The sequence below is a fragment of the Pagrus pagrus genome (assembly GCF_965226575.1).
Source record: "Pagrus pagrus genome assembly, chromosome: 7".
NCBI lineage: Eukaryota > Metazoa > Chordata > Actinopteri > Spariformes > Sparidae > Pagrus > Pagrus pagrus.
In genome coordinates this window covers 23,838,123-23,978,897 of record NC_140191.1, presented here as the reverse complement: position 1 = coordinate 23,978,897, position 140,775 = coordinate 23,838,123, and the positions used below count along the sequence as shown (strand labels likewise).

Sequence of the window (140,775 nt, the reverse complement as noted above, 5' to 3'; positions counted from 1 at the left end):
ACTAGATGATGACAGGGAGAATGGTTAAAATACTGAGGTGGAGAGAATTTGAAAGATTTTATTTTGCTACTTCTGCTGCAGAGGGATTTCATTATTGTTACAGTCCGTGCAGTCTGTGCATTCTTTAACCGCTGAAAAGCAGCGCCAATCTCCGTAAAGCTGAACTAATTCGATATATTTTGTTTCATAAAATGCTCAAAGTGAAAATGTATCCACTAAAGGACTGGCACCGTCGCTAATGATCTCCCTGTAGAGGCGATGTGGCCTCACTGAACTCGGAGGGATGTTTTAGCCAAGTGAAGCACACAAGTACAGTGTGAAGTTTTGGATAAAACAGTCCAGTATGGCTTAACGGGTCAGTTCTTCCTAAAAACACCCTAAATTTTCTCAGTTATCCGTAGCAGTATTTGGCCATGCACACAGTATTGGGGACTATTTCCTCAGCTGACAATAGATCCAGTAAAAACAATGGACAGCGAGGTCTGTGTATGATTCAGAGGAACTGGGACATTTCTGGAAAGACATGTTGCAGTTTTTTACATTTTGTACGTGCAACACAAACAAAGTTCGACTTTCCTCAATTGAGATTTGGGTATATGTCGGAGGTTTTGTTGTGATTTGGGCTAACAGATTCTTAAAACTGTATGGTACAAAAACACTGGCGTCTGACTGTTATCACCTCTGGCTGGGGGAGGTCACAGGTCAGAGTTCAGGACTAATTTTTAATGTGAGAGTAGCTAAATATTAGCAGGTAAGAGACATATATGCTGTACAACGATCTGCAATGTATTTCCTTGCAGGAGAGTTGGTTCCTTCATTAATGCCTTGGCTGAAAAGATTGGTTTAAAAGGGGATGTTACGGTGAGTGCTGGGTTTCACAGAACAGTCAGTTATACACATTTGCACAAAAACAGAAGCTACAATCAAGTTTGAATATTCCTTCAATTTTCTCACAACCCAAATATTTCTAAATACTTGCTGCTCTTTCAGGTGATGAAAGTAAAATGTGTTACCATGCAAGCCATCTGGATTTGTAAGATAACGCAAGAATCCATCTTGCCAGGCTTCAAATTATGCACATGTGAATGAACCACAGTGGTTCGGACCAATCAGGGATCTATGAAGTACTACTGGCAGCCATGGCAGTGGTTTAGATGGGACAACAGCAAGAAGGAAAGATGTAACCCTAACCCTATGTCATATGGTTTGTTGATCTGATTGACTGAAGTTAGCCTGTGAGGAACAGTGATTGACAGATGGTTTATGCAATCACCTGCCAAGTATTTTTTGATTGTGGCCACCCCTTTCCAAAGATCTCCCAAGAACCACTTCTCAGATGGTTCCCGTAACAAATCATCTGACACGTCAGGCTTATAAATTTGCAGCTAGTATAAAACCTTGACTGACGCTTTTATTGTGTACGTGTGTCACAAAATAATTAATCCATCAGGTAAAACTTTTATTAGTTTGTTGTCAGTCAGAACTATTCCAAGATCATTACGCAGCACAAAACCACACAGCCATGTAAACACACGTACACGTACACAGACATACACATGTACATCTGTTTTCTTTTTTCAGCACTGATCAATCACTAACGATGCACTTGCAGCTCTTCCACAAGAGGTTGATCCTGCCAGAAACACTCAACATCTAACTTGGCATCATGTCTGATCATACATTTCATTTCTGATTTATATGATAGAGTCCTTCATGACCCCAGCATTCAGGAGGTGAGCAGCTGGAAAACAATAGATACTCTGTTTGAGGAAACCCTTTAAGATAAGTGAATTATTTAACATTTTGCACACTGAATGTCAAGAGCTAGAAAGTTCATGAATCAATGAAAACGTTTTTTGTTATCATCTTTGTTACTGTTTCATAATTTACGTCAGAGCCGAGGTGGGGAATTTATCCCATATGTTGAACTTTAATCCAACTGTTGGAGTGCTGAGCCTGTTCAGAGGATGTATAGATATTTATGTTAGAGTTAGATCATCTATGACAAGGGAGTACATTGAATCTTTGGCAAAGACCTTAATTTTGTATCAAGATCCCCAGGATCAGTTCCCCTGTGTGGTCAGTATTCAGTGTGCTATTGAACAGTACTTCCCTACGGCAGTAACTGTATCTGACTTTTTGACATCTGCTCAGCCTTTTGAATTTCTAATAACAACAAAACCGAGTTTAAAACCAAAATAAACTGCTGCAGGCCTACTGCTTTCAGGCTCGGTATCTGTGGACTGTAGAAAACACTGTTCGTCTTAATGCGCTCTCTGCTACAGAGAGGCAGGCAACTAGACAGCTAAAGCAATCAAGCTAAAGCTAGCCAATGAGAAAGCCATGTTAGTATGTATTCCACTGGTTTTCTTGCATGACACGCCTGACTCCGCCTCTGATTGATTGTGTTCTCTCGCCTACGCTCGACTCAAACTATTAATTCATAGTGGTTTATGAGTTGTAGTTGCCCTTCTAAACACACCAACCTCTTCTGCCACCTTCCTGGTCTTCTGCTGCTCCTTTCGGGGTCACTCATCCACCTGAGCAGGTTTTTGCTACCAGAGTGTCTCTAGGCTAGGCAGAGTGGACGGGGCGGGCTGCCACCGAGAGACACTACAACTGCGACAGCTGAAGAGGCCGGTGTGTTTCCCCAGGAAACTACTGCTCACAATCTGGCGGTTTGTTTTACAAACCAACTGCAAGAAAAACAGATACACAACCCATTAACACCAGACAACCACTGAATATGCAGATAGGAAATAGCATGCCAGCTAGTTAATCCTTATTTGGTGGCCCACTGCCTCCTTTCCCCCCTTTGGTTGTCAAGCAGACTACCATGGCACCCAGGGGGACAGCTTAGAACAGGCACTCAGCCACAGGCATGAGTCCCACCAATCTCCTTCCCTCATGCTGTCCACTGGACTACCAGGGCCACAGTCTCTCAGATTTATTTTTTTGAACAACTTCACCGCTCTTCTCGCTTTTTCCCATCAAAAAACATGTTGGATGTATTAAGCACGGCAAACCATGACCACAAAGCTGTAGAGGCTTTCATCATTCAAAATGACAGACGCAGGCCAATCAGAGGCAAGAAAACCAGATGGATCCAGACAGCCATAGCTTATTGATTTTATTTTCTGAGATGTTATCTGTAATTGAAAAATATGATTCTGATGAATGACATGGTAATTAAGACTGATAGTTTGAATAGCAAAATGAGGCGCCAATATTCAGTCATGTTGGAAAAAAACAACTAAACTGTTAAAACTATCTCAGCAGATCTCAGCAGCTGCCACTTTTTTACTCAGTGGAAATTATGTGATTTAGTAGTTTCATCATAAATCAAATTATTATATTAGTTTCAATACAAACATGAATAGCAAGCTATCATTACCTGACATGTGAATCCAACTTTACTGAAGAATTGAATTAAGAGTATCTGCTTTCATACTCATGCAGACACAGACAAGGTCAGTGTCTTTTATCCACTTTTGACATTTTTCATCAGCCACAGTGGGGTATCTTGTATAGATGTTTTGTTTGATTTGGTGGCTGCACTCCACTTATCACCTTGATCATCAAATCAAGCATTAACAGGTGGATTATGCGTGCTTCTCAGAGCTCACACAGTACTCGCCTGCTGTGTGTGCACACTTATTGCTTCCAGTGTGTCTGTATCTGTGCAAAAGGATGTGTGTCTGTTATTTGATTGTGTGCGTGTTCGGCTGCCCGTTCGTCCTAATCACACAGAGCCTGCTAGAACTAAAAGCTAGCGGGCTAATTAGTATTTGGCCTTTGGTATTTGTCTACGACCCCATGGCGTTCTGTGTCCTGATTGGCTCTGACACTGCAGGTCAGCAGCTAATTGGATCAACACAATTACTTACATTCTTACCATGTTGAGGGTTTTTCTTCATGAAAACACGCAAACACGGACAGATGCACACACAAATGCTATGGTAATCTCTTACCTAAATCTCATTCTCACACTGTCGGTCATATTACAGTTGATGATAAACTGTAAACGGTTTGCAAAAGATGTAATTTCATATGTTGAGTACGTGGAGATTTAAGGAGAGTTTAGATAAAGAGTCAGCTAAGTGCTTTGCTGACAGCCGGAGCTTATAGGAAATCCTGTTTCAACTCCAGTTTCATAAGTGGGAAACCAACATGCCAAATACTTCACCACCTCTCTGATTTGCCTGTTTTTACAACCCCTTACTTATGTCTTGTATTTAGCAGTCATCCCCCCGGCTTCCTTTTTTCTCTCCTCTACATGTTCATGTTTTTGTGTGTACTTTTGTATGTACTGGCACTAAGAAATACATTTACAAAAAATATTTTTTGTTGACATTGTGTTCCTGGCTCCACATTTAAGCAACATTTCAGGGTTTTAGAATGGATTTTCTTCCTCATTTATGCAAATAAGGTTGAAATTCTTCACACAAAATATCGCAGAAAGTGGAATATAGTTATAATAATAGCAATATTCATCCATTTATTAAAAACATTTACTTCGTATATCATTTACATTTAAACATATAACATTTACAATAAATTGCAGAGTGCAATAGTCACTGTTATATAATAAAAGTATTAAATAACTGCAGATAATAAATTGTCACATCTGTATACAATGTATGGTAAAATACGAATAGAAACAGAATATAACCAAAACATTAAAATGTATCGAGTAAAATCATTTGTATAAAATGTAAAAGGCAAACAGTCAAAGTCATAGAAGTAGAATATAATCAAAATACATATAAATGTTTATGATGAGCTAGCTAGTATCATCTACATTTACCCTAAATAGGCAATTCATCCACACAGTCACACACTTTATCCCAGCTAACATAGAGATACATTTAATCATGTTTCTGTCATTCAACACAAATGTAATCGTTCTAGAAGATGAAATCCCATTTTTTTTTCTCAACCCACTTTAAATCAATATCTGAAGATTCACACCAATCAACTTTGTTCTCAGTTTTCTGAGAATATCTCTTTACAACATTGTCTACCAGTGGATATAGTCGGCATTACAAACGCTATTTAACGAGGGCAATAGGGACAAAGCCAAAGATGGGTTTGGGCCAGTTTTATTACAATTTCATTTCATTATTTGCTCTGTATTATTATTATGGAATAACTGTGACAATACAGCATTAAAAGTGACTTTCAATTTACCATTTTAATTCTTCAAAAGCAAACCAACGGGGATAATTCATTAGCTATTAAGCTGCTGATTTACATTTTCAACAATATAACCAAAATTCAAAGAGACGTTCAAGAGAAGAAGTTTTGTGTCTACTCAAAACAGACACAGCATCTCATCACATAGGTTAAAGATGCACTAATCAATATTTTATTAACAACAGAAAAAAAAAATGACAATGCGATGTGAAAGGCTTCTTCCAGCTCATAATTTTGATATGATTGTTTTGATTCACTTTCATCATCGTCACCAACCTGGTTTAGAGCCACAACAGGCAACTGTTGCAGTAAAAAAGCTCTGATAAACCTGCTAAACACAACGTTATAGCAACTAGCAAGTCAACATACGTGAGCATTTAGCAGCTAAATAACCTGATACCTCTTAAACAAAACACATGTAACTGCCTTGAGAAAGATAGTTGATTGTTGAGTCTCATCCTCAAATCGCTAAATACTGACGTTTTGTGTGGGCAGCTCCAATCGTACGGCAACCCAAAGCTTTAAAGGGTGAGTGGAAAACTCCAAATGCTAATGTCGCTGTTTGTCCATTTGCTAACATATTCTTCATACCAACTTTACAAGGTGATATTATAGTACGTCATTGTTGTGTTTACAAATCGGTGCCCTGCCCCCAAGAGGCCTAAAACCCATTTAAACATGTTGAGTAGAATTAAACTGAGCCAAGGTTGTAGATCTTAAGTGTTGCTGTGATATGTAGGTCAGTGTATGACATGTGGAGAGAGGACAAAAAAGGGAAATGTAGATATAAATCACAAACTAATTAGATCTACTGTACGTGTATTGCAAAAGACAGACAGATAAGGAGCGATGAAGAAACAGTGAGTGTGAGAGAGTGAACGTCTGAGCCACACAGCAAACCACTTCAGTTCATCTGCTGCCCATTTGGCTCCAATTAGCTTGCAGCCCCCTCTAGCTCTGGCTTTTTTTTCTCTACCTCCCTCCTACCCTGCCTCCTCTGTTCTCTCTTTCCAGCCCTATTCGCTCTGCTTCCAACACCATACATCTCTGACACAATTACCTCCAGTAGCCTTTCTGATCAGGCTGCCTGTGCGTAAGAGAAAAAAGGGAGTACTTGTATGGATGCACATGTTTATCTGCATCCGTTCTGAGGTACACATGTATGTGTGTGTGTGTGTGTGTGTGTGTGTGTGTGTGTGTGTGTGTGTGTGTGTGTGTGTGTGTGTACCTAGCCTCCCGCTGCTTTTTTCCGTACCAGGCCACCACCAAGGCAGACCCCCCCCTGCCATTAAAGACATAAGCACACACTCACTGACTGAACAAAGCCCCCACAGTTAGTCAGTTAGTCCACTAAGCTGCACAGGGGTTGGGTTTGTAAATGGTTACATATTCCCTCAGCTGCACGGGCATGATGAGGAGTTATGGGGGATTTTAACATGTTAGATCAAAAGATGGCTCAACTGGTGATCCACTTTCACATTAAAGACACAGTACCATTGTTCTGTTGTTCAATTTTAGATTATAACAGTGAATCTATTAAACACACATGGCAGGGTTACTTTTCTGAATTCGACACCAAGTATGTGTTTTGAAGTTTGCAGTTTCAGAAAGTCACGTGTATATGCACGTGGTCGGTCACCGTGTCATCATACTTAGTTAAAAAATCAAATACCATTCTCCGTGTGAGTGTGTGGGAATGTATTTGTGTTAGAGAACGTGACTGTAAGTGACACGTTAATTAGTTGTTTTAACTGATGTGACCTATCATATCAGGATGACATCACCCTGCACACACACAAACATACATCCATGGTCAGGTTATTAATAAAGTTTCTCTCTTGGTTGCTGGTGTTTGCACTTACTCTGATTGGCCTGGGAATCCCTCAGGATGAGATCTCACTGCGTCATTTGGAGTCCACCACCCAGTGATGAATACCGCACACGACCTCTGACTCCTGCTGCACATCAACGCCCTTTTCTCTCTCTTTATCTCTTTCCCAATCAATATTAAACATCAACAGAAAAGGTCAAAATAACAGTCTTAAAATGAAAGAAGAATGCAATTTGGAATCAGAAGGATCTGTTTGCTAAATCTCCTCACCATTTCTGTTAAGCTAAAGAGGACTCACTTTGTAAAACAGAAAGGGGACCACGAGTTAACCATGCTGGAGGCTCTGTGAGGCCGGATTTAAGCACAGTGGTGCTTTCAGCTAAATGCTAATGTCAGTATACTGCTTACCATTTTTACAATCTCAGATTAGCATGTTAGCATGCCAGCAGTTGCTTATTCGCACTAAACAGAAAGTACAGCTGAGGCTAATACTATTAGATCAGTAGGTATTTGGTCGTAAATCAAAATATTGAAGTTAAAAGTTTGACAGTACACATTCATGAAAATCTCTACCAGTTTTCGTTGCTGTCCATCTAATAGTTATGATTAAGTAGCTTCCTTAAAAACAAAATGTCAGTCTCATGGTGGCGCTAAGAGGACAAGTCAAGCAATCACCAAATGGAAGGATTCCTCTGGTGAACATGAATGTTCAAAATGTCATGGCAATCCTTCCAGTCCAGATATTTCAGTCCAAAAACTCGGTGGACCAACCAAGAGATGAACATTACCATCTATAGAGCTGCACTGGCAGCATTACTGAAAATCACTAGTTAATAAATGTAGCTAGTTGAAAGAAGCTATCAGCTTTTTGTACTTGAGCAAATTTACCAGACATAGAATATACTGATACTTCCTCGTTTTGTTAACTGCTGATCTCAGATTGAGGTCGGATTAAAGCAGTTTGCGGCACCATTAGGCCTCAAGGCTTTAAGTAAAGAAGATGTTGCTGTACAATGCAGATGTTCAATTCATCCAGCTCAATGTCTTCCTTAGGTATACGACTTTTTCCTTTCCTTTCTGACTGTGCTGACACTCTTAATATAATATATGGGCTTCTTGAAATGGCTGGTATGCATTCATGTGCCATCAGACCCTCTTTGTGCAAGAAGTGATGTGAATGCCTCAGTTAACTTCTTACAGATGAGGTTAATTGCGTTGTTTTATAATAGTGTACACTGTAGGACTGTTTTACAACGTTTTACTTGTTGAGTCACTGTTGTTGAGTCACTAATAATGTCTTTACTGATCGCTTGTTTTGGACAGAACAGCTGTGGAGGAACTAAAGGAGGTCAGCAGCATCCAAGACGAACAGTTGCTAAACAAAACCCAGCTTTGGTTGGTTTGACACAGTTGGGACTTTGCTGAGTCTCACTAGGTTTCAGTGAGTCATGAGTGATGGACCATAAATCTCAAGTTGTGTCCGGAGTTCTGATGTTTGTACTGGACAGAAAGTTGTGCACAAGTCCAGCTGATGCATTTCACACACTTAATTTTCTGATTTATACCATATTTTAGTGCTATCAGGGCTATGGACTTGGTTTTGTATGGATAACAAATCATGTTTTAGATTGATGTACACTACAGACAGCCAGTGGTTTTCATCTATTTCAATACAATATGATAATTACTTTGCATAAGTGTCCTTTCGAGAACATCTTCTGTGATTTTCCAGGTTGAAAACGAGAGCGGAGATCATAGCCCAGCAAGGAGTAGGTTTATGCAGTCAGGTGTAGGAGGAGTTCATGGTGATCTTGTGAGGCAGCTGGATTCACAACATCACGTGATCATGTGATCTTGAGAATCCATATTGCCATGCCTCAGGTCATGCTCTTGTGTCCAAACCAGTGGTTCAAACCAATCAGTGTCCTATGAGGAAATACTGGCAGCTACGGGCGTTTACATGTGACGATCAACAAGAGAAGCAACTGAAGAAACAATGGCGGCTCTGGAGGTTAGCATGGATGCTGCTATATCTATCATTAGTTGCATCCAAGTTATATCAACTGTTTTGAAGCCTTGAGCTTGACATTACATTCCCCTCTTCCTTCCGTTAGCTGCATGTTACCGTTTTCTAAGTCACTGTTGCTGAATGAAAGAACAACAGCAACCTCCAAGCTCGCAACCAACCCTCGGAAAATGGCAAGTTACCCTAACACTAACCTGGTCACTAACAGTACAATGCCAAAGAAGCTAGCAGCTCATACCTGTTGGCATGTGATAGATGATGATAGATGGTTCTTTCAGTCAAATGCTAAGTATTTCTTTAAGACCTGCTCCTTTTTAAACAGCTTTCAAGGACGACTTCGCAGATGGTTCTGTATGACAAACCATCTGACGTGTCGGGCAAGATGATCTCTGAATGAAGAGGAAAACTGTCAATCATTAGTTGTTGATCATTTTCACACTACAATAGCAAATTAGTAACATTCATGGAATGAGTTCTACGTCCACTTTGCTATCCACTGACATAATTTGGTTCTGTCCAGAAATGTGTCGGAAGTCCATGTGTTTGGAAATAAGCACAATGTTTTAAAGACATCCAGAGGATGACCATGATCATTTTTTTACTGAATGCGGATGTGAGTCACTCTCATTGTAATGCTCAGTCTCTGTCTCAACTTTCAGAAACAGCAGAACCGCCTGTGGACAAGGTTAGCTCGATGTTGAGAGAGCACTTTGGATCAAAGAAACCACCACATGGCATAAAATGCTCCCGCCTGCAGATGGTGAAGGTACAGCAGTGCGGTTCACCTTCTCAAAGCTGGTACAGATGTCCAGTGGTTTTTATTTCGGGTTAGAGTGGGGACAGAGGCTAACCAACTGACAGTTAACAAATGGTCTCCTGGCTTTTATAGAGCTGGGGAAAGGAAACCAGAATGCCACTCAACTTCCTCTTTCCGCCACACACACACACACTGCTCACACACTACATGCCACTAAAAAGTGATGAGGAGGGGACTGACTGTGGTCACATTTACAAGAAGACCCGACTCAACAGCAGTCTATGTTTCAGTTTCCCAGGCAGATTTATGATGGATTATGTTACATTTTTGGGTTAGTGAATATCCTACTAAGCACAAGTATTCTGATTCTATCAGGTCCTGACACAGTTTTGTTACTGTGTTATCTAAGGTAGTAAAAATGAAAGGCATGAAGCAGCCTGTGGCAGTAATGTGTTGTGGTCACGGGTGCTGTCCGAGGGGGGCCTTCAGCGATTCAAGGGGCCCAGAACCGGACAGGGGGCCTGAAACATGTCAGGGATTAATGACATGTATTATGTCACAAGTGCTGTTGAGCTGTTTTCAGGGGGCACAATACTTCCAACACCTCGCCTGAGTTTGGCAGGAATATGGTCGGATGTGAGTCAGACTAGAAATTACACAATTACACATGATGATTAATAATAGAAAATGTTTTCTATGTGTGACAGATAGAGTGAAGATCTTTCTGCTGGGATGAGGCTTTGCACAAGGATACATTTAGCAAATTTTGTTGCAAAGATTATTATTAGATCCCACATATTGATAAATGCCATCAGATTTTGCATAAACTCACAAAATGACCTGAAAGGAACTATTTGTCACACCTATTTTCTTACAGCTTTTTTTCTAATTTCTTCTTGCTGCACGCCTCACCTGCCAATTTCTTCTCATCCCCGGAGTCACAGTCCTGGTCATAGCCGATGTAAATCACCTCTGTACACTATCCCCTGTCTGTAAATTGGCAAATGTCTCTGTTCAGTCCCAGTCTGGTGTCCAGCGTCTTCACTGGGAAGCTGGTTGACCCGCGCAGACTCCACCTGTCATCCGAGGTTGCAGTACGGGCAGACTCCAGTCAGCTAATAGGGTCACTTAGCTCCATGACTAAGTGCGCTACTTGCTAATGGCAGCTAGTCACGAGAGCCAGTAAGTCCAGTATAGTGAACAGCAGTTAGCGGTTTTGCTGCCCGCTTTAGCTTCGGAGCTACATTAAAATTCTGTTTCTTACAAGTTACACCTTTGAGCTTGGCAGTTCATTCTTGACCTTTGAAACAGCAGGGGACATAACAATCTCCAATTAAGGTCCACTTAGTCACTTCCTCTGGGGCTTTTGACCATATCACATGGTTTTCATCAGCAGAGGACCATGTGATGTGTGTTACCTCGTCTTGCAATCACCTCTTATGGGCTATACCCAGTGTTTCCTACGTACAGTAGATACAGGAGTCCATCATGATATCATCACGCTGTCTAAAAAATCAAGCACATTTAATCACGACATATATCACAGGATCAGAAGACACCAAGATTTAAAACCCGAACCGTCACACACACATCTTTACCGCATATCTTTAAGCCTCCAGTACAATACAGTAAAGAGTATTCTCTACCTCTAAGCACTGTGGCGACCTCTGAAATGACCAGCCAAAACTGAACCTGTTACAAAACACCGAGAGGAAACAGCATGAAATCAGGTAGCACTCCAGCTCCCATACTGGACATCAAACACTGTTCTCCGAGTTCAAACGTATTTTCCCCTCCAGCGACCACAGATCCATTCATTCCCTGTTCCCGTCCATTCTGCAGGGAGGCTGTTTAACCTGTGGTCGTGACCATGGGTCAGTCATTCAATTAAAGCAGTAAATCTGAGTGTATCAAGCTGGAATAAATCCTGCTTCCCAGGTGAGTCGAATTCAAGTTGACCGGCTCAGACTGCGGTCACAGCAGTGCCCCCATTCACTCGTTTGTTGGGGTTTGGTTCGCTTGGCTGTAAACGGACACCATTAAGCTGGTGGGGTTGTTAAGCCACTTTGGGCCAATTAACTTTCCTTTACACGCAACACACGCAGCTGGAAGGCGCATGTTTGGGTTTTTGCAAAGAGAAAAGGAAGACAGGGAGGAGGACAAGATGTGGAAATATTTTAGCATGTACATCCTTTTATCTTGCACTTAGCACAGAGTTTGTTATTGTGTGGTGTTTGTGAACTAATTAAAGACTGACATGAGCATATTTTGGTGCAGATGTCACCACAGTTAGTGCAATGGTGGGCATGAGAAAGACATAAGGAGTGAAAGGAAGGACAGAGAAATGAGAAGGAACAGAGGAGAAGTAAGGTCAGTCGAGGTGAGACTGAAAAAGTTAGAGCAAGTTAGGGAGGAGTGGGAAAGAAGGAGGAGAGGAAGTGAGGCGGTGAAAAGGAACTCTGGTGTTGTTTTCGTTCTGTATCCCACAGTCATTTGCAATATTTTCAGTCTTACTGAAGGATTTCTGACTAAAACGCAATAAATGTTCACAGGGATTGTTCATTCAATATCTACAAGACATAAGGGGAATTTAAAGGTATAATGAAACAAGTTTGGAAATAAGAGAGACATAAAGATTGCATTCTCCGATAGATGTGCCGAGTAATCTCTCGCCCCTCGAGGAGTGACACCACTGAGATAGGATGTGAAAGTTGAAACTGCAAAACAAAAGTCGAGATCTGTAATCAGGGATCAAAATGATAACACAGACAAACAGATAAGAGGACTAAAATATGAGGTGGCTTCCAAATAAGAGACGAGAGAGGAAAGACAGACGGCGAGAACAAGGGAATCACTTTAATGACTCGTTGAGAAACATATACAAGAACAGGAACAGTGAAGACGGAGCAATGCCCTAAAACTGTGGTGTTCTTTGGGAGATTATAGCCTCACTCCCCAGCCTTGCAATAAAAACTTAATCCAAACTATTTACTAGATGTATCCACAGCCTTGTTTATAGCACTGTCTTAATTCTACTGCGGGGTGCGTGTAAAGTGCCAGACAAGCGAAGAGAAGCTTTCTGAAACACTATATATACAGAAATGAAAGGGGGAAAATACCCCATAATAGCCGGCACATTGCTACAGATAACATGCTGGTTGTCTTGTATACTTTGATTACAGACCAACAGCCCAAGTGCATTGTGCATATGTAAACCTGGCGTATAAACAGTAAAACCAGGGGAATAGATGTGTTCATGCACGTGCAAACAACTGGGAGCAGGAAACAATGTAGGGTCTTGCACGGCAGAATAATGACCCAATGATTTAACCAGTTACTGCTACAATGAATAAGCCACAAGGAAAGATCTGTTTCTGTGTGCAGGCTGTTCTCTGGAACCGCACTGTGTTAACTTACAGCCTTTTTTGGCTTCATGCCATTTTTGAGTTGAATGCTGTTCAACAAATTATGTTTAAAAATAGCAGGTCTTGGGAGTCTTCTATATTAAACATGATAGGTTTTTTATTTATTGTTGCACCAGGTACATAAAAGTGACACAAGGGCTAAAATATTACAGTTCCCTGTGTTACTTTTTATCATCAATTTTCCGCTGCATATTTGAGACTTGGTCGTGGTGCCAGCAGGTCACATTATGTTCTTCTCCGGAGACCTGTCCTCCTTTTCATTCTGGGGGGATCCCCAGGTCAGAAGAGATACGTAATACTTACAGCATGGGCCTATCGCAAGGTTTCCTTCCAGATGGACATGCCTGGGATACCTCCAGAGGGAGGCAACCAGGAGGCATCTTGATCCGATGCAGGTATCACCTCAAGGTATTACCCAAAGCTCATGACTATAGGCGAGGGTTGGAGCATAAATCAACTGGTTATCCAATGGGGCTTTTCCATATACACACGCTGACTCGGCTAAATTTGGTTTGACTTGGCAGGTCAGCCCAGTGCAGGTGAGTCTTGTCTTGAGTAGTGGTCAAAGGAGCAGCTGTAAATAGTCTTACTCTCCACAGTATTATTGAAGAATAGCTAATTTGGTAATAAACACTTTTCATTTCCGATAAATTCTTAACAATAGAAGTCGTTATGAAGCAGCAAAACCAGGAAATGTTTTCAAACAGCTGAAGGTGAACACAATGAAACTAAATTAATCCTGATGTCTGACAGTACCAACAGGGACGCAGGAGGGAATCTTAACTTCCAACCACAGAGATTTAGTAAGAAGCAAAAGTACTGAGAGCTTAACACACAACCGCCTTTCTCTCTGGTCACAAGTATGAGTCTTGAAATCACAACACACACTTGTTTAAGAGGGAGGAGGGGAGTCGTCACAGGTGGAGGCAGGCTGAGGTGCCTTGGCCCCACTCTGGAGAAGGTCCATTTCAGGCGCTGCGACTCGACTTGGCACAGCAAAACTGGCACGGTTTGACTCGGCCAAAAGGGCAGGTCAAAAAGCTTCCCAAGAGCTTCACCTTCAGGAGTAGCTTTCTTCTCACCACAACAATTCTGTACATTCAGTTGGCATTCAGTGTCTGTGTCTTTTGTCCTCCAACATGGTGGGATGGATGACATGTCAAACAAAATCTGAGATCTCAATCTTTTTGGTCACGACCATAGGTGAGGGTTGGAAAGAAGATCGAATTTTAAATCGAAAGCTTCGTCTTGAGGCTCAGCGGCCTCTTTACCATGGCAGTATTCCCCCACTGTGTGTGGAGTCTGTCCATGAAAATAACAAATAGAATTGCTGACACAGCACAACCTTAGTTGAACCCAACATCCCTTGATGTATATATAAGCAATACAGGCAGGAAAGTAAAGCAGAAGCAATGGACTCAATCTTAAACCTAGCCATATATAAATGTCTCACATAGTCAAAAGATGATGAGTAAATGGAGCAGATCTTTACACGTTACTGCCCACAGGTGAAAAGCAAATAGAGGATTCAAATGAGAAGCTGCCAGGAACCACACTTTCACTCTCTCTGAGACCCCATTTTCTCTTCCACTTCCCCATCCTCCTTATTTTCATTCTCTGCTTGTCCTCCTCTGTCAATTTCATTCTATCTTTCCATCTCAACTCCAACGTCCTCGTCTCAACCCCTTCATCTTTCTGTCTTTCCCTCTCTCCCTTCTCCTCTCTTCCTCCCTCTACTTACCTCCCTCTAAGTTCACCTTATTTGTTTTGCCTCCATTATCTCTCTCTCAGATTTCCTTTTTCTTTCTCCTTCCGTACTTGAAGCCATATGGTGGAATTGTAACCATGTGTGTGTGATGATTACAGTGGTAGCACTGTCAGACTCTGAGAAACCTAAGTACAGCACTAGAGGTGGCAAACACAGACACACGCATACATACACTTGTGTCATGCCAGAGAGAGGATGCAATTTCAAACAATCTCCTTTCAGTTCATGTCGTTGTGATAAATATTTTCATATCACAGATTTGTGAAGTGACAATACCAAAACCACAGGGATAAGTGTTTCACAGAAATGGAAATTGGGCGATGAATTGTCTGGTAAATGGCCCTCTTCCTCTTTTCGTGTGCCATGGGAAAATAAAATATTGCCAAGCTTTGTGCATTGTGTTGCTGCCATGCTCAATTAGAAAGAATGCTGTTTTTGTCTTGCGAAACAAAAGAATAACGCAGATTTGAAATCAAAGAGGGTGAAGAAGAAAGGGAAGAGCAATGATCTGGTTTCTACCTTGTAGTGACTTGTGTGATTTCTCGGGCTAAGAAACACATTTGTCTTCTTCAAGTTAATGGAAAGAGACAGGATGCTTCAAAAACATTATGTAATAGTGTATTTTTATATTCTCACGTTATAGGAAATCATTTTGCAACCAAGGAAATCCTCAAAGGAGAGAACTGCCTCTCCTTTGAACAGTGTACAGTTAGGAGATGAGCCAAACAGCTCAACTTGGGCCAACAGGACAATTTTCAGTATTGTTTAAAAAGCTCCTTAATACAACAAAATGCTCGGTCTTTGACTGTAAAACTAGACTTTAATGATTCTGTGTATTTGCTAAATCTACCAGTCAGTGAACTTAATTGACCTTACAGACTCCCTGGACTTAATTAAGCGTTTCTTTCCTGTGACTAAAAGGGTTTGTACAGCTGTCTTTTCACAAAGAATTAGTCTGCTGTATTAATTTACTTTTTGGTGTATTTGGTGTTACTATTTGCGGAAGTGTCCTAGACACATCAGCAAGTTACAGTTACAGCACAGCTGTGGCAGGATGGTCTCTTTAGCCAGGTATTTTTAGGCCATCCCTTCCTTTTTCCTTGTACTGTTGCCATGTTGTTACACAACAGTAAGATTGGAGAAATTTGATCAGGGCCTTTGATGTTAAAGCCTCCTTTTCCTGCAGTTTTGTTTTAGGTTCGTTATTCTGTCTAATAAATGGAACACATCCCCCTAGTGTTCAACACAAGGAAATAGATTTCTTTACAAATGGATAGAAATGCTGTTGCAGACATGGGAGGAGGCTCATTTTGTCTGTTTTTTTCACCATCCAGTTATGGAGTATGCAGATGGAGCACGATCAAGACAAAAACAGGACAACTAGAATGGCACTCAGTAGAGCGCATACCTCCACCAAGGCCCAACAGTCCCCTTTAACTCATTCAAGCCTCATCCAATATCAACCTTGATAGACCTCTATCACTTTAAATCTTAAACCACCTATAACTGCTTAACCATGATTTAAGCTCACCAGAGCTAGGATCCCAATCAAATTGTACTCACTCATACCAGCCACCTAAATACGGCTGATTTTTTTCATCAAGATCCATGCATAATTCCCTGAGAAATGATTTCCTGGATCCATCACTTTACCTGGATCCGCACCAAAAGTTAATGGGGTCTATTCTGGACTGAGACCTATCCGCCATCCAAGTTTCGTGAAAATCTGTTCAGCAGTTTTTGTGCAATCCTGCTGACAAACCAACCATTAGACAAACAGATGAAAACAAGACCTCCTTGGCAGCAGTAACAATGTATGGCGACAACTAAGTGAGGAGGTTGGCCTGCCAGTGTGAAGCCTGCTATGTGAAATGTTTTTAACAGACATATGAACCACAATGCATGTAGTTTATATGTAGCTAGTTTACAGCTAGCATGTTACCAATGTTAGCTAAATATGCTGAAGAAACGAGAGAGATGTAATAAGCAGCCAGTTAGCTAATTGGTTTTTATGCTAACTTCCTGTGGCACATAGTGGTATGTCCGAAATCCAAAGCAGAAGTAAAAAAAATTTAATGTCGTCCAGGAAAGTTCCAGATAGAGGAAACTAACATGATGCAAACACATCGGAAATCATGGAGGTTAATAGGAATGAGTGAACATCCGGTTTATTCCTATTCTCCTACTCTCCTGTTGCTCTTCATCCGTCCCCACTCTGTCTTTCTCCTCCTCTTCATTTGCTGTATCATGGTTGTATCAGCAGCTGTGTCATGGTTGAACCTGAACGTGGGAAGGGAAGTCGGTTTGAGGTTGCAGTGGTGATAGCAGGATTTATAAACTCCCACTGGATGAGCCGTTTGTGAATACATCATTACCAAACAGCCTGACTCCATTCCAACTGTCTACCGTCTGAATGAGCCAAAACTGCTTGCCGGGGAAGTACACACACAACCTGCACACACACACACACACACACACACAAACCTACATAAGCACATTCACAAATGTACACTAACTCACCAGAACTCATTTGACCAACAACATCTACATTGTGCTGTCTTAGCCAGTTGGTTAATTTACAATAACTTTGGCAGATTTATAGCTCAGTATATCTGTCAATCACTTTGAATCTGTGGGTCTTTGATTTCAGATACGGACTGCTAGGAGATTTTTATCAGGTGTAGCTACCTTCTTCTGTCTTCAGCTGATTTTTTGTTTTTTTACTTTCCAGTGAAGTCAATTGAAAATGAAAACCCTGAGAGATATTAAAGGTGCAGTATGTAAGAATAGGCCACCTGTTGAATTCATACTCCAAACAACTAGGAGCCAGTGTAGCCAGCGTAACCAGAGTAACCGCTAAGCGTAGTTGCGGTTAGCTAGATAGCTCAGTTAGCAGTGCAGCTAGCGGTCTGGACATGGAGCTCAGAGCAACAGGGGAGTGTTGGTGTTGTTTACACCACTAGCACACCAGTGGTAGGAGCTGGTTATCAGGCCTGGAATTCAGGGGACCCAGTGAGGATGCTAGTGGGGATCAGCACCATAACACAATGTCAAACAATTTCTTCCCATTCTGAACATAATTGTTTTTAAAAGTAGATCCCAAATGAATTTGACAAGATGGTAATTTCTCTCTAAACATCATTCAATAAAAAGCACATGTAACTCCAGAAAATAATGTACAAACATTTGGTTTAACCTATTTATTTTTCTTTTTGATTTCGGAGTAGGACGCTTCATGGACTCCGTTTCAGCACGTCGACAAATTAAAATCTCAACAGAACTGCTGTGATGAGCTACAGTCGCTAAACATTCACGGTTCGCTGGAGAGGTTTAGCTAACAGTCCACTGATAGTCGGTAGAGTCTGGAAAAAAATTACACGATGGACAAACAAATCAGCAAATGGGCCAAAGGAAAGCTCTCCACTGATGTCATCCTGGGGACACATAATGGGGAGAAGAGGTTGTCCAAGTCGGGTATTCCCTATGTGTGTTCACATGCAAGCCATCTGTTATACGCCACGCCAACTTGACTTCTGACCACACACTGACACTTTAACTCTTGATAAGCTCTTGTGACAAAGTCTTCTCTTACACTTCCAGTCCTTATTCTTCTTCCCAGTTCCTCCAGTGTTTCTACTCTGTCACAATCATATATGTTAATGAGCAAAGTAATACGTAAAAATGACCATGGAGTGCTTTTTATTCCCAAATCAAACATGAGGTTGCAAACCTATGATGAAAAGTTTTTAATTACCTTGTGAATTTAAGCATATGTATTATTAGATGCACTGAAAGCTGGAAGCGCTTCCACCATATATGCACCTCATAAGAAGCATGCAAACACTGCAGCTCAGTGCCTGACAGGAGGCTGAGGAATTCTGCACAGGAGTGATCATACAGCCATTTGGCACCATCTAGTGACCTTTTATTTTAGTCACATCACATTTATCTTTTAGATCTTGATATAAAATGTACTGTCTGTGTGATAATAAGGTGATGAAAATATATTTTTCAGTTGTGGGGGGGCAGAGTGGCTGAGACAGAGATACCATTCACCCTATTACAAGACACTGTACCATCAAAATGATTTTGAAGCCGTTTGAAACATAATATGGCATTAAAGCCGATGTCAAAGGGGGTCAAAACTGGTTAAACACAGCTTTTTTATGTTTGCCTTGGTATTATTTGTTAAGACCAGTTTAGCCACAAACACAGCACAATACTGGACACAGATACTGTACAGACGGCTTTGCTACATTTAAAAAGGCACAATATGCAAAACTTTCATTTTAAACATTTTTTAAAAAGCTCCCTGTCTGGACTGCTAACTGCACATCTAACTGAGCTAACTGAGCTAAGAGCAGCTACAATTCGCAGCTAACTGTATGCTGTTTATCCAGCCATGACTGTTAGCCACTTTTAGCTTTTCAGCTCAGTTAGCCTCGCAGCTAACTGGACTACTTTAGGAGTGTGGATGTTGGCGCCGCTAGCACAGCAGCTTTGGCCCACTGAAGAGGTTTTCAGACGCAAGGCTAACTGGTTAGCATGCAAACTTCAGCAGATATCTTTGCAATGCTAGAGATAATTTTTTTTTACATAACATCAGAGCTGTTATTTCTTCACATTCTGTTAATAAGTTTAGATAATTTTTTTTAATGTTTTTCGCTAAAATGTGTATGTAATGCACCTTTAACTTCATCAGATTAATGTACAAGACATGCAAATGAAATGTCAGTGAATGTTATTTTGTCCTAACTCGTCTCAACTACTTGAAAGAAACATCACATATGTTGTACCTGAAGTTACAAAGGAAAAGAAGTTTGGTTTAAATTGAGTCAACTGTGTTCTGCAGAGCTCAGGCCGTGTGATCATCACTGCACCTTTGTGGATTAAAACAGCTATTGGAGATAAGACTCGACTGAACCACAGCAAGGAAGGATTAAACTGGCAGAAAGAAAAAACACTGTGAACTGACATTTAGATTCAAGGGGGTTGATTGATCACTTTAACTCATTTATAAAAGAGTTTTGGGGAAAAGGATCAGAGCAGACCGGCTGACAACTTCATAAACTCTTCAAAGAATATTAATAATTTAAAACTGCCTTTGGAGGTTTCGATGTCGGGTCCAGAGGAGACATGAAAACATGAACACAGTAAAACATTCTTGAGGTGGAATAGTCCTTCAAAACCAGGCTGGAGGAATACGCAGCTCGCTGAACAAGTAATTTAAGATAAACAATGGCTAACATTATATAAATGCATGGTGCATACATTTTTCTACATACACACAGAGACATGATATTGATAATGACACACACATAAGCAAGCTTGGTGTGATAGTTTTAAATGGTACCAGCTATCTTATTTATTATAACCAACATGTCTGTGACTATATATAGCCAAATGTGGGCCAATGATATTACATTCAACCAACAAATAAGTTAATTATACTCTCTTTTATGTAATCCTCCACATTTGATGCATCCTAATTATTTAGGAGCAGCACAGCGGCAGTAGACCCAGAGGAGTAGGCCTGATTTTGGATACAAGTGAACTTAAAGGGACACTCCACCAATTTTACACATCAAGGTCAGTTTAACCCAGAGGATATTATCAGGTTTGTCTGGGCTTGGGGTTGGATAAATAATAATAAACCGAAGCAAAAGACCCACTGCTGATGTGCATCATGTAAATTGCAGGATTCAGTGTTTAGGGTCTAAAGGTCGGCACATCTCAGCCTCTGCAACACTGATTTCAACTGTTCTTTTTAAATCTCACACAAGTTCCTCGACTTTACGCAAGTGCAGTACTGAATTACTAAAGGACATCTTTAAGATAAGACAGTCATGTTTTGTGCTATTGAAACCTAAGTAACCAGAGTGGAATCAGCATATTTGTCTTCATGTTCATTTTTAAGTGACATGCCTGCATTTGCAAAGTAATATTGATGCATTTGCTTATTCCCCGAGGGTGAAAGAGAAAGACTGTCAACAAAGGACTGCAGCCAAAGTTTAGATCACATGTCAGCAAACATCCATCCTGCTGAAGTGTCCTTGAGCACTTGAATAAATACATCAAAGGGTCAATGTGCTGGAGTTGAACCTGCACTCTGACCTCTCTGACAAGCCGCCCACCACTTTATTAAGATAACGCTTTTCTGTGTCATCTGTTTTTTTTTTCATACACAACACATGAGTCTTGTGAGAGGCATCGCTGCAGTACAAACAGTGTACATGACTCCACTGTGGCCACATGAAGGCTGTGATGCATGCATGAGCCAAGGTCAGGATCAATTCTGAAGCGGATCCAGTGGAGGTCACTGTTGTGTGTGAGCTCACTGAGCAGCCAGTGTCACGTCAGGGCAACGTCTCTCACCAACACAAACTGTGAGGATCACCTGACCTCAGACTAACCTTTGTGGATCCAGATGTCAGTGTGTTTTGTGTGTGTGGTGACAGCCGGTGATGTGTTGCTGTAGTTTCCTCACTGCAGGCCAGCCACCACTGTGGAAAAGCACTGCAGCAGATCCACACCTCACATGCACAGAGAGAGAGAGAGAGAGAGAGAGAGAGAGGGAGAGAGAGATGGGGGGCCGAGAGAGAGAAAGAGGGGGTGGGCGGGGTGACAGGGGGAGGGGGTGGGACCTTCGGGGTAACAAACGCCCCCCTCTGATACTTGAATATTCAATGAGCTGCGAGCAGAGAGGCAGCAGGCATCAGCACAGGGGCAACTTGACGGCAACAACGCGCAGTTCATTCATTATTACAGCAGCAGGCACGCTTCATGGAGCCACCGGGACGCGGAGTTGCTTCACTTTCCTCCCGCATGTTTCCTGAACTTTTCCCGGCTGTAACACTATGGACCCGCTATGGACGGACACCGGCGCTTCGGTACGGCATGCAAATACGTACTCTGACGTCGGCGATCATGTGGCTTTTGGCGTAGATCCTCCTTGTGATCGCCAATTTTTTCTTTCCTGTCGCCTGTTGTCTGCTCGGCTATTGGACCGCTCGTGAGAGTGTTTAAAACACATCGGGGCTCGGTTTCTTCGTCCGGCAGTCGCCTCGAGCTCGGACCGCACCACCTGAGCATCGCGCCAAAACGGTGGGCAGGTAAGAAAATGGATCAACTCTTCCTCTCTGTTTTTCAAAACGGGCTCGAGCACGACCCCCCTCCTCCTCCTCCTCCTCCTCCTCCTTCAAAAGTCCCTCAAGTTAAAACTGCATGTAGTTGTGTTTTTTGTGCCTTGCTCTGCCTGTGCGCGGCTCCCAAACACCCACACGCCTCAGTATAAATATTTTAACTTGTCTAGCCGCATGAACTTTGCCTGCCCCTGCCGTTTACACCTGCGTGCTCGCAACAATGTGTCCGCCAAGTTGTTAATTGGACGTTTTCTCCCCCGTGTTCAAGTTTCACTTTGATACGTAGCGACCGCGGAGGGAGCAGGCGGTAGAGGAGAGACATCGTGTCTCTACTTTTCCTCCTCCCCGTGTCGACATAACCAGCAAAACATGGCCGTCCTTTGCCGACATGTTGTTACGTCGATGGCGAGAGGGGGAACATTTGGGGGGAGAGTGTTTTTCTGCGCCCCTCTGTCACATCTCGGGTTGGCCGGCGGGGAAACGGCGGTGGAAGTCCCGCACGGCCGCCCGGCGGAGCCGCTCGCGGACAGCGGTGCTCGGGTTTGAGCGCAACTTTTGGACTCCGACGTTGTTTATAGACTTTGATTTGCGCGACTCTGTGATGTAGGCGTAACGTTACCTCTGCTGATGCCTCCTCCCCTCAGAGACCGCGGCTCGCACTGCACACACACGCGCGCGCACACACACACACAGGGCTGTAGCATAGAGCTCACTTATATCCTGTCCTTGCAGTAGGCCTGCAACTGCTGTAAAAAAGTCAGGCGTGGTTGTTTTCTTATTCACAATATTAACTTTGCTTATGAACCCAGTGGCCCCGGACGTCAACACACTCTGCTTCAACCAGGAGAGGGGATGTGTCCCCAGTTAACCCAGTAAAACCTCAGTGGTTGTTTGATTTATGTCGTTGCGTTGTTTAAGATGGCATTAGTGAAGTGAAGTATCAGCATAAACAAATGCAGCGTGCGGATGAAGCATGGCACATACCATGAGTGTACACGTAAACATTAAAAATACTATTATCTGTGTCATCGTTCAGACCGGGTGATTCTACTCCTGAATGTAGGCCGAGGTGTATACATGATGAGGCTCGTACAGGGTTATATGTCGTAGAGGTTTATTATCGGCTGTAAAGTTTATGTAAAGTCACTGCCAACTTTCCAAGTAGGTTGAGCGTTGCATGTCGGCATCAGAACAGCGATCAATCTATTCAGGCCCAACATCATTTGTTTTATTGCTTTCTTGGAGATTTGCCATAATTTATGCAGCATATGAATCTACAGTAGAACTAAACACGAGACTATTGTCCAGTACCCTGGGTTGGTAGGTGCTGACACTGACCTTATTAAGTTTACTGATCCACATTAAACACAGTGTATGTGTCAATGTTGTCATAAGATCCATAGAGTCCTTCTCTTCGTGTTATTGACTTGCATGAAAATCATTCAGATCATTCCCTGGAGTAGGAATACAAATGTAAATTTTGGAAAAAGACAGCGCTGGTATCCCGACACACAGCCATACATCTGGCATTTATAGGCCTGTAATTATATCCCATTCTCTATTGAACGTGGGCATGATAAAGGCTTGATCTGCGTGAGTATTGGTGACGACGATATTTATAATGAAAATGACGAGCAAGGAAGAAATTTACCTGACATTTCCAAGAGCAGAGACAATCACACGCTGTAACACCAGCTGGCTCCCGGTGCAGGTTATAACCAGATATCGGCTTTGACGGCTCGTAGGTTGAGATTAAAGTAGAATTTCATGTCTTACATGTTGCTGGTTATGATAAACAGTCACACGGATTTACTATGCTGTTATTTAATGCACCTGTACTGTACAGTCTCGGAACGCTGACAGGTCTACACACACTCCCAGCACCTACAGGTGGACCAGCTAATTGAAAACCGTTTAGTGTCTGTCATGTGTGCCGCTTCTCTAAGTTAAGCTGTCACCCAGTCATAGTCTGTATTCTTACATTGCGTCTGATGAATTATCTTGTTCATTAGACGATATTCCCTTTTATTCTGGCATGACCTGCTACGTTGTATTTCTAAACATTCCTTGATCAACAGCAGAGCCCAATCCGTAGAAGATGTAAGTGAGTTTGATCACAGCGCAGTTAACCCCCCCTCCGTCAAACCCGTTACCAGCGATTCCTCTGGGTATAAACTTGGCTTTCGCTTGCTAAGCCATGCACTTTTGCTCCTTCCATGTGAATAAAAATGTGGCTCATGTTTGTTCTTCTCATGGGTTCCACGTGTGATCTGCCAAATCACAGATACCGTTATATGATTTGGAATGACAAGCCGCCTCAATTTTATTGGTTGCTGCTGAACAATCAAAGGGCTCCTCGTGATAAAAGTAAAACGCTCGGTCACATATCAAATCACACAGTCGCCTGGCGTGTCGCGTAGCTGAACGATGTAAGGAATACAGCAAAATAAAGAAGGTGTTATTAATAAGAAATTAAGTAACCTGCGGAAATGAAACATGCTTTATCAAGTCAGTGTGCTGGAAATAAGTAGCGAAAATAAAGGATGACAGTGTAAAATCCCGGCTGTTGTTCAGTGTGAGGTATATGGGACATTACTGAAGTGTTTTTGCAGTTTTGACAGATGCAAGATTAAGTCCGTGTTCAAATATTTTTTTGGGGAAATTGTTATTCTCAGTATTGCTCAAGGGATTAGAGAAATGCACAGATGTCACCACCCTACCTTGTTGTCCATAACATCAGTGATTGTCCCATCGTCACTGCTCTGTGACAGCAGCTGGGAGAGAGAACATCTTAGTGAAGAGGGATTTTATGTACAGTTGAAAATCATTTGGTTTATTTACAGTCAGGAAATCTGGCAGCTATTTTTGAAAACGCGACATAAAAAAAAAAAAACTCCACCGTCATTGAACTGCCTATTTTTCCAGTCTTGCTCAACCAGGCGGTGTTTCTCAATGTACTGTGACCTCTTAGAATGTCACCGTCAAAACATCCAGCTGTGAAGGGATCCGCTCTATTTGTTCCTAGAGGTGTTGCTTCGTTTACTGTAATCAGATGGTGGAAAATGAAAAAGACTCGGCCTGTCGCATGCATTTAGACGGAACCGCTGGTTTGGGTCTGACAGCAAAGAAAGTGTAGTATAGTCAAATATCATTTGTATAAATGACGTGCAAGATCTAATTGTTGACAGTCATCATGCCGCCAGATGTTTTATGTGTCAATCACGCGAGCAAGAGCTAATGGGATTGTCTGACTCAGTTTGTGAATACTACCTGGGACCAACCTGGAGGAGAAGACTGACAGAGAAACGCTGAGTAATTATGTTTGTTTTTGATCAATTACAGCGGTGGCAGGTAGTACCGTTTAAATGTTGTGGGAGAAAGTTGTGTGCGATTACTCCTTTTCTTTACAATAAAAGAATAACTGAAGGATTGTGACAACACCGCGTGTAATATTCACCCTATAACTTACTTTTAGATGAATAGCACTAAAGATGAGAAATGCTAAGACAATAAAAATGAATGTAATTGGATCATAGGGTATCCTCCTTTTCACCTGGGCTAAACTGTGACGGATACTTTTATCAGTATTTTAACTGCAGTCAACTTCAGAGTTCATTGGTGTCTACAATACCAGACCAACCTTTTTAAAAAGTACTTCATAATGACATAATTATCATAATTACATGCAAAAGTGTGGACTATTGTGTAGTTTTCCATTAAGTTTGCAACTGTATGTGATTTTTCAGACCATTTCAGTGTTTTACGGTATCACATTATATGGTATTACTTTACAGTATATGGTATTACTTAACTTTTTATTTATTTATTATTATTATTATAGGTTACAATGGCCCTGAATGGAATGAAAACTAGGGTTGTTTTGGTTGAACAACTCCTCTATTTTAATTTCACAAAATGCTATGTATGTCCTGACAGATACGAAACTTGATAAAGACTTGAAATGCATATTTGTAATAACACCAACATGGTTCTGTTAAATACCATAGATAAGCAGATGTACGCACTTTTCATACAGCTGTACCCCCAAATAGCGGTATACAGTGCATCCCTATTTTCCACTTATAGTAACAATGACAAACTATTGGTAAGTCACATCTGACAATTAAATCTGAATCTATCCGGTATGATTTAAATTCATCTTGACAGCTCTCAGCTTCCACCTTTAGCTGCTGAGCTAACGTTATGTTAGCAAACGTTACACTTTCACTGAATGACAGAACACGCTGCTCAGCTCCTTGTTAGACCTGATGAAAGTGATACAAATATTATTGTGATGTACAACTGAAGGATCCCACTTGTTGTTTTCTGTCAGCGTTAGCCGTCGAGCACTGATCCACGGCCATCTAACTAGAAAATGAGGTGGGAAAGCAGCTAACACTAGATTGTTTATGAACCGACTCGTCGCTCTGTTCTTTGTTAAAAGCAAAAACAAAGTACAGGGTTGTGGGGCTGCTATACCAGATAACGGTCAACGGTCCTTTTCCTAGTTTGACTAATTCATAAATTAAATCTGAATAATTTTATGAAATTGGAATCATGCTAGCAGAATTGATGTGCCCTTGATTTTTACGAGGATGATTGGTCACAGAGAGGTTGTAGTGATGGGATATTGCATGTTTTAAAGGAGGCATTGTTGCAGTGGGATGATCTTGCTCAAACCCTGGCTGAGTATATTTCTGTGAACTATGAGTCTATGTGCCTTTTTTTTAAAACTTGTTAAGGCTTTGCTGACTGAAACAAAACGTATGCTGTGATGTACAGTATGTGAGCTGAGACAAACAGAAACATTTAGGAGCAGTAAATTCATGCTTTTGCGCTCACACTTATTTATTCCATGATATCCGGCTGTTATTTTTAGAGTCGCTCTAACGTGACCTATAGTGGGCTTCAACAAGTTTTAGTTTCTCACACTCATCAGGAACATCCAGCTTTTCCTGACTTCACATCACACTTACACATCCAAACTCAAGCTATATAATGACTGTCCATTCTCTCTGTGAAACACTGGAATGAGTCATCACGGGTTGGTTGGAGGACGGAGGTTGTTGTCATCACGGCATGTCGTGCTCAGCCCGGCTCTGTGATGACATCACCAACATCTACGCTGTGCTTTGTTCCAGTGGGTTTTTTCTGTTTTCGGTTCAGGTCCTCTCTCCGCTGTGCCGCCGCCTCCACGGCTTCTCAGACATGTTGTTAGGTGACTAAGGCAACCACAGAGATGAGCTCATCACCTGTAGGTGGGGCTGAGAAGGAGATCGTGATGATTAGGGGAGGCAGAGCTGAGGAGTTGCATAGGGACAGAAGGAGAGGGAGTCTGAAATCAACACTGTATGAGAGAGTACTTGTGATGTCTGAGAGAGACAGAGTGATACAGACGAAGAGACAATTGAGTGACACTGTGTGAGAGTGATGAGAGAGGAAGAGAGAAGTGACAGAAACTGAAGCCCCACATGCACCTTGACGTGTAAAAGTCATTTTCCACGTTGGTGTTATGTACGTTTTTGGTGTGAAAGGCTGCGGCTCAGAACTTTTCTTGGAAATCTTCAACAATGGAAACCAAAGCAGCAACCTTTCCAGGTAAAGCACACAAAAGGTCTGGACGGTCTTACATATGATGGGTTTTATGTGACCGCGAAGGCAATCCCCCTCTCTGTATCTCTGGTATTCCACCGGAGATGGTGTCGCCCTTGAAAGTCTGAACGGAAAGATTGCAGCATTGAGCATAAAGAACTGAAGGTACTTCTGAGGCACTTAACATGTCGGAAATCCAACCCAACCAGAGGTGTCACAAAGAAAACCAGTGACGCTGAGAGCACCAGAGAGTGACAAAGAAGAGAAAGAAGACACGAGAGACAGGATGTCTAAGCGGTGTGAATGAGAAACAAGAGACAGCCTTGGAGTGAGAGACTGCAAGATAAGTGTGTGTGTGTGTGTGTGTGCAGAAACTAATGGTGGGGTCCAGTGTAGGCGCCCTTTCTCCCAGTCAGTCATTTCATAAGCAGATTTTATTAAGACTTCACTGCTTCATTGCTACATTGATTATTATTTAAGTCAATGGGTGCACAGCAGTTTGTACAGCGGTGTGCTTGTGCATGTGTAAGCATGTATTGAACTTCCCCGTCTATATGATCCAGCAGTCAGAGGGCTCATTTCTTGTTGCCGCTGCAGTCTTCCCCAACTTGAAAGTACTTCTGCGGTCGACAAATTAAATCCTCTGAACATAACATTGCACTACATGCAACTGTCAAAAGTTTCTTGCGCACAGTTGGTGTCTGTATGTCATGTAGGTCATTCATGCCTGTGTGAGCATGTGTGTGGAGTTGCTCCCCTTTCCCCCATTCCACGGTGTCCTCCAAATTTCAAGTTTTAAGAAGAAGGAAAAAAAGGAAAGGGGGTGAAAGGAGAGAGAGAGGGGGAGAGAGCTTTCTAAAAGGCCTTCTGCACTGCACCACGTCAGCTGCTGGCAGAGCGCAGACACACCCCTCCTGCCAGCGTGAGACCAATGAGGACAGGCTGGAGACGATTCACAAGCCACACCCACTGCAGTGAAGGCAGAGATTGACAGGTTGGAAATCTGGCTGGCCGCACAGGAGCACTAAATGCTCGCTGAGACTATAACAAACACAAAATAAAGGACGCCAAAGTCTCCAGACTTTCTTATTTGGACTCCGAGACATAAATCCTTCTCTCCCTTTCATGCACACATAAAGGACGTGCTGTATACTACAATATAAATATTTCCCCTAAACATTTAGATCACAAAGCATTATAATATACCAGATATCATTTGCAGTGATTACAATGTGGTAACCATTAGACCGAAGCATTGCAGAACCCCTCCCATGTCTCCTGTCATTGTTGACCTAATTTGCAGGCTGCTGGTTGGGTGCAAGAGATGACCCATGCCCTACTCCACTTGTGTCCCACAGTGCATTTACTGTAACCAGAAACTCACATTTTTACCCCGCCCAGACCAAAAAAAAGATTCAAGAGCATTTTTAATAGTGGTTTAAGCTCTTAAAATTTTAAATTGTGGAGTACAATGTTTCCGTGAGAGAGTAATGCACTGTTATGAGTGTGGCTGTCTGTGCACAAGGCCATTAGGGAGAGTGAAAGAGAGCAGCATGGAGCTGGACAGGGGGAGTGCAAACAGGACAGCAAAATAAAGTCAAGAGGGACCATTATCATGGGAGCTAAATAAAAATGTTCAAGAGGGATAGTTTACCCCTGTATTACCCTGTTCGCTGTAATGAAACCCTGCCCCGCACCCCATCTGCTTTTCATTCCCACTCGCAGCCCTCGGATCAAGTGAATGCTCGCTGACGTGTCGGTCTTCGTCATTGGGGTCACTTTGTGTGAGTTTATGTGGGGTTGCAGCAACAAACTGAATTCAGAAAGCTGCAGATGTTCCATGACAGTATGTGCGTCGGATACACACGAAGCTCTTGATGTTCAGCAGGCAGTGCACAATCTGAGCCAGCAATACTTTGACTGTAAAATGGCGTTTTTTGAGTCCATTACTGGACTGGCAGTGACTGTTAGAGTTGGAAATGCATTCAGATGGTGATGCAGTCGCCAATGATTTACATGTACGCTGACTAACACAAGGTCAGACACAAGGTTTCCTACCTGTAACTGTCTGTTGATGTGATGGTCAGGTTTTTCTCCCTGCAGTGAAAATGCAACATATCCCTGCGGTTTGGTGGCGTACTGCCAATCCTGTCCACAACCCCCTTAACTTTTTTGTTGTTTGTTGCCGTTGGGTCCTTCTAATGTGGGCTTCATTGTTGAGACAATAGATCTTTAATGATAAGTCCAACACTGAAAATTGTTGTTACCCGTCCACTGTCAGTCTGATGATTCCTAGGGTTGAGTGCCAACCATTCAGAGGCTGAGCGACTAAGATGCGATCATGGCTTCCTTGCAAAATTTGGTGCCATTTTTTTTTCCTCCTCTAAATGCAGCATATTACCTCATCCAAGTACGCCAGCTGACCCCTGTCGTGGCTCAAAGCCAAAATGTGCCCTAATAGGCGAGGTAACATTAAGCTCCAACTCTTTACTTTATGCTTCAGTCTTTTATGTCTGTGTATTTTATATTCAATTGAATGTTATCTTTTTATATTAGTGTAGACAAGTACTTAAGCCTAGAAATAATAAATAATAATCGACGCACACAAAAAAAATCCCTGGTATATTTAATTAAATGTCTTTGTGACAAGCAACTAAAAGTTTTTTTCTCTCCAGAAGCGCTTGAAGATATTGACAGAAGACACTCAATATGAAATATAAAGTTTGGTTATCATCACTAAGTATTATCATATGCATCATCATCACAGCCTTGTACGCAGTAAACTTTACCGCCATGCAGAAAAGTGAAGTTGAGCCGGATTTTAAACGTCACCGCTGTCGTGACTGAGTGACCCCTGCTTAGGTATCTGCGCCTGGATGGAAGCACACACTCGCACACGCTCTCCGTTGGTTACAGTGTTACCATAGTAACACAACCATCAGCCGCAGAGTGGGTGACACTTGGATATTTTTATAGCTTGCCCTTTGTGTGTGTGACGGTGCTCCTGTGTGTGTTCAGTGAGGAGACAGGTCTGGCAGTGTGGGACTGGTGTATGCGTTCAACGATACGCGGACCAGAATAAACGGAAGACTGGATTCTTGATCGAACGCTGTGTGCACCGCTTGACAGTGCTTCCATCACACTGTACAGTATACAGGCCACCAACTCTCCTACAGATTTAGGTTGATTAAGGTCACAGGCCAGCTCTCTGTTACTCCCATGTGAGAGTTTTGCAATATGTGACTAGAGCGGATGGGTGTGTGACATTGCAAACACAGTCACTTCAACTTTAGTAGATTAAATGAAATACTATGGAGGAAAATCGATCTAAAATAAGTGAAAATGTGCAAAATAATCAGTTTACAACCGTGAAAATTTGCTGATGTGACCAAATCTTTGAGAGAGTGTTTAGTAAAATCTGGATTGTCAGTCGGTATCGATACGATACCGGCGTAAATGCCATACATTCATAATATAAATGGTAAACGGACTGTATTCTGTGACTGTGGCAGAGGCTCCCATGCAAGGCGCCACCTGCTCATCAGGAGCAATAATCATTCATATGCACTCGCACACTGATTGAAGAGCGAATTGTGGTTCAGTATCTTGCTCAAGGACACTTCCACATGTAGACTGCAGGGGCTGATCCTCCGATTGGTGGACGACCGCTCTACCTCCTGAGCCACAGTCCGTCCGTTACTACCTAATATCAGTAAATCAAGCATTGTCCAGGCTCTCCTGAGAACCAACTCCCATGATCCCACACTAGTAACATCTTTTGTTTTGATTGAGAGACACCTAGCAGAAGAAAAACATTCTTTGTGTTTAAAGGAGTACTTTCACATTTTGGGAAATGTGCTTATTCGCTGAGATTGAAGATTGAAACCACTCTGTCCCTAAGATGTCCTAGGTAGCAAAATCAGCACCTTAAACTCCATAATTACTTTTTTATATCTTGTTTGTTTAACCTAAAAAAAATTAGAATTAAAACTACAGTTCGCTGTTTAAGGGGAGTTAAGTGGAGCAAAGACGCAAGAAAGTTACTGGTCCCTGGCTAAGCACTGTTTTGGTTATTGTCCATATTAAAGGTGAATTATGTAAGAATTTGAGTTTAAAACATTTAAAAATTTGGCCAAATGATCAACAGACTGTGAATAAGTATCTTGTTTTGAGGTAAAAAGTCAGACATTAGTGTGTTGTGTTGCAGAGATTGGACTGGAGACTGGATTTAGCATGCTAACAAGCTAGCCCCAGCCAGTCCTTTCTCATGATGATTCCAAGCTCCAGTCTGTATCGCTAGCTGCACGGCTAACTGAGATAACTACCCAATGGTAGCTACAGTTAGCAGTTACTTTGGTGATATGCTGCCCCCTATTTCCCCGCAGTATAAATTTGAGAGTTGGCCAACTCTTACATATTTCACCTTTTATAAACCAACAAGGGAAGGCGTGTTAATTAGTGATATCTTGGGCAGCTTTTGTTAGCTTTGGAAGGAGCCAGGCTATAAACTTTATGCCATGTAATGCAAAGTTAAGTGAACTAGCTGCTGGCTCTGGCTGCGTGTTTACTGTACAGACGTGAGAGCAGTATCAATTAATTTAACTCTCTGCAAGAAAGGATACATTTATTTCCCTCAAATGTTCCTTCAAGTTATATTGTTAATGGTTATGTAATGTCTTTATGAAAAAAATCTCCAAGGTCAGCATTGGCTGCAGAAATCCTGTGTAGGGTGGGCTCAGTGACAAAAACAACCATTTCCATCCTGTATCCACGTTCAGTCTGTACCCCAGACCAGCAGAAGTAGCATTGCTCTGTTGCTATGCAGAACATCCAGGCTCTCAAACACAGTGCAGCACTGCTTTGCTCTAGAGGAGCTGTGTGATGAGATTTAAATTAATTCTGCGACTGTCCGAAATTCTGCCTCTACCACCCCTGCTGGGACGCGTTGTATTAATGGCGGTGGTGCTTCTCCTCACCCACACAATTTAGACACACACATTGTCCTCCTCACTGCAGTGGCTGACTTGTGGAACAAGCAGTCAGGAGGGAAAACACACTCAAAACAGTCAGGCTGAGAGAAACACACCCCATACAGCTATGCCAACAAGGCCATGTGTGCACTCCCTCTGTGCAATATGTTTTTTGTTGCTCGTGATATGAAATGTGTGGTGGAGGTTCAAAGTTGTAGTAAATGTAACAGTGAAGTCGGTGTTTCTGCAGCTTCTTCTTGTCATGATGTGCTTGTTACTTCAGTGCTTCAGCTAACTGGCTGGTTTGTACTTCATGCTTGGCTTCAACTGCAGGAGCCGCAGAGGTTGCCATTCATATGCTTTTGTGTTTGTGGTGACTGCATGCCTGAAAAGTCTGGCACTCTGTCGGCTGTGTCTATCCACTCATTTCTGCAGCCTCCTTCTTTCTTCAGCGACAACAATGAACCCCCACCAGAATCTGCCAGTTGTTCAGCTGGATCTTTGTTCCGCCTGTACAGGAGAGAGCTGTGGCACAAGGCACATTGTTTCTCATTTCAGCCACCGTGTGGCCTTGAAAGATGTGTACCTGATCGGTGTGGCAGCATTATATAGTTTACTGTATATCAGGATAGAAGCAGTTTGCACTTGACGTCTTACATTTCTCTGTGAAGCGGGCAAGCCTTTAACCTCATGCGTGTTTTCCTTCCTATTGAAAAGAAGAGCTGCAACCTTTTACCTTAACCTCTGAGCCACAAGTACTGCAGTTACCATAGTGATCCCTAAGAGAAGTTGTTTCATCATTAATCGCATCATTTTAAACATCACTTATGATAAGTTTTGCCAGGGACATATGTGGGTTGATTCGATACTGATGACTGTATAAGAGATGCCTCTGATGCTGCCTTGATACTGGAAATGGTATTGGCAAGTACACAAGTCTATCAACAGATTTAATGCCACATAATAACGAGTTTTTCAAGCACATTTACAACATAACATCCATTCAGTATTAGTAGTATACAGCTGTTGGATAATATGTCAGATCAGTACTCTAAATCGGCTGATAGAGAGTTCAGGTATCAGAATCGGTATCAGGAAGGAAAAAGCGATTTGATGAAGCGGCGATTCTCCCAGCATTCCTTTCTCTCCTACCACACCTGCACTTCAGGCTCACTTCACAAGAAAAATAAACTAAAAGGTGACTTGAATCCCTGAAAGGTTGAAGTAAATTTTTTATTGCAGAGTATCCCTTTCTTTTTAAGGACGACTTTTGAAATGAAAATGGCTGTCGTCGGAGCATCAAAACACTCTCTGCTGGTCTCTACAGATCCAGACGTGATAGTTTAACAATGCCATAGCTGTCAGTGCTGAAAAAAAGTGTTTAAATTTAATTGAAACGTGACCTTAAAACTAGAAATCAGATCGACTTGTGTGTTTGGAGAATTGTGACGCCCCTAGTGTTGACAAGTTTGTATGGGAGGTATTCAACAGACGGCCTCACTGCTTTCTCCAAAATTCCAGTCTCTGGAAACAGTCTGAGCTTTTCCCCCCACTACAGTTTGAGATTACATTAATGATACACAGAAATAGAAGCTGAGTCTAGTGAGCTGCCGTGACTCATCTGCTCAGTGTCGGTCTCCTCTCACTGCTGTTTGGATAGATATCCATCCTATAGCACCACTGTTTCCTGCCGTATTAGATCATCTGTCTGTCCTCATACATTAGACGGGCTCAGTGATACTGAGGTTCTGTATTGATTTCCACCTCGTTCTCTCCAGTATGTATGCCAGCCAGTGTGTAGCCTAAACTGATTAGTGCCAGGGCTGATAAATGTATCGCTGCCTGGCAGCATTCAAGGTAACTCCTTCAGAGAGATGGCTCCACTAATATAATGCACCAATCAGACAGACAGCCAAGACAACAGGCAAGTACAGACAGACGGGCTGGCAAGGGGCTGCCAGGCTGAGTATTCATACAAGTTTAATGAGCATCCAGACAGTAGGGAGTTTATGGCTCCAGCACAGAGCTCACGCTGCACACAGGAGCTAGCAGGCTGACTAGGTTAGGCACACTAACCAAAAGGTGAGAGACTGATTGTTTGAGCCGGGTTACGAAAGTAGCCAAGTCCACAGTTAGTTAGCTAATTAGTTTTTGTGCTGGAAATAAACTGAAAGCCATTATGGGAAAAGCTCAGACGGCTCACTCCCAAATAGTCGTGAATGCAGGAGGAAAGCGGCCCTCCACTATACATGACGGAGTCGAGAGAGGAAGAGGATTTCGGTGCCAGTGTATCCTCAGTGTTGAGCACTCTTTACACAGGCTTTTCTCTTTGTTTGAGACAGGCAGGCACACAAGTTTAACTGGCCTGCAACATCTCAAACTGCAGAGCTGTTTGTGTTTATATTGTAAGATAATGTTCCCCTTTCTGTGTCTGCCTCTGCTCGCAGTCTATCATGTTGTGAGAAAAAATGTCTGTAAATGTCTCAATAGGCACTTTATTAAATATGCAAACCAGCAACTGATGTCATCCAGCGACTTGTAGCAAACGTTTAGGGAGCCGGTGACATTATGAAGCCGTATAGCAGATGTGTTTACAGATTACTAATATAGATGCTGCATAAATGGAGCTGCTCATCCTCTCTCCCTCTGCTTGTGTGGGTTCAACACACCAGTGGGAGGTAACACAGTCCAGCTCCAGCCCGGTGCGCTCTCTCTTCCGTTCTGTTCACAGCCATATCCTCATCCAGCCTCAAAGTGTTGAGGCCGTGTCAGCAGCGAGGCAGCAGAAGTTCAGCAGGTCGTGTAAAGTGGCACTTCAGATGCAGCTGACAGATGCATCTCCGGCTGCTTCTTGCCAGATGTTGGCCGCAGAACTGGATTTTGGGTCGGACTTTTGAGGGACGGAGCGATAGTGAGTGGAGGACTGAGTATATAGACATGTAGTGTTCTACCATGTGGTACTCAGGGCTGCAGCTAACTATTATTTTCATTATCGATTCATCTGGCGATTATTTTCTTGATAAGTTTCTGGTGCATAACAGTTTCTAAAACGTATTACTCAAAGATCCAATCGATTGATGTCACATCTTAGATTTCACGTCTTTATTAAGTAATTATTAAAAACCCCTCCAGTAAAACAACTTGGAAAATTACCAGAGAGGCTAGTTGGGCACCTGTTTTACAAAAATATGGTTGAGTTTGCTGACCACCATTTGATGAGATTCTTTAATCGAATTAAAAAAATCTTCCTTTGTAGAAATGAAAAGGATATTGTCAGATTTAGACATCTAATAATTTAAGAGAAAGAAAATAACAGATGTAGCTCTGTATTCAAACAAGAAAAAATCATAACTTTCCCATTTGAACAACCTCCGTTGCCATTCAAGCGTGGAAGTTTATGTGATGCACCTAAATGCACCATGACATACAAAGCAATGTGGATTTAAGATGGATTCATTAATGTGAATGTTAAATGTTAAAGTCTGACGTAGGAAGCAGAGGAGAGACGTATGGATAAATCTATGGTGATAAATGACACCAAAAGGCCTCTCAGACTCTCGGCATAGTTCCTCATTACATGATAATTTCAAAACTCTCTCCAGCAGTTAATGTTGCCGTGACAACGGGTGTCAACGACGGGGAAATAAGCCACATTAAAACACATTAATGTGTGGACACGATAATTCATTTCAAAATAGAAAACATGACACTTCATAACGTATTGTAGTTTTCAGAACACAAGGTGTAGGCTGGACATCGAGGAGCCCTGGTCTATAAAAGAAGTTACTTTGTTTATATGTGGCGGACCCTGCCACCTTTCTAGCTTCAAACAGTGTTCTGGGACCTTAGTTTCCTCCGAGAACAGCTTGTTTATTCACTTATGGAAAAAAAATTATTTCTGAGTGTATATTATTACCTCATTAATGTCGCAAATATTTAATTTTTAGTTTGTATTTCTTTTCCAAAACTACATAGTGCACCTTTTAATAGTTAGAGAATAATAATAATCATTAGAGGTCTAGTGGTATTTATCTATACCTCACCCATAACAGAGTCAGTAGGATGATCAGGAAGCTTGCGACCCTTCTTCTATTACCTTTAGAAATATTTTCTCTGTGGTGTTCGTGACTAACTCTGATTATTCTGGGAAGTCATTTCTTCTCCTGGAGACGGTTCCTTCATCTTCCCCATTGACTTTCAGTGAGGGAAGCTGAAGAAACGTCACAAATGCACCACACTATATCCACATCCTGCAGAAATGGGGTTTTCCCAGCTCACAGATTTGTTTTCCTGAGGATTTCTGTTTATTTCCTGTCTTTCTAAAAACACCATCCGCCGTCCCACATGCAGTCGGGTCACCCCTCTACATACACTCTCTGTCAGTGACACGGATGTAGCAGTTACTTGACTACAGCTCTACGTCCGCGGTTGCTATAGCGACACCATGGTAATGAGTCTGCATCCTAATGATGCCTCAGTGGGTTGTTTGAGGAGTTGAGATATCTCGGGACAATGAGTCGACTGGCGAATGACGGCCTTGAAGGGTGCGGAGCCATGTGATTAATGCGCAGAGGCCCAAATTAAGTGTGTGACGCTTCGGCGTGATTACAGAGTCGCAACCTGCTGAGCTGACAGAAGACCCTGGAGTCTGACTTTTCACGTATTTACTGCTGCCCCACCCTTTTGCAATGTCACTGTGCAGGCTTAAATATGATACTGTTACACAGGATGTTTGTTTTTTGTGGGTTAACCTTTTTCTTCTGTCAATATTTACTCATGTTCATCACATATTTGAGTAGTGTTGTATACAGGAGACTTTAATGTACACCTTAACTCGTCCTCTGCGCTGGCTTGGCTTTATGGAGCCTCGTTATGTCCTGATAGAAGAGCACCGCTGCTGCATCGACTCATTTGATTTTTACTCATGTGAATATGAGTATGAAGCTTCTGCATGAGGCCTCCAGAATATCAATAGACTTTTTCACTCAGATAAGCTTCTCCCTCTCCCCTCTCATTATAATATTACCCTAGGAAAGTTTCCCCAGCTCGCGCTCCCTCAGCTTTTTCTTTTCCGTAAGTGCTTTTTCTTGACGGAGGTGTCATTTCACGGAGCCCAAATAAAGCTGCTCTTGGCTTTTTAAGATATGTATCCGAAGCTGCTTTTGTCTCTGGTTCGTCACTGTATTCACACAACGTGATTTATGACTAGTCAATATTTCTCAGGTCTCCTTCTGACAGCTGCAGACCTGACAACTGCATATATTTGCATACCAGCTGTGTTATCTGTCTTCAAATTGATGATAAAAGTGTACTCTTCATAAATAGACACTGAAGGCAGTCGCTTGGTGAGCTTGTCCACCAGAAATAACAGGTTGTTGAGGTAAATGTGTTTTCATTTTCAGTCAAGGTGAAGCAGCAGAATACAACTGCCACCTGAAGTATTCTCGTCTCAGCCAATTACAACTGACAAACATTAATTATATCAGGCGTGTGTTGGAAGCGGGCAAAGTGCATGTGCTCTTGTCGTTACTCGTGTCGTCGCTTTGATGTGCGACGGCTTGTTTTTAATGTTTTAGAAGAACTGAAATAATCTGTTTATGTTGAGCCGACATTAATGTGCCATCATTTATCACAGCAACATGTTTACTGATCAGTGAATAATTAGGCGTAATTGGTGCACAATGGTATGCGTAGCTGTTATTTCCTCCACCACATGTGTTGAAGACACTCTGAGCATTTTCCAATATTGGCAGATTTGTAGAAAATGATAAACGCAGCAGAAATCACACGACACAAAGCTTTTGAGGAAGGACGCCACTAATTACTCCCTTCATTTTAGTTTAATCTGATGATTATTTTAATGATACATCCGTTATTTAGTCTGCAAAATATAAGAAAATAGGCAAAAATGCCCGTTAGAAGTTCCCAAAACCCAGGCTGATATATAAATATATCCGTTTTCTTTCTGTTTTCTCTCTGCCAGCAGCATTCTCTGCTTTCTTCATCAGCGGTAAGTTTTATAAAGTCATCCGAGAACGCACTTCTTCATCTTTAGGATTTTTTCGCCCGTGATTCCGTTGTCAGAGCAGCAGACGAGCTGCGCGTTGAGGAAGCTTGTTATTAATTATGTAGTCGATCAAAACCAACGTGCGCCGAATGACATCGCAACAACCAGGTGCACTTACAAGTTTGTACAGAACAGCGGCATTAGTAGGCCTTTACAGGAGGGAGGTTACACCAGAGAGCTTCTCTCTCTGTGCAGAGCATGTGTGACTGACAGTAGACAGGAGGGGAAGAGGGAGGGCAGATTGTCCACTAGTTATTTTAAAATGGGTCGGCAAATATACTTGGTCCGCCCAACTATATTATATGTTTAGGAAACACTGGTATATGGGCTTATTTGGCATTTTTGCAGTAATACATTCTTTAAGAATAATAAAAGTTGTTGCCAGTTAATTTTTCTGTGATTCGTGTTTTAGCTCTGCATTGTTTTGTCAGTAACATGTTTCGTCTCCATCACGTCTGCCTCTTCCCTCTTGCATTTGTAAGGTTTTGTACTCACCTCAGTGTTGAAACTGATTTTCTGATCCACCAAAGGGTGCATGTGGATTTCTCAACACTGTTTCTTCCCTTCTTCAGTGTGAAGTGACAAATGCTCATTTAGCAGACCTTTTTTAGACCCAGTCCACTGCAGCTAGCGACTAATTCTAATAATACGAAACATTTTCTTTGTTTTCACTGCTGCACTTGTCTAGCGGTGGACCACCTGTTGACCTGTTTGTTCGTCAGCTTCCTTTGACCTTTTTCATTTTCAAGCCATTTTAGCTGTTGACTGTTGGCTCTACCTCTTTGGGGTGGAGGCTCGCTGCAGGTCCACATGGGACACTGCTGAGCTTAAAAAACCCAGCATGGTGCATTTTTTTTTTGACGTGCTCTAAGCAGCCTGTTTGGTGTCCTTGAAAAGGTTGTCTATGGTTTTTTTCCTTACCTGGTTTCATTTTTGTTCATTCTGCCTTGGTGTGTAATTCAATGCTCAGAAGCTTTACCGATGTCTCAGTGAGTTTCAACCAGTTTCTGGTCATATAGGAAGATTTATGTGAGGAAGCTGAAAAAGGATCAAAGACGTTGCATGTAATGTCTGATGTTTATGATAATATTTTTTCCTTTTTGTTCTTCTTCCATCCAGGCAGCATCCTGTCATGCAGTTCCAGGAGGTCGACCAGCTCTGGAGCTGACACTGTCAGCGAGCCCAGCCTACACAACACTACAGCAGTCCCATCTCTACCAGACCTTCACCTCCCGCTGCCTTCCTCTCTCTGCAGCCACTAATCCTACCCCAGGGGAGGAAGACTGTTTTTCAGACTCCTGGGTTTCTCACTTCCATCTCAGAGACTGTCCAGTGCTCGCTCAGAGAGCCCAGGCCCCTATCTGGGTTCTAGTACAAGCCAGTCCTCCTGGCTGTTCTTCGGTACCTTAGACAGTTTATCCAACCACCACTCTGTGACAGTAGTCTTACATCCTGGGCACCTTTTTATATCACCGCTGGCCAAGCACAGGCACCGAGTGAGGGCAGCTGTCCACCCAGACGAATCCAAGATCAGCCATCATCATGTCAAGTCGACGGAAGGCCTCCACGCCGTGTATGATCCGGCCTGACCAGACCATGGTGGAGCTGGATGATGACACAGAGGACTCGCATGGCACTGAGGTAAACACAACAGACAAGAGCGTGTGTCGCTTTTCTATAACAGGTTAAACTTAATGAATAAGGTTTTTTCTCGGTTTGTGTGTTTTGATGTGTTCAAGGTTGAAAATGCTGTTGCCTTTTAATCTGAAATCTGCCTTCTTCTTCTATCAGACACCGACCGAGAACCATACTGAAGAAGCACCTATGGAAACGGATATCTCAGCAGAGACGGAGCCTTCTGCGGAACTGGACCCTCCAACCGCTCCAGACAAACCAGCTACCGAGCCTCCAGACCTTTCCAAGCCTCAGCGTAGGCAGCAAGGGGGCTACGAGTGTAAATACTGCCCCTTCTCCACACAGAACCTCAACACTTTCAAAGAACACGTCGATGCCAACCACCCCAACGTCATCCTCAACCCCTTGTACCTGTGCGCCGTCTGTAACTTCAACACAAAGAAGTTCGACACCCTGACGGAACACAACGAGAGGTGTCACCCAGGGGAGAGCAACTTCAAGTTCAAGCGCATCAAAATGAACAATCAGACAATCTTGGAACAGACAATAGAGGGCTGCAGTAACAGTGCAGTCATTTACAACACTTCCAGCGCCATTTCTGGCAAAGGGGACGAACTAGGCACTCTGCCGCTCAGCAAACCCACCACAGTTAAGATTGGTAAACCAAAACTAATGTTGTCGGATAACAAACGGACAGAGTTGGGTAAACTGACCCCAGATCTGGCCAAGAAACCAATCACAGCGCTCAATGTGAACGGGACGGTCATCATCCCGGAGTCGACTCTACTAAAAGCAGACGGCCTTTCTCACATCATGCCTTCCCTACAGCGGCCTCTAAACTATACGCAGGTAGGACACAGGGCAGCGAGGACGCTCATTTTCTGTTATGACATTGGAAAATGCACTAATTTGCTTTTTTATGCCAAGAGTTGGATGAGATAATTGATCCTACTCTAGGGCCTGTATGTAAACTATGACGCTAAAGCCAGAAAGTAATTAGCTTAGCTTCCAGGAAGGCTGGAAGCACGGCAAAAACTGCTAGCTAGCTCTGCTCAGAGGTAGCAAAATACCCCTACTACCACCTCTAAAGCTCACTACTAACACATGAAGTCATGTCTGAAGTTAGCATGCTAAACAGCTAGCTCTTGTTGTGCTAGCAGTGTAAACGCCAACACGTGGTCCTCGAACTTCCAGTCCGGACCGCTAGCTGCTAGCTTACTGAGCTATCTAGCTAATGGCAGCTACAGTTGGCAGCATTTAGCGGATGTCTGTTTTGATTATGAATGGTGGCCAATTCCTGCACATTGCACCTTTTTAAAAAAATGTTTTGCAGGTTATGCTTTATTTTTTCAGCCTGTACCTTCCGTATTATTTCTTAAGATTCCTGAAATGAAATGTATGTATTTAAATGCTAATTATAAGGAAAAAAGAGATGGTGTTCCACATGGTGTACTTCAATTAGTTAATCCCACTTAATTGTCAGTGTGAACGAGAGAGTCGGTGCACATCAGCTCAGCAAAATGTGAGAGTGAGAATAAGATTACAGATCATTAATACGTTTGGAATTAATATTTACTTGAATTTGCTTTACTCTTTTTAATATAAACACTCCTGAATTTTGTCGCTTTTTTGTGAACACAAGAACTGGAAAGTCATTGAGTCGCTGTTGCTTACTGTTTTACTTCAGGTGCCGAAGATCGCAGTGCCCCTCAACACAACCAAATACAACCCTTCGCTGGACGACAACCTGACGCTCATCTCTTCCTTCAACAAGTTCCCCTACCCAACACAGGCCGAGCTCTCCTGGCTCACCGCAGCCTCAAAACATCCAGAGGAGCAAATCAAAGTCTGGTTCACCACACAGAGGCTCAAACAGGGCATTAGCTGGTCTCCTGAGGAGGTGGGAATTATAGTCCATAAAAACATTCAAAGCACTCCTTCAGCTCCCTCAAGTGTGGTTTTAATGTGGTTTACCTGCTCAAATAAGGCATCAGCTGGTTTCTGAAGACTAAAAATAATAATGGTTCTAGAGACTGTATTTTCTAGCACCTTATGTCTGAAATCCTCTTAATTTACTTACATCCAGATTCCAAATAGTGTAAATAATTAGCTTGGGCTGTATATTAAGTTGGCCCTAATCATGTTGCTCCAAAGGAGATTATAGCTCAGAGCACAAGTGCACTAATTGTCTATTGTGATACCCACTGATCAGGTCGTGGGCTTTTGTTTGACCACTGATTTATGTTGTTAAATTACACATAAATAATATATCGCATATTTCACTTTGCATTACCAAACAAGAAAAACTAATGATGGTAATGTTAAAAAATGATGCTGCATTCTCCATTCTGAAGCATGAAATGTCCGCCTGTTTATTATCTGGTTCAATTGCAAATGGTCATGATGTTCAGAAGAAGACGAGCAGTAATACGTATACTGAGAGAAGATATAAGGGTTTAAGGATTTTTATTTTAAACGTACAAATGTAAAATGTGCTTTCCATCTGTGACAGGTGGAGGAAGCCAGGAAGAAAATGTTCAACGGGACGATCTCCTCTGTGCCTCAGACCTTCGTGGTAGCTCCTCAGCTCAACTCCCATTCATCTGCCTCCACTGCAGCATCCAAAAGTCTGCAGCAGGCAGCCTCGGTCCTGCAGTCCCTCCCCTGCCAGCTCCTGGGACAGACCAGCCTGGTGCTCACTCCTGTAGCGAACGGCTCCACCGTCACCTGTTCACCACTGGCACTCACCCTGCCTAACCAGGTACAAAACATCTAGGCAGAAGTGTTTTACAAATGTATATCCAGCTGTGAGCCACAAAATTGACCTGTGCCAAGGTTATTAGTTTGAATCCTGCTACAATCCTCTCATAAACTGTAAAAGGTCTAGATATGTCTCACCTCTCCTCATGTGATATAAAACTGAAATTTGCCAGTGAAGTATGGAAGACAAATTCAGAAGTTCAGTCAGTTGTGAAAAATAAATCAATTCTTAGAGGACCTCTGAGCTCTTTACTCAAGGTCTTTTTATTGGTATTTAAAATCCAACAGAGGCCCGTCCCTAATGTATTGATTTCTAATCAGACAGAATCAACTTCATGAGCAAGCACATCTACATATAAACCGATTAGATGTAATAAAAATAAGAGACAAAAAAATAAGATGGTACAAAACTGCATTGTCACTGGCATCCATTTTTTTCTATAAACAGGAGGCTTAAAATGGCTCAAATAATGTGAAAGGTCTTCAATCCATTTATTAAAAGTTGGAGGGAACCATTCCTTCCATTTAAGGCAACATTATGTAGAAATTGGCATTTTGTGTGATTTGGCGCCCCCCACAGTTTCTGAGTGCAACGCCACTGTCGTAAATACAAATCCCAGGTCTGTAACAGTCTGTCAGATGTAATGTAGGTGCTGACTACAAACAAAACTCATTGTGAAGGAACAAGTGATATGGGAGCAGAGTGGCTGTGACAGAGACACCATTCACCCCGTTACAAGACACTGTAGCATCGAAATGATTTTAAAGCTGTTATTTTAAGGCAAAACAAAGTTGCATAATGTTGCTTTAAGCAGTAGAAGTCGTCTGACTATAAGAGATGCAAAAGCGATCATATTTTTTGCCTGGCAACTAAGCTGTGGTGTATTTTGTGGAGCCACTACAAAGGACACACATGTGATCTGAAGTGGTCAAATCTTCCACCATGTCTCCCACAGGTGGTCCAGTCACTCAAGCGGCCTCTGGCCTCCCCCGTGATCGCCACGGAGAGCAAACGACCCTCCATCATTCAAACCATCTCGGCGCCCATGGCAACATCCAAGCTGGTGTCGCCCAAACTGCTGAGTTTTACCGTTGACCCCAATAAAACAGCTGAGCAGCTGTCAGTGCTAAGGTCCAGCTACACACAGTGTCCTTTCCCTGAGGAAGATGAGGTAAGAATAAGTGAGTGAAATGACGTTATTTGTGCCAGTGAGATTTTTGGAGCTGCTTCTACTTTCTAATTTAGTGCTACTGGCTTTTTTTAAGCACACTGCTGTCATTGATAAACACCCACACTAAGCGTTTCATTTTATGTTGCATCTTGTCATGTGATAGATCTACAGACTGATAGAGACCACCGGGCTCTCCAGAGGAGAGATAAAGAAGTGGTTCAGTGAACAGAGGCTCCTTAACCTCAAAGGTATGTGGCGTGATCATATATAATGATAAAACCCTTCGACTGTGATTAATCATGTATCTTTCTGTAGGGTATAATGAGCTGGTTTGGTTCTCAGATGTGGTTTTATCATTCCCAAACCTGAGAAAACAAATGCTGAGAAAGCATAAGATCACAGTCAGTAATCTATTACCTGTTTCTTTAAAATCTGTTTATGCTGTGTCCTTCAGTAATATCAATCATCTCTGTCTCCTCTTGAAGGTTCTCCTCAACCTCCAGTTCTGGTGAAAGCAGAGGTGACATCAGCACCCAAAGATGGTCCTGTGAAGAAAGCGGTGCCCACCCAGTTTCCCCTGCTGGAGAGGGTGAAGGGCAAGTCATCAGATCAGCTGAAGGCGCTGGAGGAAAGTTTCCAGAGGAGTAGCTCTCCAACAGAGGCGCATCTAGGTAAAGACTTCCACCAGCACACATGCGAATCGACTTAACGGCATAGCATTAAAGTCCCTCTCTGCTTAAAATGTGTTTTGCTTATTGTGATGCTGGGAATAGACGGTGAAGGAGAAGACATCTTGTGTTCAGCAGTCACACTTTTGAAGTGAAAAATATTTGCATATTCACAGACTCTCCTGAGTAGAGATTTATTTTTAAGATTTTTTTAATGAAGCAGTTTTTTTTTTTTTGTGGAAAACCCATATCAGACAGGTTGTTTTTAAAATATTTATCCTGTGTGAGAGGTATCAATGGATCAGTAAAAAAAGATGACATTCAATTATTTGTATACAGATTAGTATTGAAATATTAAAATAAGTATTGTTTTTTACTTGACATCAGACATTTATACACGTTATGCACATGTACACGTTTATTTTTCCATTTTATTTCTATTTTTAATTTTGTATGTTTTTTTTTCATTGCACCGTGTGAGCAACGTCAAAGACCAACTTCCATCCCCTCGCAGTGGAAAATTAACATTGTTATAACAGAAGTTTTAAACCACTTCTAACAAGATTTGCGCCTGATGTTGGATACATAGAGTGAGAATCAGCCGGTGAAACTGGCAGCGCATGTTGAAGTTACTTAAATAAGTCCGGTGGTGTTTTCTTCTATTTATACTACTTCACAGCATGTGACTTAATTTTCTTGCACCCCAGAGGAGCTGCAGGGCCGTCTCTGGTGGGTGCCTGCATGACAGGAATAGCAGAAATGTTTTTAATGAGCCCATTTTTAAGTCCCCTGGAGAGGGACTGAATTCTCAGGTTTCCAAAAAAAACCTTCCACTTCAAGGTAACGCAGCTCATCTGATCCACTGAACTCTGTTCTCCTGCAGACCAGCTGGCCCAGGAGACCAAGCTGTCCAAGACGGAAGTGGACTGCTGGTTTTCAGAGCGCCGAGGGCTGAGGGACAACATGGAGAAGGCTTTACTCACCATGGCTTCAAAGAACATGGAGGACAGGGTGGAGCGGCCGGGAGCGCTGCTCAACGGGGCCTCGCATCACCGGGAGCCGGACGGGAAATCTCTACACTCCTCCCCTCATCCTCCTATCCTCTCTTCTTCTTCCTCCTCATCATCCCCTCCTGTGCTCGCAGCCTCCTCCCCTCATCCGCCAACCCTCTCCTCTTCAGCGTCACCTCCCATCCTCACATCATCCTCCTCCTCTTCTCCCCATCCTCCCATCTTGTCAGCCTCCACCAGCCCGGCCCCCATCAGCGGCCGCTCCCTCAGCCTGCTCAGAGAGGTGAGAAAAGCTGATGAAAACATGTCAACACCAGCTCTGATTAGAAGTATTCAAATATGACACCAGTGAGGAACTTTAATCCAAGCTATAATGACATAAAGATGAATACTGTTTTAATCGCTGATGGGCTGTTAAAGGTATCAGGACTTTAATGAGTTGTGAATTTAAAGAGACTAGTTGATGAGATGGCACCTTTTTTTAATACAATCTGAAGTGAGGTGTTGTGTGAAATTGATTTATCTCGAGAAGGTATTGTGGAGGAGAAGCTGTGTGATTGACACTACATGATGAAATGTGCTGATACTTTAATATTAGAAGTGAGATAAGAAGGCAGGAAGACTGCAAGGTCAGATCTGACAAACTGAAGAGACGGAGCTGCAGTCGTGTTGTGTCTAGAAAACGGCAGCATCCCATAGGATTACAGAGCCTATAAATGGAACATATATCCATGAGATATCTGGTTTTATGCTCTAACACATTTCACAGGCACAGGCTGTCAGTTAACGATGACCCATATATTTCAGCTACTGATGGCTCATTTTGAAATCTGCCAAAAAAACAGCCCATTAGCCATATATTAATCTGTCAACAAAGCCGATGTATTTATCATACCGCCCACACGTAGCATAAAGGTAAATGTGTAGGATTGTAAACATAATTCTCAACTGAGTCATTACAATGACAGTCAGCTACTCTCCCATGAGCTTCATCCGTCTTTTACTGCCAGAGGGAGTTTGGCAAGAATTGAGCAAAAGAAAGAAAGAAAGTAAAAGAGGCAACTGTTTATAACTGTTTTAATCACGTCATGGTTTGATCATTAAGATTTTATAGAGGTAGAAATGTCATAAAGCACTTACTAACTCGGACTTGCTCTGTAAGGCTGTGCTTAGAGCTACATGTTAACAGAATGCTAACGTGCTCTCAGTGAAAATGTTAATACGGTGATATTTAGCAGGTATAATGTTCACTATTTCAGTTTAACATGTTCAGTGGTGGAGGAAGTAAAAGTAGCAATACTGCAATAGAAAGTACTGCAGTACAGGTCATTCAATGAAAATATCACTTGTGTGCAAGTATTAGGAAAATGCATTTTAAATATCAAATGATTCAGCTTTATGCTGTTATATAATATATTATATTATATTATTGGATTGTTGTAAGTAGAGCTTGAGTAAAGAGGGAACTGAGTTTAACTGCTTTACATACTATTAGGAAGTTATTCTCTAAGCTCATCCTATGTTATGTTTTAGGGTTGGGGGTGATACATAGTGATGGATGATGACATTATTGTGGGTGGGTAAGGGGTTTCTGAATTTGTCCCCTCAGAGTTGCCATACTGCAGTCACTGTAGTCATTGCTGTTTCCCTGCTGTCGCTCTGACCCACTGAACTCGCACAGCCCAGAAAACTGTCCCCCGCCACCACACACGACATACATCCCCGTGCTGAGTCTAAAAGAGTCTTCTGCGCACATGTCCTTAACTTAGCTGTGTTCATCTTCACTAGCTTGACACAGTAAAACAGAAAGTTAGCAGGCTAGCTATACTGAGGAAGCTAAGCTCAGAAAACGCAAGTAACAGCACGATTGAGAGAAACACACTAACTGCCCACAAGAAAGAAACACCGCCGCCATCAGTGTAACAGAGTGTCTTGGATTCTCCTAACTGGGCAGGTTTAATAATAAACAGGAGACTTGGAGGCGGTACATTAGTGCAGTGAGCAGCAACAATCTTCTTTTCATTTTCTCCTCCACATGTCATTAACATCAACAACTCCTGCCTTATGGAAGCTCTTGAGAGGACACACTACTACTACTACTGCTACTACTACTACTGCTACTACTACCACAACTGTGCTCTGTGGTGGGGTGGCCTTTTGAAATTATGCTGCTACAGGGGTCGTTAGTCAATGACTCTCAGCCATCGGCCATTGTCAGCTCAACCCAATATTTTATATGTAAAATGTTGATCTGTGAAGTCGCTCGTCGCTAAAGCTGCTTAATAAGCAAAGATGAGTAAAAAGTACAATATTTTCCTCTGAATTGGAAAATAAGTAGAACATACAATGAAATGCAAATGCTCAAGTTAAGAGCAGTCATCTCAAATTTGTACTTAAGTGCAGTATCCGTCTGAGTAAATGTACTTAGTTATACTCCACCATTGTGTGTTTGTACGCTAGCATTTACTAATTAGCATAATACAAAGTACACAAAGCTGAGGCTCAATTCTTCAGGCATTTGGGGTTAAACCAAAGTATTAGATGATTGCTTTTTGCTCTTCTGTGCCTATTGAACAACTTTTGCAACTAGTTACTATACAGAATAAGATTTTGAAAATCTCACCTCAACATCAATCACACTATGTGGACGCCTCTTTATGGCGATACTTGTACAACATTTTATGGCAATCCTTCCAATAGTTAAGGTTTTCATTTGTCTGGACCAAAGTGGTGAATCAACCAACATTGCTGCCGCTAGCATGGCTAAAAAAATGTTGTTGTTGGATTTCATGTATTTTTCATCTTATAAAATGTTCATGTTTCGTTACATAATCTGTCTCGACAGATGTTCTGTCGGACTCAGTGGCCATCTCCTGAGGAGTACAGCCAGCTGGAGGTCCAAACAAGCCTGGGACGCACAGACATTGTGCGCTGGTTCAAGGACCACCGCTCGGCACTGAAGAACGGTGAAACTCTGGACTGGATGGAAAACCAAAACCCTGCAGAGCAGCAGAAAGCGGGCCAGGAACAGAACGGCCAGAGCTCTGAGAAAAACCAGAGTGTCTCCTTAGAAGTCAAGGCTGTGACAGGTGAGTTTTGGAGAATACAGAGTAGAGTTTTGTTTCAAGGCATAATAAGTGTTTTATCCCCTTGTTTGACTTTATGTTTTCTCTGTTGTTGTTTTTGATTCTACAGCCGTTGCTGCAGTGGAGGAGGCTGGAGAGAACACAGCTGCTGTAACAGAGCACTCAAAGCTGTCCGACCAAGACAAAGTCCAGTGGTTGACTGACAGATTAGCCCACAGTGTGACGGACTTGAGCCGGACCAGACCAGACCAGACCGGCTCTGGTACTGCTGACAAAGGGAGGTGGGTGGAGAGAAGGGAAACGGATCTTTTATCCTATATTTATTTTCTGTGCTCAGCTAGTATTAGTTTTTTTTTAAAAGGAATATCTGAGGAGTTATTTTAAGGTTTTTTGTGAAACAGTCTAAAAATACAGAACTGTATGGGCATCACCATTTGTGGATGCTGAATCAATCCATTCTTTGCCCTTGTTATACAGTATGTTGCAGCATCGGGATTTTCATTTCACAGAACCACTCAATACAACTCATGCTCTGATTTCTGTTTCTGGTTTCTGGAAGAAGTCTGTGTTTGAACTTGTCACCTGTCTGTTTCCTTGCCAGGTGGGTTAAGGTGACTGTGGCAGTGGGGGAGGAGAGTGAGGAAGCAGTGGAAAGACAAAGGCTGGCAACAGACACTGAAGTGCTGACCTTGGAGCAACCTGGGAGGGTCACTGGTTGATGGTAGGTCAAACTGGTGAGAAAATCTGTCTGTGATCTGTATGGGTCAGTGTGTTGGGAAATAGAGGAAAAGTCTAATATGTTGTACATCCTCTGATGCTTTTCTCATTTAAAAAAAACCCACTAAGATGAATCCAGTTTTTACCTGGAGTAAAAGCATTAATCAGTTTTTCCTTTTCTAAAAATGACACATTTGACATATTATAGCCTTTTACAGCGTTCTGGCTAATGTGTTAGCAAACTATGGCCTAATACAAATAGCAACATTAGCCTTCATTCATAGTTGTGTCACTGGCCGCCTGATGAATGTCCAGAGAAACGCTTGGCTCTTTAGCCCGCTAATCACTTCACTTTGTTCACTAGCTGAGATCGTCTACAGTTTGGTGCTGGTCAGGTAGTGTACAGTGGGTTTATCAGATTTTTGTTGATGAAAGTGAACTTAAATAATACATTTGCAGATCATAAAGCTGAAACAATGAGCTTAAAAATACTAAAATGCTATGGAGTCCAGGGGTAATTCCCTATGGCTTCATCTGAGCATTTCACTTACTCGTGAAAATATGTATTACTGCTGCTGTAACATCAGTAATAGAGATTTTACTGCATCTATACCTCACAAAAGGGTTAATTGTAGGTGAAGACAAGTAGGACATGGCTGCGTCTGCACATGCCGTGGTGATTTCCTGCCTTTCACTCAGTGCATGCTGGGATACACTCCAGCCCTCTCTGACCCCTGAAAGGGAACAATTGGTGTTAGAGAATGGATGGATGGAGGTTGGAGATGGATTTTGAAAGGGGTCACTGTTTGACTTGTATAAATAGATAAATAAATGGTGTACTGTTCCTTTAAGATGCCACAGCTGCAGCCTCCAGCTACCCAGGAAGTTATCAGGGTGTAATTACCTCTGATTGGTCCTTCAAAAAGATGGCATACAGGGATGGCAGGATGATATTTAGACCACACCATCATTAGCAATGGAGATGTAGACACACATACACACACACACGCACACACAATGTTAGTGTCACAGTAAGGCAGAATGAAAGTGGTGGTGTTACATTTCTAGTTCTATTATAATCATTTGCGCTTTTGTAGGCACGGTTTGTTTTCACTTCATGTGCATAATACCATGTTTTTGTCAGCTGATGAAATTTCTCAGTGAGGATTGCAAACAAAGTCTTGAAACAATGAAATGCAAATTCTTTGAAAAGGACCAACAGTGATTTTGTACTAGAAAGATGATTTGGCCGGTGTGTTAATTTTCATCGTGTTTCTGTCTCATTCCGTTCCAGGTCGAGTAAATCTCTGACCGCTGAGTCACCGACCATAAGGCAACGACTCACGATGACCAAACGTGGAACCAGTGATGTAACTGTCTGCCTGTGATGTCATCACGAAGCGCCAGGGACTGACTTTGTTGTTCCACAGTTGAAGCACTGATGTGTGGAGCAGATGCTGACATTAAGAGGAGTGCCAAAGCTGGACTTGATGCATTGTTCTTACTACTACTACACTTTTTTTTTTTTTTTTAAGAAGCACCCTTGTAAATATTTTTCTGTATTACAAAAAAAAAGTTTGTACAGTTTTACTGGGAAGGCGAGTTTTGTTACATTTTTAAAAAAGTCTGACACTTGCCCCAAAACTTGGAATGTTTCTTTTGTTGTTGTTTTAAGCTCAAAGTGTATAATAGTCTGTTATTTGCTGAAAATCAGCCCTATTTTTTGAAAATCATACCTGCTCACTACTCATTATGAGTAGTCTTTGATGGCACTTGCTTATATCCCCGTGGTAGTGATAGATATCTACACGCTAAGGCCACTTCATTTCTGAAACTGTCGGAAACGGTAACTTTTCCTTTTGTTCTCCTGCTGCGTCACCTTGACTCACCCTCATAGAATTACACTGAAGGTGCTCGAGGGGCAGTTAGAAGGAGCAATCTGAACGCAGCTACAGCCTCGCTGCTGAGAGGAGACAGTGAACACAAACGAACCAGAAAAAATGCATTAGGGCGAAGGAATGAATAAGTGCACTGTACGTCCCAACTTCCAGCATCTTTTCTAATCAGCTGGTTCTTGCATCAGCACCCGAGGCATGTTTAAACAGCACAGAATGTTCCTTTTCCTGATATAGAAATGATTAACGACATAGAGAAGAGAGTGGAGTGTCTGTGTGATCGCACCACGCTGCCTTTACAGCTCTCTTTATCTGACATTTGCTGTCTGGGTACAGTGCAGACCGGCGAAGACGACTTCAGCATTTCACTTCTTTGTTTGAAAAACTTGAAATATTCTTGACTGAACTTGCCAAGAACAGTTTGGCGAAAGTGTTTTCACGCATGACACAATAACTCGAGGTCCTATAGTTGAGTCGTGTCCGATATCCACTTTTGCTCAGCTGTGATCTGTGAACACATCTGTCTTCTCTCCAGGCTTTTCTGTCCTTCTGCACAAAGCCAGACTGGGTTTAGTTGATTTCTGTACAGTCAGTTCAGAACACCTGAAACACATCTCAGAGTCACAGAGATGAATGATCAAGCCTGTGCTGATTGTCTTCAAAACAGCATTCGGATTACCACAACATGAGCTGCTTGCATGTGCTTCAAAATTTAAATTTTTCACAACTGATTTTCCAAAATGATTTAAAGGGATATCTGTGATTGTTGGTGCAAACTGCAACAAAACAGTTAAGTTGAGCCGTCATATTAAACTGGTTGAACAGCAGGTGTGTGGCTGTTTGCTGGCTGAATGTCTGTCGCTTCTGCTGCTGCTTTAGTTTCATGTTCGGATGAGTATCTGGGATACTGTACATTTGGTTGGCTAGGATGGAAAACCGCTTGCATTTTCATTTTCTACTTTTAAGTCTGCTGTAACTCAATAAATACACAACCAACCGTAAAACCGTCTTGGTGGTCCAGCGTTGATTCTGTGCATCAGTTTGGAGGAGGTACAGGGAGCATGATGAACATTACTGGTTTATTTCAGTACAAAATGTGTTCAGAACAACTTTAAAAAAAACAAACATGACTCAATGGAAAAATCTCAGACTGTTCATCTGAGTGTGCTTGAACTTGACAGGGTAATTCTTGCATCTTTAAAAGCGGCACTGTCGTTTTAGAGAAAAAATTCAAACTCAGAATTTTAATATTTACAATATTAATTAGGTCATAATACAAATTCAGGAATATTAAACCATAATTTAACAAACAAGCTGTTATTAGAGGGAAATAAGGTCCCCAGAACACAGTTTGAAGCTAGAAAGGTGGCAGGGTCCGCCACACATAACCAAAGTAAAATAGTATGAAATTGTGTTGTCCTTTGTCAGTTTGTTTACTTAGTTTGTTTAGGCATAAAGAAATCAACAAAAATCTTTTTCTAATTAAAATAACTAATAAAATAATAAATTTAAATAATTAATAAAAAATAATTGTCAGATTAATTAATAAAGAATAGTAGTGTTAGCCTTAATTGTATACTGTACCTACAGTCACAGTGATACTCCACCAGCCACACTAGCACATAACCAGCTGAGATCTCCTGACTTTTCCTTGTGTTGCATTCAGGAAACATGGAAACACTGACACTCACTCATCCTTTCAATAAACAACTGTTATATTTACAAAAAAAGAAAAATACCATCTTCACCTCATGTTGATCAAGATCAGAGTTAAGACAGGAAGATCAAGTCTGTGCCACGGACGCTTGAACATTTTACACCATGTAAATTCAGACCTGGATACAGTGCTCTCTAAATAGCTTCGCCCTGTGTTGTGCAGAGGGGTGGCAGAGCGTACACTCCCAGTGCATCGGTAATTACAATGTAATCTGATATGGCATCACAGAGAGGGAGAGAGGACAGGAACACAAGAATCAAAATCAACAGCGTGCTGTGGTGCAGCTGCAACATCTCTTGTCTTGACAGTCCGATTGCAAATTGTGGAGAGAGGGCGGAGGGGAACGGGGTGAGAAGAGGACAGAAAAAGAGGAAGAAATGGGGAGGGGAAGAATCATCACATAAAAAAAATCTTTTTATTCATATTTTCTTCTATCTGCTTCACATTGAACATCTGCAGCAGAATGAATGGTAGAGCTGAACCTATAGCCAGAGTCTGAGTCCTGCTATGCGGTGTTGCCTCAGTTAAAATGCATGCTTTGCATGCATGAACATGAATATGAATTAAGACAATGTCTAACAGGAGAGAATGTGAAAAAGCAAGCATTTTAACCTGGAACACAACTGCATGGCCATTTGTTACTGGGTGCAAAGTATGAGGGAGCATGGCTCTCTCTCCTATTGTGTTCTCTCATTCTCCTCCAAGACGGAAGCCTTGGCCCCAGTTGTGGCGTCCTCCCCCGCCTCCGCCCCCGCCTCCACCTCCACCTCCTGCCTGCTCCTGGGCAGCTGGTCTCCTGGCAGGAGGGACTCCAAAGCCACCCACTCCTCCCCTCTTGTTGGGGAGGTACCGGTACCTGGAGAGAGCAGGAGAGACATGTGCAAGCCTTAGGAACAGAGGAAAAACGGTTGTTTCTTCATTCAGAAGTTACACACGCGTTTTAAAGATGTGTACAACACATCTTCAAAAACCCCAAATTCAGCAAGGAAGACAAATCCAAATTAGAAAAAAAAAACACTTACAAGATCTCTGGTGTGGAGAGTAAGGAGCGACCTCCCAGATCCACGGGGTATTTAAACATGAGGAAGTAGTATAGGTGACCCACCAGGTTCCCTGTTAGTTCATCCACAAAACTGCACAATAATAGCAGAGAGAAGAAGATTATTAACATTGCAGAATTTACAACTTAAAACACTTATATTTATCATATCATATCATATATTGCTTCTTTTCAGACCATTTCTTATTAATTTAAAGAAACTGGATTTACATTTATAGAGCAGCGTGTTTAAAATATACCTATAAACCAGTATCTTGACTCAGCTAATTAAGTAACTGAAATTACTTACGAGCCTCCAATGATGAAGTTGAAGACCAGGATGACCCAAGGTAGATAATGTGCCTACGGCAGAGAAACAGAAAGTATGAAGAATTTAATTAATATGGCTGTTAAAAGTTGAGTAATAAGAAAGCTGCACAATCAGGAAAAAAACTCATGTGAAATTATCATCACATGATGACAATCCGTACCAAAGACAGATGCCATTTCATCTGATCTGACAATACTGTGAAATAAAAACAACAACAAACAAAAAAAAGAAGTATAATTTGTGATGTGATGAGTGCTGGCGATAAAACATGAGGTACCTTGAATCGTGTTCCGAACCAGAAGGACACGATGACGTCTTTGTTGATCTGAGCCCAGACGTAAAGCACTGACATGATCAGTGGAATCATCAGCAGCTGATAACAACATAAACAACAATATATGAGTCGACTAAAGCCGCATGATTTTGTTTTATTTTTGCAAGAGCAATATCACATAAACAACAACAACAACACTCCCCAGGTGCTCTGAGCTCCCATGCTGAGCAGACTCAGCTAATAGGCTCGCTCGCTAGCTGCACGGTTAACTGAGCTTACTAGGTAACACCAGCTACAGTTAGCAGCAGTTAGCGGAGTTGTCTGGAGTATGAATCCCTTTAAGTAAGGCTAGTATTAGTGGCGATCTTAAATTATGAAACACTCTTAACATCTCTGGTGATAACTACAAACAGTTGCTTTGAGCTTTATATACAGTATACGTTGGTCATAATTTCATGTTGTAATATATATATAAATATATATATATATATATATATATATTATAGAGAGAGAGTAAGGAGGATTCTCACCCGCATGTTCATCAGCATCCCAACTATCTACAGCTGGAGTCAAGGACAACAACCAATACAATAACAACAACAATAACCTCTTCCCCTTGAGCAAGGCATCAGAAGCTGGCAGATCAGACCTCGCCAAATCTCCCACAGCTCACATTTATTTTACCCCCTCCCAGAGCTGGCCTGTGGTAACAAAAACTGAACACATGGTTGAGATCAGGCTTAAAGAGACCAGGATGTTGCCAAAAATATTTCCTATAAACAAGAAATGTCTGAAAAGTGAGACAAGCTGGTAATCAGAGCTGAACTCCTGACAAAACGACACAGTGTGGAGATGTGGGCCTGGCTGCACTGCTGGTGCTGCATGTGACCTAGATTAGGTTTCTCTGCTCTGCAGGGGTAGACTGACACTGGGCCACTGGCACAGAGCCACCCTGACATGGCACAGTGCTGCAGAGAGAGAGAGAGTAAGGTGGAGGAAAGACAGATGAAAGAGTGATGCAGAGGGGCAAATGAAGCAGCAGAGAGCTAGAATCAATGGTGGAGAGGAAATCAGGCAAACCAGGATGTAACCTTAGATGCTGGGGGAATGATTCACTGTAGGTAGATCTATATTTTGCAATGCCACTTAAAAGGATACAACAACACATATCCAGTTGAAGATAAGCATGAAGACATAGTCCGCAGGTCTGCCATCAAACAACCCTGGAAGACAATAGCAAGACAAAGATAAGCATGACATAATGAGCATCAGTGTGTGTGTTAGAATGAGTGTGTGTGTATAAGCAACTGAGGCCGACAGGCTCACCTGTCTCCAGCCGAGAGGAGTAGTGGTAGAGGAAATAGAGGTTGACCAGGTACAGAAACCCAGTTGGGAAATAAAAGGTGGCTGTCACAAGTCTCCAGATCTGAAACAAACAGACGAGACACGAGTCAGACAGAAATGTAGGAAGACATCAACACAGCAGTGTTTGTTCGCAGATCCAGACTTTCAAGGCCGTGCTTGTAACACACATGAAGTCTCATGTGGATTGTAAAAGAAAAACTTCTTACAATGAGACAGTGGCAGCAGACAGCCGGTGTTCCTCGGCAGAGTCTGTTAACTCACTATCAGAATCAAAGCTTTTGTTTGATGGCAACAGACGTCAGATCAATACAGCATTTAAGAGGTGAAGGGAGAGGTGATGAGCATTTTATATGTAATCTTAATCAAGGGGAAAAAAACATGAAACAATTAAAATGTCCAATACTGAAGTGGAATATATTGTGACTGTGCCTAAGTTATGATATGCTGAATAATCCTTATTTTATTTTAGTACTCACTCAAAAGAATATCAAACGGCATCAATTTTGATATTTGACAGACCTTTTCCAACAAAAAATGACAAACCTTTCTGATTCTAGCCACTCAAACCAGACGGCAGCTCCCACACCTTCTGATAGGCATTGTTCACTATCTTCCTATTTTTTAATTTTTTAAACCCATAGACTAAAATCAACTGAATGAAAATATATTTAACAGATTAATAAATGTAAAAAATATTCTGAATTGCAGAAATAGATCAGCTACTGACTAAAACATGGACTTGTATCCACAAGAGGATCTGATAATAATTCATACTAACTGGGGTGACTTTTAAAAGAACATCTTCAAAAAGGTCCATAAAGGATATTCAGAGGGTTATATTATTGCACTGAGTGAATTGCAATTTGCTTATAATAATATTCATCATGGTTTTCACCTATTTTTTCCCTTAAAGATGAATAGCCTATAGTGTATGTAACAGGGTTGGGATTTAATTTCACATTCAGTTGCCAAGCAACAAAATAACTCAGAGTAAATAGAGTAATTATTATAATATAATAATATCTGCCTGTGTTTCTCAGAGACATCAGTAACCTATGGTGACTGTCACACCCGCTTGCTCTCTGGCAGGTTAAACAGTACACAGTCATGGCTGATGATTGGTCAAACAAACAGTGGTGGAAGAAGTATTCAAACCCTTTACTCAGGTAAATGTAGTGCCACAGCATAAAGATAGTCCAATATATGTTCTGTAAGTCACGCGTTCAAAATCTTAACTTAGTGAAAGGACATAAGTAAGACAAATGCACTTAAGTGTATATAAAGTAACAGCAGTCGTTCTGCTATTATACTTATAAGTTACTTATAAAGCTACTTATAAAGTGTGACTGTTATATCTTATAAATTATTATTATTATTATTATTGTTGTTGTTGTTGTTGTTGTTATTATTATCATCATTACTATTATTATTATTATTATTATATTCATGGGTAATTACTATTGTGAAAGTAGCATTTTACTGAAGTGACTTGTGAAAGTGGATCTTCTTTTAAATACTGTTACCATCTATCCAATCTAAACATCTTTAGGTAAAAATAAAGTCTTAAGTAGACATAGCTGCAAAATGAATTTACAATGTAGTGACTTAAATAGTAACATATTTCCCTCTGAAATAAGTTAAGTACAGGTACCTCAAACTTGTACTTAAGTGCAGTACTTGAGTAAGTGTAAGTAGTAACTTTTCACTACTGCAGGTAACGAGGTTGCAGGGACTATTTTGCCCCGAGGTAGGTCTTTTAGGATACATACTCACATCCCACCGCATCACTGTTGTTAACCTGATAGTGAAGCTTGCTGCCAGCGGCGGAGTGGTTTAAAATAAAAACGCTGGCTGAGGTGCTCAGTACTAAACACCTTCCCTGTCGTGTGGCGTGCACAACAACAAAACTGTCTGTTTTGATTCAACCAAATGCCAAAAAGGCAATGTTTTGGCAATGTTGCCATCTGTGGTTACCAATTTGCTTTTAATATTTCTGGCACTGATGAAAAATGAACACCTTATTCCAGTCTTGCTAAATTAAGTTAAGCATTGTGACAGCATCCGGAAGTCGTAACCTCCTGCGTCTCGTCCTCTCATTGGCTATCACACAGCTCAGGCCTGCTGAGTGCGCCTTGCTAGCTACATGCTAACTAACCGACTACATCGAAAACACAACAGCCATACAGTTTATCAGCTTCTGTATTGCACAAAGCTGAACACAGTCAATGATAACTTACATGAAATCTGCTAATGACCAGCTCCGGAAACAGCAAAAGGTTCCTGATATCTACCAATCGTAGTACCCCAATCAGGGGAAAGGCAACCGAGGCAGCGAACCAGGACCGGGTGATCAAAGGGATGCTTTTAAACCAGTCCCCGATATCTGACATCTTTCCATACGATTACTGCCGACTTATAAACCTGAAAGAAGAGCTCCTCTTTAAAAAATTAACCAATGTCCCCCCAAAACCGCCACCCTCGCTGTCTTAATATGAGAAATGTTTCACTGCTAAGTTTACATGACGTGGCTAATCAGAGGGAGCTAGCTTAAAAAGGTACCGAGATCAGAGCAGATATATCCGGTTCAGCTTTTCAAAGTAAAACAAACGAACTGTTACTACTGCTATTGCTGATGATAATGATAATCACAAGCTGTTACAAAGCAAAAATAAATAAATTAATGAAATCAAAAGGTGTCTGTTGACAAAGAATACATTAAATCAGAACTTATATTCTAGGAAAACAAATAATGTTTGTGTCGAAAGAAAATGAAGGTAAAATGACATTTATTTATTTTTATTCATTTATTTATAATACTGGTTTATAACATGCTCTTAGTTTGAAGGCAAAATGTCAGAACGGATGTATTTTCACACACTCACACCAACATGTTTTGGTTATGTTTTGTATTATTATAGTACTTCCTGTGAAATTTGCAAGAGCTGATAGTTGACCATCCACAGGCAGCCAGCTAGAGAGAGGCGTGCCAACACTTGTGGCCACCTGTGAGAGTAACGATATTAATGCAAATAATCACGTTTTATGAAACTTCATGTCCTCATTTGACTTCATGACTCAGATGTTTTAGGTTTCAGAATGTTGGGACCTGTTGTGAAGAAGAGATGTGGAATAGACTGATTGTTCAATTGATTCAGTGAACATATTTATGGTGTTGCAAAACAGGAAAGATATCTCTGAGGTCATCTTTAACACAACACAGTATGATATCAGCAATGTTTGACCTAATCTGATGATGCACAACAGTAAGTCTGGGTGAAGGGTTATTTCTTATGGTGACATCATTTTTGGTTGGTATCTATTTGATGGAAGAATTGGTAAAGAGGATATTCAATTGCAGGAAAACATGCCAAAATTGCTAAATATTTAGTGCTACTAACTGAGTATTCATTATTATTTACTGATATTGTCTATATTTCCTCAATAGGTGGATATGAACATGTTTAGATTTACAGCATTTAAATTTGAAATGGACCTCCACCCATGGTAAGCCTAAAAATTGACTTTTGTATCCACCAGAGATCGCATAATAATTACAGTTATTACAGTCACTCTGGTGACTTTTAGACAGAACACCTTTTTATTTTTCCATTAGAGACAGAGGAGGACTCACCAGATATTGAAAATCGATTTTTGGTGGAGGAAACTTCTAAGGTCTATAAAGGATATTCAGGAGCTTATAAAATTGCACTGACTGAATTGGCATTTAATTATAATGATATTAATCATGGTTTTCACCTATTTCACCTATTTGTAAATAGAGTAGTAATATTGTAATATAATAATATCTGCCTGTGTTTCTCAGAGAGATAAGTAATGAAATGAAACAAGGTACATTTTGGTTTACGCCCTCTCTGAGTAATATTTGAACTACAACTCCCATGATGCACCCTTCTATTTACCCTTTACGTCAACTTTGAGCGACAAAATAACCGTCCTCAAAACAAACTGCCAAAAAGTCTTTTGAAGCTGAAGTTGAGGATAACTGTTCGCGTAGTTGGTTAAGCTTGACTGCTGAACTGATTAACATTAAATGGTGCTGAGCTTTACGGCGTCTCGGGTCGTGACTTTAAACTAAACACACTGAAAGTTGCTCTTTCAAATTTCGCGCTGTTTGCTCCGCCTGTGAAAAGAGATTAGTCGGTTAGCCCGTTAGCTAGCCATGCTACTGCAAACTGGGGCAGCAGCAGTAAGTTAGCGTTAAGTAAGGGAGATATTCTTGTTTCCCATATTTATTCCGAGTCCCTTACAGACGTCTTTAAAAATGGAGGTGACGGACATCGGAAACAAAGAAGAAGGGAAAGTCTGGCATCGAAAACCAACACTAGGAAAGGGGTAGGTCTGAAATAGCTTAATGATGCTTAACTCGGTCTCCTACAGGTGTACCTGATGGTGACAGACTCATGTCGATTATTTTGTAGGATTTCTCCCTGACATACTTCTGAGCCTCACATAACAGTGCAAGGTGTCTAACTGCTTGCTATTTAGTTAAGCCCAGTCACACTTGTTGCACTCCTGTTACATTCACACAAGTATCAACTCGAAACACTTGAATTACAAACATTATATATAACTTTAAAGGCTAAAACATTTTAGTCACAACGGATGCCACAAAGATTTTTTAGTCGTTGTTCTTTTTGGCTGTTCTAAATTCCATTAAGAGTATAACTGATTATATTTTAAGTTGGAGGATGAAGATGGAAAGTATTTAAAGCACCCTCTTTGATAACCACCTGTCTAGAAGTGTGCTATAAGTGTATAGGCTAAGATTACCTTGATGAGTCTTGGTCAATATTAACTAAATCAAATATCAAGAATATATCCAAGTCAGAACCTGGATATCACTGATAATATATTCAATGTAACTGTCAGTGTTTTCATGTAGTATTCAGTCTAATATAATATGTAGGTGATTAATTAAATGTTTATTAATACTATAAGAGTCCAATCTTGCCCTAAAAATGACATATTTTTTGTATTTTAAGACCTGGTAAGTAAGTAGCACCTCTGCAGCTGAGCAGCCTCAAAGTGTTTGTGACACTGACACAAGCTGTTGCAGAAGAATAGCATTTAACTGCTGTTTTATTTTTCAGGGTGTATTCTGACCACTAGAGAGCAGCCATGACTCACAGAATTATGTTGCTATTTATCTGAATGCTTTCAGATTTAATGTGTTACTCCTTTAATGTGTGTTGTTTGTCTTCCTCAGTGTGTTGGTGACGGTGGTCCGCACTGCTCAGCAGGCCAAGACGGTGCGTTTCCTCCATGTGGCCTTTGACGCCACAGGAGACTCCTTCCTGGCAGGGGATCACCATGGCAACATCTATGTGTTTGACATCAGTAGAAACAGGTCTGACTCTGCTCAAAAGCCCCCAAATAATAACATTGGATTTAGTATTTGTTTGTTAACACATTATATTTATTATTATTATTTGATTTATGACAGTTAGTTGCATTCAAATTATGACATATTCACAGATATTATGGACCACTTACTGCACCTGATACTTCTTGTCATAGAATGTTTTCTATTAAGAGCAGAAGAAGACAAATACTACACACTCGTATCTTGTTCCCATTCTTCTTTTCATCTACAAGTACCTGACTGTGTTTCTATCATAAATGTTTGCCCTTTCTGTTTAGAGTTGAAAAAGACCTTGAAGTGAGCATACACTCAAACTTAGCATGCTTTCACATTTCTCTGGTCTTGTGTTTTTCATTGCTTCTTCCTCGGTCCAGATTTCGTCTGGTGCAGAAGACGGGACAGGCCTGCACTGCTCTGGCATTCAGCCTGCACAGGACCACAGAGTTCCTTGTGGCCCTGGCTGACTACACCATCAAGTGCTTTGACAAAGGTAGGATGGACGCATCCACACAATTAGTTCTTTTAATGGTAATTTTATGGATGTTTTTTTCACACAAGTTTATTTTTAATGAATCTGCACATTGTGTCATTATCTTTCTTTTAGACACAAAGCAGCTGGTCAGTTGGATGCGAGGTCACGAGGGAGCAGTTTCATCCATCTCTGTCCACAGCTCCGGTCGCTACGCCATCAGCACATCATTGGACACGGCTCAGCTCTGGGACCTGGACACCTTCCAGAGGAAGAGGAAGCTCAACATCAAACAGTCTGTTGGCATTCAGAGGGTAAACATACAGATTTAGCAAATGAAAATATTTACAAATAGTAGTTTAATCACTTCATGAAGGTAATCATATGTCCAAGGATTGTGTTGTTTTGTCAAATTAGGATTTAGGTATTTGGTTAATTTTAAGATGTTAATACTACATGCCAGGTAAATTTATAGCACCCTGTTGTTTGTGTTGCAGGTGTTTTTCCTGCCTCTCAGTAACACCATCCTCAGCTGTTTCAGTGATGACTCCATCTTTGCTTGGGAGTGCGACACACTGTTCTGCAAATATCAGCTCCCGGTCCCCGACTGCGGACCCAAAATCTCCTACAAGGCCTTCGCTGTCACACGGTGGGTATCTCACATCACAACCACTAACTAGCTCATGGATTATAAGACTTGTTTTTAGTTGTATCTGTTTACCTAAAAACACTTAATATGCACAATTAAAGTGAAAGTGAATGGGAATCATAAGGCTACATAAAAACACTGATATACCTGACTTGCGTTGGCAGTGATGGTAAGAGCCTTGCTGCTGGTGGGCGCTCCAACCTGCTCCACCTGTGGTGTCTGGACAGCAAACAGCTGGTCAGGGTGATTCAGATGCCCACCCAGGTCCGAACCGTGCGACAGCTGGAATTTCTGCCCGACAGCTTTGACGGAGGAGCCAGCCAGGTACTCCTCTGTCACCTCCTCCGTTCTCCTGCTGTAGATTCTTGTTTGTTTCAGTTTCAGAGTGTCTGTACATTTATTTAACATGTTCGTGTTTCTCCACAGTAAGCGTGTCTGCCCTGTGTATTATTTTCTCTTCCCTGCAGACGCTCGGCGTACTGAGCCAGGACGGCGTGATGCGCTTCATCAACATTCACACCTGCAAGCTGCTCTTCCACATGGGTTCCCATGACGACGCAATCACCACAGTGGCGGTCAGCCCTAACGGCCGACATGTTGTGGCCATCATGGATAACGGCAGTATCAACGTCTACAGCGTTCAGAGTCTCACCCAGGAATTAAACAAGGTGACAGTCAGCTGGATAACAGTCTAATGATGTAAACAGTGGCACGAGTCGATTTGTTGCTGATAAGATATTGCTCTGTATGTGTGTATTTATTTTGTGCATGTGTGCCCAGCCTCCTCCCTCCCAGGTGGCAGTAGTATCTGGCAGTGATGCCGATCAGGAATTGTCTAACCTGAAGGTCAAAGTCAGGTCAGAGGTCGTTCAGAGACCAGCCAAGAGCTCGGGGAGGCGGACACAGGTGAAGATACTCAGACCCACTGCTGGGTCTACAGCTGAGGATAAAGAGGTGGGAACAACACGTCCTAACTCATTTTTTAAAATTTAATTTCCTTTTGTGGAGTGACATAAAGCTTTATTTATCATAGGGATGTTCAACTGCAAGTAAGCACAAAGCATTTCCCTCTCTTTTTGTACTTTTTGTAAAACTTTGTAATCTAATAGAGTGTTATGGTTTTGTGTCTGTCAATAGAATGAACTGCCTGCTGGTCTGAATAAGAAGAGACTGGTGGCTCTGCTCAAGGCGTTTGGAGAATATCCTGCTAAATACAGGTAAAGATTACTTTCATCGTAGGAGGATCTATTCATGTATCTGATGACGTGCATGCCAACATCGTCAAGCTCATGAATTTTTAAGATTTACATGATTAGCCTGTGTGTCTGTGTTGCAGGATGTTTGTATGGCGGTCTTTGTTGTTTCTCCCAGAGAACCACGCGGCATACAGCAGCCTGACTGACAAAGGACTGCATTCAGCCTACCTCACTCTGCATGATAAATACCCAATCAAAAGTCACAAGCTACAGAGGGGACTGCAGAGGTACCCATGCAACTCACAAGTACACTAATTGAAACACACAATAATCAATTAAGTCTTTTTTTTTTAATCTATTTTTGAAATCACATGATTTTCAGCCATTCGATGATTCTGTTTTTTCTTCCTCTCCACAGGGTTTTGTCTGCCTTAGCTCACTGGGCAGCCATCTTTGGGGAGGTGGAGTACCTTCCCCTGATAGCCTTCCCTTTTGTCAAGCTCTTCCAGAACAACCCAATGCTCTGCTTCGAGGTGGTGGCCACTGTCATAGGTATTTAATGGTTGTGAATATGTATGAAGAGCCATTTTCTCAGTAAACGCAAAAATATGAATATTCAGGGTTTTCTACACAGCTGCACATCACAGCACTGCTTCATTAAAGCTTTACAGTATTTTGAGCTACGTCTTTGAGTCCTCTGTCTTTAATTACTGCAGGATTTGTGTAGAGAATGGCACTGCTACATTTATAATGTACAACCAAACAACACTGCTTCTCATATAGAGAGAAGTCTCTGTTTATCAGGCATCTAAATGTGTTCAGGCAAAGTCAAGTCTGTTGTTTGTTTGTTTGTCCAGTGAATTGGTGTCAGCACTGGTTCGAGTACTTCCCCAACCCTCCTCTGAACGTCCTGAGCATGGCGGAGAACGTTCTGGCTCATCACGACAAGGAACTGCTGCAACACCTGGTGGACTGTGGCATCACCTCACAGGTAAGCGCAGCTGTCCACAGCTAAACACAATGGACAGAAAAGGGTGCACGAGTTGTCCAACAGGCTGTCCAGGAACACCCATGTGACGACATGTCTCTGCCCTGTTTACATTTACACATTTTATTGTGTTTATCTGTTATAGCTGTATGTGTGGCCCCTGCTGGAGACGTTGTTCTCAGAGGTTTTGACTCGTGATGAGTGGCTCCGACTCTTTGACTCGATCTTCTCCAACCATCCTTCATTCCTGCTCATGGCCTGCGTGGCCTACATCACCTGCTGCCGTGAGCCTCTCCTTCTGTGCTCCCAGAAACAGGACTTTGAGGTAACCAATTTGTCCTCGCCTCTAGAAATAAAATGAGCCCCATAGTCAGTCAGTATTTCCTCCTCAGTAAAACCTTCTCTCATCGTTTCCTCTCAGTATTTCTTCCACCACCGCAACAACCTGGATGTGGGAGCCATGATAAAGGAGGCCTACCGGCTCATGGGGAGCACACCGGCTGACATCCATCCCAGGACTATGCTTTCTGACTTTACACCGCTGACCAAAGGCCAGTACCCCGTGTTTAACCATTACCCAGAATTCATTGTGGAATACCAGAGTCGGGAGAGGGAGAAGATACGACTGCAGGAGATGGAGTATCTCCGCGAGAGGTGAGAAAATGCATGTTTAATTAGCTAAATGAATGTACAATAATAAAATTCAGAGTCTTTAGTGACAAAAGATGCAACGGATGACGTGTGTGTGTTTGTCTCATCAGGCAGGAGGTGTCAGCCCTGCGTGCAGATTTTGTGCATCGACAAGCTGAAGAGGAGGCTTATTATGCACAACAGGTAGATGCAGTTTTTAAAAATCAATTTTAAGCACAGAATTTGCTGTAATTTATGCCTGCACATGTAGTTAATTAGCATATGAAATGCAACCTTTGGATGGAAATGAAGTGAAATGAATCGTAGGACTTTGATTTGAACGCAGGAGCTGCTGCAGAAGGCGGAGGAACAGCGCAGAAACATCCTGGCACAAGAGGAGGAAAAACTAACACATCAGAGGGCAAAGTAAAAAGACACTTCCAACCTCCAAAGTTGAGCTATGAGCAAAAAATAAAAGAGATGGGGTAGAGCAGAACTGATTGTTGACACTGCTCCGTCCTCTGCAGGTTGGCAGCCATGAAGAGAGAGCTGAAGGTGAAGGAGATACAGCTGCTGGATGCAACCAGAAGGCGTTTCCTCAAAAAGCAGCAGGACCTGAAGGCCTCGCAGATCCAAGAACTAGAGCAGGAGATCGGCAGGAAGGTAAACACAACCTGATGACCAAGATTCAAGGTCTTTTTATAGAAAGGAGTGATGTCTTGTCATTTAGGTTTTTCCCCTGCTGCTCTCCTTTAAGAACTGTGTTTTTATACTTTATACAGATATATGTTTTCAGAACCCAAGTGACTGGTTATTATATCATTTTGAGGTTTTTTGGGGGGTTTCTAAAGGAGAAGCTTGTAATACCAGAGGTCTGCTCCTCTACTCTCAGTTTATCATGATCAATGTGTTTGTCTCCGTCTGTCATTGACTTAATAACCTTCATGTTGGAGTACTAACCCAACAATAACCTTTATGTTGTGCTACAGATGGATCTCCGGGAGCGAGAAACAGCTGCAGCAGTTCAGGATCTAGAAGTCAGACAGATGGAGCTGGAGGCTCAGAGGAGGCGGCTTGAACAGGTGAGGAGGATGTTGCATTTAACCTTCCCTCCTCTCTCCCAGCCTCTTTTGTCTCCTCCTTTGACTTGTTGATGATTTATTTATCCCCCTTCCCAAACATTTCACGATTGAAATACCTGGAAGCATGTTCCCACTTCTTTCTCACTGGATATTTATCGATCACTGGTTCCCAACCTGATGGTCCCAACACCCACCAGGGGTCACCAAAGCTTCACCGGGAGGTTGTGAGGCCTTCTTGATTTTAAGAGGTGTCAGAAACTTTTTTACAAAAAAATATACAGTAGACCTATTGCTCAGCATTTCATTCAGTTCTGTTCAGAAAACTTAATCAATTTTAAAGCTTAAATCATTATAATTTAAGATATTAACTAAAAACATCTAATAGGATAAGGGCGAGGTGAGCTGAACAGAAGCTTTATTCACAGTGTCCTTACTAATAGGCTAGTCCTACATTAAAAAAATACACAGTTCAAACAGCTAACTGAACAAAAGTCAAATGTCAGGGAGAAGAAAACACTGAGTCTATCCAAAAAGAAGCCTATAAAATATGTATGATTGTTAAAAATGAGGAAGTACACAACACAGATAGAAAGTTATATAAACAATTCTTAAAAATATCAGAAAAACTTGTGTCTGATGCAAAATTCACAGGAAATAGTCTGCTCAGATTACACCCAAATCACTGTTTTTACACAACCTTCTTGCAGTTATTATATTCAATATTTGGGATAATTGTTCAGTTGATCAGAGAACATGTCACTTGGTCAGGGGCTCTCAGTTTACTCAATGATAGAAAATGGATTCCTAAACCCTCTTAAAGTGAGTCTTTCACCTTGTAACAAAATAAATTATGGGAAGAAAAATACCTAATACAGGACTTTTCAGTGTTGTACCCCCTTTAGATATAATCTTTTTTAATGGATAACACATATTCTGTATTAGGTGGCCTGTATTAAGATTCTTATGATCAAACACAGAGGGCAGTAAACCAAGAAATACTTCGTCACACATTTTGTTTGTTTTTTTGTTTCCTATAGCACCTGTTGAAGGAGCAGGAGCGCATGGGACAGGAGGTTGAGAAGGAGGTGGAGATGAGGATGAGGAGGGCAGACAAAGAGCAGGGGAGCTACACAGACCTGCTACACAGCAGCGAGACAAACATGCAGGTCAGTGTCACATTCCAGCATGGCGATAATATTGACATATGTCAGCGCACAATCTCGATGGACTCATAGTAAATCCGTCTGGCTTTACAAGAAACTATCAAAGTCACAGTCATTCAAACACTGATTTTGGCACAGGTACCCGTGATCCTCTCCTTGTGTATCTGTTAACTTTCTCTCTCTGCACACACACACAGGCCTTGGAGGAGTCCCTGGCGGAGGCGTGCCAGCTGGGCCTGGAGTCAGACTGGCAGAGAGAGGTGGCAGAGCGCCTGCAGCAGGTGGATGCGGAGCAGGAGAGGAAGAAGGAGAGACTGGCAGAGCTTCACAGGCGAACCTTGGCAGAGGAGGAGAGACTGGCTGACACTGTGAGAGATGTGGCAGGAAGGAAGGTGAGAAAAACAAGAGAATGTTTGTCAACACATCAGTTTACATGATAAGCTGGCTTGTATATGTGCAATTAGTATGACAATGTATGGGCTTTCTATTGCCTTTAAAATCTGTATCACAAAATAGCTCTTAATTCATTGTGTGAAACACTGTTACATGTTATTAATTTGCAGTGGGATGAAGTGATGAGTGCCAGAGCACAGATACAAGAGCAGCAGCAGCCCCTGACTTCAGCAGACACAGGTATCACTACACATACACCAGTTTTGTTTGTGGCCAGTGTGTGATCCGCCTATTATCCAGACTTGGATCTAACCTCAGTGTTTGCTCTGTACCAGACGGCCAGAGACAGACGAGGCCGCTGTGTTCGACCAGAGGACTTCCTCATAGACACAGTGCCTCCGCTGCTGTCTCTGTTGGAACCAGCACTGGCGGTCCAACCGCGAGACTAAACTGTGCCACCTCTCCAAAGCAGGCAGGAACCAACATGGTGTGTCTGAACAGCAATTCACCTTCAGAGAGCACCTCCACCAACTGTGAGTCTTTGTAGATGTGTGCTGTGATTAATACGAGAAGATAAAGACAGCTTCTGTTGAGTTTGTATCTTTCTTTTCATCTATTACTGATGAATCTGCTGATTATTTTCTCAAAGAATAAGGGTTTGGTTTTTTTGGCCAGCAGGCTGCAAAAAAAAGTCTAAAACCTGAAGATATTCACTTTAATATAAGAGTGTCAATCAACTAATTGTTTATTTGTTGCTGCTCAACGTAATATGAGCATCATTATTAATAGTATTTATATAATTTATTTTCCTGTCTTGTTTCTCTGTCAGTTTCTCTGGACCGAGGCCGATCCCAGCTGGACAGCAGCGAAAGAGAACTGCTGAAGGAAATCCGAGCACTGAGGCAGAAGCTGGCGGCCAGAGCCAAAGAGGGCAGCTCTGCGTCCTCACAGTCTGTCCACACACTGTCCTCTGTCTCTCAGTGACCACAGCTCCGTCTTCACAGTGTCAGAAAAACATCTTTCATCCCTGACGAGCTAGAACAACAAACAGTGACTCAGACTGAGGGGCATATCAGCTAGCTGCTGTCTTTAATGTTTTCAAGTGCTCAACCAGAATCAAAGTAGTTAACTGTACAACATCAACTATCAACTGCTATCTAATGAAAATAACCTCCATAAAAACGTTTCCTTTAATGCTTGGATGGGTTCTCTAATAATATTCCTCCTAGTATTACCTCTCTGAATTTGTTATCAGACCACCTTCCATTTAGTGTTCAGTTGTAAATATTCATGTTTTTTAAATATTTGTGCTGCTGCTCCAGTTTAATTTTTTTCTTGAATTTATTTTTGTATAATTTGTCTTATTTAAAACCAGTTTTGGATTAAATGTTTTTAAAAATCATGATTTTATCTTGTGTTTGATTGTGCCTTTTAAGATATACATGCGCTACTTTAGCTTTTAAATGTTATTGTAGGTAAGGAACAGTTCAGTAATTGTAGAAGTCACTGATTTGTAATTCAGCTCCTCAAACTTCGTCTTCACAAAATCTTTACAGCTCTAGGTGCCATTTTCTATACACAGAATACATGGATTAGACGGTCTATGACTAATTAGACAACATGGCATATGAAAGTCAAGAAGTGAAAAAGTAGTGAGAGTAAAACAGACGAAGGAGCTGTCTGCTCCTGCTCTGTCTGGGTGTGCCTTCAGCTGCCTGCCTTTGAGTCCTTTAAGCGCTCAGGTTGACATGAGCTGAAGCGACAGCCATCCTCATTCCTGTCACTCTCACTTCTTAATTCCCCTCCGCCCATCTTTTATCTCTGCTCATCTGCACTGAATCAGCAAAATCAGTCATCATCTTTTTGTTCTTTCACTCTTGACCTGATTATTCAAAACCAGAAACACACACATGGTGTCTCAGGAATAAAGAAATATGTCTTGAGGCCAAAGTTTACTAATATTTGTATGTATTTGCTATGTTTAAATAATGACATACTTTCTTGTGAATTTTCTGTCTTCACAAGATCCTGAAAGGTCGCACCAAAAATCTTGCACGACTTTTGCTCTCAGCTCTCACCTGTCACCTCTCATCACTTGTGAAAGCGTCTTGCCCTAAGGTGGGGCGGATCTAGCTTTTTCTCTTTACTTTTCACTGTGCTTCAACCACAAATTCTTTCACTAGTGTCAGAGGCAGGTAAACGTCTCGTTCAGGCTCTGAGGGTCATGCACAGCTGCAACAGAGGCCTTCTTGTGGCTAAAATAATTGTCTGATGGGATAACTGATGAGCAAACAACTTGAATTTGATTCCATCATCCATGGATGCCAGCAGTGTGTCCGTGCTGTCGTACAGGAGGTCAAAACCACAGGGAAAGGTGAGGCGGCGGGTGCAAGACCTTCGTATCCCTTCCTCTCACTTTGGCTTCATAGCCAGCAGACCCGCGTTGGACCTGAGCCACAATGAGAGCGCTCGGCTGGCAGCAGATTCCCTGCTCAGTCTGGGCTTACGGGGATACCACGAGGTGTTGGAGGCAGAGGGAGAAGTGGACTTTCTGTCAAAGCTGGAGAAGATTTACATCCTGGAAAATGGCAGAGATGGCAGCACAGGTTGAAAATATTTGCTTTTACATGTTTTTTCCTTTTTACACAGCCTGTTGTGTTTGAAAACACAGAACAGACATCAGATTGATTTATTGGATAAAAAAGAAAATGTTGGCTGGTTGCATTACCTGTTATTTATATGAGCTTTATGCAGGGTTTTGTGCTTTATGCAGCTGATCCTGGTGAATCTGATGATGATGACAAAGAGTTTGAGAGCTTTTCTTCTGGCTCTCAGTCTACCACACGATGTCCCATGACATCCACAGACAGTGAGCCCTGTGTGGCAGGTCTGGACCTGAGCAGCCTGAAAGGTATTACAGGAGTAGGAGCTTTTGTGGAAGGCAATACTCTGACAGAAGTGCTTAAATACAATCTTTCTGGTGTTTTAACTCTTGATTTTTGAGATTGTCAGTCAGTCCGACCAATGCACTTTTCTCAGCTATATATTTATTTGTTTTTATATCTCATTTGCTGCAATTCCTAATTATGTTTTTGTCTCTTCCAGATGTGAAGACGACTGGTCGTGTACTGGAAGAGAACAAACTTGCGGTGCATTTCCAGTCCGACAGTAGGGCAGCAGGCATGAAAGACCTGGTTAGAGAGTTCATCAGAAAGGCCACAATGGTAGGTGTGTGTGAGTGTTCTGCACTTGTTTGTTCGCATGTTAAAAGGCTGATGAGAAAAATGTTGGTTCTGGATCTTGTGTGCTGATAAGCCGAATACACAGTGATTGATGTCTGTCCGTGCAGGCCTTAGCCATAGTGATGGATAGCTTCAGTGATGTAGAGCTGCTATGTGACCTGCTGGAGGCAAGCAGGAAGAGGAATGTGTCTGTTCACCTGCTGCTGGATCACCTCAACCTGGACCTGTTTGTCAACATGTGGCAGGACCTCAAACTCGACAGCAAAGACTTTCCTGTGAGTTAATAGTAGTCATGGTTTATTTATACTCTGCTTCAACTTGTACCCCTTAGATAAAATAATCAAACCAGGTTTTTCTTTACATACGAGCACTGCATCACATTTCTCCCTCGCCTTCCAAAATACAACCTCAAAAACACAGGCCAGTTTAAAAACATACAAATTCAAAGCCTCATTCTGAAAGAAAGACTTAGAAAGTGTGATGTTGGCTGCTTTAAAGGCATGATATGTACAATTTCTGCATTAAAAAGTCCAAAAATCAACTTCATCTTGTAAGATGTGTTGGAGAGAGGAAGGAAGTCAGAGAACTGGACTAAATATGACAGAAAAAACTTGCAGATAGATTTTAATCGGAAAAAGTGGTTGTTTTACAATACAGACAATGATCCCATGATCCCTTGCTACTTCACGACATCATCAAACTAACTGAGATACCCCTGAGCAGCAGAAATGTCATAATGTGTGTTTAACTCTATGATCGGCCACAAGAAAACAAGGTGCGTCAAAGTCTGTGCTTTGAAAATCAGTGGACTTTTTGAGAATACGATGTCACCAATGTATGAAACTAAACAACAGATGACATTCAAATGGACTTTATTTGAATGGACTTTATTCTATTTGATGCTGATTTACAAACCAAATGTGAAGGGGAAAAAAATGTGGACGTAAACAGTCACTGTTGTAATGGACTCAATAACAATTTGACTATTAAATTACATTGTTTAGTGCAAAATAACTAATACGAATAACTATCAAACTGTTGTCAACTTTTCAATTAAGGATAGGAGTTCTTTTTGTTTTGTTTTTTTGGACACAAGTGACAAAATTATACATATTGAAGATTTGCTGTCCTGTGTGTGTGTGTGTGTGTGTGTGTGTGTGTGTGTGTGTGTGTGTGTGTGTGTGTGTGTGTAGAAACTGTCAGTACGCAGCATCAGTGGACAGACCTACTGTGCGAAGACGGGCAGGAGGCTGACTGGTCAGATTGCTGAGAGTTTTATCATCACTGACTGGACTGAGGTGCTGACTGGCTCATTCAGGTACACACACACAAACTCACACACACATATACATATATGCATATATATATGCTGTATGCATGGACATGAATGCATATTCAGACAGCAAATCTTGTTATATGACTGTCCTCTTAAAGTGTGCAGAATATCTAATGTATTTGTCAGATTTTTTTTTCGTTGTAGGCGCTATCATTAATGCTCTAGTCTGTGTGTGTGTGTGTGTGTGTGTGTGTGTGTGTGTGTGTGTGTGTGTGTGTGTGTGTGTGTGTGTGTGTGTGTGTGTGTGTGTGTGTGTGTGTGTGTGTGTGTGTGTGTGTGTTGCGACCTCAGCTTCTCCTGGCTGTCCTGGCAGGTCCATCGTAGTCTGGCTGTGCTTCTGAAGGGCAGAGCGGTCGTACCTTTCCGTCAGGAATTCCACAGGCTGCACTCCAGCTCTACATCAGTCCCCGGCTTTGTCACTTACATCAGTCTCCCTCATCACACCACATTACATGCAGCCCAGAACGAGGACACCGATGTCACTAAGTCGAAATCAAGCCAGACCAAAACAGTGTGCCAAAGGGTTTGGGATGAAGATGCTCAAAACATTCAGACAACAGCAAACATGCCAGTTTTATCTAATCCGGAACTGGAGCGCAGCAAAGGTCATACTCTGCCTCTACACAGAGCAGGCCCTGGTACACAGATGCATGAAAAACCTCCACAACCAAAACCTTTGGTTCAACCAGGAGCACTGAGGAGTGTTTCTACGGGAGCTGTCTGCACCCAGCCGGATGCACAAAAAAATGTGGAACCTTTGGAGGAGAATAAAAACAAGATCCAGAGCCACTCGAACCCCCTCAGCCAGACCCATTTCTCAGACATCCAGTCTCAGCTCACCAGCCTCCCCGTCACCTCGACAGCTGAGAAGAATGTGAAAGTTCAAGAGCCAAACCCTCCTCACACTGCTTCCACCAGACAGGGACCGCACAGGGCTGTCCATTATCAATCACTTTTCAAGACTGATTCAACTCTCGAGCACCATAATGTGGGGACTGAAGGTCTTGCCTTTCAGCAGAGGACTGGAGACAGACTAATAAAGCCTTTGGGGACTGCTGCAGGTCTAAACACACAAAGACGACAATGGTACTACTCACTAAACTTCAGACAAAAGGTAGACTTTGTAGCTGATCATCCCACAGTCCTGTCTCCTTCCACATCACAGCAAACACAAGCAAAGACAGGCCTCCTGCTCCCTTCGACCCACCTAAGAGGACACACGTGTGGTCTGCAAACAGGAACCAGGAGGCAAGAGCAGCTGCTGAGGCCCCACCAACCTCACCACCAGTCACACCCAACCACAGAGGCTCCGACAGCACCAACAACCATGGGCACTCATCTTAAACCTCAGCTCCAGTCCGACACCAGGCTGTTCTCACAAGCTACAGGAACCAAACTACACCTACAGCACCACACACCCCAGCAGGTAAACTGGATGCCTCAGAGTCACGCTGCAAGACCCAGACCTGTGGCTCACCACAGCTCCTTCAGCACCACCTACAGGATGGGACAGCAGGTGGGCTGGAGGCCGTTTCACAGTGGCGTGAATTCGCCATTAGGAAGGAGCAAGAGCATGACTGATAGCCACTCAGCAGGCTTCAGAGGAGCAGGTCTCAACACAAACACAACCAACACCTGACAGACAAAGACGGACGTCATTGACACACAAACACAGGCAGGTCAAAGAAATATAGTGTAGACACTTTGTAATGATGTGTATATTTAAAAACTAGAATTACCACATTGCGACTGTATGCCTCCATGCACTAGTTAAGTTTCTTTTCCAGAGCTGCTGCGTTGAATAATGACCAGAACATTATGATGTCACAGTGCATTTAACCTCTGACCTTTGGATATCAAATGTCATAACTTCAATATTTTATCCCATTAGACATTTGTGTGTCAAATGTTATTGTACTCATTGAATGAACTCTTGTGTTATGGTCAAAACACGTTGTTGTTTTTTACCTTTTGCCACCCAAATTCTAATCAGTTCATCCTTGAGTCATAGTGGACATTTGCACCAAATTTGACACAATTTCCTCAAGGCGTTCTTGAGTTATCGCGTTCACAAGAATGGGATGGATGGACAACCCGGAAACATAATGCCCCTTGTCGCTGTCGCCGGCACGGAGGCATAAAAAATACAGAAAAAAGTATATTTTCCTAAAACCAAAATGTTGATTTAACAACAACAATGTTGTCGATTAAATGTTTTTAAATCTGGAGAGGCTGTAGACATGTATTATAACATGATTTAAAGACAAAAATGTTGTGGTGTCAGGGTTAGGTTAGCTATGAGCTGATTACAGCTGATTATTGCCTTGCCATGATACAACAGAAGTAACAGGAAGGAGAGGTTGATTAAATACTGTCTGTCACACCTGCACAGTACTGAAGAGGTCGAATCAGGCAGTTAGGTGAAAACATGTGCAGGTTAAATAAGTGTGAAGGCTTTTGTTATCCGTGTGAAATAAGAGAAATCTGTCCATACCTCTTATAATTGTTCATTTTTATTTTTTTCAGATTTTTTAATCCTAAATATCTTCAATGTTTTATTATTATGCTTTGAAAGCCTTCAAGAGCACCTGGCAAAGCTTCTGCCACAGGAAACTGTTCAACTACTGAGAAGTGAATAAAAAGGTGCCAGTTCATTAGTGTGTGAACAGCTGATGTTTGATGCAGACAGCTTACCTGTTAAGATAAATGTGTAAATCATCAGTGCTAGCATCTACGGAAGCCCTAAAGGGCCATGCTTTCATGCATTTTATTTCCTGCGTTTTCCCGTGATAACGAGTTAATTTCACTTGTTTTCTCGAGATCTCGAGTTATTATCTCAAAATAACAACTGCCGTTTCCCCGAGATAACAGGATAATTTTCCCTTCACTCCGCACCTCGGGCAGGCTTAATACTTGATTCAAATTAGCTTGAAACGCTAAAAGCTCCTCTTAGCTACGCTTTAGGTCGTGGATACCACGGACTATTTGGCCTGTACTTCACATTTTGAAGGGAAGTGACATATCGGCAGATGGGGGTTTGTTTTCCCGAGATAACGATATAATTAATTCGAGATCTCGAGATAATGATATGATAGGCCTGAGATTATGGAGACGCCCGGGACCTCATAGCTGGTCAGCTATGTAGGTAACGACGACATCCGGCTCACTTAGATTGCGCCGCCGATGTAACTGAAGCCTTGCTAACCGTCTTTTTAGATTATGCACACTAATGTGTATATTATCTGTAATGGCAAGGCATAATGCTATTTCAGCCTGTGTCAGGCCTTGATTGAAAAGACATGTGACGTGGTGATCGATATGCTCCTGCTCCTCTGACATTGCTACACTGAATGATGTTTCCTGCAATGATTTGATATGCTACACTATCATATTGTTTTCTCACAATCTTATCCCGGTAAAAACAAAGTTTCGTTATCTCGAGATATCAAGAAAATTATCCCGCTATCTTGGGAAAATGGCAGTTGTTATTTCGAGATAACTCGAGATCTCGAGAAAACAAATTAAATTAACTCGTTATCACGGGAAAACGGAGGAAATAAAATGTATGAATGCATGGCCCTTTAGGCCTTCTGTAAGCATCTACTCTAATAGAGCTTTTTTACAGCAGATATTCTGACTTGTCACAGCAGAGGCACAGGTGGAATTAATAATGTTAACGACGTGTTGTATGCACAATCGTGAGGCATGTCTATGGAGGTGCTGTTTATCAGAGCGTCTAGAGGTATCAAGACACTTAAAATTGTATGCGTCTCCATACCTTTTTAAAGATATTTTTAAAATAAATTTAAGATGAATTTTTGGATAATTTATCTTTCTTATTTGAGCACTGAAGGTAAGTATATATGTGGTCTCATAGAGAGGAATATGGTTATCACAGTGAGTTAGGTTGATCTACATTTTACCAACAGGTAAGCCCAAGTGTAAGCTTGAGCTTTCAACCCTGACTCTGTTTTTCCATTCCTGTTCCTGGGGGCCCTCTGTCCTGCATGTTTTAAATGTTTTCACAGGCACCTGACTGAAATTAATGGGTTGTTATCAGGCTTCAGCAGAGCTTGACGACGAGCTCATCATTTGAATCAGGTGTGTTTGAGCAGGGAAACACTTAAAACATGCAGGACAGAAAGCCCCAGGAACAGGATTGGAAAATCACTGCCTTATCTTTTCCTGCTGTGGCATGTCAACATTTCTGCTAGACTACCATTTATCTCCACCCACTTCTGTTTGTCAGTATTTAACAAAAAAACAACAACAACCAAAATGCAATTGTTTACTAAAAATGATTAAGATATCAACATGTTAAGGCATACTTTACATTCGAGGCAGAGCATTCAAAGACTTTATACGGTCTCACTTTGTTTCCTGTCTCAATGCAGAACAGAACCACGGTCATGTATTATATAACAAAGTATGAAGTGGATGCAACATGAATGGCTATGTGTACATTTGATACTGTAGGATTAACATTCACTGTGCAGATCTCCTTGTGCTTTAGATGAACATGAAACATTCTGTGACATTTATATACTGTTGAACAGTGATTTGGGTATTTTGAGATTGTCAGCATTAAAAGTAAAAAGCATTTAATCTGTATTTGTGACCCGTCTTTTTTGTCACTTGTATGAGGAATCGTTGTGGTATCAATAAGGTCTGGCAGACCGAATGTCCACTCCTGTTTTAGGAGCTAGATCTGGCTTTCAGTTCATTCAGTCTGTGTCTTTTGCTCACAGTAACAGAAGCATCTTCAGCATGTTCTCTGTAAACAGGCATCAGGACTTTGTGTCCGTTTGCGCCCGATGTTGACCACCATCAGTCTCTAGGACTCCAGTTAGTAAGATCTTGTTCCACCAGCGCTCCCTGAAGCTCTGCAGACACACACTGGTCAGACTCTCCCCGTCCTGGTAGTCCTCCCTCATCTTCTCCGGGATCAGGTCCTCTGACATCACCTGGGAGATGAAAGAGAGAAATTGAAAGTGTATCCATGTGTTCAAAAAATATCCACTGACTTTTGCTCAGCTCCAAACCTAGGCCGAACCTAAACTGCCTGAAATACAGGCCTTGACACTAAATGCATTCAAACACAAGAGCAAGAGCGGGTCCGCACCTCAGTGATAGCCTGCAGGGTTGCGTCTTTGGGATTTAGCCGCTGTAAAACTTCATCTGACGTCTGGAGAGCGTTTTCACTGCGCTGCAGCACAAAGGAGGACTGCTGCTGCTGAAGGATCCTCAACAGAAGTCTGACAGACAAGAAGACATTCAGACACTATGATTTAAAGTTACACTTAAAAAGGTACAAAATGTAAGAATTTTAGTTCAGAATATTAAAAATGAACTCATTATCTACAGAATGTGAAAAAATGTAAGATGTCTACTGAAGTTAGCATGCTAACTAGGTAGCCCAAGTGCTTCCTATCCTGTAATACCAGCATTTGTTTAAGTGTGAATTCGGCGGCTGGCCATTACACCTTTAACCTCTTTATAAATGGCACACACTCAACTATGGCATCAGAGATGTACCTCGTCCTGATGAAACAGGTGCAAGCTTTCAGCCAGATTCTGTCCTCATCAAGCTCTGCTGCCTCCTGTTGTTCCTCAGTCTCTCCATCATTCTGCTCCTCTGCTGATTCACACCTCTGTGGGGGACATGATCCTAGACAAGGTAAATACAGCAGATCACATCAAACCATGAGCATAAATCATTTATTTCTCATATACATGTTTGAGCCTTTAGAATAAGAAGTCTAAAGGCAGGTGTTTAGACAGGAAATGAAGTCCATCCTACCTGTGGTTGTTTTGCTTTCGAGCAGCTGCAGACACGTCTGTCCCAGGTTGTACCAGTGCCAGGGGTTGAAGGGCAGCAGGTTACACAGCTGCTGCAGACACAACATTGTGGATCCTACGACTTCAAAATGCTGGTAGATGGTGACCTTTAGTAAAAATTTCCAATTAATCAATGATGTTGGTACATTTCCATACAATGATTTGGGGGGGGGGAAATGAGTTTGTTCCCATTTGTTTGTGTTGTGGCTGATGCTGACCTTGAGCAGCAGGAGGCTGGTCAGGTGACAGGTGTTGGAGGCTTCTTTACTCTGGAGAAAGATCAAGTATATATTACTACTGAGCACTGGTTGTTGTCTAAGCCTCAACTCTTAGATAGATACCTTACTGTCATTTTAGTAGACTAAGACAAGCACCTTCAAATAGGCTGTCATCACAGAAAAAAAAAAGTAATCAACTTTTTTCATTATACAGTCACTTATATGAGACATTGTTCTGCATGGAAAGCTCATAACTGAATGAATTACCAGTAAGGCTGCTAATTCCAGCGCCCTGTCCCTCTGTCCCAGTCTGGTGCAGCAACGAGCCATTCCTTCCAGTACATCTCTCCTGATGGTCAGGTTGTTGTCAGCGATCCACTCCAGACAGCTGCTGTATGCATCCAAGGCTTTCTGTACCCAACACCATTAAGAACAGACACCCAACAATGCTTTTTATCATCATACAAAGACTTTCATGAACCTTGAACAACTTCTGTTTGTTCTATTACAATAAACCTGTGTGTGTATAATGTGTGTTGTTCAACATACATTTCAACAATTCAACTCGCTATGATAACATGAGGAGTTTCAGTGAGATGTGGCTAAGTGTGTTTTCTGTGTCTTTCATTTGTCATGAAATGTTGTGCTTTTTAGGTGCATCCATACGTTTAATTAGATGACTTTTGTTGGATAGAAGATGTATGTACCCGTACATACCTGTTTATAATAGGAATAAAGCCTAATGGCTTTAAGACCTGCATGTTGTTATCTCAACAGAAACATTCAAATACCGGCCTGTGACAACAGTGTTGCGTAATAGTCCCCATGGACAAGCTGGCCAGTAAAATGTAAATTTATGAATGACATTAAACCAAGAGCTTCCACATCCTTATCTGTAACTTTCTGCCAGCGCTGCTGGTGGTTTGACAGCATCACAGAAAAACCACAATGGCCATTCATGAGAATTAGAAATTAGAGATGAATGACGATGACTGTTACCTGATAGTTCCCCTGTCTCACAGCCAAGTCACCTCTGAACTTGTAGACTTTCTGCCTCTCTAAAGTGTCGTCTGTGTCGAGAGCAGCACTGTCACAAAACCACTGCAGAGAAACAAGAGAAAACATGACAATTTTAAAACACTTCCCTTGAGTCAGCTCCTCCCTGACTGTGCTCTTCATGCACATTGCACTATTGTCACAGAGCCACAAATATCAATGTGAAGCAATATGAACACCTTTAACAGAAACATTACCATGTGTCATGTAAAACAGGCTAATCTAATATATAAGAAAGTAGCTCACCACATGTAAAAAGATCATGTACTAAATATGTGGCCTAAATAAGTATTTAGACACAATAATATAGGGGAACGGAGATTTTTTTTAGGTATTTTATTGTTCAGCTAATAATCTTATATCAATGCGTTTCAATCATAGTGTTTACATCCTGTGTCCATCTTATTTGTGTTGCATGCAAGTTATAGTTTATTTTTATTTCATCTTAAATTTCTTGTCTTCGCCCATGGAGGCATAAAACTGTTTTTCTTTTGGTTTTCTTCTCTTCTTGCAAAAGTGCTAACAGTCAAGTCAACCTTAGCTATAAGCTAGCTAGCTAGCAGCTCTATTTTTTATAGCTTTACACCGTCACGAAGCTTTCGGGACCGTCTCACTTTATCCAAATTTAACATGTTAAGCTGTAAATAATGTTAACCCGTGTTTGTACTAAAGTTTGTGTTCAGTCTCACCTCTGGTTCGCACAGTTTGGCGTTATATGAGGACAGAGTGACGGAGACTCGGCTTCTCGCCTCCAAAAACACCGAGTCGTCAAACGTGCTTCCAAATATCTCCATCCGGAACTGAAAATACGATGAACCCCCCGATTTCAAGAAGGTATCCGTGTCCGAAAAAATAGCTAACAGCAGCTTATGTACTGTTTGTTTACACCCTCGTGGTTACACAGTGCATTTATGTAATGTGCACGACTAATATAGTAGCCAGGGTTAATAGTTCCGGTAAGAAAGGTTCCGACCGATGATAATATAGCGGGGAAGTTCCGCATGTAGCACACATCAACATAAAGAAATACATCTTTTATTAGGCTCCATATGGACATCCAAGAAACACATATTGTGAAATTAAAGTTTGCAACCCAGACATTAATCAAAGTAGCACTTTATTTCCGTTCAAAGAAACATGTACAGTAAATGCCATTCAATCAACAATACATATGGAAGGATGCAAAACGTATTTAATATGAATGACAATCTGACACACAAATTAATTTCAATTCCAGCAAATCTGAAAGACATGTCAAATATTTCTGATAGATTTATGATTTTTTTTCTTTTTCTTCCAGTATATATTTTTTGGCCTTGATGGCTGTATTGACAGGTCAGCTCAGGTCAGAGAGGTGATGGGAGATGGGTTGAGACATGCAGCAAAGGGCTGCAGGTCGCGCTCAACCCTGGGCCACTGCAGCGAGGACAAAGCCTCTGTACATGGGATGCGTGCTCTACCAACTGAGCTACTGAATAATAATTTTTTATAGCAGATGTACAATCAACAATAAATTGATGGCCCATTCAAAAACAAAGCATCCACTTTCAACAAAAGACTAAAACAAATTTCTCAATACCCCAAAATTCATTATTTGATTACAAAAAAGTGCAAAAGTCTCACAACAGCTAATGGTTTTAGTGTCATATGTCATCATATTACAGTGTTATGAATTATAAGTGAAGAATGCACTGAGACAACTTCAAACTAAATGCAAAAATGTCACAACAATAGAGTGCATGCACAGCAACAAACAGTGAAAACAACACATTATATGGTTAAAACAAGTCATATCTGTATAGTTGTAAGCCATGTTTACGCACCAGATGCTCCATTCAATCGCTTCTATCTGGAAAGCTGCAGCACTGGTCCCATCATCTACGACACACATTAGAGGAGAATTTGTCAAAGCACAACACTCGATAAAATAAAATAAAAAATAGCTGAGAAACATAAAACATTGATTTCTCTTACTTTGTGCAGATGAAATTGAACTTGTCGTAGTCGGACATGCTGAACCAGAGGTGGTCCTCTCTTGTCTGCATGGCACCACTCATGTCACAGTCTCCTGTTTTATTCTCTGGAGCCCAACGATTGAATTCCAAGCGGTGATCATCGACCCAGAACCAGACCTCCAGGATGCAGGTGTAGTGAAGGGCCAGCCACACAAAGGGAGTGTCAGCCGCTCTGGCCTCCAGCTCAGCCCAGGCCTGAGAATCTGCGTCAAGGATGGAAGCGAGGTCCTTGTTTTGGTCCCTGCAGTGGGACAGGGCATCTTCCCACGTCTTGTTCTCTTTGATCAGCTCAAATGGTGATTCTAGTGAAAAAAGGTGTAACGTTTTTAAAGTTAATTAAAACTAGAACTGACTTTTTGTCCACATTTAACTGCAAAGGAGACATTAAAATTAAAAGTAAGTATTCAAAGTAGTACCCCATCTCTAGATATCCATCATTGACTGTATGTGGGCACTGCATTGAATAAGCAACTCTCTTTGTGCATGAGATCATTGTACCTTGTTTTGTGCCACAGATCTGCACTTCACACAGAACCAAATGCTCTGGTGAAGACACTGTGATGTAGCGCCCCAACATGCTGGTATTACATTGAAAGTCATTACAACTGTCCTTTGAGAAGTTTGTGATGTGTTTACACCTGGAGAAGACAAAAAGATGAACATACAGTAAGAGGAAGACAACGGGTGGGATGAGTGACACTGCAAAATAAAGCAAAGTCAAAGTAACATGAAGTTATTACACGCTGTTGGCGATGCTGTTGTTCTCACGAGAGTTCCCAATGTGAATCGAAGCACCACTTATATTAGTATTATGGTGCTCTGTGTTGTAGATCTTGATTGAAGAAATGTTGTAGACAGCCAGCAGGTCAATTGTCCACCAGGAGCTCAGCTCTTCCCGTGTGTGAGCACACTCTGACAACTTCCCATTGATAGCTCTTTCAGAAGTGAAGTTTGTTTCTCCTGAAGTGTAGACTGTTGACTGAGATGTCGTCCCATTTGGTGTGAAGCAGCTCGTGTTGCAGAGATCTGTACATGCAAAACATGTCGAATAATTCACTTCAAAATACTGGCCTTTACATATTTAGCATAGAAATACTATCTTCTTGATATGACTTGGGAGGAATCAAACTGATGAGCATCAAGAAATGTATTCAGTCCTACCCGTGCCATCAACGATTGCAATTCCTGTGAAATGTGAAAAGATGCAAAGAATTACTGTTCCTTTTTCGGCCACTTACAGTTTTTATTGAGGGAATTTAAAAAAATACTTCTGTTTTTATACCATAGATCCTCCCATCACTACTCTTACATACATTTATGCAGTAGTATAAGTATAAAGCAAAATAAAATATACGATCAAAAATACAAAGAAAGAAAACAAGACAACAATATAACAGAAAAAAAACAGGTCAAGAGCCGCTGGGAGCAGACTGGAGTGAAGACGACTTGTTTAAAGCACAAAAAACATCACATTCATTGAACTCCTTTACATGACAATGGCGGGAAAATTATTTAGTCCATTATTTACATCCTAAAAAATTATAAAAACAAAACAGAGCCTGACCGATATCTCAGTTATATATTTGCCTATCACATATATATCATATCAGGTATATGTTGTCTAAAATGCGACCATATGAAACCATATGAACATTTTTTAATATAAAATATTGGTTATCTGTTGGGCTCTTAAATGAAATAGCCTGGTTCAATTACACACATATTCTCACAATTTCAATAAAATCCTGTAATACAGGCTGCTAAGACTACAAGTTATTCTGTTCTTACAGTTTTTATACTTACAGCCAAAAATATTTCAAACCAATACTAAGGTCTTACTAAAGTCATGTTTACAGGTTAGGTTCCTGTTTAGTTTCCTATTTTTTCATTCCAGTTTTGTTCCAATTCTCAATTCGAGTCATCTCAAAGTTACTGGAAACTATAATATTATTGCTTGGTAATACAGCAGTAAGCACAGTATCCCATCCTTCAATACTATCCAAATCCTCTCTATAAAACATGCAGTTATTTGTGCTCTATTCAGGACTGCTGAGCCATTTACAGTCAAACACAAGTTACTATTTTATGTCGTCATCCATGCCCCATGTCTCATTCTGCTTATTGATCATTTCAAAGATCACTGACATACAGTACATGCACGGAAAGTGAGCTACTTACCAATCAGAGGGATGATCAACAGACTCCACAGCATCTTAACTCTGGAGAAGAAAATACAGCAACATCAGTTCAGTTAAATATCTTGCACGCATATTTGTTGAATATTCTGCACAGACATAGATTAATAAAGCTTTAATTTTCTTTTAAATTGCACAAATGTATCTATCTCGTCATAAAAGATGACTACGTAAGGAGAAATTGGTTATTCAGGTTGTACTAATCTCTCTTACCTTGTCGGTCTTTCTCTCTCTTCACAATGATTCTAATATGATGCCTTTTTCTTCCAGCTACAGCTGTATTTGTAAATATCTCCCTCTCCTGACTGCTGCCTGTCTGGTGGAAGGCTCAACAAAAGTGCAAAGGTTCAAACACATGCAAATTTTATTCGCTTCCACGGAGGACGATATGTTTACAAAAAGGCCATATTCAAATCTACTTCCCCTGCTTCAAGAACTTTTGTCTGCAAGTTTCCTCATTTGGTCCTAGTAAAGTGTCAACAAAGGCACAGCAGGAAAAAAAGGACACGAACAACTCTGTATTCTCAACAAGTGGCACTGCATCCCTGATGGTTGAGTTTAAACACTGTTAGAGTATCTATCTATTCACCCCCATGCCGATGGGAAGATGGTTGAAGTTTTGTAATCCACAAAATATTTCTTGAGCTTCACAAAAACTGCAGCATTCGCCTAAACAACTGAAATAGATAGGGACCTGTTTTAAATGTAATGAAATAGCTCCCTACACCTGTCCGGCAGACTCGCCAAGTCTCCGGAAGCCCCAAGATCCCAAATTGATTTTTTACACCTTTACACCTTTTTTAAGCCGGGATCCTAACTGTAGCTGCTAGGCTAAAAGTGTGGTGTGCATCTTGTCTGAAGTGGAAACACAAGCTTGACCATGCTTCCAGGGTGCAAATAACATCTTTTCAAATCAATTTGAGATCTCAGATCTCTTAGATTACGCTGGATGGGCTGTGTGTAGTCATTTTATCATTTTTGGGGCTGATTTCCGCGGTCCCCATCTACTTCAGTTGTTTAGGAGAATGCTGCAACTCTGTTTTGCTGTGATGCTGCTGAAACACCCAACTTTCCATGGGCATGGGGGAGAGTAGATGATGCCTGAATTTTTTGCATTAACAGTGACGATAAATTAACTTCTATCAAGAATTGTGTTGCGAAGTGTCTTGCCTATACAAATATCTATAAAGTAACTAGTAAGTACCTACAGTCCTGAAAAGCTAAATCTCAAAAGTAACTCATGGTGACTGACAGTAGGGTCCAGGTGTTAATAGGACACTATTCACAACTTTTAGCTCTGCATCTGCATTTAATCCAGACTGCTTCACATCACATTTATTCAAAGCAAAACACGCAGAATGTTGCCCACAAGCGCACACATCTTTTGATCAAAATTTATTGGGTTTTGTCCTCAAACAAGTATAAAATATAAATCTTTTCTAAATCAAGCTAGAAATCAAGCCAGAGCCTCAACAACAGCTGGGATCTTAAATTAACATTGCACAAATCATCTGCCTCACAGCTGGTAGCTACAAGCTGCTTATCGCTGGGGCCACAAGAGCAACTTAGAGCTTTCTAAAGCAAGCCTGCAGAGGCGAAAACACAAACATACCTTGTTTAATCAAAGTTTATGACAGATACTCTCAGTTTGTAGCACATTTCAGATGTACAGGCAGAGTGTTGAAATAACTTAGATGTAGATGGAAATGTCAGTTCCCGTAGACACAGAATAACACCGATTTGAACTGTTTTGTTAAGGAGTTTTAAGTCATGATTGTCGTAGGCAGTAACATCATCTTTGCCTGCAAACAAATCCAACCTCAACAAGTCAGTTTCATTTCCAGAATCCCCTCCAGCTGATTTTTACAGGACTGACATGGAAGCCCATCTTTTAAAAGCCAAATGTATCAGTGGAAGTTCCCATTTATTAGTATACAGTTTTATCATTGTGTCTCTGTGTCTACAGAACCAACTGTAACTTAATAAAAATCACCGTCACCATCTAGTAAAACAGGTCTGTAACTTGTATTGAAGGGCAAACAGAGAGAAAAGGGTTCATATTACGTTAAAAAGCAAAGCACGCTCTTCAGAAGCAAGAACTTGAGGGTAAAAACTGTCAACAGATAAAAATCAGATCAGAAAACCGGAAGATGAAAATTCCACTGTAAATGAGATTTAAAAAAGAAAAAAATCAATTCATACGTACAGTATATTACAATTCTGATAAGGTGTTTGTTGCTCTTTTATAAAAAAAAAAAAAAAAGCTGGCTGCTGTAAAGTGAAAACATCTGAATCTCTGATTGCTGTAAGGAACATTCAACCAACTACCTGCGTAAATACAGAAAACAAGTGAGGACTATAGCAGAAGTACAGCGAAGGATACAGATATGACATTATGTGCACAATAGGACAGCAGGTAAACTACTCAGATCACAATGTTAGCTTTTAGCTCTACTGCACAAGGTTAATTGGGATACATGAAGACTGTTGGATATAAAATCACAACTCAGCGAGCAGACGCAGCACCTCAGCCACCTGAGAAAACTATTTAAATACATGATTCATACTGAACGTAGAATTCAGGTTTAGTAGACGGTAAAATTGTAGGAGAGCCAGGCTGGTTCTGTTTCTAACAGAACTCATTCACCTAATATGTGGCTAATATCAAGTGTTAACATGGATGACTTCTGTTACGGTTGTAGCTTCAGGTATGCTTCAAGTATAAAGGGCAGGGACTCTGGTTAGTTCTGCCATTTATATTGCCAGTTCATTAAATTGGGAGATTATGAGCAAGGTTAAAAAAGAACTGTCAAAATATGTGCAGCAGAGGCTGAGACATCACGACTCTAGCATTAGTCAAACTCCAAAAACACAGCATCCTCCTAAAAATTAATGGAGAGCTCTCTTAAATACTTTTTCTGTTACATTTAATGTGTAAGAGCTGATGCAGATGTAAAGCCTCAAATTTGGACACATGATTGAGAAGAAAAATGTTTTCTCAGTGTTATCAGAACATTATTTTGTGCATGTCTTTTCTATTGAGTTGTGATTCCATATTTTTGCAACAAAAGTACCAAAAAGCCACTCGGGCAACACAGTCTGAACTCTAAAACTGATTCTATTTCAAAAACACTACTCTATTGTACATATTGTATGAGTTTGTCTTGTTAACAAACTATCCACTGATGTCTGGAAAGAGTTGTAATGACACAGTTTTTCATAGATAGAAACATATAAAACCATTCAAAACCGACTGACTAGAGTAAAGAAAGAGCACACTGTAAAAGACGGTGGGCTGGATACCTGGGCGAAGGAGTAAGCCTAACCTGTGGACTTAAACAAGGTAAGTGCGGAGCCAGATTGTAGCCTGTGTGAAATAGCAGGATTCAAATGGTTACAAAAGGGCTGCCGCATAATTACCGCAAACTGTGGTGATATCATAGTTTACTCTTCGCTTGCTTTTAGTAGACTCTTGGCATAAAATGTTGCTCAAAATGGAGCAAGCTATTTGAAGTAAGCCTGTCCAAGCTAACAGTGACAAGCCTAAAATAAAAGAGTCCATGAAGTGAAGAAAACAAAAAACAGGTCCGTGGTTCCAGTCAAGTTGGTGATAAACAGCAACTGGTATTATAACAACTACTGAACTATTCATCCCAGATTAGGCTTCAACTGTGCCAAGTATACCAACCCAAAATATCGTATGTACAAATAAGCAGTTGTTCGTCTTTGTTATTGCATGCAGTATTAGACAAAAGGTATACCTTAACATTTTGAATTTGTTATTTTTCATGGCCGGGCACCTGTTACATTACGACAACATGTTTTAAAGTTTGAGCTCTCCTTCAGTTGCCATAAACTAGCTATCTTAGCTAGTGTACAGCTAGCAGACTACATTGGTTTCAAAGATACTCACTTAAAAAAAAAGGTGCTAACATGTAGTGTAACAAGTGCCTGGTGGAAAAAAACAATACAATTCGGAACACCAAGGTATCTGTTTAAGGACTTAGAACGGAAGTTTCCAAAGTCAACTTCAGAGTATCTAGGCATCTTTTAGCATCAGCAGAAAGCAGAGCTCGGTCATGCATCACAACTTAGTTTGAACAAGCTTGACTTAAGAATCACCCACAGTATGTGATTTCCAAAGCATCAACAAATTCCCCCTCATCATCTTCTGTCGAGAGTTGGTGAAATTCTGTTCAAACAAGCGAACGACCCATGGAGGCACATAGGTTTATCTGCAAAGCTTCATCAGAGTCTCTCCCCCTACTTGTGAAGAACTGTTGTTGACACAGTTTTCAGTCTGTTGTCCTGTCAGTTTACTGGGTAAAGTGTGAGGAAAACAGTTCGAAAGAGGAGTGTTATTTGGTAACTTCCCACCGAAGAGGGAATGCTGTGCTGTTTCGTCAGGCATCACAACGATCCCTTCCACCAGAGGAAGTGAATTTTTCAAGAGTCTGTTTTAATCTTCTGAACCATTTCATTCTGGTGAAGACGTCCCTACAGCCCTGTTGTTCTGTCTTCCTGTTTTGTACACAATTTAATGAGACAGAGAGCCAACAGGACACAGCTAATGTTTACAGAAACATGTCTTGGGAAGTGCACATCAAGAGTCTAGGCATTCATTTTACAAAAGTGGATTGGAGGATAGGGGTCAAGAGTCATACAGGGGTGTGTCGGAGCAGAGCGACAGTACAAAACAAATATAACACGTGTGCATTTTCAAAAGGAGAAAAGATTATCAATGGGGCTCAAATTGTGCAATTTAGCAAAAGAAAGTGGTGGGTGATTGTTCTTCTAGTTTTTTGAGCCTTATAACATCCATCTATGAAACAACACAAATTATTTAAAAAAATTGATAAATTGATTCCTCCTCCTGACAACACAAGGTTAAAAAGGCAAAACACTGGTTCAGTTTGTAGTCGTACAAAACAGATTTGGTCTCTCAGAGCCATTTTATGGTATAATAAGAGATTAAGGTGCCTAATCAGGATTTAGTCCACAACGTACACAAGTGGACAAAGTGCATTTTTTAAAAAAGTTTAGGTGCTTCACGTTTTTCTCTTCAGTGCAGACTGGAGTCAAATTGTTATTTGAAATGCTGTTTAACAGTCTTTCTTTAAAGAACGGGACAAGACCCAAAATGATTCACAGGCCTTGTTTTTGACACAAGCAGATGAGCACGAACCTAAAAGGCAAGGTGTTTGTGATTTGGTGGTGATTGTAGCCTTGGCAAGGTGATTACTTGTGGATTGACTTATTCTAAATTTATACAGGAGCCGCAGCTGGTGCTTATGTTTACATGGTTTGGAAAAAACAATGCAATGCTGCACCTTTATCTTACAATTCAGTCCATCCACTCCACCCATCAGAAACCCATCCCCAGTAAATTCTATGTGAAACGCTGCGGCTAATTTGTTCTGTTACTATTATCATTTGAGTGAACCCAGATGTCTGCCTCACAGTGGCCGTTACTTTGCTCACAAACAGTGTCATGGCCTCAGACTGTAGCCCACTGTTAAGGAGACAACACATTCAACTTTGGGACAACAGCGTCACACTATTCTGGATCTACATAACAACAAAAAACCTTGAAAAAGGTCATAATAGGATAGACATAACAGGATGTGTCTATCAAAACATGAAAAGTTGGTTTAAAAAGGTTAATAGCAGTGCATATTAAACACATACTGTGGCATTTTTCCATCAGATTTTTAGGTGTTCATTTAGAAAGCTATAATATTAATAATACTCATGAAACAACAAGCCACTATAAAGGGAAGACTTGAGTAGACATCCTATGTTTTAAAAGCATCATGGCATTCATTCAGCATTAAGGTACTCTGTCTCATATTGAGATAAAACGCCTGACTTTCAGTGTCATTATCAACCCAGGTCGGCACAAACAACCAGCTGACTCCTATCTGGTCCTTGTTTTGATCTTCACGACAAAAAACATACTGTAACATGTAAAAATCAAACAGTTCCACACACAGATGTATGTTAGTTTCATTGGGGACATCGCTCAGGAGTGACATCTAGCTGTGAAACATTTTTAAGCACCTTTGTTAACACAACAGATAAGTCTTTTTTTTTTTTTCCTTTTCTTTTCTGTGTGCGCTGTTAGTTTGGGACCAGGTGTGAAACATTCATAACACTGGAAATTAGGCCTGCGCTCACAACAACACGCCATCCCTCGGAAATGCAGCATAAATGTTTAAATAAATCTTCATTTTAGCAAGCGAGGAGTGCAAATTTAACAAGGGGCTTGGTGGACATTAAAACTGTCAATTCATCTGAGAACTTCTCATTTACAACAGCCAGTGTTCATCAAGTGCTTGTGTCTGGATACACCGCCTTTTTTAAGGTACAGTTTTCATCTTCAGCTCAGCTTAAAGATTGCACTTTGTGGTATTTCCTTTCGACAAAATATTGTGTAACTGCTGCTTTTTAAGCTTTATCAAAGGTTGGTGTGCCACTACGGATTGGCGGGGCTTGCGTTGAACTCTTCTTTACCATCATGTCTAAGCTGTTTCACATTACTTACAGTAAATATGTACTGAGAGAGTGAGCTAAAGCTAATTGTCCATCTGTTAGTCTCATGTAGATGTGATTCAGAAATAGTTTGGAAAAAACAGTGAATTAATGTTGCAAATGAGTATGCATGCAAATCAGTGGCAAAAAGACTTGGTTTAGCTGACAGTCTTCCAGCATTGATCATACCAGTATTTCATTTGTAACATTCTGTACTGTTTCCCACAATCATCAGTCTTCAGAAACGGACAAGGATTTCCTGACGCTACGTGACGGCTCCCAAACCTCACTGTCATCCGTATCATCGCCGTCATCGTCCTCCTCTCCTTCATCCTCTTCCTCGTCTTCCGCCCCTGCGCTAGTCTGCTCCCCCGTGGCCGTTGAGGCCTCTCCCTGCGTCTCCGCTCCCTCGTCCCCTCCTCCTTCGTCTCCATCCGTCCTTCCCAGGGCCGCCTCCTGGAAAGGATCTGACCCTGCTTCCAAGCGGCGCTGGACCTCGGCAAACCACTCCCTCACCTTTTGACAGAGAGAGAAACACTTTGACAGCCTGGTGAGAGCAAGGCTGTAGCTTACCAGTGAGGACACCAAGGTCATGTCTTCTGTAATAGTTCTGGGAATTCATGCGAACTTTACCTGACGTAGGACTGAGGACTGAAACCATATTAAAAAAGTATTAACGTAATTAAGTAATTAATGTCAATTAAGTAATTGACATTGTGTGGGATTTTTTGGTTTTCACAGTAACAGAGTTTAAAATCCAAAATACTTTCTCAAGGCACGACATTTGTCATGACTGTTAACTGCTGCTGGATTTTAATGCCAATTTTGACAATTCTGGGACTACACACCTAAAAACTTGACAAAAGGGGAGAGGATGGTGATGCCAACAGAAATTGGCAAACAACTTGTGGAAATCATATATTTGTGTATGTGAGTGTGTGTGAGTGTGATTCCATTTTCTTATTTTCTAATCGTCACTCGTTTTAAATCACACGACACTTAACAGAGAGCTGCAGTGGTCAGGATAAAAGTATAACTAAAAAAATGGAAAAATACTTATATAAAACATGTGTGGGCAGAAGGTACTATTAGAAGCTACTGGGACACAGAGCCCTGGCTGACAGTCAATCTCACTGATATTCCAATAAAAAGATCCTTTCATTACCTGTTCATAGCTCATGTTGGTCTTGGTGACAAGCTCATCCAGGTCTTGCTCATTGAGAAAATGGTGCTTCAGGTAGTACTCCTTCAGAATCTCCCTCCCAGTCTTGAATTTCTTTGACGGGGGAGATCTATTAACATCTGCACTGTACGAGGCAGACCTTCTTGGCTGCTTTCTGGTTCGAGACCGCCCCCAACCACGATTTCGGCCACGTCTTTTTCGACCGATGCTGCCGCTTCCCATCTTATTGCCTCCTCCACCAGTTGGCCCTTCCACATTGCCACTTTGATACTGGAAGAACCACTTTAGGTTACTGTTCTTCCACGAGTACCGAGAGTCCCCGAACCAGCTGACGATGTAGGACCGAGCAAGACCGCTCTCTTCTGCCAGCTGGTCATACTCCTCTGGTGTGGGCCACTGGGTCCGCACAAAGGCACTTTTCAGAATATGGAGCTGCTCCGGGGTCTTTTTACTCTTATCTTTCAAGTCTTTGTTGCTGCTGGGCAGCTGCTTACTGCGTCCACCAGGCGGGGTCTGACTACCTTTACGGGACGAGGAGGCAGTAGGAGAAGAAGAAGAGCTGGCTCCTGCTCCTCCTTCTCCTGCTTTTGCTCCATCCGTCTCCATCTTTCCTCCCTCTGAAGAATCTGGGGAGGACGTGCTGACAGGTGGCATTTTTCGTCTCTCAGTGAACCAGGCATCAATTTCTCTCCTCGTCAGTTTAGTCTCCGTCCTCAGGCGGCTCAGCTCTTCGTCTGATGGGGTGCTGCTCTTTTCAAAACTTTCCTCCAGCACCACCAGCTGCTCCGGAGTCTTCTCCTTAAACTTCTGCAAGGTGAAATCTGGGAATGGATTCCATGTTTTGGGCCGCGTCTCCTTCTCCTTCACAGGAGGAGTGCGTGGAGGAAGGGGAGATGTGGGGGTCTCGTCGCTTGAGTCAATAACAATGGTGGTGGTAGCGCTGCTGCTGCAGCCTCCTCTTCCACCTCCGTCATGGAAAACAATGACATGGCTGTTCTTGGAATTGCGCTGGTTGTACCTGGTGTCGCTGAACCACTTCTTGATCTCTCCCTTTGTCAGGTTGGTGAGCTTCATCAGCCGGGCGATTTCTGCATCAGTGACAAAATGGTTTTTCAGGTAGCTGGCTTTCAGCTCTGCCAGCTGCTCTTTGGACTTCTTAGGCCGCAAACTGAATGTATCAGCACTGAGGGCCGAATTCTCCTTAGAAAAGGAAAGGGGAAAGTTATATATTAATCAAGGCTTTCTGCAGTGCCATTTGACATACACAGGTGCCACATACCAGCTAGAATGAAAACTAAATGGCTACAGGTGAGATTTTGGGCACAAAAAGCATTTGTTTGAAAGGCAGCAACAAGTGCTGTCCTTACCTGTGGAGAAAGAGAGGGAGGCTGGACAGTGGTGGCCCGTTTCAGCTCACTGTTTGTTGGGGTGGGCTGGCAGGGAACTCTGCTGGAGCTCTGAGACTGGCTGGGCAGCCCTGCCACTGTCAGAGTGATGGGACTGGTCACTGGAAGATTCCCTCCCGGGCCAACCTACAGAGAGTCAGATAATAATGACACACTAAATGAAAGGATGAGACATATAACCACACAGGGATGTATTTGTTGTTGAAATCAACTGTAGATGTTATTTGTAACACTCCACTCTATGGATAACACCGGTATTCGGGTGAGTAACTGCTGAAATGTATTCAAGTACTTGAATCAATGGACTGCTGTTTTTGACAGACTCCATTTCAACTCTCCTTAATTTGTGAAAAATATGAGTCAGGCCAGAGACCAAAACCAACACAGATGAGAACATGCAGCTGGGTGAAAGATTTCACACAGAAAATAGAGTCTAACAAGCTCTGAATGTACTTGGTGCACTACTTTGGTTCACAAGATAAGATACATTTCTAATGTAATGTGTGGTGACATGTATGTCACATGTTATTTTGACAAACTCCATAGATCTTGTCTCCAGGCAGATACTGTAACTAGCTGCTGAGCTATAAGCAAACCAAGCATTTATGGCATGGTTTGTGAGACTGTCATTACAGTTATATTGTCTGCACGATGAAAAATACACTAACATTTTCTAAAAGGGAAGCTTTTCTTCAGCACATAGTAAAAATTAGCATATGACCTACTGAAAATTACCTGATACATCACAGAGAGCCTTTTAAGTCTACTGACAGGGAATCTCATTAACATTTTGAAACCTTGTAAGACCTAGTAAAGAGTTGTGAAACTGTCTTCAAAGATATGAACAAATATTCAAAACATATTCATTAAAACATCATTAAAACAAAGAAAAATGACCAGAGACTGAACAACAGGAAAGGAACACAATGGCTGATTGCTGATTGCAAGAGACAGCAGTATCCTCAATATGTGATTAATTATGGCTTCACTCTTAAGACATTAATTCTAACTGGTTCAATATATGTGCGGCAATGCGACAGACATACAGTTAAAGGCAAGGCAGGTCTACGCCTTGTTAGTCTTGTTATATATGGTGTGTTTTCTTTCCTTACCTACCTGTGTGAACACCAGGCCAGGCTGGCCCACTATCTGGCACGTCTGAAGAATGGACTGCAGGCCGTTGGCAGCGGCTGAGAGTTGGTGAGCAGGTATGACAGTGATGGTCTGAGGGACCGTGTGCACCGTGCCATTGAACTGTTTTCTTCTGGCCTCCTCCACCTCCTCTGGAGTCCAGCTCACACCGTGCTTCAGCCGCTGGGCTGAGAACCACACCTGGGTGTAGATCAAGCACATATGACTCAACCATTTACAAAAATATGCAAAAAGGCAATATTTAGTACATGTCAGACATTTTAAAATAAGACAGAGCTGGCCTAAAATAGAAAGCAAGGAGCTTCTATTCTAATGATTTTTGAGGTATCTTATCTTATAAAAACGGAAAACCGGAGATAGACACATTATCAGATCCGATATACAGCATTTTTCTGAATACTGGAATTGGTGTTTTTATTTTTTCCGCTGCCAATAAAATTAAACAATTTAAAAATGTGCTACCTTGGCACCGATGCAGCGTCCTCTCTCTGTCTGTAGACACCACTCTGTGGTCTTACACATGGTCCCACCCACAACATTAGATTAGTTACACTTCACGAGTAATGGCCCACTAACACTAAAAAATCCAAATCTGCAAAGTAACTAGACTTAGACAGACTTTATTGTCATTCAGTGAGCAACAAGTGAACACAGACTGAAATTTCGTTTCAGAGGCTCAGTATAGAATTAAGATGAAAATATATCAAAAAAATACCACAATAAGAAAATAAATATCAAAAACAGAAACATACTAAAAGTGCAAATTATTGAAAGTGACATAGTTGAGTTAGGCAGTACCCAATTATTAACTTAAATTACTAGTAACTTAAGTTATCTAATGAATGTAATGGAGTAAATGGTAAAATATTTGTCTCCAAGATGTAGTGGAGTGGAAGTATAAAGTAGCCAAAAACAAAACAAAAAAACTAAAGTACTTTAAAATTGCTCTTAAGTAGTTAAGTAGTAGTACTTATTTTCTTTCCATCACTGGTTATTCAAAATTTGGACACTTAGATTTGAACTTTCACAGCAAATATATATGAGTTTCAAATATTGTTTATGTTTTTTTTTCTGTTACAAAGAATTAGCAGAGGTATCTGCCCTGAAAAAAACACACCAGTTGATCCCTACTGAAAACACAACATTCTTTGTGAGCACAGGTAATCTACCCAAAACAACATTTACCTTGATCTGTTCCTCTGTGAACTGCGTCTGTGCTGCCAGGCTGCTGATCTCAGCCATGGAGGGGTAAGGAAACTTCTTGTATGTGCTGCCCAGCAGGGGGTTGGTGTCCATAGCTGCACTGTAGGATGGGATGCTGCTGAGGGGAATCAGTAGCTGAGGCTGAGCTGCTGCTGCTGCTGCAGTGTGCTGGGCCTGGAAAGCAGAAAGCACCTGAAACAAAGAAAGAGAGGGGGTAGATAAGAAAGGACTGGACTGATAATGAAACAAAATGGCAAAGGTGAGACACTGCCCGAGAAACACTGATAGAAATTCAACCTCTCTGTTGAAGTCCCCCTCCAGACAAAAAGTATGTTTTGTCTTCTTGTTCCTACAGTTGAATGTTTGAGCTTCACTGAGCACTGATTTATATGTGCAGAGTTTGAGGAGGAGATGTTATTTTAAGGATTTTGAAAAGATAATAGAACATATTATGTGAAAAATAATGCATCACAAACACATGATTAGTTGAAGTACAGAGTTTAGTATACATCTAAACACATGTGTGGAGGGGACATTTAAAATTACGGCCAACCATTATCCAAAGCCTACCAGCCGTTTTTTTTCTTTTTACGTTTCCAGGCTACTGTTGAGTCTGAATACATATATTAACTTTTTAGAGACAGGGGCAGATGTATTCTTACGTCCATACTCCTGGATGAGTCAGCTAAACACTTGCATAATCGAGACTTCCTACCTGTGCCAGGCCAGCAGGCAGGACTGTGGGGTTTAAACTGGATGATTTCCTCTGCTGCTCTGAGGGTGGGCTGACCAGCAAGCCGCCTCCCCCGAGCTTCATGGAGTCATGCAGCAGCATCTCCACAGGCGTCATCGGCCCTAGAGGAGCCTCAATGGGTTCCTGCTCTCCTCCCACCTCTCCCTCGACACCCCCTCCGAAACCCTCGACCGTCTCATCTGCTGACTTCAGGGACACTGCAATCCTCTTGGGTTCAGATTTGGTCTTCATCCTCATGATGGGGGTCTTGCTGAGAGAAATGGCAGCAACCGCGGCAGGGTCTGCTCCTCCCTCCTCGGGTGTATCACACTGTTGTTCCTGGGTCGGCTGGTTGCTGCCCGGATCCTCAGGAGGGTTTGTAGCGCTGCGCTTCAATGAGGGGCTGAGGACTTCACTGTCTTCTACAGTAGAGACACTGGGCTCATCTGTGATAATGATGACACAACATTGTGTCATTCCTGTCAATTCAGATTTTAAAGTGCCATCGTCATCTATACATGGAGAAGAGGCTAAGAACAATCTCACCTGTATCTGGAGGGGTGGGGACAACCACTACTGCCTGATCCAGCTCCTCTGCGGTCGGACTATCCTCCGTTCCCTCCTTCACCTTCCCCTCCTCATCCTCCACCTCTTCCTCCTTTGTCCTTTCGGTTTTCTCCTCCACCTCTTCCTGCTCCACCACATCAGAGGGCAGCACCATGCAAGGTGTGGTCGATTTCCGGCGGCTCGACATTGTCAAACCAAACTCTGTTTACTTCTGCGTAGCTTTAAGAAGATCTGGGACCGAAGTGTCGAGGCTCACATGTCTTAGGTGGTTGTGCTCACATGCTAGAGTCCTTGAATTATGTACAATATTTCTGGTGGGAGGAAAACATAACAAAATACAAATGTCAAAAGATTTTTACTGTAAAAGACATTTGGACCTATATTCTCGAATACGTATTTCAAAGATTGGCCGCCGTCGGTGTTACAAGGCTTATCAAAAGCATCTTCAACTTTGAGGTGTAATTAGGTTTTTTTTTCTTCTTCCTATTAAAAGAAACTGAGTACCTGTAGGATTTGGAACTTTACTTAGACAAGAGAGGCTAAGCTCTTGTGCTTTATAACAGGCAAGCATTATGAGACCAAACAAATACTTAAAGAAAGATTTATCAGTAATGAAAGTTACTGTTACTTACAGCCCTACATAATCATGATATAGTAAGATAACAATCATCAATCATGTAAATATATGCAATTGTTTCTGAAATGTAAAGGGGTTTCTGTGAACTTCTGTGCAGTGCAGGAAGCTGGTCATTAGTTTATGTTAGTGGACTCCACTTCTAAACAAACACTAGCTACTGTTGCTCTATGGCAGCAGAGTGGAGAGAGGCACTGAGACAAGGCACTCGAGAACGTGCATCAAGTCACATCCTTTGGATTTTCATGGAAAATCCGACCCCTGTCCTTCACAAAGAAATCCACAGTCCAGCAGCATTAAACAACCCAAACAAAAAGTCCACAGGCTTGTATAGGCAACTGAGGGAGACGGGGAAGGTCTCATTTATCCATATCATTCAATCTGCTCACAATCTGCTTGATACGAATTGTTTCTTAGAACCTTTAATAAACCCTGTTTCAAATCATACAGAATGTATTGTTTTTGTGCCTACTAAAAACATGATATTTCAGGGTCATAAGAATAAAGTGTATACAGCCTGGGGTTTATGTAGCCAGACACACAAGTGAACATTGAAGGTGCTCAGGTGGAGGAAACACCTGTGCACCTTCAGTGTGGGCACTTCTTTCATCATGATGACTAACAGCGTGATTCATGTAGGCCTGTAAAAGGACTGAACAAGTGCAATTTTGTATGAGTTTTGCATTTGTCTCCAAACACAGCAATAAATATAAATATATGCACATAATTGCAAGACAAATTCACATTAATAGCCAATGCAATAAAACATGTTTCAAAGTTATGCAATGGATTAAGTCCATCGTCTTGAAATTATGCTTTTATCCGCTTTATTTTTACATTGTAAATTAAAGTGAATGTATTTGAACTGATGATCAGAAACAAGAAGCTATATGAAGAGTCTTTAGGCTCCCTGAAACTGGGACCTGCCTCTTTGTTTCCACATCTTTGTTTTTACATTGTATGCGCTAAATTAATAAGTCAATAACTGGTTGCATCCCTGATTGAAATCATTAATTCTCACACAGAATTATGTGAAATCCTAAAACATATGAATCCACATAAAAGACATTAACTATAGTAGTGAATTTTCAAACAACCCAACACTCATACAAGCCTTATTCCACTGAATTAACAACACGTTGGAGTGCATCTCAGGGTGAACCCACATAAAGTATTGGTCTGCCAACAGTAGCAGGGCCCAAATTAAATGAACACCAGGTTATAATGTATCTTTTTTCTTAATTGCACGTTTGGCACACACTGGCTGCTTATTGCAAATATTTGATTTCATTTTCATTTGTGTCTTTGTGTGTTAATAAGGATCCTAACTTGATGGTTACCGCCCCATTTAGCCAGCGAAGGTCATTCACCATGATAGAGGTGTTGGAAATGTGTAATTATAATGTCCACTTCTGCAGAATGTCTGGAGCCCATTGTTCATCACTTAATGCTTGTTAAGTCTGTCATATAGATTGCACCGTTAACAATAGCGTTGACTGTGTACAGCCTTCAGGAGGTGATATGCATTAACAGTTAGCGCCTCAATAATAATTTGGAGGTGTGAGCTAGCTAATTCGATATTATTAAAGTAACGTTAAAGCAATAAATGAACATAAAAGGACATCTAACTTAGCATTACAGCATCTAGCATGAATATGTGGTGGGCCAACTAGCTAATGTTAGCCGGGGCGCTCATTATTATTGATCATGTCTGGCGGTAAACTTACTGGAACTACTGAAATGTGCACTGTGTTGCTACCAGGCAGGCGAGACGAGGCGAGAAGTAATTTCCTGGGTCTCTGCAGAGCAGCCTTCAGCTTCTGTCTGGTGGTGTCTGTCGGTGTCTCTCCTTCCCCCGGCTAACCATTCAGCCCCAGCCTGGACGGGACCACAGCAGCGTTAACGTTATTCGGGCTCGCGGGTCTCCCAAAGCCAGCGGAGGCAGGCAGACAGACAGACAGACGGACCGGTCTAACGGCTACGGCCCCCGTCTGCAGATGCTGGAAACACCGGACATCTCTCTCCTCGTCGGAGCAGGTTATTTTAAGTCCAGGTCGCGCCTTTGTAAAAACTTATATAATCACAAACACGGTAGTTACATTCATATCGTGCCCGTCGGTGCTGTGTGTTAGTTTGCTGACCTAATTCTCTGGTATTTTTTAACGGCAGATTTTTTTTTAATGATCAAACGGCGTCATCATTCAATGTGATACGTCCTGACGTCATTCCCCGGCGACTCTCGGTGCTCTGACAATTTCGGAAATTTAGCAAAAAAATATGCAGTATTTGCCTCACTGTATAATACTGTTCATTGAGGGTTTTTCAGTAATGCGCTGTCAAGAAAGAGTACGATAATAACAGTGTTTACAGCGAGCCTTAAACTCATTCGTTTCCTGGCCGGGCTGTATGCCAGGTGTCCTTACATGACCTGTCAGGGCAGTATGAGAAGCTACTTGAGGACAACACTGACATTGCAAAGTTCCCTTTCAGTACACCTGATCGAGTTTCTCGCCATGCTTCTCTTGATTTTTTTTCATCTTCTACGCCGTGTTCATAAGCTACTATATCAACGCCTTATTATATATTAATAACTGTGCGAAAATAAAATGCTTTGCGGATAGTAATGAACCAAGAACGAATATAACAGGAGATAGAAATATCAGAAGATGACTTGCTATCACTTAAGTGCACACTTAAACTATCCAGTGAATAAAAAAATAAAGATCCCAAATACAGAAACTGAATGTCAGACAAAAGAAGCAGTGCATGGCTGGAAGATTATGGTGGCATATATTATCACACTTAGGGTTTTTGTGAGGAGCATTTCCAGATATATGCAGTGACCAATATTTCATCTTGTATTATACAGAAAGAATGATCTAAAGAAATTTAAATGGGAACCTACATCAATCAAGTATTGTGCTTCTGTAATGTTGGAGGTGTTCTTAGAGACAGATTAAAAGAAAGTGGTCAAAAATGATGCAGCAGACACATACTGCCTCTGTAATGGGTCAGACCTTATAAACCCTCGTTTCAACAGTGTTTTACAATCCTGGTTCCTGCAGCCCCCCCTCCAACAAACCTGATTTAAATGATCAGCTCATCATCAAGCTCTGCTCAAGCCTGATAGTGACCCATTCATTTGAATCAGATGTGCTGGGGCAGGGAAACATCTAAAACATGCAGGACAGGGGATTTACCGGGTGAACGCCAACATCTCTAAAATGTAAGATATCCAGTTTGTATATACAGGCTTTTAAAAATCTGTAACTTGGCTGATATCACATACAACTGTTTTCACATATTATATGTAAATCCTCTTTGTAAACTGATTTTGATTCTAATAAACCCATGTATGGGAGTTAAGACAGGGATGCATATTAATCCTTTCCTCCCCCATGTTTTCTCAGCCAATATGAGTATCAAACAATCAACATTTTAGTTACAAGAGGGTTTTCTCCCATGTCAAGCAGAAGATGTAACAAAAGACCTATTGGGAAACAACTGTAGCAGTGAAAACAGGAATAGAAGTTAATCATGACACTTTCTAATACAAATCCCCAACACACTTTGCCAAGATTTATGTCCAAGGTCACACTATCACGGCTATGAAAAGATTCTTCAGAAAATGAAAACTCTAAATCTTAAAACACACAAAAAGACACAAAAAATATTTAGAGGAAAACCATTTAATTAAATATAAACAAAAGAGGTAATACAAAGATTGAGCTAATGCACAAATAGAGGTTCCTATAGGTTTCTATGAAAATAGAACCAGTGTTTGTATATTTACAACGCTAAGTGGATGATGAGCATAATTAGTAACATTGTTGCTGTAGAAAAGTCAACAGAAGTCTTCAATCTCTTGTTCCAACTCCTAATCAAATGACAAGGAAATGACAATAGATTAGAAACATTAAAGTACAAAGAAGTATGCTAATAACATTAAATAAAAGTTAAATTAACACTGAATAACACTGGCAATATTCTGTTGAGGCTACAAGTAATCATCATTACCTTTCACTCATCTTAGATAGCACTGAAATATTAAATTATGAGAAAACTGGAATATCATTAGCTTTCAATGATGCAGATGTTTTGACAATATACACATGTGTAATTAATAACATTAATGAGGTGTGTCAGGAGCCTGCTGTTGGGCTCACAGGCTTCCTGTTACACCTGTGCTTTTCTTACTCATCTTCAGTACAGTGCAACACTAACCTGTATAAGTGCCGTTTTGTTGTAGTCTCGTCTGTGTCTATAAATGCACTGGCAGAGCAGAGCATAGAGTTTCTCCAGCTTGTAGACCTCATAGCCTTCAGTCTTGGTCACCAATCTCTCCAACAGCTCCTAAAGTAATGAGGAAGAAAGGCGAGAGGATGAGGAAAGACAAGACAAGACAACAGATTACAGTTGTAGTTGTCAAACTACATACCCTCCTGTGGAGAAAAATCCCAAGGGTACAGGGTGGAGGAGTTTTGAGGGCTTCTATGAGTTATGTCCAGATGCAGAAAACCCAGTAACTATGTAAACCAACACCCACAGTATCCCACATACCTTTAATTTGACTTTGTCCACCACCAGAGGAGGAGTTTCCTGGTCCAGGATCTGCAGAGCCTTGTCAACATCGATAAACTGCTGCTGCTGCACAGTGGTCTTCAGAGATCGAGTTATGCGTCTCACACACCGCTCTGAGACACAAACACACACAAAGTGTTTATAATGGATGACAGTCTATGGACACATTCACTCAGAAACATGATTGCACTTTGCTATCTAGAAACACTGCACTGACTTTCTTTAGCTAGAGATTCATCTGCAGTTCTCTTGATATTCTCTTCACACTTTGTAAGACAGTGTTAACATCAAACCTGTGCTTGTGTCTTCCTCTCCTTTGACAGCTTCAGAGTCATCTATGGTTGAGGTTTCTGTTGCTTCCACCTCCATTGGTTCAGCAGGGCTTTTCTGCTCTGCCTCCTCTACAGTAAGGACCTTGTTGTCGTCTTCTGCCTCTGTTACAGTTTGACATTTGTCAGTCTCAGTTTCTGTCAGTTTCTGACAATTAGTTTCACCACTCCCCTCTGTGTTGGACTGTCCCTGGGTATCTCCCTTTGTCTCAGTGTGGCTGTCCTGGTTAGTGTTCACTGAAATAGTTTCACTGATCTCATTTCCTGCCTTTGTTAACTCTTTGTTGTTTTCCTCTGACAGTTCTGGTTGATCTTTCACAGCTTTATCCATTTTTTTTTCGTCGACATTTTCTGTTTTGTCTGGTTCACACAGGATAGCCTCATCTTCAGCAGCTGGACTCATCTCCTCTTCCCCCTCCTGACTGTCCTGCTCCTTCTCAATGGGCTGTAAACTACTTTCCTTAGCTGGTACAGGCCCCGACACTACATCAATCACCATCTGCTCCTCCTCTCCTCCTGTCCCCTCATCACACTCTGTTCCTCCTCCCTTCTCAACCTCCTCCTCATCGTCCCCATCTTCCTCATCCTCATCAGAGCCCAAGTGTCCATCATCTCTGGATGTGTGGGGAGAGGAGGAAGACTTCTTCTTTGCATAGACGCCAGCAGACCAGCGACTCCTCCGCCTTTTCTTCCTCTGGGCTGGAGGTACAAAAGAGGATAAGGATTTTCTTTTTTGCGAAAGTTCTTTCAAATGCATAATTACATTTTTGTCATCTACAGTAGTCTTTACCTGAGTTTTTAAACACTGTGACAGCAGAGGCACTTGTATTGGGAGTCACTGCAGCTGTGGGTCCAGTCGGCTCTCTTTGTGGGGTCATGTCAGTGATCTTGGCCTCAGCAAGAGATTTGGACGCTTTGGGAAGGACGTGGTAGAAGGAGGGAGCATATCGGACAGTAGAGCGACCTAGTTAAGAAAGCACAATGCTTTTTATCAATACAACTCTGTGAAACCGTTTCTGAAAACGAATGTCTGGATGTGCAGTCTTGGTTTAAATCACAACTGAGTTGAATAGACACGGTTGAGTACAATGTACAAGTTAAAATTATTTCTGCCATAAGTAATATTTAAAAACCAGACTCACACAACTCACCTAACTAACCTTCTAACTGTATACACATACACACAGCATTCACCTCTTGTGCCGCGTGACACTTTCATCTCCTCACAGATCTTCTCAAAATCTTCATCCAGTTCATCTTTAATGATAGCATGGACGGTGTCTTTCAATGCACATGCTCTGTGGCGGATCTGACGGTCTGGAGGAAAAACACACCATTCAAATGGGCAAAAGTGCAAATTTTATGTTCAAACAGTTGTATTATCCTATCCAGTTACTGCTAGTATCTGTTCTCCATGAGCATTATGGCCGAGTACCTGAGGGGTCCCTGTCTGGGTTGTATTCAAGGGCATTCTGCCAGATGAGATCTACGTCTTGGAGGAACTCTTTGACCGTCTCATACCGATGGAGGTCGATCTTAGAGAGAACTGTTGACAGGTCCATAGGCTTCTTGATCACCTCAGCATAATCTGGTACCTGAAACACATGACAAGGAGGCTGCTGTGAGTGGGAATGAATGGAAATAATGACAGTAACACAACAAACCTGTTGGAAGTAGTCATTATTCTCAGTTAGGCCAACAGTGGGTCAGCATTAAGTCAGGCTATATTAGGGGATAACAGGAAATAAGACAAAAGCATTTAATGGAACAGGTACCTCTTCTAAATCCACAGGCTTTGAAAAAGCCTTGAAGCGTTTATCTTGGGAAAGGCGGTTGGTGACATCACGCAGGAAGAGACGGAGCTCTCTGAGGGTACCTTCCTCCTGTTCCTCCAGTCGTTGGGTCTCCTCTTCTGTCAGCTGACGCGGGGGAGGTGGAGGGGCAACAGGAAGCACCTCCAATGCATTGAGCGCTGAAGAAAGTGGAAAGGTGATAGACACACAAAGTGAGAAGTGAATTTAATTAACATAGTGCTACATCCTCAAATATGGTGATGTATCTAAAGACTTCTTGCTCCCGAGAAAAGTTTTACATGCCTCTTCCTAACATCCACTTTTAGCCTGCAGCTGACAAATCAGATGCGATGAGCAATACTGCGCATTGTGCAACCAATATGTTGCTACAGATTCAAACCAATTGTCCAATTTAGACATGGATGAAGACACTCCTATTGGATTTTCCATTGAGCTGGTGTTTGTTTCACCCACATTGACTAAAAAAAAGCTTCTAAATAATACACTTATTCACTTAACATTATTAATATCACATAGACTCTTAGTATGCCGACAGCCTTCCTCTCTTCTCTATCTCTCCAAAAATACAAAATACCTTTCACATATATTATCTTGCATTTTTGCCTTTTGTTGGTTTTATGAACATATATATATATATATATATATATATATATATATATATATATATATATATATATATCTCATTACAGCAAACTGCTGCTGCAGTGTATACGAAGGACAAGAATGAGCCCTGAACAATGCTAGACTAACACTGAGTTTAAGAAATACTAAAACCCACCTCATCTTCAACTGTATTTTATCTCTCACCTGCTTTCTTTTTTGAGGCAGGGGCCTTGGAAGCCTGAGTGAGGATCAGATCCTCAAAGAAGTTTCTTCTTTCTCTGCTGGTGGGGACCTGGACATGGAAAACCTCTCCATACTGCTCCCGAAACAACTCCTGCACCTGAGAAGAAAGGTGAGAGCAGACTTGTAGTTGAGTATTGTGTCCATCTCTCACGGAGAATCCTTTTATATTCATAAAAATTAGACGCCTTGACACCATATTTTTACTCCACCAATCTACAGTTTATCATTCTTCGTTGCATACCTCCATACTGAGTTGGTCATATCGCAGGCTGCATGTAGCAAGAAGCAATATAGGAGCGAAGGCAGGGATAGAGCTGAGCAGGCTGAGGAAAGTGGCTCTTAAGGCTGGTCCCACAGTTTCCCACCACTGTCCGATGTGAGGGATGTACAGGATACTGGGAGAGGTTCGCTTTGCTTCAACAAAGATCTGCAAACAATATTTGGTGTGAATACTTGGATGGAAATCTACAAACATGCATGCAGAACATTGGCACTTTCGCAGAACCTAAGATTGGGATCAATATGACAGGCAATGATAAAAATGAAATGCATAAATCAAGGCCATGATGAGGACATTAAAGAGTGGACAACACATTGTACAGTGACAATAAGCTAATGCCCAATTTATCAGTCAATTTGATGGAACCATTTTGGTAATTTATAATGATTTAAGCCAATTTAAGTAAAAACATACAAAAAATCCCTCTCAAATTTTCTCAATTACATCACTGAAAATGATTTTCAGAAAAAAGGGTTTTCTGACTGCTGGTAAAAATAAATAAGCAACTTCCACACATCACGTTTGGAAGAGTGATGGCTCATTCAACCTCTTTGAAGTGAGTATTTGTTTGTAGTACATATTTATCCCCACTTCCCATGATGTAAGAAGGTGAGGCCCATGAACTACAGTCTCTGTGGCAGCCATTTTGGCCAGTGAAGTCCACTGAAAAGAACACACTGAATTTGACAAGGCTGCAAGAGTAGAATAGTCGACCCGAGAAGTCTGAGGTCTGATTTTATGGATCTTGGGTTTGTTTAAATGTAAATGACGCAACGTGAAGACACACAGAATTGTTTTGTCTCTAAATATGTATATAAATAATTATTCATAGGAGTTTTATTTTGCGTAGTGGTATCTCATTTACCTGAGCACAAGTCTCTTCCGGAGCTGTTGCGCTGGCTCCAAACAGCACGGCCATGTCTAATGTGTACACAGTGAATTTCTCTAGAGCGTGGAGGACAGCTGGAGCCAGGTGGGAGCTCTGACCTGACCCTGGTCTGCCCTCCAACAGAAGTCTGGGACGGTAGGAGGTTGGGTGGCTCAGCACACTCCTAAAAAAGGAGAGATGACAGAGACACCAACTTATTTCAGTTGTCTGTGTGAGCTCGTTAATTTCCCTGACAGATCCGGAAAAAAATTTGGGTCACTGGGACACTAGAAAGCTTACAGGACATTGAAGCAAAGCAAAGATAAAGGGAAAAGAAGAAAGACAGCAGCATAAAATTACTTCATGAATAATGTCTAACCAACCTGCTGATGTTGAGGAGTCCCTTAGCAGCAGGTGTTTTGAGTTGGGAGAGAGAGGTCTGTCCATTGGAAAAGACTTCCAAGTCTTCATCCTCACTGAACATCAAATCGTCCTCAGACACAACACAGGCCACACCTGGAAATAACACACATTCACAAACACACAGCAGTTACTCTTAATGCCTGACTGATGCTGTGAAAGAGGTTGGTAAATAATCATCTTGGTGTGTTCTCTTCTGTATCTGCCCAGGGACAATGGGGACATTAAATGACAGAATGCCTGACCATGAACAGAATAAATTAATCCAAAACAGAACAAGAGAAAAGAGCAATACTGGACCTTGTTCTCTCTTCCTTTTTAAGCCTTGTTCAGCATGTGGGAACACTCTGCCGACTGTGTCGAGAATGTCGTGCAGGGCGGCGCTCAACAGAGGACGGATGGCAGGTATCAGGGCTTTGGCAGGTGACACTATTGCCCTAAGAATCATAATCAGCATCATTTGTACTTAAGAACCATATGCCAGAACCAGGCACCAGAAATGCAAGAATTATGTTTACACTCCAAAAAAAAAAGAAAAGCATTAAACAGTTGTACTGGTTATACCTCTGGGAAGCTGGCACCATCTTGGACATGGCAGACATAAAGTCTTTGTTTGTGATGGCTATGGAGTTGACATCAAGCACAAGTTTCTGAGATGAAGAGTAGATTTGTGGGTAGCGACGGCGCAGTGCGCACAGGGCAGCCTCTGAACACACTGCCTTGATGTCTGCTCCGCAATAACCTGGCACGCAAAGACAGGCATGTTATTAAAACGCTCACAAAAACAATCAGTGTACAGTCTGTAGTTGTAAGTGAGAAAACTGTGTGCCAGTGTCGGGATCAGTTGGAATCCGAGATACAGGCCTTGCCCTTTGCTCACACCCAATCATTTCTGAGATAAAAATGGCTTTTTTTAATGTTTATTACAAATTACACAGTATAACCATTTTTCATTTAATGCAATTGTTATTTGTATTGGTGAAAAGCATAGAAATGTGTATTTTTAAAGCATTTTAAGTCCACTGTTTGTACATTCTTGGAAACAAACATACCAACACATTTATCAGCCAGTTCTTCCAGGAAAGTGTCGGAAGGTGGTGGAGTCCACTGTCTGGTGTGGATCTTCAGAATGTCCCTTCTGGCCTACCGTACAAAATAAGGTCACAACATTTGAATTTCAAGTTCTGAAGACCCCTTTACTGTTTCAACCAAAAATGATTTGAGTGAGCTCAGATTTGGCTGCAACCCACGTGTCAGTTTTCTCTTTTATCATCTCTGCTGAGTGATAAAGAGCTACTACAGTTCCCCACCTCTCTGTCTGGCAAGCCGAAGAGGAACTCCCTGTCAAAGCGTCCTGGTCTTCTCAGAGCTGGGTCGATGGAGTCCAGTCTGTTTGTAGCTCCTATCACAACAACTTCTCCTCTGGCATCCAATCCATCCATAAGAGCCAATAGGGTCGACACAATGGAACTGCAGAGGACCAAAAGATTTGAAACTGGTCAACATTACAATCAGTAACGTGTTTGTGTGTGTTCCCATTTGAACCATGAACTAGGCTTATGACAGTCTATACCAAAAGCTGTTGAGAGACCTGGCAGCCATATCTGGCAACCCACCAAACAATCGGACGGTAATCTTTACTGTTCTACTCTGTAGATGTTTCACTCACTAACCAATCAATCGCCACACATGAACTGTACAAAGTAAGAACAGGAGTGCTGCTCACCTGTGGATCTGGTCCTGACGGCTGGACCTGACTGGAGCCAAACCATCAATTTCATCGAAGAAGATGATGGACGGACGCATCTGGTATGCCTAGGTTCAATTTAATAGAATTTCTGCATTAACTTTAGATCTGATACCTGATAATGTACAGGTATCAACTTTATTTGAATCTAAATGTTAATGTGTCAAAATACAGTGAGTTAGCTTTAACAATAAACGTTCTCTGATACTCCATTGATCGTTTTATCTTTTACTAGCAATAGTAAGCAATCACACATGCAACAAAGGAAACGAACCAACTAAACTCATGGATGAGGAGTTTGGTTTACCTGATCAAAAAGCAGTCGTAGCTGTCTCTCAGATTCTCCCACCCACTTACTGAGGCAGTCCGCTCCTTTCCTCATGAAGAAAGACACCTTTCTTTCCCCCTGACTGCACTCATTGGCTAGCGCTCTGGCTACCAAGGTTTTCCCTGTGCCTGGAGGACCATAAAACAGACAGCCCCTAAAGACAAGAGGAAATATGACAAGGATTTTATTAGTGTTTAACTGGCATTAGAATCCAATTGAGGCCTGAGGCAGAAGTAGAGAAGAGATTGGACAAACTCAGAAAAAAAAGGACTAAGGAAGACAGATATTGAGACACACAATGTAAAAATTAATGCTAAACTATATTGTGAAATTTTTGCTTCTTAAACACATTGTTTACCTGGGAGGCTGTATCTTGAACCTCTCAAAGACTTCTGGGTACAGGAGAGGGAAGACCACCATCTCCTTCAGTGCGGAGATGTGTCTGCTCAAACCTCCAATGCTTTCAAACCGCACCTGGATGACAAAAACTGTCATGTTTAGATTGACATACAAACCTACAGTGGTGTAGGCTTAACATCTATTTAAATGTGATAATACATGTAAAAGATGTGAAATAAGTATATCTGCTTATCTTGTTATTTTTGTAGAAGCACCCTGAAGTACTTATCAAGCTATATTGTGCTGTGAGTGCTATATGTAAGTCAAAACAATAACATTTACCATCATGTAAACAGTCCCCTGTTTATGAGACTACTCTCTGTGTTGGCATCATCCATCTATCGATGCAGCTTACCGTTCTGTCTATTTGCATGGGGTCCACATCAGCGAGGCTGGCTCCAATCTTCATCCTGTCCTTGTGGATCCCCAGCAGGTCTTCTTTCACCAAGTTCATAGGCAGACATCTGCAGGAAAAACACAGAAAATAACTCTTCAGATTAATTTTCTTGCTAAAACCTTTGCATAAAAGGTTTTTACAATTATAAGAAAATACTGTGTTTAACACATGATCCATATAATTATAGGAAATTTTCATTAAAATTGCAGTGCAGAACCTTTGTCTCCCCCCTCTGGCAGAGAGAGTAAATACACAAACAAAGTTGACACTTAGGACACCACAGGCTCCTTCATAGTCCTATAGTCTGTTGCCACAGATTCCAGATTTAAAAACTCCAGAAAATTCTCCTGCAAATTCAGGGAGATTTTTACCTGGCAGTGGTAGGCTTAATCAGTAATGTGTTAACTTTGTATGTACCGGACTTTCATTTATATGTAAAAGTCCCACAGTGCAGGTCAAAATAACAGGATGCGATGTAAAACTTAGTTATATCAGTTATGTCTTGAAAACACTACAGAACTTTGAAAGTCATCAGATTGCTGTCCTTTTCACACAACACAACTTTCTGCCTTGTAGCCAAGAGTTTTACAGTCATTGTGATTTTCACACTACATGACTGGTTAGCGATAGGGGGTCACACACTACAAGATCACACAAGTGACATGAGACACGTGATTCAAACAGTCTAAGATGTTTGTGTGTTGACTTGCAGCGAGAAAAAGGAAGGAAGAAAAAGTAAATGCTAAGGGTGAGCGAGGGGATTATGATGAGTCAGCAAGGATTATTTTTGCACTGAAAATGTATGTTCATTTATTGAAACAATATTTTAGGAATGAGTATTGATACTTTCACAAAATATTACTATTTTGTGAAAGTACCAATTTATTCTTTCACAGAATAAATTAGTACTAATTTATTCAGTGCAGGGTTTTTTTGGTTAAAAATAGTCATTTGTTGACCTCATGTAATAATATAATTACTGTATAATAGTTACTAATTAATCCTTCTATCACCCACCTGTGTTCGGGCGAGGTGCTGAATTGTTTGTCTACCTGAACCTGAACTGTACGACAGCTGCTGCTGCTGCTGCTGATGCACTCACCTGTTGACTGGCCTGCTCCTGTTCTTACTTCTCCGTCTCTGGAACTGCTCATCATCTGAAGATGAGGAAGTGGAGTCACTACTGTGGATGGCGTGTCTCCTTCTACAAAGGCAAAAGATGTGGCCACATTATCTCTAATCCTATCTGTTCATTCTGACTATCAGCTTTTCTACAACAAAGAATCCAAACTGCATTCAGGTTGATTTTTTTGTTATGTTGCCACCAGCAACAACACAGGAATCAACGCTAGCAAGTTTCTTTTTTAGTATAAAAGAAAAACAACCAAACACAGTTAAACAAATAAAAACAAACATACACTACATCCCCACCCTTCACTAATTAGTATTATAGCTTTTATACATACACATTGCTGATACAACTGTAATAATCATATGCAACAACAACATAGTTGCGATTCATCCAACCACTTCAAATGACATAGTGACCATGCATGACCCCTGAACACACAAGGAAGGCCTGGTTTGCAGACTTTGTCTTACAGGCTGGCTAATATAAATTCAGCTTTCAAACAACTGGTCTTTCTTTGTTGCAAGAAAATGACAACAATTAAGTTCCATTGAGGGTTGGTTGACCCTCTCAATACTCTTATCAAATTGTCACCCGAATGTGCCTCATCTACAAATAACCACAGTGCTAGCAAAGACAGACAGCACCCCAAAAACAAACTACAGACTACCAATAAATACAAGGACAAGTAGTGGAGGGTCTTACCTCTCAGAACTACTCCTGAGGGTGGGACGAAGAGAATCAGAAAGAAAAACATACATACGAATGTAAGGCTTATGGGCGTGATCCTGTTCTGGACACTCTATTAGTCAGACTACTCTTGCTGACTGCTACACAAACTATTTCATAAGATATGAATCATACTGTCAAGTGTTTTTGAGAAAACGCATCCCTTGATAGCAGATATTATATTTCTCAATTTTGGAGGGGTGACTGGTGGCTGCACTGTCATACCAACCTGCTGGTTCTCCTGTTGTAGGGGCTCCTAGGGGCTGTGGAGCTGAATCTAAACCTGCGTCTGGTAGGAGATGAATGGCCCTTGAAGTACATGCTGCGCTTCCTGGGCTCTCTGGGTTCTAAGGAAACAATAATAACCTCATCAAGCTCTGTCAAATTTAACAGGATGGCATTGTGACATTTTAAATTTTATCACACAACAAAACTTCTGTCCTGTTCACACAGCACAACTTTCTGCCTTGTAGTCAAGAGTCTTACAGTCGTGGTTTTGACACTAGATGACTGGTCAGTGTCACGGGCTCACACACTACAAGATGAGACATGGGAATGATGCAATCCAAACAGTCTAAGTTGTCCGTGTAAATGTAATCAAATGTCTGTCTGTTGTCTGTCAAATTTAATAAAATGATATACAGGGCTTACTTAAACAGTACAGTTTTTAATAGAATAGGCCAATATAACAAGAATCCTAAAGCTTTTGCAAAATGCTCAACTATGTCATGAATATGACAACCCTGATGGGACAAAGAAAGATTAAGTATTGAAGTAATTTTAAGTCCTTCTCATGTTCCAATCTGCTTTAGATTTTCAAATGAATCACTCAGTTTATGTGTAGATTAACTCTACCTGGTGAACAGAGGTGTACGATGATCTTTAATAAAGTCATTGAAGCAAATTTGAATACTAACAGTTGTAATATTGGCAGAAACTACAAACACTGAATAAAATAAGGCCCAGGTGGAAATTAGTAAAAGCAGTACCGTCCTGTGGGGCCTGGTAGCGAACCACAGTCTTTCGCTGTCTGAAGTCATAACGCCTCTGATTTTCTGCTTCCTCATCCTCGCCATCTTCGTCGTCCTCTTCATCATCTTCCTCCTCCTCCTCCCCCTCGTCGTCATCATCATCATCATCTTCTCTATCTTCCTCCTCCTCTTCATCACGATCATCCTCATCCCCTCCTGTTAATTAGAAATAAACAAACAAAAATCTGCTTAGTTTCCTGCAACAGGTAAAAAGCAACTGTGCCTTTTAAGGAAGAATTAATTTTCTCAAAAAAAAAATTGTGCAATTCTGCTCTTGATTAAGTTTAGATAGTACAAAAAAACTTAAGATGAAAAATACGCAGTTGTGAATTTGGGTGTATGCCTTTTTGGACAGGGGCAACAAAACATTGGGAAAGTTGTTGAATGCTCCAAAGATGTTTGGTCAATGTTTGTAACATTCCACAGGTAAAAAGGTTTATCGATAACAGGTGATAGTATCATGATTGGGTATGAAAGGGGCATCCTCGAAAGGCTCAGTTGTTTACAATCAAGGATTGGAGGAGGTTGAAACACATTACAGTATAAAGGATATTACTTCATGGGCTCAGGAAGACTTTGTGAAGCTGTTGTCAGCAAACACAGTTTCGCTGCAGGATTGCATTTTGTTTTTATTTACGCTTTATACAGCGTCCATTCTTTGGAAGTTGGTTGTAACTTAAGGACACCAGGTGTATAAACTGAATTAATGAAAAAGAATGAATTTTTCTCCAAAACTGGATGGACCGAGACCAGCATGCTGTACATGGTATCTCCCTGCTATGTGCCTGAAATGGTTATTAAACCTAATCCATCTCACCTTGGTTCTCCTCCTTGGTGTCTTTACTGTCTGCATTCGTCCTCAGAGATCTTCTCATTCTGCCCCTGGTGTACATGCCAAGCTGCTCAGAGGAAACAGGCCAAATGCTGCTTAATTCACTGCTTTGAAGCTTGTTGCAGGTTATTGAAGAGTAAAATTACCAACTGTCAACACAAAAACTAGGATTACACAACACAGTGTACAGTTACAAATGCAAAAGTAAAGTTTCCTGTGTGGGTTATGACCTCTTCTTTAGTGTCTCTATCTCTCAATCTGCGTCTCATCTTCTGCATGTCATCCATCTTCTGAAGAACAGCTTCAGCAGTGCTAAGGGACAATGAGAGGAAAAACTTATCAGATATTTTACTCATTAAAAGTCCTTTCCCCATCCCACTGTGTATGCTACTTTGTTTTGTAAGATACCAACTGAAGCAGTGAGGTAGGAGCCACAAGAAGCTGGAGTGGATGTTGCTGAACTCACTTGGTGATGAGGCGGTCATAGAGCACTGACTGGTTACGGGAATTCAGTTTGTATCTTGTGATTCGAGAACTACGTCGCACTGAGTGATCCTCCTCTCCCTCCTCTTCTTCCTCCACGTCTCGGCTCTGTAGATTAAACCGGCTCCTCTTGGGAGTGGACGACCCCTCCACTTCATCTGGAACATCTGGGGGATCAACAAAAAACTGTTTTTGTTAGCCTATTAATAGTATGGAACCTCCTAAAAACTATATGCTGCTTTGTGTGCTATGTAACTTAGGAGCTTCAGTTCTCAGTAAAAAAATGACAGTGTAGCAAACTTTTACCTGCTTGCTGCTTGCCACTGGATGCTTTTCCATCTCTCTGCAGCCTGGAAGATTTCCTGAAGACAGAAAGCACACATAAAATCAAAAATGAGTTCCTCGTGTCACTCACTATTTTACCATTACTCATTAATTGACTGTTAAAAATGTGCATAGTTAGGCTATGTGCAAAAATTTGGCTAGAAATGGGAAACACCCTTAATGTAGTATTAACAAAGAATTTCATATGGCAAGCATACATTTGGAGAATTTATTGCTGAGATCAGATCTTTCTTTTTCATCTTTTCATCAATGCCACTGTATAAATTGCAGGTCATGTGCAGTCAACACACAGAATTTGAAAATATTCCAGATAATTAATCATATTCTGGCTCAAAATATCGTTCACACGAAGTCAAAAAAACAAGATTTCCTCCAAAAGTATCCTGAGTGCATTTTGTAGACAGGTTGTAGGGAAAATAATATCTACTACGCAAATCTCATCACATTTTACTTCCAGGAAGTGAATTAAAAATGTAGGCGGTTCCAGCAACATGTACACATACCCCTTCAAAAAGTACCACTAATCTTAAAGTGAGTGGGCCTGTGTTACCTGGTGCAGCATCCTCCAGCCTTGTCTTCATTCACAGGGGAGCTGGTGGTCTTTGCTTCCATGTCAGAAAAAGAAACCTCTAGTCGAATTCTCTGGCCTCGGGTCCTCAGAGAGTGATGGAGACCACTTCCCTCGTCCTGCTTCATATCGGCATGTCCCTGACAAAGTCACATTAGGAAGTTATAGTTCAGAGCACATATAGAAGGAATGAGTGTTTGCTCGATTGAGTTACAAATTCAAATTACTATGAGCTCAAATAAAGAATATTTATCAAGTCTGTGTAAAACCATGTTAAACCACTGTACTTTCCACTTATTCAATATTCACATACAACATTTTCAATAATCCCATTTATTTCTGCTAATTTGATCTGATATATTGGATTTAAAATTCTATTTAAACTTTCATGCAACACACACAGATTTCATATATCACTGGGCAGCAGTGCCTGCTCAGTGAAGGAAGCTACAGGCACAGCAAATGTGACAATATCGTGGTGTTATGTAGTCACTAACCAACTGCTGCTGACCACCATCTATCTCTGCAGGCACTTTGTTAAAATGCTTTGGCAAGTGTCTCAGTAGTAGTGTCCTAAATGTAACACTGTATGTAATCACTGTAACTTAACATCCATGCATGACTGCATAAAGCTTATGTTTTCATAACTGAGATAAAGGTTAATGTGCAGAGATGCACTGCAGTATGTTTTTCGCAACTTATTGTCTTTGTTGTGAAATGACATGTCCGAGTTAAAATGTAATGAATGAGTTAATGAAGAATGAATTAATGAATGAAGAAGTGCCTCCCCCCCTCCACACATCACAAACCAAAACACACCAACCATGTAACAATAATAATTATCCTCATCTGTGACATAGAGCTACTTGACAGCCTATAGTTTTGTTATATGACCGTGACACATAACACAAAACAAGACATTACATTTTAATGCTGTCATAACAGTTTCAGTTTGAGTGTAGGGTTTATACGTTGCCATTAATGTTACACGAGAATCGACCAATGTCCAGCAGACATGCGAGTTTCAGTCAAATGTTAGCAGAGGCTACTGTTGCTCATTCTGACACTTTGTCAGTGCCATTAGCTGAGAAGTGACAAGCTGACAGGAGAGCTAGTTAGCTTAGCATGCTAACAAAACTAGCAGACCAAAGTTGCGTTCATAGATTATTTATACACCTAACGAATGGTGATGTAGTTATCAAAGCAGCTGTCTAGGTGCACGAGCTCACATTAGCCGTGTTGTTTTCGGGACTGCTGAAGCTGTCATCCAGGGCCTGGGAGGACCGGGTTAACCGGGCGGACTTTCTCTGCGAGGCGGGAAGCAGCGACAGAAACTCGGAGCTAGTATCCAACTCCATAGACCTCCTCTTCGGTGTTGTTGCCACCGGCTCAGCCCCGACACCGCCACTGCTGCGTAGTATCACCATCTTGACTCCAAAGCGACGTTATACTAGCACGAATGACGGATTACCAGCCTCTCTGCAGCCTTAAAACGTCATATGTTTAGGATACCGCCAACATAGCACACATAACGGTGCTATCCACCAGCTGACATGCACAAGCTCCTCACTAAACCCTTGATTTCTGGCGCCATAAACGTCAGAGGTTATGAGGTAAGTAGCTAATGAGCTACCGCCAGGAAAAATAGATCCCTTAGCAAAATTGTAAACTCAGTCAAGCTTACAAAGTAACTTTATTTTGATCACACTGGTGATGAAGCATATTTTGTTAGTCACTGCTGTTGTTGTTACAACACCTGTAACAGCATATGTTTAGACATTACACAGGCGGAAGAATATGTATAAAATTTGAAAAGGTGTTCCGGTTGATGTTAAAGCGCGCTCTGCTCCAAACTGCTTACTAGCGCGCGCTTATTATGTAAATAGTCCACGGACTGACAGCGTGCTCCTCCTGCAAATCATGCTGCAAATGCTTAACAATAAAACTGCTTCAAACTGCCATTTTCAATCACTAGTATATCAATTCAAAACACAGAGTCAACATCAACTCATCAGCTTTTATTTTGAATAAGTGACAGATAACCGGACAGAAAATACAAACTCTAGAAATGTTTCTAGCTTGAAAAAAAGAAAAGTACTTTGTGTAAAACTGCTGTACAGGCGACTAGATCCTGACCGTGAAATCTCAAAACTTATTATTGCATCCTCCATGCTTGCTCCCTATTTTCTGATCCTCCTTTCTGGTGTGTAATAATCTATAATTCTGTCAGAATTTATTTATTTTGCTTTTTTGCACCCAAAGACCATTTCTCACAATAGTTAAAGCCAATTGAATTTCAAAAAAATGCATAAACAACCGTGCTTCATTTGTGAACTGAAAGCATTGCCCTTTGCAACAGTAATGACAAATGAGGAGGCAATGAAATATTTGAGATTTCCCTGATCAGAGCCCACATTCCTTTTCATATGCACAGTAGGCAACAGCCACATTTCACAGTAACGGGATATGAGTTTGAAAACAAAGCCAATGTTATGTTATAACATGAGTGATGAAGTTTGGTCAATGCAGTTGTGAGGGGCAGTCACATTAGCTGCACACACACTAAAACGCTGTCACTGTAAGTGAATAGGACTGTTCTGATTCTGCCAGATCATGTTAATAATCTTGAAGTTATAAAGTTACGGTGAGCATTCTTTTATGTTCTCTTCACCAAAACACAATGTGCCCAAACTCTGGCTGAATAACTGAGGTTACTAAACTGTGTCATGAGACTGTTGGCTACTGTGCTGATGCCTTTGTCTTGAAATGTGGCCTGAAAGCCCCGTCATCAGGAAGGATGTGATCACGCAATGGCTGCCAGGTAGTCTTTCACCTCCGCTGGGGTGAGTCTTTTGAAGCCAGCCTCGTTGCAGATCCCCACCTCAATGTTCTCCTCTGTCATCTGACCCTCAAAGCTCTCCTAAAACACAAAGGCAGAGGAGTGTAGATGACTGATAAAAAAAGGAGACCAATTGTATCTGTAAAGATAATTTCTAAGGTATTTTACAAACAACACACCTTCAACGTCAAGATGGCTGTGTGGATGGCATCTTCCAATTCCAGATCATTGTTATACCTGGAAAACAAAACATAGTGGTCATCTTACAATTTGTAGCCCTTTTCACAAAGAGACTCCGCATTATCCCCGCAACAAAGGCTCACTCTTGGGGAGGGATGCTGATTTCTTGGGGGAAAGTTCACTTAAGTCTCGGTCGGGAGGGCTCACAGTCGCAGTATTTCTTTTCAATTCAAGTTGCGAGAGTCAGTAACATTAACAACACAATAGTGGAAGGTGACAAAGACACAGTGAGTTGAAGTTTTTCGCTCTAAATCACGTCACATAATCACCGCCATTCAACTGCAGGAGCCCTCTGGCTCTGCTGCCGGGGACAGACACTGTTTTCCGGGCAGAAATGTGATGAAGAGTCGGTAGGACAGACAGGATGACAGACACTTTTCCACGTATGGATGCAATATTTTTTTCCTCATATAAGTTGCCAAAGACACTACCTGCTACCTCATTACTGTTGTTTGATCCTGAAAGGTTGCTTTGTGGGTTGAAGTGTGGATCATTTCTCTTTTATTTGATGAGTGAAGGATTCTGTTTAGCTGTCAGATTGTGAACACCATCATACCAACACACCCCTGTTCCGCGCCTCCGGCTTTACCATTCACACAGACACTGCCTCTGGAGGCGTATCAGAGCCTCAGCGAAACTGTCCCCCCTCTCTGCATCTGTAACTTTCACACAGACGAGGCGAGGCGCATGATTCCCGCACTGAAAGGGCAGTGTGAATTGGGCTTATGTAGTGTGTATCAAGTAGAAGAACTGTAAAAAATGTGAGAGCCCACCCGACCAAATATGTGCAGTCAAGATGTTATAATGTGAACTTCTTGAACAATATTCCAGGACCCAAAACTGAGTTTGGGGGATTTTGAATGATGCCCTTTTTGACATAAGAAATAATTAGAGAGCCTGGGTGAGACAAAATTCACTCCATTTATAATCAGTTGCTGGGAAGACGAATCATGTGAATCAGATTATGCACCCTGGGCCTTCTGCAAAACTAAATAACTTTTCCATAACTCTGTAAAGCAACTACAATCCTGGCTCATCCTCTGCGTCCCAACTACAAATTTGGTAGATAGTAAAGATTCTCTTCAGCCTAATTTATACATCAAACTGCTGCTTCAATTGTATCTGCACCTATAATTAAATTATCTCAAACTGTAGGAATGCTGTTCTTTTTCTTTGTTTTTCACATTTATCTGTGGTGTTTCCATTCAAACTTTGCTCAAAAGGCACGAGTATGGCCAAAAAAAATAATATTTGAATGTATATTTTTTCCCCCTCTTAAAATACTAAAAATACTACAACACATACTCGTTTTACACCCGTGTATGATCATTGATATAACCATCATAGACATACAGTCACTCATGCTGTGGGAGATTGGACACTGAATGTCAAAAACAACAAGTGCCATGCTCAGCCCATAGATCAAAATGCACATCTATACACATGCTGCTCATAACATTACTTATTCATTATTCAGAAATGCCTTTAATTGTCAAATCTTACCTTTTTTCAAGGAATGTTTTTCCGTTAACGTAGTTCTTTCCCATGGCTGTGGCTTTCCATGCAAAATATGCACCCTGCCAGTCAAAAAACAGAAGAATGAAAATACAGAAAATGTGCAACTTACTACAATACTTTAAGAAAGGGCAGAATTGTAACAGGTATTGGCAGGTTTGTAATACAACATACAGAGGGGTCTGACTGGAAGAGGTAGGGGTGGTCTTCATCCCATCCAGCTATCAGCAATGAAACGCCAAATGGACGCACTCCACTGGAAGAAAAAAAACATCAGAGACTGAATCTAAAACTTCTGACTGAATACATCTTCCCTCGGAAATATAAGCATGATGTGTGTGTATTGGTGCGTCTCTTTGTATACCCACCCAGACTGTGTGTACTCTTGCATTACAGAGGCCACTCTCTGGACAAGCTGGCCTGTGGGGATTGGCTCCTGGTAAACCAGGAAGTACTGTTGTGCCAATTTCCGGGCTCGCCGCACCAAAACCCTGCATGAATGACAACTCATTAATTATCTGAGCATGTGAGGTTCGGAAGACATACATAAACTTTATTTTAATCTTGTGCACGCAGGAAATGGATACTCACCACCTCGAAGAATTAAACCCATAAATATAGTGTGTTTGTGTCCGCATAAGGCATGGTACTACATTTAAGCTCAACTCACCAGCACTGAAGAAAAATTAGCCCCTGAGATAATTCCACTACAAACACTTTAGGCTGTCATGAGTACAAACTAGCCTCCACCAAGATATTTGGTTTCTTTTATCACAAATATCCCTTTTCAGCAGGTGACTGTAACCTCTCAACAGACGAGAGAAAACGAAACACAAAGCCAGAAATCAATCTGAAAACTTTATGATATGCTATGCAAATTTGTTGACAAAGTAAAATACACTACTCAGAATTAGTTAGAAATATTGGGATATTTTTGTGTTTCATGTGATTGTTAATTCTGTGACATATGTGGATCTTTATCTTGTGTTTTGTGAATATTTTTTGGCTCCAAAAATAACATGACACATTTCATTTGACTTTAATTGCATAACCACGCACATATGCACCAGTATCCCAATATCCCTAAGTAATTTTGAGTAGTGCATATCCATTTACTGAACTGTTAAAACGTGCAAATCCTCAAACATAATCATTTACAGTAGATTGGATAAGGCAAGGCATATTGTTGCTTAAACTGCTAATTGGGGTGTCATGTTTCTCCACACCCATGATTGAATTTGACTTTTTGATAATAAAAAAAGGTCAGGCTTTGATTTGATATTCCACATTTTTTTTTCATACCTGACAGCTATGCCATTGTTAGACTACTGCACCTGGGTTTGTAAAGATCAAGAGATCACTGGATTTGATGTCCTGACAACTGTCATTTACATTTTGAAATGCTTCTTTAAAAAGATATAAGTATTTTACAACGATAGTTTGACTTTATCCTAGTGGCTTTTTAGAGGTTAGGTCTTTGCAAGTTCAAATAATATTCACCAAAAATAAAGATTACAGAGTTCAACATAAAACACCACCCTTCAGTGATTCAACAACAAACAACAAAAGATAGAAAATCGTGTAATAAAGTTTTGTTTCTCAAATTTGTCCTAAGTAACAAACAATAAAGGATCTCTTGGAATGTTTCCAATTCAGTTTATCCCCCATGAGTAAACCTTCTTCTCAAAAAATAAAATAAAATACAATTTTTAAATAACTCCAGTATGGTCAGGTAATTGTGTTTGTGCACACAGGATACGTGTCGTAAGCTAGCTGTGTCGTCATTGAAGTACTGTTTGTTTTTTTTTCCTTCTGACCCATGCAAGTAGGCATTGATTGCTGCTAATGAACAATCTAGGTGCAGTCCATTTTCACTTTTTTCTGTTCTGTATTTGGAAACAATCACAAAAACATCCAGTCTAAAGTCAGGAAAGAGCCCTAAACTGCTGGCTTACAGTTTGTCTCTCAAACACAGAAATAATCCCCACCTGTAGTCAGGCCCCATGCCGCTGTAGACCATGCCAATGTGTTTAGTGATAGGCTCCACTTTGTGGACACTCTGCTCATCATACAGAATGGACTTTTGTTTCTTCTCTGTGGCCAAGACAACTCCATTGGAAGCTGAAAACCAAAGACAATATCACAATTAGTGTCTTCACCCATCCTAACCCATGATCATTTTTATAACCAGCTTCAACTGTGTAATCTTGTGCATGGTCTTCAAGGATGCTGGTGCCTATTTAGGTTGTCCCATTGTTTTGTCTAAGGTCAGAGGATGTCTCTCAGTGTACAGATTGTAAAGTCCACTGAGGTAGTGTGATTGTGATTTTGGGCTATATAAATAAAATTGATTTGATTAGATAAATGTAGTTATTTTATTTATTTATTTACTTATTTGAAAGGGACAGTGCACAGCTTCTTAGCTGTACCAGAGGTACAGACAGAGAGGCAAAAGTACAGCATGGTATTAGTTTACCACGCTGAATCTGTGTTTCTTTATAGTTTAAAATCCTGTAAGTCGCACTGCCCAGTGCACTTGCATTAATCAATGGTAAAGTTGTGAGAAATATCTATAGAGGTGGCAATTTATGCAATTTCAGATGATACAACTGTTCAGTCTTGTTGCATCCTCTGATAATAATCAGACATCACACTAATGTGGTTTATTATCCAAATTAAAAACAAGGCATTGATTATAAGGCATTACAAACCAATCAATACAATAGTATTCTAAGGGCCGTGGCCCACATTAGCTCCAAAAAACAGTTAAATATGCTCCAATGTTTCGAGGACTCAGGAATCATACCTTTGATGCCAACTGAGGGTGCTCCGGCTGCTACCGCTGCCAGGGCATACTCTATCTGGACCAGTTTACCCGAAGGGCTGCAGGAAGAAACACATGATGCTGCTTACTAAACTGTGAGGCAGGGGGAAATTAACTAAACTATTTGTAACAACAACTACTGTGGTTTAAACAATCTAATTCAGCGTTTAACTATTCACGAAGACGAAACTGAAAGCACAGCTAAAACAACTGACTCATCTGAGCTAACTTAGCTAAGCTAGTCCATTGAACATTAGCATGCAAAACTGAACTGTTTCGGGCTATTCAACAACAGGCTCAAAAATAAAACAATTTAGGGAGTTTATGTGCTCGATATGAGAAGCAAAGTTTGTCTTATCTGTTTCATTTAAAACACGTTTCGGGACATGCTAACAGTTAACGTTAGCCGATTCATTTATACCCGGCAATGACAGTGCATCAAGTCCAGACGGCTCACAAAACATTACTTTCCTGTCAAACTGGGAAACCATGCATACGCGTTATCAAACTGCTATTCAACAACAACGTCTACATGCCGATCATTCAGAGTCCCTATTCAAATTTCTGGACAATTTTGACAAAGTTTACCTAAATGTGGTGAGAGAGAAACTGTAGCCTCGTTCCGCCATCTTGTTTTTCTTCTTCTACTCTGTGAGGACGGAAGACTCGTAAATCAACTTAAGAGTGTATACTGCCACCTACAGACATGAATTAACCCTCTACCACAGGCCCTTCAAACCAAACAAGATTTAGATATTGTAGCCTAATTATACTATACAAAAAAAAGGTAAAATCTTGAAATAAATTAGTAAAAATATCAAATCTGTATCACCCCAAATTAAAGTTTAGCAGCTGATATATTGCCCCCTGCTGATCTATTGGTCTGGCTATTGCTTGAACGCATCCACTGTTAATGTATTGGGCTTGACTAAGGACCAGTGTAGTTTGTGGTGCTGTTGAACTGTGCAATCACAACTGAAACTGCAATGAGATAACTTTAAAATAAAAATAGTAGGCTTACAAAGCTTGATTAATTTGTAAATATGTAGCTTGATCGGTGTTTCAGAGGATTGTTATGTTTTTATTTTCATCTGCTAAGTACTGACAGTGAAAACAGGTGTCCATCATTAGGTCTTCTAAGCAGTGAGTGACGGAGCAGTGACACGTTGAGGAAGGAAGGGTAAAACTGTTTAGCAGTAAATGACTTCCTGTAAGAAGTCCTGAGACCTGTACAATGAAGTCAGTTCAACATAACCAAGGTATTCTTCCGTTATCGGGCTTCACTAATAAACGCAATCACATTAAGCTTTCACACGAATGATGGTTATCAACTCCGGAGCCGCCCCCAACTAAATGCACCACCCACCTCTGCACCGGCAGTATGGGGCTGGGATTAGATAAATCGACACTGCTTCATACTCCTTTTCGAACAGGTAATTAGAATTGACTCTTTTCTTATGCATTTTTCTTTTGTTGGTTTGTTTGTTTCTGGTCTTTAAAAAAGGAAAGTATCAAGGAATCAAGGAAAGTAACAATATAAACCAGCAGACAATGCATTTACTGTAAACAAGTTGATTATTTTAATATGAAATGTGCAAAAGTGCAGAACAGTCAACTACAAATAAATTGTTTCTTACGTAGAAATAATAAATATTAAGTATTCAAATGTAATTAAAATGCAAAGGTAAAAAAATTATGTACAACAATTTGAAATAAATGAAATAGAAACTTAAATAATGACATAAAAAGAACTGGGTGAAATGGAACCTGTGTGGAAATTATTAAGCCAGTAGTATGGACTTGTCAGCCCATTAAAATAATAACAAAATATGTTGTTTTTCTTTTGTATATTTACTACTAATACAACATATCACACACACAAAAGATATTTTTTTATCAACCTTTCATGTGTGACACTTCAAGAGCTGTTGGGGGGGCCCAAGCAACCGCTTAGTTCGCTTATTGCTTGGGCCGGCCCTGATCAACTCAATAACTCAACCCAGGTTTTCCACATCGAGTCACGAGGGCACAAGTAGATCTGAATTACATTGTGTATTACATTAAATTAAAATATTGCTTAGATGCATTCTTATGACGTGTGTGACAGTTTTAGCCCAATTCTTTCAAATGGACTTTACTGGACTACTCAAAAACATAACTCACAGTGGTACTGTCATCTTACAAGTCGTCTTAGCAAGTACAATGTTTAAGTGTTTCAATCGGTCTCTGTTGTAAAATGATATCGCTTTTTAAAAAAAAAGCATAACGAAATGGTCAGAAGGCTGTGTTCTTATAAGTGTTGATCTGTTACCTCGAACACAACCTCAGTAAGAAGTGTTGTAGTCCTGAAATCTAAGTTAACCCTTAAAATACCTTAGTAACTACAAATCCTAGCCAATCATATATTTCTGTACCTGAGTAATTAAATTCCTGAGATAGGTATATTGTAGTAATCAAGTCAATTTTATTTAGATAGTCACAATAGAAGTAATGACAGAGCAGGTCTAGATTGTGCTCTAATATACAGAGACCCAACATTTGTGTTACATGTCATCTTGGACAACGGCTCTCATCCACTCCATGACGTGGTGTTCAGCCACAGGAGTACATTCAACACTAGACTGATCCCACCAAGATGCACCACAGAGAGCCACAGGAAATCATTCCTGCCTGTGGCTATCAAACTGTTTAATTCCTCACTCTGAGTGCGGCATTATTGCTTTTCTGTATATATGTACATTTCTTGTATTTTTGTTTTGTTTTTGTTGATATTGATATTCTTATTATTCTTATTATTCTTATTACTATTATTATTATTATTATTATAATTTCTGCATATTCTGAACTTTGAATGGGAGCAGCTGTAACACAAACACTTTCCCCTCTGGGATAATAAAGTATTTCTGATTCTGATTCTGATCCTGATTTGCCCATGAGCAAGCACTTGGCAACAGTGGTGAGGAAAAACTGCCTTTTAACGGGCAGAAACCTCAGAGCAGACCCGGGCTCAAGATGGGCGGCCATCTGCCTTGACCGGTTGGGTCAAGGGGGAGAAAGACAGAAGGGTGGGGATACTAATTTTGTCCTGAAATCCAGTAAACCTGGGCCCAATATTTACTCTGTGGGAATTGTTTCCATAATGTTGTCAGACACAACTTCAGCCTGTCAGTGGCAAAAAAAAACTTTGGCGTCTGGAGCGATTGTAGCTGTGTCGAGGTTGCCAGCTGAAGTGTCGCTTCAGCTGGCAGCTGCAACACGGCTGCAATGGCTACCCGGATAGCAAGATTGTACCAGAAACATTAATCCGGCCCACCTACTGCATGGAATGATGGCACTTGTGCGGCCAACTACTGTTTGCCAGATCTGAGCCACAGTTCATTCCTAGTCTGGTGGGCTGGATCTGGCCAGTTCTGGTTCATTCAATTCACGCTTGGCTGACATGTGGCCATGGTATGGCCTGCTTGTGGCTCAGATCTGGCAAACAGGAGTGGCCTCTGAAATCTTGCGACATGTGAGTTGTTGCAGGAAGATGACGGTGTAAACATGAGTCAGAGTTGAGAGCAAGACCTTTCCTTGAATGAGACTTCTGTGTGTGCTTGTTTTTGTCATTGACAGGCTGAGATTGTTATTCCAAGTGTCTGACAACATGACGGAAATGATACCTACGCAGATAGACCATTAATAAAAGTGTAAGTTCCTTAGCGAGACTTATTAAACAAAAAGGTCTTTCTCCAAGGGACTTGTTTCTGTAATGTTGTCAGTAGTTAAGAATGATGATTTATACCTACCAAAACTTTTGGAATTGTTCGAGCAAAAGTGTCTTGATAGTTCTTGCTTTTGCCACTGACAGACAGAGGTTGTTATTTTAAGTGTCTGTCAAAATTATGGAAACAATTTCTATGGAGATAGACCTTTGATGAAAGTGCAAGATCCTTTTAGTTACCAGAAACACAAGTCACGTTCAGGGAGAAGTGTCGCTCTGGAATCTCATAAATGAGCAGTAACAGTTATTGCCTCAATAGGGATTAATAAAGTTATCTATCTATCTATCTATCTATCTATCTATCTATCTATCTATGTATGTATGTATGTGTGTATCTATCTATCTATCTATCTATCTATCTATCTATCTATCTATCTATCTATCTGTCTACCTATCTGTCTGTCTATCTATCTATCTATCTATCTATCTATCTATCTATCTATCTATCTATCTATCCATCCATCTATGTATCTATGTATCTATCTATCTATGTATCTATCTATCTATCTATCTATCTATCTATCTATCTATCTATCTGTCTGTCTATCTATCTGTCTGTCTGTCTGTCTGTCTGTCTACCTATCTGTCTGTCTATCTGTCTGTCCGTCCGTCCGTCCGTCCGTCCGTCCATCCATCCATCCATCCACCTATCTATCTATCTATCTATCTATCTATCTATCTATCTATCTATGTATGTATGTATGTATGTATCTATGTATGTATCTATCTATGTATGTATGTATGTATGTATGTGTGTATGTATCTATCTATCTATCTATCTATCTATCTGTCTGTCTATCTATCTATCTATCTATCTATCTATCTATCTATCTATGTATCTATCTATCCATCTATGTATCTATCTATCTATCTATCTATCTATCTATCTATCTATCTACTTGTGTTTCTGGCAATGAAAACAGATCTTATTATTACTGTCAGACAATTAGTATCCATCCATCCATCCATCCATCCATCCATCATCAATCCATCCATCCATCCATCCATCCATCTATGTTCTTCTTTTTTCAAGTATGAATCATTTACACATCAAAACATGTAAATATAGGGCCCAGGTTTAAAAATACTGGAATTTCCCTCCCTCTTTTCTGTCCTCTCCAATTTTCCCCCATTTCTCTGACTACAGATTCTTCTGGTGGATGATGTTCGCCGGGTTACTCCTTATCGCTGCTTCCTGTGCGGCAGGTCTGTATTCCCACCATCTTCTACTGTTGTTTCTCGTAGAACAGAACGTATGCTGTTTTCTGCCGCCGTTGACAGACCGATTCGCCGGTTCTCTCCTTGACAATGTTGTCATTGTATGTGAGCCAGCCATCTGTCATGTCACCTGATTCCTGCTGTCGAAAAGCGCCGTCACAGATGTAATGGCCTGAAAGGACAGGACGAATATTTGTTAGAAGAAGTCGGCTGCTTGAACCTGGAGTCTCATTTTTACCATGCCAAACAGAACTGAAAACTTACCACAACTAGCTGAGGAGCCAAAATGGCTGATGACGCTCGCAAGAGAGTAGCGAATCTGCAAAAAAATAATTACTAACAATTACTACACATATAGATATATTTCATTTGACTGCAGGTCCTGTATATTGCTCCAGAAAACAAAGCTGTTAGAGAGTAAAGACTGCTTTTTATTTACTGAACATCATGTTTACCTGTTCAGTGATGTTCGAGTCAGAATCTAGCACTAGCTCCCTTGATAAATCGACCTGATCGCTCAGCTTCTTCAGTTTGTTGGATTGGCTCAGTTTAAATCTCTGCAGCTGGATGATCAATACACTGTTGACAGAAAAGAGGTGGAGGAAGAGGGTCAGATCCCAAGTTCACAGAGGAAGACAGAGACAGTTAAGCCTGACATTTGAGTGCACTCTAATAATGGATGATGTTACTCACTTTGGCAGACTCGCGAACGACCACTGCTGTGATGACTCCTGGGTACGACAAGACTCGCATCGATACTCCAACTGGCTCTTCTGCAGGAGGGAACAGGAGCAAAAGGCAGGTTTTAGTTTCACTTTTCTTATGACAAACATTAAGATTTGGTGGTGAGTGAGGACGAAAAAAAATCTCAGTAAATGAGCAGATGTGCAACTTACTTCCAGGTAATTCTGCAGACACTGGCTCACTGAGCCTCTACATGTGATGTCCAGGGACAGGTTTAAGCAATCCTCGACCCTCTTGGATTGCATGCCACATCTGCACAATAAAGGGACAATTCAAATTAAAACGCATGGCTACAGAAATCATGACAACACATCCTGATTGAACGACCTGGAACAAAATCATGCACATAGTCAACATCAGGAATTTCTTCACTGTTTGTGGCTTTGAGTTCATACCTCATGCAGGTCCTGGTACTCAACATCTGGAAAGCTATGTGAGCATCTACGGGGCAGGTGTAGCTCATGCCCAGGTTGAATGCTGCTCGGTACAGATCTACAGACAGAGACTTCATCTCATTCAGCACACAGCTGAGGAACTCAAACGCATCCTGCAGAGAAATGCACAGAACAAAGAGCTTTAGAAGGGGCACATTTGACTTAGTGTGGTGCTATGCTGTGTGTTGTAAATAAAAAGACGGACCTTCTGCTTATCGTCGTTAAACTCGTAGTTCGACTCAGCAATATTTCCTTTAAATGCAGAGAGGACAATTTTTTTCTTCATCTTGTTGCTGGAGAAATGGCAGAGTTCAACTTTCTCAAACAATCTGGAGACAACAAAAGAGGAAAGAATGGAAGATATGAGAGATGTGTATATTGTTAGTATTTGCAGCTAGCAGAGAAACCAAAGAATGATCTGTGTGAGTGTGTGCGGAGATGCTTCACCTCAATAGCTGAGACTGGGGATGAAAACTCCACACCCTCTGCTGATTGTGGACCTCCTGCATGAAATGAGTCAACGTCAGGAGGCCTTGCAGGGTGGAGTTCATGTAGCAAGTCTGGGCGAGGTTGGGGAGCCTTAAACGCAACAAGACAGAGGAGCAAAGTTAGACTGGAGCTCATTTACAAGTAGAAAAACAATAAATGAACGTTCAGTGTGTGTATATGAGTCTCTTTGCAGGTGCTTACCCGAGGCAGACAAGCTCCTCTCTGGAGAGGTGTTTTCTGCTGGCTGAGGGACTTTCAAATATTGATGCTGACATGCTGGTGTTTGATTCGGCCTGTTGAATCCCACCGTGACCTATTGGGGTGAACGGCCTGTATTTAAGAGCATCAGAGGGGAGGATGTCTTCGATGAACACGGCCTCTTGGGCCTTTAGGTTTGAGTCGGTCTTCATAGACTTGACATTTAAATCCATCTTTGTAGACTCGAGGTTCGAGTTTGTTGTCACAGATGGATGTCTTCTGTCAAAACTGTTAGATACATCTTCATTCTGGGGCTGTGGCTCAGTTTCAGCCAAGGCTATACTGTCAGGAGTGGGTGAAGCCTCCTGGACACCAGCTTCTTCACCTTGAAACTCTTTGATGGTGTCAACACTGGTGATAAAGGAAAATACAGACAGGTATTACTCTAGGTTACTCTACTGTCTGGTCCAGTCCAACCATTGAAACCAATTGAGGATATTTGGAATATAATCAATTCAAAGAGCATAATAGGCATACCTCTTTTCTGTAGCAGAAGATGGCAGGTTTGTGTCTTCTGCCACCACTTCTTTTACAGGAGTCTGCTGTGTGGTCTTCTTACGGCCGGCCACCCTATGCAACCAGGAAATCTTCTTAGCCTTCTTCTTGGGAGCCTCAGTTAGGGCTGAGATCGTGGCGGCAGAGGTGGGAGGAGTGTTGGGGACCACAGGGACTTGTTTTGGGTCCTTCTCAGCAATGACACTGGTAATCAAGAGAAAATACAGATATTACTCTACCGTCTGGTCCAGTCAAACCAATGAAACCAAGAACCAATTAAATGAAACCAAGAAGGTAAACAATACACAGTAAGATGAATAACAATTTAATATTCAAGATTCAACTTAAACTTAAGGCAAAGCTTGAGTCAGTGGAGGATAAAGTATTTAGATCATTTCATTAAATTAAAGTAAAGTGAAAGTAAAGTAAGAAAAAATGAATTTCCCTTCTGTAGGGTAAAATAACAAAGTAGCCTAAAATGAAAATACTCCAGTAAAAGTACTTTGAAAATGTACGCATCTTGAGTAGATGTACTAAGTTACTTTCCACCACTGGCCTAGTTTAGGTGGACAATTACTCAAATCGTCAGCTTAAATCAAAGCATGAATATGCCAACATATAATGAAAAGACCTGTATTTGAAATGTTCTTACTGCAGAACAAAGTTGCTAAGTTGGTAATACAACACAAACGAGTGTAAGGGTCAAAACAGCTTCTTTTATCATTATTTCTTTATGTTATTAGTGATAGACCGAAATACATTTAGAAACTTCAATTTCAATTGAGGATATTCAATATCAATAATGACTTCAAAGAGCATAACAGGCATATGTAACACATATGTTAAAAGAAGTAACACATACCTCTTTTCTGTAGCAGAAGATGTCAGGTTTGTGGCTTCTGCCACCACTTCTTTTACAGGAGTCTGCTGTGTCGTTTTCTTACGGCCGACCAACCTATGCAGCCAGGAAGTCCACTTAGTTTTCTTCTTGGGAGCCTCAGTTGGGGTTGGGACCGTGATGGTAGAGGTGGTAGGAGTGTTGGGGACCACAGGGACTTGTTTTGGGTCCTTCTCAACAACACTGGTAATTAAGAGAAAATACAGATGATTATTCAACTGTGTACTGGAGTGAAAAAGCCACTGACGTCTCAGAGCACAGCTGCTGCTGTTAAACATATTATTGGCTCTACTTTTACTAAAAAAGTAATCTGCAATCTGTCAAAATAATCACAAATTGATTTTTGACCATCTAGTGCACCCCTAGACCGAATCTATGAAACTATCCTTGTGTAAATTATCTGGACTTTTATACAATTTTTTGAAAATTATGACAAAAAGTGAGTGTGTATCTATTTCCTATCAAAATAATTAATGAAACAACATACAAAATACCATTAAGAATGAAATGAACATAAATAAATTATAGGAATAAAATTATGAGGCATTAACTTACCTCTTCTGTGGGTTGGAGCTTGACTTGTCTCCAACTTCTCGAGGTTTTTCCTGTTAAAAATACACAAAAACATACACGATTAAATATGACAGACACACGAACAGCTGTTTTACAGAAAAATATAATTAAAAAACACAAAGATTGTCGAAATTCAGAGCCAGTTCTTTCAGTGCACACACTTAAACAGGTTAGGAAATAAACGCATACCTGGTGTCGTCTACGACGTCCACAAGACATCTTTGCGGTGGCTGGAAATTTTCTCAATACTAAATCAATTTTGTTAAGTTTCTGAAAAGCACTTGTCTATCTGGCTGTGATATCCAGTATTTATAAAGTACAATCTAAAGTATTTCTGATTCTGATATCCAAGGTCTGTTTGCAAATGAGTGAATATTTGTTGTAATCTAAAGATGAAAGACAAGAATGTTGTCCCGTCTCCATGAAGCCACATGGAATCATGTCAAAGCGATGGATTTTCTAATAAATTAGAATCAGTCCATCCAGGGAGAATTTCAAAAACAAATAAAAAACTTAATAACAGGTAGTATTTAGTGACATTACTTTTTAATGTACAGAAATATGCTACCAACTGCAGATTTCTTGTTGTTTTTGATGTTTCAAAAGTATTTATTCTATAATATCCAAATTATACAATATACCTGAAAACAATGTAGTCACGTGGCTGCCATAGTTATACATGTTAGATCTGCTGCAGACTTGAGAGCAGATATTGAGTCCAATTTAATACCATTTTTTTATATTTCAGGATCCTTGACTTTGTGAAAATATCTGTGTAATCTTTTTAAATTTATTGTAGAGCGAGAAAAACTTCATGGGTGGTTGGCATGTAGTATTAACAACAATAATAATACATTTTATTCATATAGCGCTTTCATTACACTCAAAGACACCTAACTAAATGACATTTAAAAAGTACATTATTAAAGGAGCCCAACTCACTGAAAACATATCGAAAAATAACATCATCAGGCAATGTACAGTCATTAAGTATTTTTTATGCTAAAATGTGCAGGTTACCCATGGATAGACAAGAAAAAACACTAATTTTTAGGGTTGTATTTTCAGTTTACAAGCCCAACGTGCAAACTCACCAAAAAATCTGATTATTGTGTGTAGACCTACTGTAAAAGTCCCTAAAGCAGCAGGTTATTTCATCTCCCCTCAAAAGAAATCATCTTCCTCGCCATCTTAAAGCAACATTATGTAGAAATTGCCATTCTGTACGATTTGACGCCCCCCACAGTTTCTTAGTGCATCACCACCATTGTAATTACAAACCCCGGGTTTCTATAACACTCCGTCAGATGTAATGTAGGTCCTAACTACAAACAAAACTCATTATGTCATAACAATGTTATATCTTAACAACTTGTATCTTGAAGTAAACATGTATGTAACACTGTGATCCTCAGTGTTGTATAAAGTACCCCAAAGTTGTACTTGAGTAAAAGTCAAGATATTGTGTTAAAGTTTTACTTTGGTAATAGTGAACTTAAGTATCAAAAGTACAAGTAAAAGTAAATTATACACATGTTCACATGTATGCGTATACTGTATACTATGGGTGGATCGATTACCGGCCTGGCCAATCATCAGATCTTCGCTTCTTTTTTTTTTCTATCTGATTCTCGATAAAATAAGTTAATTTAAACATGCTCTGATGCTGCATGTTATCTGAAAAGTAACTAGTAACCAAAGAGTTCGATATTGGCATCCAAAATGTTGTGGAGTGGAGTATAAAGTACCAGAAAATGGAAATACTTAAGTGCAGTACAAGTACCTCAAAACTATACTTAAGTAAGGTACTTATACGTTCCATCCCTGGTGATCCTACACAGTGCAGAAACAAGTGATGGACAGTGGAGTGGCTGTGATACCATTCACGCTGTTACAAGACACTGTACCATCACAATGATTTTGAAGCCGTTATTTTAAGGAAAAAAAGTTACATATTGTTGCTTTAAATTGATGAAATATATTGTAATGAACATACACTTGGTTAACTTACCTGATTGGATATCTCACATCAACTTCCAGCCCATTGAATCCTTCTGTCTTAAAGCATATTCCAGGACTCATCTCCCCCACTTCTGAAAATACAATTTTAACAAGCATTAGCAACATAGCATCAGATGTGTTGAGCATATTGCAGGTGTCACCTTAACCTAACGAATGATTCAAAACACTGATATACATTCATCTTACAGTGCTAGTTGCATCTGTGCTTTACCAACAAATGAATTCATTGTAGTCATCAAGTGCAGTCCCCGGGAAGCTGGACAGAACAGTAGATACTAAATGCCATTTACAATAAATCCCATATTCTTGTTCCAATCACATGATCTAACTCCACATAATTAAGAAACCCTTGACCTTCTCCTGCCTCATGGAGTAGTGACAAAACACATACTGTTTAAAAACAATAGATTCTTGACATTTTACAATCACAATCAATTTACAATCGGCCACTCCGTCCAACATACACAGAGATCTGGGAGCCAGCTAGTTTGAGCTAGCTCCTCGGGAAGCGCCGCTACTATGACCTTAGGCAGCATAATATAGCTCTTCTGACACTTATATTTTGTGTTTGAAATGATGATATACCTCTATATTCTCACATTAGCAATAAAAAGTCATTAAAACACACTCGAAATACAAACTGCCTCTATTATCGCCCCATCCATCAGCACTGATGTAATTTCATGTTGCCATCTTCATTTGGTTGAAGGAAACATGTGAAAACTGTACTTTGCATTACACGTGACAGACATGTTTTTTTAATTTTGGCAACAGAGGATTCTTTGAGTCAGACACCCTGCCAGGCTCCTTAATTTACTTGTATTTTGGATTAAATTGGTGAATTTGTGACTGGATCAATGCAGAAGTCTCAATGTAAAAATAATTACACATACTGTAAGTCACAAACTGGTGCCTCTTTCAAAAAATGAATGAATAAATAAATAATCCAATGTGGAGATTGTAACATCTCAAATTGCACAAAACAGAAACAAGACAGAACCATGAAACCATGATGAAGTGATGATCCCTATCGTCTTGCCAATTGATAAACTAATGTCTCATACTTTCTTTCTGCCAGAACTTTAAACTTACTCTGGAATATATTGTTTAATGGATATAATACTGTAAATCTATTTCAAATTTTTTGGGAGTTTATTGTTTATTGTGTAAACTAACATTAGCGAGCAAGGGCACATACCAAGGATGGTGTCAGACTCTGCTCCTCTCTCTTCTTCCCCCCTCTCCTCTCTGTAACGTTGTTCATGAAGTAAAGATTTCCCAACCAGCTCCGCAGTCAGCAGTCAGCAGTCAACATCACAATACATAAACACATGATAAAGGCGATCAGCTCTGTGGATCGCTGCTGCAGTCAGGTTGATAAACAGGAGTGAATACACATTACTTTTTCATGCAGAAGGTTTAAAAGGCTGTAATTCACAATCTGTAGGCAGCTCTTAGCAGCTGAGTTTGGGTTTGATCAGGTACCAGTGTAATCCAACAGTCCTGTAATAAATCCTCACTTCACTGAGGATATAATGTGCAGTTTTTCCATGTCCTCTGTTAGAGATGTGTTAAATCAACTGTTAGATCATTTTGGATGTTGTGGTTCTGTTGAACTGCAAATCTGTCCGATTCAAAAGGCAGCAAATAACTTTTTAGGAGATTAAAAATATGCATCCTTGTGGAAAGGCAAGGCACAGCGTAGGGTTTTCATCTAATATAGTCGACTGGTTACTTCTGTGTATTTTCTATAATTTAGGTTGTGCGCATGCTCAGAAGCATTACGATCCGAAGGTTGGTGGTTCACTTCCACCCAGGGATTAGTTCATTTCGCACTTCATGCATTGGGCTGTTGCTATAATAAGACCCGGCAAATCCTTCAGTTGAGCTGTTCTGTTTGTAGGATGACTTTCTGAGCTTCTCCATCTTGTGCATTATACTGACAGATGTAATGTCCAGATCATATCAACACAGACTAAACAAGGGAATCAACCACTCTGTAATGGTGCAGGTTCAGAGTAAGCTTCTGTTTCTTGTGGGATGATTTATGTATTTTAAAGATGATTGGTATTTTTTTGCTGTTTGACTTCCATGCTGAGGTTGCAGTTTGTATTGCTGCTGAACTGTATTGGATGTCTTCATACTGATTTAGCTCATTCTTCCCTTTTATGTTTTATTGACATAAAGTTTCACATTTAGGGGAATTATTGTGGAATAAGTCAGTTTTTTGAAGGATATATACAAATATTGTTTCATGTATTATCCTTTTAAAGTGAAACTTGAACACTTGACACTTTACCGCTGGGTGGCAATAAGACATCGAAACTTGTCTGCTTTGAAATTAAACAGAAGAAGAAGAAGAAGCTTGTTGGCGCTGTGTGATGACGTAGTGGACCTCAGAGAGTGACCGTGAGCTGTTTGACATGTTGATAGCTGGAAAGGAAGCGTGCAGGCAGTAAAATGATGAATTTATCCGCGTTGGTGCACAACTTGAGGTGCTCTTTGCTACACATTGAAAGCAGACTCTTGCAGGCGGCGGGAATAGACGGACAGCTGGGTGAGTTACTGACCGGAGCTCTGGACGGTAGCTAAGCTAACGTAGCTGCTAATCACGGCGATAAGCCCTGACATACACATACACAGCGTGTCTGGCTCTGATGTCTTTGATGTCATTCTAAAGTTTAAACTCGCTATATTTGCCTATTGATAAGAAGGTAACACTGTCTTTGCTGTGTGTAGCTCCAGCGCTGGCGGTGAATGGACCTAGTCTCCTGCCTCAGCTGAACAGGGAGGATGAGCTGGAGGAGCAGCAGAGCCCGGAGCAGCCTCCTGGCCTCCTCGACGGCATCCTGTGGATGGCAGCGCCCAAGAAGAGACGCACCATAGAGGTCAACCGCACCAGGAGGAGAGATGAAAGCAAACTCCTGAAAGTCAAGGTACACTGATAAGAGCCACTCCTGGATCCTCTCAAAGGGAGAGGACAGAAACATCTCTTTGCAAAAATATAATTAAATGTTTACAACCGTTAACCAACAAAGAACCAACACCAACAGATTGATAAATTAGATTAAATGCAAATAAATAAATAAGAATATCTATAACAAAGAAGGAAGAGCCCCTGTTGTGTAATGTGACTAATGTACACACTCATGTTAATCACTTAAGTTTAGTTTAATGTTTCACAGTAATAATAATGCTCAGTGTAAGATGATCACATATATCAAAATTGGTTAATTTGATGGCCAATAAGTGACAATAACATGCCAAAGATACATCAGAAGTCTTTTAGAAACAGTGTTGCCATTACATTGTTTGACTCACCGTCTCCTCACTCTGTCTCCTTCTCTCAGAACAACATTGAGCCATGTCTAGAGTGTGGCCACTTGAAGCAGAAACACATTATGTGTGGCTTCTGTTATGCGAAGGTGTGCAAGGAGACCGGTCTGATCCGTCAACAGATACAAGCAATGGAAAGCGGTCCGCTGAGGGCCCCGGCTGTGGAGACTGTCATCCTGTATGAGGGGGAGACTCCCAGCCAGCAGGACAAAGACAAGAGGATTGTGGAGAGGCCGAGGAAGAGGCCGGCCTGGTTCAGCTGAGGATGCTGAGATATTAAAGCTGTGTGCGTGTCTGACTCGGGTCTAGTCAGAAACACACTGATGCTTTATTTGATGTAGAAAAAAAGCATATTTTTTCCAGTCTGTTGTTCAGTAAACTAACAAGGTTGTTGTATCAGTTTTGTTCCAACAAAATATTGAAATGAATTTCATAAAAGGACTGTTGATCAGCACTGATACTACTGGCACGTCAGACATATGTCTTCACTTATCTCTGTGAACATACTGTATTATATCATCGATGCTTGGTGAGAAAAGTCTAAAGATTTAGGTTTTTGCTATCAGACATCAGAGAAATTTACTGTGTAATATTTAAAAGTCTCACAATAAATTTGATAAAATAATCTTCTGCATCTACTTTTCTTCTCCTTTGCAGTGTACACGGCAATGACTGCATCTGTTGAGTAATTCTTAGTTTTATATATATTTAAACTCTAGAGCCTTTTTTTTTTTTGCTTAACTTCTTCTGCCTCATGACACAGTACGACTCAGCAATATATTTATTATGAACTGTGCTCAATGTTAAGGCTGCACAGTATATATTATCAGCATTGACATCACAATGTGCACTTGTCACATCGCAGGACGTGCAATCTAAAATAAGGCAAATTAATGAAACATCCCGCTCAAACTTATTTTTGCTTGATACAAGAGGAAAACTCCCACAGTTCTCATTTTCCACAACTCATCTCCTTCAAAACATTGGAGTTTGTTGCTTGTGAGTATTGCAGTATATACTGCAGAAAATGATGACTATATGAAGAACGGTGATTGAATGTAACAAAGTGAATTTACTACAAGTACAATTTTGATGCTATGGTACTGTCCTTGAATAGTTCAGTTCTCTGCTACCACTACATTTGTTTACTCCACTACATATATTTGATAACTTTAGTAACTAGTTACTCTGTAGAGTGCATATTGCGGCAATTTTAAATTATCAATGATATCTGACAATCAGAAAAATACTAAATACTGGATGTAATAATCTGCCAGGCCGATTATTGGTTGACTTGAACATTACATGACGTGAATATATTGTATGTCTAACTTACTTTTACTTGTACTATCGCTAATTAAGTACATTTATTGCCAGAAATGTACTTTTAACACCTAAGTATATTTAAAATCAAACCCTTTTAGACTTTTACTCAAGTTCTATTCACACGGTTGACTTTCATGTTTTAATACAGTATCTTTACTTTTACTCAAGTTTGGCATTTTGGGTGCTTTTTACAACACTGATGAATGCTAGTGTCATGATAACACCCCCTGCTCATATGGAATAACATTCACATTCATTTCCTCCTCTTGTGTCACTGGAACAGACTGTTTTTGCTGGGATGAGTCCAGCATACCTTCCACTGCCTCAGCCACACCATCAAACGCCCTCTGATACAGTTTCACCCTCACAGTTTGATGAAACTTGAGTGTTGCCACTGTCCCCATGACAGCACGAGTAATCAAAGTTTAAAGTGATATTCTGTCACGTGGCTTCAAATATTCACAGAGAACAATTCACTTGTGGAGGTGCAACTATTGTCTGGAAAGTAATAAAACACAATGGATGGCTTTTTAACTATTTATACCCCTACAGGCCTAATTATCTTTCTCTTTCATGAGGACACGGTTCTAATCCTGCTCTGTTTATCTGTCCTAGTAAGCATTTAGTGTAAATCTAGCAGGGTCTTTAACTTGCCCTCCCAACCTCGTTCACATCCATCCATCCATCATAACTTAAATAAAAAGACACTAGGAGCCGTCTGTCCATCACCGTCCAGGTAAATAAATGCACAGTGTCCAGTGTGACATAGAACGTTTCTAAAATTCAGTCACAAACATTATTTTGCAGTCTTTTACACATTTGGCCAAGGAACTGACCTAACTTTAAATTAATGAGCTGGATTATAAGTGTAAGTGATCTGATTGCCTTCAGCTGTTTCCTCCTTGTGATATTCGGTCTATGTGAGAGACATCTGAGGAGTGGGAGGGTATTTTCTTGACCCTAAGGGATGAACCTTTTATCCACGTCATTCTAACATTTAATATTTCTCTCAGCACTTGTATTAATGACGTAAACACACAGGTATCTACAAACCCATACTCATGAGTGCACATAATCAAACCAAACCATAATACAAAAAATCCAAAAGTACAAGATCGCAAGTTGCACAAGTTAAAAGTGTATGATTTATAAGATGACCTCTCTAGAACTACATGATAAAACATGAATATGTAAAATAAATGAGTGGGCGTTCACATTCAACTGTGATCTGGATTAATCCGGTTGGTTGACTCATGTCATGGAAACAGCTAAAGCTCATTTTCAAGTGAAAACCAACCTTCAGGATGCCTGAAGTGAGGACATTCACTACAAAGTGATGCAGAGGAGTAAAAATAGAAACAAGACTGGATACTTAAGACATTGCCCAACACACACACACACCAACACACACACATCTCAGGCTACTTGGTACACACAGACACACACATTGATGATGACAACGTGAGTTTTTATACAATTCGAGTTAGACACGAGTGAAAGAGGACGTTTGTCTTGAAAGTACCGACACCATGCACTGTGTGAGCAGAGGAGGCTGCTACCTGGTGAACTCCTTCTGTGATCTTCAGGAGGACAACCAGTGGAAGAAGGAGAGCTACCAAGCATGTTGGCTGAGCCTGGTCCTTGAAACGAGACCCCAATACAAGTAGGTTGCTAAATCTTTGTAGATTTAGATGGTGTAGTGCTCCATATGGTGTTGTGACAAGGAGCAGGAAAGAGGGTAAAGGACAACGGACGAGCCCATTATGTTGTTACTGTAAACAAGTGATGAGGATGTTCTCTGTTTTGACTTGAAATCCACAGTGATTTACATCCAGCAGGGCTTAAAAATGCTCCTGTGCAGCCTTGTTGGGCTTGAAACCTTCAGGGAAGTTGCTCTCCATGACCTCAACCTGATCAGTGCTCTCACTGCATGTGCATATGTTGCCTTTGACCACAAAAGGAAATCTGTAATATGCAATCTGAGATGGTCAAAATTACAACCAGATTTTAAGTTTCAACTAAGCAGGAGCAGTTTTCTTCTTGAGTCATGCAGTGTGGATGTGTCCTAAAGTCCATGAGCTATATTAAAGAATTTGAAAGCAATATGATCACAGCACCAGCCTACTTAAGACTGGATTAAAACCCATTTATCTGGTGTGTGTTATGTCTTCCAGGCTGACACTGTCAGAGACTGACGGCATTCATAGAGAGAGTTACAAGCAGCAACAGGTGGTCCACTTCATGGTCCAGAGGAGTCCCAGCCAGACTCTGAAGCTGGGCAGCGACGGCAGCGCCATGACAAAGCACCAGCTACCTTTCTTCAATGCCAGCAGGGATCTACGTCGGGCCACAACAACCTCTGGGTACACAGATCAACAGCCAGTCAATGGAGTGGATAAACAGAAAGTGACTGCCGTAACTCAGGACCTTAGTAAGCCAGTCAGAGTGAACTTCAGAGCCTCGAGCCTGATGTCCTCACCAAGGGAAACCTCTCATCGGGTGCAGAGGAGGGAGTGAGTGAGGAGGTGGAAAGTATGTAAAATGGTAGTTTCGAAAATATGACAAAGCCTTTGTTATTATAATAAACATTTTAGCAAATAAAAACGTGTATAGTGTAAAAACAAAAAAATGGGCTTTGTTGTTGCCTCTGTTGTTCTTATGTATGACAAACTCAGTGATATCTCATCTGCTAAGTGATATTTTTAGTATCATCCAATTAAAAGACTTGTTATATATTATTATATTAATATTATTATTATTATTATTATTATTATTTTTATGACAACATATTCTTCTTCTGAGGATGAGTGTTTTTCATTTCTTTCCCCTCCAGATTAAATTACCAAAAGTGTTATCTTTAAAAATGTGGCATAATGCTGAACTGATGATATAAAATGTAATGATGTATCGTAGATATGAACGTTGTGACATAGATTCTTTACAGTGATTGTAAACTATGTTCCAGGAAGA

At 41.1% G+C, this 140,775-nt stretch overlaps 12 protein-coding genes across 17 annotated transcripts; 5 read left to right on the top strand and 7 right to left on the bottom strand.

The window, feature by feature from the left end:
* The first annotated feature begins 21,715 nt into the window (after positions 1-21,715).
* zhx2a (zinc fingers and homeoboxes 2a) lies at positions 21,716-52,725 on the top strand. Of its 2 annotated transcripts, none has more exons than XM_084357078.1 (13): positions 21,716-21,893; positions 39,894-40,415; positions 40,566-41,258; positions 42,097-42,309; positions 42,922-43,170; positions 44,126-44,341; positions 44,505-44,589; positions 44,827-45,012; positions 45,893-46,302; positions 48,865-49,108; positions 49,215-49,386; positions 49,707-49,826; positions 51,117-52,725. In XM_084357078.1, the coding sequence occupies exons 2-12, from the start codon at positions 40,317-40,319 to the stop codon at positions 49,822-49,824; spliced, it is 2,685 nt and encodes an 894-aa protein (XP_084213204.1). In that variant the 5' UTR covers positions 21,716-21,893; positions 39,894-40,316; the 3' UTR covers positions 49,825-49,826; positions 51,117-52,725. The 2 variants fall into 2 exon arrangements, with proteins under 2 accessions (XP_084213204.1, XP_084213203.1); XM_084357077.1 differs by having other exon boundaries at positions 21,716-22,115.
* Positions 52,726-53,830: 1,105 nt separating this feature from the next.
* Positions 53,831-59,012, bottom strand: derl1 (derlin 1). 2 transcript variants are annotated; one of them, XM_084357768.1, is made up of 8 exons: positions 58,681-59,012; positions 56,405-56,504; positions 56,237-56,301; positions 55,609-55,635; positions 55,082-55,177; positions 54,784-54,836; positions 54,457-54,567; positions 53,831-54,290 (listed from the first exon to the last, which is right to left on the bottom strand). In XM_084357768.1, the coding sequence occupies exons 1-8, from the start codon at positions 58,831-58,833 to the stop codon at positions 54,125-54,127; spliced, it is 771 nt and encodes a 256-aa protein (XP_084213894.1). In that variant the 5' UTR covers positions 58,834-59,012; the 3' UTR covers positions 53,831-54,124. The 2 variants fall into 2 exon arrangements, with proteins under 2 accessions (XP_084213894.1, XP_084213895.1); XM_084357769.1 differs by lacking the exon at positions 58,681-59,012 and adding an exon at positions 58,217-58,291.
* A 1,373-nt stretch (positions 59,013-60,385) lies between these two features.
* tbc1d31 (TBC1 domain family, member 31) lies at positions 60,386-69,798 on the top strand. Its single transcript, XM_084357252.1, has 23 exons — positions 60,386-60,796; positions 61,671-61,811; positions 62,201-62,316; positions 62,431-62,609; positions 62,793-62,944; positions 63,109-63,268; positions 63,412-63,612; positions 63,725-63,898; positions 64,082-64,161; positions 64,281-64,427; positions 64,559-64,692; positions 64,998-65,131; positions 65,274-65,453; positions 65,550-65,782; positions 65,890-65,962; positions 66,105-66,184; positions 66,286-66,421; positions 66,748-66,840; positions 67,878-68,006; positions 68,201-68,395; positions 68,567-68,636; positions 68,732-68,929; positions 69,226-69,798. The coding sequence occupies exons 1-23, from the start codon at positions 60,726-60,728 to the stop codon at positions 69,378-69,380; spliced, it is 3,231 nt and encodes a 1,076-aa protein (XP_084213378.1). The 5' UTR covers positions 60,386-60,725; the 3' UTR covers positions 69,381-69,798.
* Positions 69,799-70,713: 915 nt separating this feature from the next.
* LOC311260148 (uncharacterized protein) lies at positions 70,714-75,322 on the top strand (the record flags this gene model as incomplete). Its single annotated transcript, XM_084357662.1, has 6 exons — positions 70,714-71,002; positions 71,170-71,307; positions 71,502-71,620; positions 71,746-71,913; positions 72,832-72,956; positions 73,266-75,322. 6 exons carry the CDS (start codon positions 70,714-70,716, stop codon positions 74,611-74,613), a joined length of 2,187 nt encoding a protein of 728 aa, XP_084213788.1. The 3' UTR covers positions 74,614-75,322.
* A 1,926-nt stretch (positions 75,323-77,248) lies between these two features.
* cUnh8orf76 (chromosome Un C8orf76 homolog) lies at positions 77,249-81,001 on the bottom strand. Its single transcript, XM_084356982.1, has 8 exons — positions 80,776-81,001; positions 80,030-80,131; positions 79,298-79,441; positions 79,031-79,081; positions 78,775-78,919; positions 78,510-78,642; positions 78,097-78,229; positions 77,249-77,938 (listed from the first exon to the last, which is right to left on the bottom strand). Exons 1-8 carry the CDS (start codon positions 80,878-80,880, stop codon positions 77,762-77,764), a joined length of 990 nt encoding a protein of 329 aa, XP_084213108.1. The 5' UTR covers positions 80,881-81,001; the 3' UTR covers positions 77,249-77,761.
* Positions 81,002-81,252: 251 nt separating this feature from the next.
* On the bottom strand, positions 81,253-84,382 carry LOC311259713 (uncharacterized protein). Its single transcript, XM_084357004.1, has 6 exons — positions 84,280-84,382; positions 83,263-83,286; positions 82,842-83,127; positions 82,600-82,739; positions 82,061-82,403; positions 81,253-81,964 (listed from the first exon to the last, which is right to left on the bottom strand). Exons 1-6 carry the CDS (start codon positions 84,311-84,313, stop codon positions 81,961-81,963), a joined length of 831 nt encoding a protein of 276 aa, XP_084213130.1. The 5' UTR covers positions 84,314-84,382; the 3' UTR covers positions 81,253-81,960.
* A 1,294-nt stretch (positions 84,383-85,676) lies between these two features.
* On the bottom strand, positions 85,677-99,740 carry zhx1 (zinc fingers and homeoboxes 1). The gene is made up of 8 exons (XM_084358614.1): positions 99,433-99,740; positions 97,051-97,382; positions 96,487-96,950; positions 95,754-95,963; positions 94,533-94,748; positions 93,378-93,542; positions 91,993-93,210; positions 85,677-91,343 (listed from the first exon to the last, which is right to left on the bottom strand). Exons 2-8 carry the CDS (start codon positions 97,256-97,258, stop codon positions 91,059-91,061), a joined length of 2,766 nt encoding a protein of 921 aa, XP_084214740.1. The 5' UTR covers positions 97,259-97,382; positions 99,433-99,740; the 3' UTR covers positions 85,677-91,058.
* Positions 99,741-101,376: 1,636 nt separating this feature from the next.
* Positions 101,377-116,429, bottom strand: atad2 (ATPase family AAA domain containing 2). Of its 2 annotated transcripts, XM_084358612.1 has the most exons (30): positions 116,061-116,429; positions 114,814-114,971; positions 114,225-114,280; positions 113,902-114,085; positions 113,666-113,747; positions 113,421-113,502; positions 112,562-112,759; positions 111,802-111,919; positions 111,549-111,563; positions 110,817-110,918; positions 109,673-109,781; positions 109,277-109,392; positions 108,898-109,072; positions 108,570-108,658; positions 108,154-108,313; positions 107,896-107,986; positions 107,408-107,585; positions 107,144-107,280; positions 106,807-106,939; positions 106,421-106,607; positions 105,517-105,702; positions 105,237-105,372; positions 104,391-104,587; positions 104,051-104,210; positions 103,810-103,932; positions 103,406-103,579; positions 102,580-103,314; positions 102,266-102,399; positions 101,930-102,058; positions 101,377-101,582 (listed from the first exon to the last, which is right to left on the bottom strand). In XM_084358612.1, exons 1-30 carry the CDS (start codon positions 116,256-116,258, stop codon positions 101,550-101,552), a joined length of 4,575 nt encoding a protein of 1,524 aa, XP_084214738.1. In that variant the 5' UTR covers positions 116,259-116,429; the 3' UTR covers positions 101,377-101,549. The 2 variants fall into 2 exon arrangements, with proteins under 2 accessions (XP_084214738.1, XP_084214739.1); XM_084358613.1 differs by lacking the exon at positions 111,549-111,563.
* A 405-nt stretch (positions 116,430-116,834) lies between these two features.
* Positions 116,835-122,891, bottom strand: psma2a (proteasome 20S subunit alpha 2a). The gene is made up of 8 exons (XM_084357745.1): positions 122,838-122,891; positions 122,232-122,308; positions 121,414-121,546; positions 119,794-119,916; positions 119,600-119,681; positions 119,414-119,487; positions 117,850-117,907; positions 116,835-117,751 (listed from the first exon to the last, which is right to left on the bottom strand). The coding sequence occupies exons 1-8, from the start codon at positions 122,876-122,878 to the stop codon at positions 117,635-117,637; spliced, it is 705 nt and encodes a 234-aa protein (XP_084213871.1). The 5' UTR covers positions 122,879-122,891; the 3' UTR covers positions 116,835-117,634.
* Positions 122,855-131,494, bottom strand: LOC311260192 (ubiquitin carboxyl-terminal hydrolase 36-like). Of its 3 annotated transcripts, none has more exons than XM_084357744.1 (14): positions 131,311-131,494; positions 131,104-131,153; positions 130,513-130,731; positions 129,633-129,854; positions 129,099-129,506; positions 128,856-128,987; positions 128,614-128,737; positions 128,370-128,521; positions 128,127-128,226; positions 127,924-128,003; positions 127,686-127,809; positions 127,495-127,549; positions 127,233-127,402; positions 122,855-122,898 (listed from the first exon to the last, which is right to left on the bottom strand). In XM_084357744.1, exons 1-13 carry the CDS (start codon positions 131,338-131,340, stop codon positions 127,239-127,241), a joined length of 1,860 nt encoding a protein of 619 aa, XP_084213870.1. In that variant the 5' UTR covers positions 131,341-131,494; the 3' UTR covers positions 122,855-122,898; positions 127,233-127,238. The 3 variants fall into 3 exon arrangements, 2 of the variants coding, with proteins under 2 accessions (XP_084213870.1, XP_084213869.1); XR_014622974.1 differs by lacking the exon at positions 122,855-122,898 and adding an exon at positions 124,692-126,395 and having other exon boundaries at positions 126,912-127,402; XM_084357743.1 differs by lacking the exon at positions 122,855-122,898 and having other exon boundaries at positions 126,725-127,402.
* A 4,015-nt stretch (positions 131,495-135,509) lies between these two features.
* Positions 135,510-137,104, top strand: mrpl32 (mitochondrial ribosomal protein L32). Its single transcript, XM_084357011.1, has 3 exons — positions 135,510-135,700; positions 135,883-136,079; positions 136,494-137,104. Exons 1-3 carry the CDS (start codon positions 135,604-135,606, stop codon positions 136,740-136,742), a joined length of 543 nt encoding a protein of 180 aa, XP_084213137.1. The 5' UTR covers positions 135,510-135,603; the 3' UTR covers positions 136,743-137,104.
* Positions 137,105-139,257: 2,153 nt separating this feature from the next.
* Positions 139,258-140,737, top strand: LOC311259625 (uncharacterized protein). The gene is made up of 2 exons (XM_084356863.1): positions 139,258-139,468; positions 139,980-140,737. Exons 1-2 carry the CDS (start codon positions 139,335-139,337, stop codon positions 140,320-140,322), a joined length of 477 nt encoding a protein of 158 aa, XP_084212989.1. The 5' UTR covers positions 139,258-139,334; the 3' UTR covers positions 140,323-140,737.
* The last annotated feature ends 38 nt before the right edge of the window (positions 140,738-140,775 follow it).

Excerpts from the sequence above, each read along its gene's own strand:
- zhx2a (XM_084357078.1), top strand. The coding sequence starts at position 40,317 with ATGTCAAGTCGACGGAAGGCCTCCACGCCGTGTATGATCCGGCCTGAC. Across the intron at positions 42,310-42,921 it reads TTAGCTGGTCTCCTGAGGAG|GTGGAGGAAGCCAGGAAGAA; the intron begins GTGGGAATTATA and ends CATCTGTGACAG. Across the intron at positions 49,109-49,214 it reads AGAAGTCAAGGCTGTGACAG|CCGTTGCTGCAGTGGAGGAG; the intron begins GTGAGTTTTGGA and ends TTGATTCTACAG.
- derl1 (XM_084357768.1), bottom strand. The coding sequence starts at position 58,833 with ATGTCAGATATCGGGGACTGGTTTAAAAGCATCCCTTTGATCACCCGG. Across the intron at positions 55,178-55,608 it reads GGATGCTGATGAACATGCGG|CTGCTGATGATTCCACTGAT; the intron begins GTGAGAATCCTC and ends TGTTGTTATCAG. Across the intron at positions 54,568-54,783 it reads AACTTCATCATTGGAGGCTC|TTTTGTGGATGAACTAACAG; the intron begins GTAAGTAATTTC and ends ATTATTGTGCAG.
- tbc1d31 (XM_084357252.1), top strand. The coding sequence starts at position 60,726 with ATGGAGGTGACGGACATCGGAAACAAAGAAGAAGGGAAAGTCTGGCAT. Across the intron at positions 62,945-63,108 it reads AAGGCCTTCGCTGTCACACG|TGATGGTAAGAGCCTTGCTG; the intron begins GTGGGTATCTCA and ends TTGCGTTGGCAG. Across the intron at positions 64,162-64,280 it reads GAATATCCTGCTAAATACAG|GATGTTTGTATGGCGGTCTT; the intron begins GTAAAGATTACT and ends TCTGTGTTGCAG.
- cUnh8orf76 (XM_084356982.1), bottom strand. The coding sequence starts at position 80,880 with ATGGAGATATTTGGAAGCACGTTTGACGACTCGGTGTTTTTGGAGGCG. Across the intron at positions 79,442-80,029 it reads TGAGACAGGGGAACTATCAG|AAAGCCTTGGATGCATACAG; the intron begins GTAACAGTCATC and ends TGTTGGGTACAG. Across the intron at positions 78,230-78,509 it reads ACCTGTTTCATCAGGACGAG|ACTTCTGTTGAGGATCCTTC; the intron begins GTACATCTCTGA and ends CTTGTCTGTCAG.
- LOC311259713 (XM_084357004.1), bottom strand. The coding sequence starts at position 84,313 with ATGCTGTGGAGTCTGTTGATCATCCCTCTGATTG. Across the intron at positions 83,287-84,279 it reads GTTGATCATCCCTCTGATTG|GAATTGCAATCGTTGATGGC; the intron begins GTAAGTAGCTCA and ends CACATTTCACAG. Across the intron at positions 82,740-82,841 it reads AACAGCATCGCCAACAGCGT|GTGTAAACACATCACAAACT; the intron begins GTAATAACTTCA and ends TGTCTTCTCCAG.
- zhx1 (XM_084358614.1), bottom strand. The coding sequence starts at position 97,258 with ATGTCGAGCCGCCGGAAATCGACCACACCTTGCATGGTGCTGCCCTCT. Across the intron at positions 94,749-95,753 it reads TCACAGAGGAACAGATCAAG|GTGTGGTTCTCAGCCCAGCG; the intron begins GTAAATGTTGTT and ends ATCTACACCCAG. Across the intron at positions 91,344-91,992 it reads CCAACATGAGCTATGAACAG|GTGAGGGAGTGGTTTGCCGA; the intron begins GTAATGAAAGGA and ends CTCTGTCAAAAG.
- atad2 (XM_084358612.1), bottom strand. The coding sequence starts at position 116,258 with ATGGTGATACTACGCAGCAGTGGCGGTGTCGGGGCTGAGCCGGTGGCA. Across the intron at positions 113,748-113,901 it reads TATGACCGCCTCATCACCAA|CACTGCTGAAGCTGTTCTTC; the intron begins GTGAGTTCAGCA and ends ATTGTCCCTTAG. Across the intron at positions 104,588-105,236 it reads TGCCTCAAAAAAGAAAGCAG|CGCTCAATGCATTGGAGGTG; the intron begins GTGAGAGATAAA and ends CACTTTCTTCAG.
- psma2a (XM_084357745.1), bottom strand. The coding sequence starts at position 122,878 with ATGGCGGAACGAGGCTACAGTTTCTCTCTCACCACATTTAG. Across the intron at positions 119,488-119,599 it reads TCTTCCAGTCAGACCCCTCT|GGTGCATATTTTGCATGGAA; the intron begins GTATGTTGTATT and ends TTTGACTGGCAG. Across the intron at positions 117,752-117,849 it reads CAGCCATCTTGACGTTGAAG|GAGAGCTTTGAGGGTCAGAT; the intron begins GTGTGTTGTTTG and ends TTTGTGTTTTAG.
- LOC311260192 (XM_084357744.1), bottom strand. The coding sequence starts at position 131,340 with ATGTCTTGTGGACGTCGTAGACGACACCAG. Across the intron at positions 131,154-131,310 it reads GACGTCGTAGACGACACCAG|GAAAAACCTCGAGAAGTTGG; the intron begins GTATGCGTTTAT and ends TATTTTTAACAG. Across the intron at positions 128,227-128,369 it reads AGTACCAGGACCTGCATGAG|ATGTGGCATGCAATCCAAGA; the intron begins GTATGAACTCAA and ends TTTATTGTGCAG.
- mrpl32 (XM_084357011.1), top strand. The coding sequence starts at position 135,604 with ATGATGAATTTATCCGCGTTGGTGCACAACTTGAGGTGCTCTTTGCTA. Across the intron at positions 135,701-135,882 it reads GGGAATAGACGGACAGCTGG|CTCCAGCGCTGGCGGTGAAT; the intron begins GTGAGTTACTGA and ends TGCTGTGTGTAG. Across the intron at positions 136,080-136,493 it reads GCAAACTCCTGAAAGTCAAG|AACAACATTGAGCCATGTCT; the intron begins GTACACTGATAA and ends TCCTTCTCTCAG.
- LOC311259625 (XM_084356863.1), top strand. The coding sequence starts at position 139,335 with ATGCACTGTGTGAGCAGAGGAGGCTGCTACCTGGTGAACTCCTTCTGT. Across the intron at positions 139,469-139,979 it reads GAAACGAGACCCCAATACAA|GCTGACACTGTCAGAGACTG; the intron begins GTAGGTTGCTAA and ends TATGTCTTCCAG.